This window comes from Mobula birostris, chromosome 2, assembly GCF_030028105.1.
Source record: "Mobula birostris isolate sMobBir1 chromosome 2, sMobBir1.hap1, whole genome shotgun sequence".
NCBI classification, from domain to species: Eukaryota; Metazoa; Chordata; class Chondrichthyes; order Myliobatiformes; family Myliobatidae; genus Mobula; species Mobula birostris.
The window spans coordinates 225,250,523-225,394,701 of NC_092371.1; the positions used below are offsets into that span (position 1 = coordinate 225,250,523).

General features: G+C 41.1%; 2 protein-coding genes across 3 annotated transcripts; both read left to right on the plus strand.

The window, feature by feature from the left end:
* The first annotated feature begins 20,229 nt into the window (after nucleotides 1-20,229).
* On the plus strand, nucleotides 20,230-74,458 carry LOC140194105 (microtubule cross-linking factor 3). Its single transcript, XM_072251554.1, has 7 exons — nucleotides 20,230-20,859; nucleotides 21,188-21,412; nucleotides 21,592-21,750; nucleotides 45,955-46,023; nucleotides 47,566-48,780; nucleotides 51,453-51,638; nucleotides 74,422-74,458. Exons 1-6 carry the CDS (start codon nucleotides 20,230-20,232, stop codon nucleotides 51,627-51,629), a joined length of 2,475 nt encoding a protein of 824 aa, XP_072107655.1. The 3' UTR covers nucleotides 51,630-51,638; nucleotides 74,422-74,458.
* A 7,329-nt stretch (nucleotides 74,459-81,787) lies between these two features.
* Nucleotides 81,788-103,295, plus strand: LOC140194106 (uncharacterized protein KIAA0408-like). 2 transcript variants are annotated; one of them, XM_072251555.1, is made up of 8 exons: nucleotides 81,788-81,979; nucleotides 85,323-85,490; nucleotides 90,705-90,909; nucleotides 91,984-92,073; nucleotides 96,113-96,259; nucleotides 96,353-96,432; nucleotides 98,959-100,333; nucleotides 102,480-103,295. In XM_072251555.1, exons 3-8 carry the CDS (start codon nucleotides 90,727-90,729, stop codon nucleotides 102,651-102,653), a joined length of 2,049 nt encoding a protein of 682 aa, XP_072107656.1. In that variant the 5' UTR covers nucleotides 81,788-81,979; nucleotides 85,323-85,490; nucleotides 90,705-90,726; the 3' UTR covers nucleotides 102,654-103,295. The 2 variants fall into 2 exon arrangements, with proteins under 2 accessions (XP_072107656.1, XP_072107657.1); XM_072251556.1 differs by having other exon boundaries at nucleotides 90,709-90,909.
* The last annotated feature ends 40,884 nt before the right edge of the window (nucleotides 103,296-144,179 follow it).

Sequence of the window (144,179 nt, forward strand, 5' to 3'; positions counted from 1 at the left end):
ATATGAATGGGATTGTAGGTGATATGACTGGTTGGTTTGTGGATGATGCCAAATTGGTGGTGCCGTGAACAGTGAAGAGGATCTCTCAGGTTACAACAGGATCTAGGTTATTGGGAATGTAGGCAAAGAAATGGCAGATGGAATTTAATTCAGACAAATGTGCAGTGATACATTTTGCAAAGTTAAGCCAGGGCAGACTATACACATGGTGAATATAGTTTGGTCTTGCAGAATGTTGTAGAACAGGCAGATAGAAGTGCATAGTTCTCTAAAAGTGATGACACAGATAGGCAGGGCAGTGAAGAAAGCATATGGCATGCTTACCTTGTCAATTGAGGCTTTGAGTACAAGATATTGGGGAGAATGCACTTCAAGGATTGAAAGATTCAAAGTACATTTATTATCAAATATGTATGTAGTTTACAACCCTGAGATTCATCTTCCCACAGACAGCCACAAAACAAAGAAACACCTTAGAGTCTGTACAAAAGAAAACATCAAACACCCAAAGTGCAAAAAAAGAGAACAAATTGCACAAGCGACAAAAAACGAGCGAAAACCACACAGAATATAAAATATCAGAGCACAGAGTCCTTGAAACAGTCTAGGAAAGTTCAGTGCAGTTCAGTTCAGTTCAATTTAGTGCTGTATTGGTCGTTGACTGCAGGCTGCTGAGACAGTCTGCCCTAATCAATATCGCACTAAATATGAATTTTAAAAAAAGTAACCAGAAACCAGAAACACGTATAACATGAACTGCAGAGTCCAATCCAGAAATCGCATTCATTAAACCTTGCCCAAGTCCCAAGACTCTGGTACCATCCTCCAGAATCAGGGAGAGAGGGCATTATGTGCATTTCTGGTCACTATCCTTAAACTAGAGGGCATACTTCTAAGGTGAGATGGGAACCTGAGAGTCAAGTCTTTTACACTGATGAAATGGAATAAGCTACTTGAGGAAATGGTAGAGGCAGGTACAATTACAATGTTTTAAAATGGCACTAGCTAATGTTTCCATGATTTAAACCAAATTGCTCGCATGTAAGCAATAAGAACACACTTCCTAGACTGGGGACTGGCATTTCTATAAAGGATTAGAGATGGTGAAACATAAACACAAGATATTCTACAGACGTTGGAAATCCAGAGTGACATACACAAAATGTGGAGGAACTTTTTAGATCATAAGAACATAAGAAATAGGAGCAGGAGTAGGCCTCTGGCCCGTCGAGCCTGCTCCACCATTCAATAAGATCATGACTGATCTGGCCATGGATTCATCTCCATCTACCTGCTTTTTCCCTATAACCCTTAATTCCTCTACTATGCAAAAATCTATCCAATCTTGTCTTAAGTATATTTACTGAGGTAGCTTCTGCTGCTTCATTGGGCAGAGAATTCCACAGATTCACCACTCTCTGGGAAAAGTGGTTCCTCCTCATCTCCATCCTAAATCTTCTCCCCTGAATCTTGAAGCTATGTCCCCTAGTTCTAGTCTCACCTACAAGTGGAAACAACTTTACTGCCTCTATCTTACCTATCCTTTTCATAAATTTATATGTTTCTATAAGACCACCTCTCATTCTTCTGAATTCCAGCGAGTACGTCCCAGGCGACTCAATCTCTCCACATAGTCTAATCCCCTGATTCTGAAATCAACCTGGTGAACCTCTTCTGCACCACCTCCAAAGCCAGTATATCCTTCCTAAAGTATGGAGACCAGAACAGCACATTAACTCCAGGTGTGGCCTCACTAGTACCCTGTATAGTTGCAGCATGACCTCCCTGCTCTTAAATTCAATTCCTCTAGCAATGAAGGCCAAAATTCCATTTGCCTTCTTGATAGTCTGCTTCCCCTCAAACTAACCTTTTGTTTCTTGCACAAGCACTCCCAAGTCCGTCTGCACAGCAGAATGCTGCAATGTTTACCATTTAAGTAATAACCTGCTAGTTTATTTTTCCTTTCGAAGTGGATGACCTCACATTTACCAACATTGTACTCCATTTGCGAGACCCTTGTCCACTCACTTAACCTATCTATTGTCATGATCCGGTCCATGAGGTCCACATTCCGGTTCACGGTCTGGTCCATCGACCCTTGCTCCAGGTTTTCCTGTCTACCCTGTTCCTGTTCCTGTTGAGCACTAATTGAGGCAGCTGATTCTCATTGGGGCTGGCTGCATGAATACCTCCAGAGACCAGGGCGTGGCCGCTGGATTGTTCTCGTCCTTACTCCTTGTATTCCCTTCCCCTGCCTTCTGTTTCCTCGCCTGAAGTTATTGTCTCGTCTTGCATTGCCTGAAGTCTTGCTTTGTCTTGCCGGTAACTCTCGCCTCGCCTGAAATTTTGTCTTGACGCCACCCTGTACCTAGCTCCCTTCCTGTCCCTTGCCTCTGCTGGGTAAGTCAGGCCGTCTTGACGTAACCCTACGGTTGGTTCTATCCCTTCCTGTCCCTTGCCTCCGTCGGGCGGAGTACCGCGCCCTGCCCAGGAGTACCACACCCTGCCCAGGAGGAACTTCGAGACCCCAAGCCTCGAGCCTCGCCCCAAGCCAAGCTTCAAGACCACAAGCCTCGAGCCGCACCCCAAGCCAAGCTTCAAGACCCCAAGTCTCAAGCCTCGTCTCTGGTCTCAAGCCTCGCCTCAAGTCTCTTGTCTCCAGCCTCACCTCAAGTCTTTGGTCTCCAGTCTCACCTCAAGTCTCTAGTCTCCAGCCTTGTCCTTCCTCCCAGCCAAGTCACGTCCTTGCCCCGCTCCTAGCTCTCTTGTCCAGTCCTGTTCTGGGTTCCCAGTTTTCGTGTCCATGTCCTCGCCCTTGCCCTGTATCCTAGTCCTGTCCCTAGTACTTCAGTGTCTGTGCTTTGCATTTGGGTCCGTTTGGAGCCACCTCCTTATGACATCTATATCTCTCTGCAGACTCTCCACATCTTGTGCACAATTTGCTTTTCCACTCAATTTAGTATCATCAGCAAGCTTAGATACACTACACTCGGCCCCCTTTTCCAGATCGTTAATGTATATCATGAACAGTTGCAGGCCCAGCACCAACCCCTGCGGCACATCATTCACACTGATTGCCAACCAAAGTAACACCCATGTATCTCAACTCTCTGATTTCTATTAGTTAACCAATCCTCTACCCATGCTACACACATCAAAGTTGTTGGTGAACGCAGCAGGCCAGGCAGTATCTCTAGGAAGAGGTACAGTATAGATCACTCCCAACCCCATTCATCCTTATCTTATGGATAAGTTTTTTATGTGGCACCTTACTAAACGCCTCCTGGAAATTCAAGTAAATAACATCCATCTGTTCCCCTCTATCCACTGTGCGTGTTATATCCTCAAAGAACTCCACTAAGTTTGTCAAACAAGACCTATCTTTGCTGAATCCATGCTGCATTTGCCTGATGGATCTATTTCTTTCCAGATGCCTCACTATTTCGTCTTTTATCATAGTTTCAAGCATTTTCCCAACTACAGATGTTAAACTAACTGACCTATAGTTACCTGTCTTTTGCCTACATCCTTTTTTGAACAGTGGCGTGACATTTACTATCTTCTAATCTGCTGGGACCTGCCCAGAGTCCAAACAATTTTGGTAGATCATCAGCAAAGCTTCTACTATAACTTCTTCCATTTCTTTCAGTACTCTGGTATGCATTGCACCAGGACCAGGGGACTTACCTATCTTCAGGCCCACAGGTTTGCTCAACACTACCTCTTAATGATAGCTATTGTATTGAAGCCCTCACCTCCCATCGCATCCATGTCATCTCTCTTTGACATGTTAGATGCGTCCTCCACTGTGAAGACTGACACAAAATAGTCATTCAAACCCTTGGCCATTTCCTTATTACCCAATATCCATACCCCTTTTCATCCTCCAAGGGACCTACATTCACTTTAGCCACCCTTTCCGCTTTATATAATTAAAAAAACTTTTACCATCCGTTTTTGTATTTTGTGCTTGTTTATTTTCATAATCTAGCTTCCCTTTCTTTATTGCTCACTTAGTGGTACTTTGTTGCTTTTCAAAGTTTTTCCAATCTTCCGGTTTCCCACTACTCTTGGCGACTTTGTATGCACAAGCTTTTAGTTTGATGCCTTCCTTTATTTCCTTAGTTATCCATGGCTGGCTCTCCCCGCCCTTACTGTCCTTACTTTTAACTGAAATATACTTCCGTTGAGCACAGTGAAAAATCTCTTTGAAAGTCTTCCACTGTTCCTCAACTGCCCCACCATATAGCCTGTGTTCCCAGTCTACACCAGCTGACTCCTCCCTCATCCCATTGTATTCTCTAATGTTTAGGCATAATACGCTGGTTTTAGTTTGAACTATTGCACCCTCCATTTGTATGAGAAATTCAATCATACCGTGATCACTCTTTCCAAGAGGATCCCTAACTGCAAGATCGCTAATTTTACCTGTCTCATTGCACAGGACCAGATCTAAGATAGCACATTCCCGTGTAGGTTCAGTAATCAGGCAGCATCTATAGAGAAGAATAAAGAGCCGACGTTTCAGGCCAAGACCATTCATCAGGATCCTGCAATCCCCCCAAGGATCATGACTCTCACTTTAAAAAATATTAACCAGGCAGAACAAGAGCAGTAGATATATGAGAGCACCATCATCTCTGCAAGTTCCTCTTTCAAGATGAACATCATCCTAAATTGGAAATGTATCATTCATCCTTCATTCTTTCACATTCTAAATCCTGGAACTCCCAACCCAACACTATGTGGGAGTACTTTCACCAGGACTGGAGAGGTTAAAGGAGAAGCTTTCCTACCTTCTCAAGATCAGTTACAAATGGACAATAATCTTGATGTTGTCAGCAACAACATGAATTTTTAAAAATCTGCCTGTTCAATTAACTGTTAAAACATTACTACCAATACTACTTTGTTGGGTTGTGGGTTCTCTTTCATTAGTTTTTGAGTAATAATGTAACTGGTTTGTTTTTGGATGGTTGCTGGTATTATATACTTCATATAATGTTCTGATTATTTTGGTCTCTGTCATTTCTCATTTCACTTTGAGATTCTTGTACATTCACTCTATCATTAAAATCAGCACAGTATAATACAGGAGACAAATTTGTGATCAAAACTCTGAAGACCTTGTTTGGTGGCAACCATCACTTTAAATTATTCACGTGAAGTTTAAAAGTAGAAATACACTCCAAAATAATTTATGTTGCAAAAAATAGTTTAGAGAAATTCAATAGAATTTATTGACTTGATGTGCTCTTGTAACATTTCATGAAATTATTTTAACTTGAAGAATTTCTGAGTTTCAGGAAAGCTCTCTGGGGATTAAAATATCTATTGCTGTTTCATAGAAAATGTGATCTGCGAGCACTTTTAATGTCAGATCACATAATGAACTCATAAATTCTTTGGTAGCATTTATATATTTTCTTATGATTTAACAGGACTCTGGCTGTTCTCCATGTTGCAGTAAATAGTAGTTGCTTAATATTTTTATTCTAGCATTTAATTTCCAAATGTAATTACCAACAGAATTATGACATTTTATTTTCAGAATGTGTAGTGAAGTGAGTTGGTAGGTACATTTTTTTAAAGTAAATTGTTTCTCATGAATTATGATTGTGAATAGTTATTTTCATAAACCTTGGACAGATTTCTGGTTAGTGTTCCACTTAATAAGTGCATTATTTCAGCAGAAAATATTTAAAAGTAAATAGCTGATTGACACAGATGATTAAAAATAGTACATTTAGCCCAATAAAATTTAATGGTGTGATATTATAGGAATATTTTGATCTGGTTTGTCTTTTACTCTAGTCTCTATTGGGATTTGCTTGTCCACATCCAGTACTTGAGCTTTTGCTGATTAAATTTAGTTAATTCTTCATCAGTAGAGACTGGGATACATAATATTGCCTTCAATTTGTTTTTGCTCGGTGCACTATTTTTTAATTCCACCTCTGCCTTTCATAATTACATTGCCGTGTAATGTGTGATAAATCAGGTGAAGATAGAAATTATTCAGCCCATTTATGTCAAGGGGTGACCTTCAAAATGAGCAAAGTCTTAATTTCATGTGCCACTTTTATTTACTAGATCTTCTTGCTTTCTTTTCCTCCAAGCACTTATGTAGCCTGTTCCTAAATGTTTATGTAACCCCCATAGTTTGGAGTCTAAGATTTTTCTTTTCTTCCCCTATTCTCTGCTCTTAATCTATTTTTGACAACTTAAATTGCTGAAGACAAATTGGTTCTATCAACATTTTAGCTGAAGATGTTTACAAATATTATCAACTGTCTGCATTACTGTATTAAATCACTTTTATATTCCAATGCTCCAATATGTCATGCTTTTCTGTCACTGGGCATTTTCTAATACTTGCATAATATTCTATGGCACGGTGCTCAAAATTGCACACCATACTCAAAGTTCAAAGTTCAAAGTTCAAAGTACATTTATTATCAAAGTATACATACATTATACAACCTTGAGATTTGCCTCCTAACAGGCAGCCACAAAACAAAGAAACCCAAAAGAATCTATATAAAAAAAGACCATTGAACAGCCAATATCCAATTAATAAAAACACATCATGCCTATAAAAATCATTTAAAAAGAACACCACAAACACCCAATGTGCAAAGAAAAAAAATCGCATCATGCAAACTATAACTGCAAGCAAGCAAATAGCGTTCCGAGCCCAAGTCCCAAAGTGAATCCCATAGTCCAATGCACAGCCGAGTCATGGAGATGTGATCTGAACCAGCCCGTCCCTCACCTTGGGCCCCAACACCCTGACCCTTTCAATCTGGCCCGGTGCCTAAATCTTCATCCAAACATTGAGTTCAGTTTAATCTGGGGCCTGGACTCAAACTATAATCTTACTGAGGTTTATATAAAGTTAGCATCACTTCTTGCCTTTTATCCTCTCTAAAATAAAGACTCCTTGTCAGTCATTTCTGTCCAACCCTATGGAAAATAATGTAATTGAATTCTATGAACAAAGTCCAGGTGCTACTTTATTGTGCATCTTGAACATGACCAAGGATAGCCTCCATACTACCAACCACATGACAAATCTCAGTATTCCATTAACATCTTTTTTTTAATATGCCGTTAATTTTTTATGGTGTAGCTGCACCTTCAGGTTTATTTGCAACTGTAGAGCTTTATTTCATAGGGCTATAAATCAATTTTAGGAGATCTTGCGATGAAAAATGAATGTTTTCAACATCTACTGGTAAGTCAAAATGGGGTCTGCAGCTTCACTGATGATAACTGGAGGATAAATCTGCAGAAACTTTTGTTTAAGGCTTGCAATTACATCTTGACACTAAATAAAACTAAAAAGAGAAGAATATTCAAGGAGGGACAAACAGGGGGGGGCAAGTGTCTCCCCTCCTATAATCATCAAAGCAAAATACAGGTTATGGATGTATGTTTACTGTAAACATTAAAGATGTTTGTGTGTACTCTTTCGTTGAGTTCCAGTAAGATACATGACTTGGTCATTTGGATTCAGTACTTGCTCGCTCATAGAAGGCAGAGGGTACTGTTAATGGGATTTATTCTGGCTGAAGGTCTATAACCAGCTATATTCCACAAGAATCCACACTGGGACATCTGCTGTATGTGATATAAATGCCCTGGATGAAAATGTAGGTGGGTGGGTTAGTCTGTAGATGATAGAGATTGGTGCTGGTGTAGAAGATTGCCAAAGTATAGATGGGATAGAGATCATTTGCAGATATGGGCAGGAAAATGGCAAATGGAGTTTAATGTAACTAAACAAGAGGTTTGGAGATCAAATGTAAAGCAACAGTACACTGTTAATTCTGGACCCTGAACAGTGTTAGTGTAAAGGAGGGCCTGGGACACCAAGTTCACAGCTCCCAAAAAATGGCTGCATAGGTTGATAGAGTGGTAGGGAAGGTGTATGGCCTGCTTGCCTTTATTAGTTGAGACACTGAGTTTGAGAATTAGGAAGTTATTTTGCAGATTTAGTAAAAGGTTCAAAGGTTCATTATATTATCAAAGAATCCAACTCTGAGATTCGTCTTCTCCGGATAGCCACAAAATACCGAAAAACCATGGAAGTTGTTGAGGCCCCCTCCCGCATGGAAAAGAAAAAGAAGAAAAGACTCACAAACCCCAAGCCCCCCCAACCTCTCCTCACACGGAAACTAACAGATTGCCCACCCAGACACCGCAGCTCAAACATCAAACCCAAAACCCCCAAGCTCCTCCCACACAAAAAACAGCGACAAAAACATCAAACACCCAACCTCTCCCTCACCCAAAAAAGCAACATATCACCCACCCGCCAATCAACAACAGGAAAGAAAACACAAAAGAACTGAAGGAGACCTATATAAACTATAGTCCCCACTGATAATTACATATGTCTCAGAATTTCAAAACATCCTCCGTCAGCATTGAGGGGACCAACAGCTCAGACCTAGTCTTCCGTGAGGCCTTCATCCACTGAGAAGCAGCCTCCCAACCTCCGGCCTGACGCGGCCTCCCATGGGGAGTGACCTCTGGCTTCTCACGGTCTCTTGACCCCTTAACTGACCCATTAAGAACGACTGCTGATCCGGCCTCCTCCCCATTTGCTTGGCTGTTTCAATCTTCCATGATGCTTCAATTGGTGAGAAATGCGGTCAATCATGACCCCGTGCCCCAACGCTCATCTGCTGTTCAGGACAGCTTTTACTTGTGGTCCTCTCCTAGAATTTTCTTGGAAGAGCAGAGTGCTAGATCACTCAATTGAATGCCAATCTGTAAGTCACAGGCTCCAACAGTTGCCGAAACACAATAAAGATAAACGGAAACACGAGGAATTCTGCAGATGCTGGAAATTCAAGCAACACACATCAAGGTTGCTGGTGAACGCAGCAGGCCAGGCAGCATCTCTAGAAAGCCGTGGATAGACATATCAGAATGGGTGGTCCCATTCCCATTCTGATATGTCTATCCACTGCCTCCTCTACTGTAAAGATGAAGCCACACTCAGGTTGGAGGAACAACACCTTATATTCCGTCTGGGTAGCCTCCAACCTGATGGCATGAACATTGACTTCTCTAACTTCCGCTAATGCTGCACCTCCCCCTCGTACCCCATCCGTTATTTATTTATATACACACACTCTTTCTCTCTGTCTCCTTTTCCTCCCTCTGTCCCTCTGACTATACCCCTTGCCCATCCTCTGGGTTCCCCCTCCTCCCCCTTTTCCTTCTCCCTGGGCCTCCTGTCCCATGATCCTCTCATATCCCTTTTGCCAATCACCTGTCCAGCTCTTAGTTCCATCCCTCCCCCTCCTGTCTTCTCCTATCATTTTGGATCTCCCCCTCCCCCTCCCCCTCCCACTTTCAAATCTCTTACTAGCTCTTCCTTCAGTTAGTCCTGACGAAGGGTCTCGGCCCGAAACGTCGACTGTACCTCTTCCTAGAGATGCTGCCTGGCCTGCTGCATTCACCAGCAACTTTGAGGTGTGTTGCTTAAGATAAACAGAATAAGTAAAGGGCATAGAAAAGGTGAAATAATTGACAATTTGGAAGATGTTGCCTGAGGAATTGTTGTTCACTGGTGCTATCTTGACCCCACTGGAGTCAACATCTGGAGTACTGCATTGAATTCTGGTTGCCCCAATGTTGGAAGGATGTGGAAGACTTGGAGAGGGTACAGATGAGGTTCACCAGGATGTTTCCTGGATCAGAATGCATGTGCTTTAAGGAGAGGTTGAATAAATTAGGAAAGACCTTTAGTTTAGATAGAGGGCTTTAAGCTTATGACAGGCATAGCTGGTATCTTTCTCCCAGGGTGAAAATGTATAATACTACAGAGGGGTTCACAACCTGGGGTCCATGAATCCCTCGGTTAATGGTTGGGGTCCATGGCATAAAAAAAGTTGGGAACCTCTGTACCAGAGGATATATATTTAAGGTGATGTAACAGACAAGTCTTTCACTCAGAGAGTTGTGGGTTCCTGGATTATGCTGCCAGGGTAATGATGGAGCAACGATGACAGAAGTGTTTAAAAGGCTCTTAAATAGGCAAATAAATTTGGACAGAATGGGGGAAAATGTAAATTTTGTAGACAGACGGATCTAGCTTAGTTAGGCATTTCAATTACCAGTTTAATTCATTTGGCACAACATTGCGAGCCTGGAGTTATGGAATTGTGTGAACATTGTAGACGTTAAATGAATTTAGAATTAGTCTTCAGTTTTTAATGTGAATTGTAAGCAATAATCAACTTGAAGTTAAAAGGACAGCTTTGTAAACAAACGACACTGTCAACAGAGCACCAGCTACTGCCCAGGTGATATTGACTGTTCAAGAGATATAGTTTGCGAAGTGAAGTGACCATCAGATATTCTGATGTGCATCAGCCAAATGGAAGACAATGGGGCTATGTTTATCAACCTATATCAAACCAATCAACTATGGTTAAGTTATTTTACACCATTGTGATGATGTTCAAGGAAGCTTGCAGACCAGACTGATATTGTTACATAGTACATCTAACATGGTCACAGGTATACTTCATCTATTGATAGTTGGGATATTTGTGTACTCAGAGGTTCAACCCTCATAACATTAATTTTGAGCTTTTAGGATCTCTGTCCTCAGAATTTTTTAGACCATCCGTCTGAGTACTTAGTCTCAGCAAAGGTGTTTGAACATTAGTTGAAACATTAGTAATTAGTTGCCATTGTAGCCTATCTGGTCATCTTGAACCAGGGGAAGACTTTTGACAGGATATCTCATATGTACTCTACATGACGGACATGCTCTCCAAAAATTGACTTTGGGAAAAGAATCAGAAATTGAAGCCAACTGCTCTCCATAATGCAGTCCAAGTCAATGGGTGGGTGACAGATACCCTCCCCATCAAGTCTGAAGTCAGACAGGGCTGACATTCTCCCTTGTCTTGCTTGTGATTTGCGTAGAACCATTTGTCAAATCCATCAGGAAGGACTAGAGCATAAGAGGGGTGATGTTGCCAGGCAGTGGAGGCACACGAGTGAAAATTCCCCCTGTACATGGACTATGTCACTATCTTCCACTCTGATCCATGGTCAGTTCGCAGAATGATTAGCACCAGGACCTCACTTGGCTGGTGGTAAGAGAGAGCCTTACTGTCAGATCTTTTCCTATATATCATCCATAATGCATGCTGCCTCTGATACAGCTGAGGTGGAGAAGAGATGGACATCCACCTCTTTGCACACAGTAGGATTTGCTTGGAGGGTATGGAGAAGTATGCAAAGGCTCATGTCTTGGTTCCAAGTAGCTGCATAACAGAGGACTCTGACTGACAGCCTGTTCTCAGGATCACACACCAAGACAAACATCAAGTGCTGCTGGAAGGTCGTCAGCTTGGTGAAAGACACTCTTTGATCCTTCTGAAACTTGGTCTTCCAGCACTGCAGGATGTCTGTAAGAGAATGATGCAGATTAGCACATTCCAGGCTTCAAGAGTACTTGCTGAGGGATGTGCTGAAGCTCAAAGCACCTAATGCTATGGCACTTTAGGCAAGGACCACAGTCTGGGCTCCTTCCTCTGTCACACATGAAGTGGCCAAGTTGGGGGCATGTGTAGGGGAAGCATTTAAAGGGTATACAGTATCATCCCAGAAGGTCACATAAATGGTATTATGTTTTATTCTTTTAACAAGTTTACCCTATTGAAAGTAACAACCATGAATGTAAATGTTTTGCACCATTTCTTCTTTAGTCTATATTCTTATTATGAATAAAGTCTATTTTTGAAATTACAAAGGCTTGTTGTGATGAATAAAGTCTTATATCTCCAGCTTCAGTGTCTCTTTGGTGACTCAGATGAGTCACAACAGGCAAAGGGCCTGTTTCTGTGTTGTACTGATCTATTTTCTATGTTTCACTCCTATAAAACCAGCAGGTTTGAATAAGGTATAACCAATGTGATGAAAATTGCTTTGTTGGACTTATGGGAGGCTTATATATCTTTGTATGTCAAGGAAAGCATCTAGCTCCAAAACACAGTTCTTTAAATATACAAACTTTGTTGCAACCAGATTAATCTACTTATATTGCATGAACAGAGTTGCATTGACACTATTATCATTGGTGGTAAAGTGATCATGTGGACTCTAAGTGCAAATGTCAGATTCAGATTTTATTAAGATATTTACAAATACTTCAGCTTTATTTTAGTGTTCATTTTAGTTAGTGATGAGACTGCTGATGGACTCCACTCTTCATACTTGACAACCATTGCAATTCTAGAGTGAATGTGTTGGAGATACGGTTTTTCTCTTTTCTATAGGTGTGGAACTATTCATCAAGGAGTGAGGCAAAAAAGTGAGGGGATGACCATTGGTGAAATTATAATAAAGGGTATAAAACAGTTAATACAGTTAATATTTGCAGAAAAAAATAGTACAAATAATGGGAATAAAAGTCAACAATTTCGCTTGACCAGTTGGCATACACCCGAGGATTTTAACTTAGGCAGATCCGGAGGTGGATTTGATTTTGCAGAATACCATCTGACTCAAGGCAAGTGGAACAGTTCCTATGAGTCAGAAGGTAGCAAGTGCAACATTACTGCTTGAGCAAAGAGAGAGATCATTTATAAATATACAGCAGAAGCCAATTTTAGTAGCATGGCTACAAAACACTTGGAAAACCACTATGTTAAATCAGTGTGAATACAGTTTTATGAAAGGAAAATCATGGTTGATATACATTCAGTCGCCACTTTATTAGATGTATCTGTTTGTGTGCTTGTTAATGCAAATATCTAATCAGCCAATCTGTGGCAGCAATTCAATGCATAAAAAAACATACAGACATACTCAAGTGGTTCAATTGTTGTTCAGACCAAACATCAGAATGGGGTAAGAAAGTGACTTTGACCATGGAATGATTGTTGGTATCAGACAGGATGGTTTGATTATCTCAGAAACTGCTGATCTCCTGGGGTTTTCACACAGTCTCGAGTTTGGTATGAGAAACAATAAAAATCCAGTGAGTGGCAGTTCTGTGGGCAAAAAAGCCTTGTTAATAAGAGAAGTCAGAGAATGATCAGATGGTTTCAAATTGACTGGAATGTGACAGCAACTCACATAACCATGTGTTGCAACAGTGGTGTGCAGAAGAGCATCTCTGAATGCACACTGTATCAAATCTTAAAGTGAATTGACTACAGCAGCAGAAGACCATGAACATACACTTAAAGCCACTTTATTAGGAACCTTCTACTGGTTCCAGAGGATTCATTGTGTCCCAGTGAAGGGTAAACCTATGGATATTGTATATTTTGATTTTCAGAAGATCTCTTTGACACATACAAAATTCTTAGGTAATTTGGGACAGATGCTGATGGTTTTCCTTGACTAGTGATAGTTGTCTATGATTAAAGGCTTGGGCTTTACAAGACTGGCATTCAGAGAAATTCCTTTACAAATATGATTGCAATTCAGTTGTGTATATTCAGGACTAAATCTGATATATTGACAAGAGGTAAACATGTAAAGCTATTAGGATAGAGGAGTTCAGATAAAATCTTTTGTGTTGTAGAGCAAGCTCGGAGCTGTTCTTGCTCATTTTTCTCATGGCTTTGGTTATTATGGTGATATACAGATCTGCTACTGACAGCCCACAACACTATTGCACCTTAGAGAATTGCAGAACTATCAAACCCAAAGACATATTTGTGTATGGAATTTGTAATGTTATCAGTTTTGTCACGATGTGAATTGCCAGTGAAACACAGTGTAACGTAATGTTACACTTCAAATAACTAATTACTAGCTACTTCTAGTAACTGCTGGTAACTAATGCCACACAGTTTTGCAGTATAGTGTCAATTTATTTCAGTCATTAAGATAAAGCTTTTGTTATGTTTCTCCCTTTCTCTCTCTGCCTCCCCTTAGAGGACATTGATAACCCATATCAACTGCATTTTGTCCCCATACCAATCCGGGTCTCAGAACACGGAACAGTAACCGCACGGAATCAGGTCATTTGGCCCTCAATGTCAGAGCCCATCATCTTGCCAAATTAAAGTTAATCGCCTCTGCCTGTGCACTATCCCTCTTTGTTCTTGTATCTTCCCATAGTCTCCTTTCCCCATCTGCCTCTCGCCTCATTCTATGCAACTTAAAAACAACTGGTTTTCTCTTTCTCATTTCCGATGAAGGTCTTTGACCCGATGCTTAATTCTATCTGCAGGTGCTGCCCAGCTTGCTGAGCGTTTCCAAACGTTTTCTAGTATTGTTTCATGATGGAAAACGTGTCTTTTTTTATGTCCCTCTCTATCACTAACTGCCCTTTTCAACCTCTGATATAGGATTATGCATTGTTTCAGAAGGAACCAAGTGCAGAGGGCGGGAGACAAAAGACGCGTTGCCGCACGATATAATGCTAGTCAGATCCTGCAAGGTCGCAGCAAATGTCAGCAGCGGTTCGGCGGTAGCGTAGTGGCGTAGACGGTCCACCCCTTGAAGTCAGTGGGAAGCTCCTCCCTGCTCGTGGGTCTGCTCATCAGACAGAGCAATGCTCTAGCCTGGGGGAGATGCAAATAAAGCGGCAAGCTGCGCTCAGCTATGGAAGCTTGTTCCTGCAGCACAAACCGAAAACGGTGAGTCCCTTCTTCCTCAGGCCTCCCGCTTGCCAAGCCAGGAGGCTCATTTGATAGACTTGGGGGTGCATCTTCGCAAAGAGAGATCTTCACTCTGTGCCAATAAAACTTATACCTCCCTTTGACTGTTCTTTTAAATTTATTGCTTTTGCTCTACGATTTTTTCCATTATCCAATTAGTGGAATTCCTCAATAATGTGACTGGTTCACTGGCGTTTTTCTTTTTCAATAGTGTTAATAATCTCGTCTACAACGGTCTTGCTCTTGTGCGGAAATCTGGTTTATCCCATCGCTGTGCACAATAGCGGCTGCAGGAGCGCGGCACGAACTCCCTTGTGATGGGGGGTGGGTGGGGGGGCAATCGTTGCAGCTGCCTTAAGCGATGCAGCAGTCAGGATATATTTTCACCGAGATTTTTACTCGTTAAAATGGCATCGACAATAGGAAATAAAATATTCACGTATTTGACTTTTCGTGTCTAAATATGTGGCATTGTATCTCCGCCCACCGCGCCGCATCGTTCTTAGGGGCGTGAGAGAAGATGGTTACCTCATGTGGTATTTGTTGTCTGAGAGCAGCACTTCCACACTTTTATGTGAAAATACACAAACTTTTTTAGAATGCCACGTTATTTCATGCCACTAAACTGTAAAATATCCTCTTATTTCAAATATTAGTGTTTTGTGAAAGGTTTGCAGCATTTAAAAAAACAATAAAATTCTCTACCGAACAATAATAAGTAAATGGATCACAATTACACGTGTTTAGTAATGTCAGAATGACTAATTCTCGCAGCCATATATATTCTCAGTCTGACCAGCTGGGCTGCGGTGCCCGATCCCAGTTTGCTTGTGTCATAACGGTTCAATGTGGAATAGAATGGATCTCATATAGGATACTGGGAATATGGATGGCTGAGGGTTGTGCATTTAGGGGTGTTCCATGAACATAAATAAATAGCCATTTAATGATTACTTTCCTTATGCTAATTATGGAGTAACTGTATTCCGACCAAAGAGCGGCATAGAATATCTCTGGGGATGCAGACATTAACTCTTTTGTAGTTTTTTTCCCCTAGAATGTGAGGAAAGCTATCATCCACATACTTAATAGAAAGTTTGTGTGTAGAATTTCATGTGATCAAATACTAGCATTTAAACTAGGAGAAGCATAGGTAAAATTACTGTTGCCCAGATTGTATCCAGGTTCATTAGAATCTGGGTTGCATTGTTCTGGAATAACCAACCCTCCAAATTACCATAACAGAACTTAATAGTATTTTAGGGTATTGTAGACTAAGTGGAGGTCAAGTAAGAAAAATATAAATCAAAAGATACATCTGCCCATATTTGTACTGTGGAGATGTAATCAGATTCTGTTGATGCTACAAGTTACAGAACCGCCATTTACTGAAGCATAATAAGTGTCCAAATGAATAGAGTTAATGCATTAATATTTTATGACATATTTTGCCCAGAAGAAGTTCCCTGTATCTACTGTCTGCTTAGTGAGAATTTAAATCCACGCTTATTACTGTGCAATACCAGCTAGTGCCTTTGAGGTAAGAGCCAATTTCTTTTTTTGGAAGGTTGAAAGCATTGAGGCATCTTCAAAGACATGGCAACCATGTGTAACATACCTGACATTGTTTTTGATATCAGACTGTCAGTTTGCACTTCAAAAATCACTATACATCAGATTTAGGTAATTTTGAGTTGATGGAAGTTGATATATATAGTCATATATATGTGACTAGGACAGGCAACATTATTTAATATTAAATCAGCATTTGAATAGATTTTTGTTTTATGAAGTCAAATACAAAAATAATTCAAAAGCTTCCTTCTTTAAAATCTTCTCAGGATCTTGCATCTTTATATAATTGAAATAATAAGTATTCTGATGCAGATACTCATGAATGAATGTTACTTGGTAACAAACTAATATGTGTTGTAGGGGAATGACTTGTTGCATTGTACTTATTCAGGTCACGAACATAAAAAAAAATTCTCGTGTTTTCAGGCGCTCACATAGCATAACTCAGTAAAATCTGAACAATCAATATGTAGACCAGGGGTTCACAACCTGGGGTCCATGGACTCCTTGCTTAATGGTTTTGGTCCATGGCATAAAAAAGGTTGGGAACCCCTGATGTAGGAGGACAGGAATAAGATTGACTATAGCAGTTATGTTTAGTTCTGTGCTTTGGCATATTACTACACCAGTATAAGATTACCTAAAATGTGGAGATATTAATAAATTCACCTGAAAGCAAAAAGGCCAATAAATAAACATGTACGTATAGAGATATCATTGTATCAGTTGGGGGGGGGGGGAGTAAAATTTGATGTATTCAGTAATTTCCCTGGAGATCTTTTGATTACATAATCGTTCTTATTTGAGGTTGTGAGATATTTTAATCCCAGAGGTTATGGAAGAATGGTTTTGTCATTAATGATGAATCTAGTTGTCGAGGATGAAGAAATTGGAGAGATGCCAAATGTTTTTCAATTATTGCAAATGGTGGTAAATGTGAAAATACAGTCTGGGCGCATTATGGAAGAATAGATGCAGGTGCACAGAGCTGATTCTAAAATTGCATAAGTCACAATAAGAATGACTTTATTGCCAGTATATGAAACATGCCAGAATTGATTGTGGTTCGGTGCCAAGCATAAAACACAGGACAATACCATAACAGACAACACAATAGCAACCAATAATTTACAAGACAATTGTGCAAACAGCCATGAGCAATCGACGATTAGCAGAACGGTCACATGTGCAAAAGTCAATAATCAAACTTAAATAAACATGACCATATGAAGACTCAATAATTATCAGCAGAACAAAGAAAGCAGGATAGACCATTGTGTCATGATTGACATGTGGCACAGGAAGAATGGCATGTATGACTCATTGTGTAAATCTCTGAGCTCTGATGATGGCAATCGTTATTGAAGAATATTTGAGATTTGTTCACAATTTCCCCCTCACCTCGCTCAACCATGGAGTGGGAGAACATTATATTGCATCTCCCAGCAACGAAATGGTAATAAATTAATAATCATTAAATTATTATCACTTGTAGCCAAACTGAAAGAAGCCACATTATTCCAATTTGTCTGAGAACATTCAAGGTTAGAGTGTATGCACTTGATAGATGTATTGGTTATATGAATAATATGAATGCAGATATGCATACAGACCTTCAGTGTATTGAATGGCATCTTATAATATGTAACGAACAATGATAGATGAGAAAATAAGCACCAAGCAAAGGAAATAGATTGACAAGTAGGAATTAAACAGCACCTCCACTTTTGTTCTTAACAGACATGGATTTGGCAAAAGTAGCATGTTATTAATATTTGATGACTACATAAAAACACGTGTTTTAACACACTATGCAGCAGAGGACAAGTCTCAGCAAAAAATTGTTTGCAGAGATTAGCAGGATGGAAAATTGAAAGTTAAGTTTATTGTCATATGCTCAATGAACATGTACACACAAGTACATTGAAAAGAGCAGTATCACAGGCACATAACATCATATAAGGAAAGTGATAGACAGGGCATTCATGAGTATTATATTTTCATGGGATAAATAAATAATGAGTGTATACATATAAAATAAGAGACATTAATGGATGTGTACAGTCAGAAAAAAATTACACGTCCCTTACCAATGACTTTTAGAAAACAAGGGCATATTTACATTTAAGATTACTCCATCAGCAAGAGTACTTAATATAAATCAAAAGGGACATGTGATTTGGAAAAAAATTAGGAATGGGGCTTGTGAATGCTCAAGTTAAAAGGTTTTATACAGCAAGCACTTGATCCTAATGCCAGACAAATTAATTGTAGATTCATCTCTCTAACTGGAATTTTTCAGCATTTAGTAAGATAATATGTCTTCCTTAAGGAGAGGTGGGCAATGTAAATAGTAGAACCAAGTGGTATCCATCACCAGCACTAAATCAGAGTACTAAATACATGCAAGTATAACCTGCCAGCTTTCAATTATTCTACTGCAAACTATGGAAAATTGCTTGGCTACTATAAAACTTCACCATTGAATTAAATTAAAAGTTTAAAACCATATTGCACATTCAATAAGTGATAATATTTACTATTTTATTGTATTTAGGTACCAGATTAGGAATCTAAATAATGCCAGTATATTTTGAGAACTAATTTTATTATTAAATTTATTATTGTATTAAATTTTTGTTATATGTACTTTTATAATATTTAATCTGAAGGTGATATATGTTACCATATACTTGAGATTAATCTTGCATTTACAGGAAAAATTTTGTGGAATTTTATGAAAAGCTATACATAAATAGACAAGACTGACAAACAGCCATTGTGCTAAAGATGATAAACTGTGCAAACAAAAAATAATATTGAGAACATGTGTTGATAGTGAATCTGTAGCTCGTAGGATCAGCTCAGAGTAGTGGTGAATGAAGTTAATCTTGCTAATTCAGGCCTGTGATGGCTTAGGGTAATAACTGTTATCCTACAATCATCAGGCTCTTAAACTAGCATTCTGAACCTGGTGGCATGGGACCTACCTCCTACCCAATGGTAGTAGCAAGAAGAGGGTATGGACTGGAGGGTGGTGGTCTTTGATGGTGGGTGCTGCTTTCTTGTAGCAGTGTTTTATATTGATGTGCCACAAATGGTGGAGAGGGCTTTGCCTGTGATGGACTATATCCACCACTCTCTGTTCCTGGGCATTGGTATTCCATACCAGACTGTGATGCATCAGCTAGGGTACTTTCCACTGTGCATTTATAGACATTTGTTAACCACTCAAGAGTGTTTAGTGGCAGAAAAGTTATTCTACAAGGAAATTAGAAGCATGGTACTGGCTGGAAGCAATTGGATTTCCAAATTTTACTCCATGGTCCAGGAAACTAACCTTGAAAATCCAGCTTTAATTCATGAACTCTTAGAAAGGAAATTTAACATGGCGGATGTCAGATTATCATGGTAACATGCCAGTTCACAGGGTCAACCATTCTGACAAGAGCAACCAGCTATTAATTTTAGTCCAGCAAAATATGATCCAATTCAGAGACCAAAATCTGTGGAGTCTTCAAAAACTTCTATTAATAAAGATTTTTGTTTATAATTTTCTCGTGATTTGATCCAATAAAGACCATGGCCTTTTCACGGTTCCCTGATGTATTGACAAATTTAAATACTAAGTACAATTTCATCAATGGATGAAAGTCATTCGTAATACAATATGACTATGCAGAAACTGGGTTTCCACCTTGTTCCGAGTCTGTAAAGCACGAAGTTGGATTCAAATTGCCTAATGATAGTTTTCGAACGATTCTCAGTGCATATTAAAACAGCTCGCTAAAAAGATCAATGGTAGCAATCACCATGATCACCACCCGATTAAAAGTCTGCGTTGATACAGCTTGCAAATAATACTTTTAAACGTGGAGTAGTAAACTCTGTTATTATTTCTATAATTGCATAGATCTTTTTTGTTCTAACTTGAAATTTCCCGCAGCACAGAAGTGGTATGCATGGAGCTGCCTGAGAATTGCAAATAGATGTCAGTAACACCATGAACCCAACCAGTGGCGCTGCTGAAAACCGACAGCACTCTCACAACAGAAAACAGCAACGAGCCTCTTCGCCGGCCAGATTCCGGGATATTAACTCGAGACCTTCCATCAAGACATCGCTGGCTGGCAAAGCCAATGCACTGAAGCAGGGTTACCACCCCGGCCGGATTCCCAGCCAAGCTGCTGCAACCGCTAAAGACAAGCCAAACAGACCAGCGGCAACTGTCCGCCCCTTCGGTGCTGAAAGGGAGGTCGCGGCTACGCCCCATGACGGCGCCGGAGAGGAGGGAGAGCAGAACGCGGCGCCGAACCTCGCAAAAAGTGGCCGCGCACCGGGTGCTGCCGAGATCCCAGCAGTAGCGGCGCCGCCGCCACCGCCGCCGCAGCCGGTGGGTGGGGGCGGGGAGCCGCGCGGAGACGGCAGCGAGCGGCCGGGACGCGCCGGTGCGGGAGCGGCGCCGCCCAGCGTGGGCAAGGCGCTGTCCAGCGTTGCCGCGATGCACACCAAAGGTGCAGCCGAGCCGGATGAGAGGGCGGCGGGAGACGCCAACATGGAGGCGATGACGGAGCAAGAAGAAAGCCTGCAGAATGAGATCGAGAAACTGCGCTCGGAAAACCTGGGCCTCAAGGTAGGTTTCCGCTTTTGTTTCGGTGCGTTGCGGAGATGGGCTGGGGGGGGTGAGGGGGGGAGGTACATTAATTTGTGTTAATGCAACAAGATGACAAGACGACCCGAATATTTGGGGCACTGGGAAGTCAGTTCTTTTGGGCCCCATTTCGCTGAGAAAGGTGATGTTGACAAATTCCAAACGCAGCCATTGTGTTCGGGAAACGCCTGTCGCAGATTGCAAAGGGGCTTTTCTTTTGCCTATTATACCCTTTTTATCTCTTCATTTGCGTTTATTTTTCTATTATTATTGAAGTCGATTTTTTTAAGTGGAAGCTTTGCTTTGGCAGAACGAAATCGAGGAGATGCGAACTGAGATGGATGAGATGAGGGACAGTTTCTATGAGGAGGACGCCTGCCAGCTGCAGGACCTCCGGCGAGAGCTGGAGCGGGCCAACAAGAACTGCCGGATTCTGCAGTACCGCCTGCGTAAAACCGAGAGGAAGAGGATGAGGTTCGCTCAGACCGGCGAGATGGACAACGAGCTCCTGAGAAGTCTGGAACAAGACCTTAAGGTCAACTCACTTCCAATCTGTCACATGCCACTAGGTCGCTGAAGTTATTAAATACAAATAGAGTTTGGCATCTTAGACGTAAAGCACTTCTAACCAATTTGCACCCATTTTAAGGTAGTTACTCGTCTTTATTTTCTCCAACAGTGAAACATCGCACTTACTGCTGTCATCCATTACAGGTTGCCAAAGATGTATCTGTCCGACTGCACCACGAATTGGAAAACGTTGAGGAAAAACGCACCAAAACTGAGGAAGAAAATGAAGCCTTGCGTCAGCAGTTAATAGAGGCTGAAATTACCAAGCAAGCTTTACAGAATGAGCTAGACAAAATAAAAGAGGCAAGTAGTTGTGATCACTGTTTATGTGTAAAAAGTTCATAAAAGTAAGAAGTCAGATGCCTTTCATATCCTTAGATGTCAACTATGGTGACCTTGGTGATGGAGGAGGAACATTACACATATATCTTTAAACTGATTTTTTAGTAGAACTTGCCATCTTCTTTTTAGAAAGTACCCTGTGTGTATATAAAAGTAGTTTACAAAGATGTGAGGGTTGCTTGACCTAGGGCTACACATTTTTCAGATTACAGACGTGTTAAACGTTCACACAAGAAAATTGTCTATAAACCTAGGGCTTATTTTTCACATCAGGTCCTTCTTGTACAAATACTAAATGATTTTGCAAGTGTGTGCCATGAGGTCCAGGGGATGTAAATAAGGTTGAATTCTTATTTTTAGTTTTGCTATTGATTGTTGTTTGCCTTGTGCCCAAAAGGAGGTGACAAGTCATGGACTAATCTCTGCCAGTTTGGTGCAGGTGCCAATTTAGCAGTGGGTCCAATCTGCATATAAGTGGATGCCAGACTGATCATGACAGTGGTTGCAGTTTTGACAATCTAAACAAGGCAGGAACTCCTGCAAGTACAAATATAAAATGTTACTGGTTTATGTTCAGTTGATTTGCCTTTAGAAGAACTATTGTGTGCTACCTCAGGAACCAGGACCTGAATTAAGCAGGTTATCAGATAAAAATTGCAAAAGCTGAAAAAGAAAGTGACATATTAATGTTAGTGATTTTTAGCTTGAAAGAAAAGTTCATGATCATCTGTTTAAAAACTGAAGAGAACTTATATTGTCACAATGTACTTAAGTGCCTAAATACTTCATTTGATTTGAGTCCTTTGGTGCTTTTTTTTTACTCCATTAGAGTCATAGAGAAGTACACCACAGAAACAGGACCTTTGGCCCATCTAGTCCATGCCAAAACCATTGAAACTTCCAACTCCCATCAACCTGCACCAGGACCATAGCCCTCCATACCCCTACTATCTGTTTACCTCTCCAAACTTCCCTTAAACGTTGAAATCAAGCTTACATACACCGCTTGCAGTGGCAGCTCATTCCACACTCTCACGACCCTCTGAGTGAAGAAGTTTCCCCTCATGTTCTCCTTAAGTTTTTCACTTTTTGCCCTTAACCCATGACATCTGGTTGTAGTCCCACCTAACCTCAGCGAAAAAAAACCTGTTTGGACTTGCCCTATCTATTCCCCTCGTAATTTTGTATACCTCTATCAAATCTCCTCTCAGTCTTCTACGTTCTAAAAAATAGAGTCCTAACCTATTCAGTCTTTCCTTATAACTCATGTCCTCCAGACCCTGTAGTATCCTTGTAAATTTTGTCTGTATTGTTTCAACTTTATTTACATCTTTCCTGTAGGTAGGTGACCAAAACTGCACACAATACTACAAATTACACCTTACCAATGTCTTATACAACTTCAACATAACATCCCATGTTTTGTACTCAATACTTTTATCAATGAAGGCCAATGTGCCTTAAGCTTCCTGTAAGACCCTATCTACCTGTGACGCCACTTTCAGTGTATTCCCAGATCCTTTGTTCTATCACACTCCTCAGTGGCCGACCATTCACTGTATAAGACCTACCTGGTTGGTCCTACTTAAGTGTAAATATTTAGAGCTGATTTGTCTTTAAAACAAAACCATTATAAGTTTTAAAAAACACTCCAGAATGAGGAAATAGAGATTTATGTGGGAAAAAAAGTGAATAATAACATTAATATTCATATTAATTGATTTAAATTATTTAAATTAAATACTGGCTGAAATGAACTAATTACTCCGCTGTGGAGGAAAATCATCTCAACATGATCAGTCCTGCAGAAGGGTCTCGGCCTGAAATGTTGACTGTTTATTTGCATGGACACTGCTGACCTGCTGAGTTCCTCCAGCATTTTGGGTTTTGCTTTGGATTTTCATCATCTGCAGAATTTCTTGTGTTTCTGAAAATGTTGATGTTTTTGATGCAAACAATTTATAAATGATTATTTATATATGGAGGATAGGAATGTTTTTTTTTTTAAAAAAAGGGCTAAGTCCATCTCAATTTAATGACCAATTAATGGAATAGTCACTATTCCAAGGTTGGTTCTGAAAATCAAAACAAAAACTGCAAATATTTGAAATCTAAAAAAACTTTGACTTGAAAGATTAGCCCTGTTTCTCTTCCAATAGATGCAACCATGACCTACTGAGTACTTTTAGCATTTCTGTTTTTTTGCTGCCACATGTCAGTCTTGCCCTTTAGACTGATTAATTTCAGAAACATGAAGTGGATTTAACTTTAATTGCTGGGTCAAAATGGGGAAAATAAAATTGCTACTTTTGTTAGATATGAGTGTTTAACTTTCTTAATCAGAAAGAAAACTGACTATTTTCTATAAATTCCCTCCTATTTATCCAGTGGTTAAAATGAAAATGACCCCGATTTAATTTCTCTTTTGTCAGTAAAATGTTAGAAAATTTGTTCACCTAACAAATCTCTAAATTTACAAACTGACACAAAGGAAGTACAACTGAAACAAATGTTATTGGGAGAGGAAAAAAATTTAAAAAAATAAGCTCTGTGAGCCCACTCCAATGGCCAATGAAATGCCTTAATGTTACTGATGCATATTGTACCCTGATTCTCCGAGGAGTCTACATAGAAGCCAAATTATTATTTAATGTTAATTTTCCTTGAAAGTATTAAGTTATTTTATATTTAACTGTTGACTATCAGCAGTAATCACAGAAATTATTGTCTTGTGTTGCTAATTGGAGAAAGAATAGATAAAGGAGATGCAGTGTGCACAAGCTGCCTGTAGATTCTATTTAGATGAGATCTTTGGTTTCTCTTTTCACCTTCCTGCTGTTCTCCTGTTTTATTTGGATAAAATGTGCAGCTATTTGTCCACTCTAAAGCCATCACATCGCTGCTAAAGCTTATAGCCTGGAACTGAGCACCATACTGCAGTCATGGGCAAACCAGTGTGTTATGTCTGTGTGCCTCTAGTTATAAGGTCTGGTATTCGGTTTGCTTTTGTTAACCATTATCTCATTCTGTGCTAGGGTTTTCGATTACAGTGCTTGTAGGCTCACAGATTTTTGTTGTTTTCCTTTCAAAATTGTACTTTTTATTTTATATTACATTTCCTCATTTTTTTCAACTAAAGACTCAGTTTCTCAAAATAAGTTTCATCTGTCATCTGTCCATTAGCTTGGATACCTCTGTGAAATCTATTACTGTTCTCTTCACTGTGCATTATACCCAAGTTTTTGTATCATCCACAGATTTGAAATTGGGCTTAGTTCGCCTTTAATATGCATTAATGTCAGGGTTGTGTAAAAAGAGCTACCTTTTAATCAGGACCACGATGGAGGTTTGAAAAGCAGAGTTTTACAGCAGTTCCTCTGAGTTGAGGAGCGACCTATTAGTAAGAGGCAGTGCATAAAAAAAAAGCTACCTTTCAGTCATGCCTGCAATTCAAAGGTTTAAAAAGCAGAGCTTTGCGACAGTTTTCTCTGAGTTGGACGATCGATGTAGGTGGTGCGTAAAAAGAGCTACCTTTTAATCGGGGGGGGGTGATGAGAGTTTGAAGGCAGAGTTTCTCGGTAGTTTCTCTGAGTTGTGAAGCGACCAATTAACAAGAGAGATTCATTTGAAAGCGCCAGTAAAAATAATTCAGGTGCTAGTGGTGTGGCCATTCTTTTTAGTGTACCAGTCTTCAGAGTGGCTTCGGCTCATCAGACTTGAGGTGAGGTGAAGTGTCTTGAAGTTACTCTCTCTCTGCTGTTACTTGTTCATTCCTCATCTGTTAGGGCATAGTAGTTCAGTGAGAATGGCTCCAGGGGCAGTGTTTTGTACTGGATGTGGGAAGTCTGGGAGACTGGAGGTCTCATTTGTACCAGGTTACCAGGTTGTAGCTCCTGAGAGGAAATATTAAGGAACTGGAGCTGCAGTTCGATGACCTTCAACTCATACGGAAGAATGAGGAAGTGATAAACAGGAGCTACAGGGAGGTAGTCATCCCCTGATTACAAGAGACAGATAACTGGGTTACTGTCAGGAGATGAAGGGGAAATGCACAGCCAGTGCAGAGTACACTTGCGGCTGTCCCCTCAATATTAATTATACAACTTTAGATATTGTTGAGGGGGATGACCTCCCAGGGGAAGCCACAGTAACTGAGTCTCTGGCACTGAGTCTGGTGCTGTGGCCCAGAAGTGCAAAGAGGTGAAGAGGACTGCAGTGTTGGTAAGAGATTCCTTAGTCAGAGGAACAGAGACAAGGTTCTGTGGGAGCGATAGATTCACCGGATGGCATGTTGCTTCCCTGGTGCCAGGATCAGGGATGTCTCGGATCATGTCCATGGCATTCCCAAGGGCAAGGGTGAGCAGCCAGAAGTCTTGGTACATATTGGCACCAACGACATGGGTAGACAAGGTGAGAAGGTCCTGAAGAGAGATTTTAAGGAGCTAGGCAGAAAGCTGAGAAACAGGAGCTCCAGGGTAGTAATCTCTGGATTGCTGCTTGTGCCATGTGCCACTGAAGGTAAGAATAGGATGATTTGGCAGTTGAGTGCGTGGCTGAGGAACTGGTGCGGGGGCAGGGGTTCAGATCTTTGGACCATTGGGATCCCTTCTGGGGAAGCTATGAGCTGTACAAAAGGACGTGTTAGACCTGAAGCCCAGGGGATCCGATATTCTTGCGGGCAAGTTGGCTAGAGTTGTTTGGGTGGGTTTAAACTCATTTATAGAAACGTAGAAAACCTACAGCATAATACAGGCCCTTCAGCCCACAAAGCTGTGCCAAAGCTGTGTTCTTACTTACCTAGGGTTACCCATAGCCCTCTTCTTTTCTAAGCTCCATGTATCTATCCAGGTGTCTCTTAAAAGACCCTATCGTATCTGCCTCCACCACCGTCGCTGGCAGCCCATTCCACACGCTCACCACTCTCTGTGTAAAAAAACAAACAAACAAACAAACAAACACCCCTGACATCTCCTCTGTGCCCCCTCGTGCTAGCCATTTCAGCCCTGGGGGAAAAAGCCTCTGACTATCCACATGATCAATGCCTCTCATCATCTTGTACACCTCTATGAGGTCACCTCTCATCCTCCATTGCTCCAAGGAGAAAAGGCTAAGTTCACGCAACCTATTCACGCATGCCCCCCAATCCAGGCCTTCTGAATCTCCACAGCACCCTTTCTATGGTTTCCACATCCTTCCTGTAGTGAGGCGACCAGAACTGAGCACAGTACTCCAAGTGGGGTCTGACCAGGGTCCTATATAGCTGCAACATTACCTCTCGGCTCCTAAGCTCAATCCCATGATTGATGAAGGCCAATGCACCGTATGCTTTCTTAACCACAGAGTCAACCTGCATAGCTGCTTTGAATATCCTGTGGACGTGGACTTGGACCCCAAAATCCCTCTGATCCTCCACACTGCCAAGAGTCTTACCATTAATACTATATTCTGCCCACATATTTGACCTACCAAAATGAACCACCTCACACTTATCTGGGTTGAACTCCATCTGCCACTTCTTAGCCCAGTTTTGCATCCTATCAATGTCCTATCAGTGTCCCATTGTAACTTCTGACAGCCCTCCACACTATCCGCAACATCCCCAACCTTTGTGTCATCAGCATATTTACTACCCCATCCCTCCACTTTCTCATCCAGGTCATTTATAAAAATCACGAAGAGTAGGGGTCCCAGAACAGAACCCTGAGGCACACCAGTGGTCACCGGCCTCCATGCAGAATATGACCCATCTACAACCACTCTTTGCCTTCTGTGGGCAAGCCAATTTTGGATCCACAAAGCAATGTCCCCTTGGATCCCATGCCTCCTTACTTTCTCAATAAGCCTTGTATGGGGTACCTTATCAAATGCCTTGCTGAAATCCATATACACTACATCTACTGCTCTACCTCCATCAATGTGCTTAGTCACATCCTCAAAAAATTCAATCAAGCTCGTAAGGCACGACCTGCCTTTGACAAGGCCATGCTGACTATTCCTAATCATATTTTGCCTCTCCAAATGTTCATAAATCCTGCCTCTCAGGATCTTTTCCGTCAGCTTACTAACCACTGAAGTAAGACTCACTGGTCTATAATTTCCTGGGCTATTTCAGCTTCCTTTCTTGAATAGGGGAACAACATCCACAACCCTCCAATCCTCCGAAACCTCTCTTGTCTACATTGATGATGCAAAGATCATCACCAGAGGCTCAGCAATTTCCTCCCTCGCATCCCACAGTAGCCTGGGGTACATCCCGTCTGGTTCCGGTGACTTATCCAACTAGATGCTTTCCAAAAGCTCCAGCACATCCTCTTTCTTAATATCTATATGCTCAAGCTTTTCAGTCTGCTGTAAGTCATCCCTACAATCGCCAAAGTGATTATGAAGGGGGGATGGGAATCAAAATGATAGTGTGGAAGATGAGGTAGTTGGTTTACAGACAAAGGCAGTTTGTAGTGAGCCTTCCTGCAAGGGGAGGCTGCTGATAGGGCAAAATTGCAGTCAACAGGATGAGTTGTAATGTAAAAGGTGGACAAAATCAAAAAGGGTGTATACAGGATTTAAGGTGTTATATTGTGCACAGTATACACAATAAGGTAGATGAATGGGGCACAGTTACAGATGTATGATGTTGTAAGCATCACTGAATCATGACTGAAAGATGATCATAGCTGGGAGTTTAATGTCCAAGGATACCATTGTACCGAAAGGACAGGCAGGAAGGCAGAGAGGGTGGCTTTGCTCTGTTGGTAAAAAATGAAATCAAGTCCTTAGAAAGCAGTGACATTGGGTTGGAAGATGTTGAATAATTGTGAATAGAGCTAAGGAACTATAAAGGTAAGAAGTACAGACCCCAAAACAGTAGTAAGGATGTGGTCTACAAATTACAACACGAGATAGAAAATGCTTTCCAAAAGTGCAATGTTACAATAATCATGGGGGATTTCAATAGCAGGTAGATTGGCAAATTGAGGTTGGTACTGGATTCTAAGCGGGGGTATTTCTAGAATGCCTATGAGATGGCTTTTTAGAGCAGCTGGTGGTTGAGCCCACTAGGGAATCAGCTAATCTGGATTGGGTGTTGTACAATGAACCAGAATTGATTAGAGAGCTTAAGATAAAAGAATCCCAAGGGACAAGTGATCATAATATGATCCAATTCACCCTGAAATTTGAGAAGGAGAAGTTGGAGTTAGATGTATCAGTATTACAGTGGAGTAAAGGGAATTACAGAGGCTTGAGAGAGGAGTTAGCCAATTTGTTTGGAAAAGAACACTGGCATGGATGATGGCAGAGCAGCAATGGTTGGAATCTTTGGAAGCAATACGGAAGGCACAGGATATATACATCCCAAACAGGAAGTAGTATTCTAAAGGCGCAAGATGACACAGCCATGGCTAACAAGAAAAGTCAAAGCCAGAATAAAAGCTAAAGGGAGGGGATATAATAATGCAAAAATTAATGGGAAGTTAGAGGATTGGGAAGCTTTTAAAAACCAGCAGAACGCAGTGATGAAGGTGAAGATGGAATACAAAAGTAAGCTAGCCAATAATACTGAAAAAGATGCCAAAAGTTTCTTCAGATACGTTAAGTGTAAAAGCGAGGCGAGAGTCGATATCAATCTGCTGGAAAATGATGCTGGAGAGGTAGTAATGGGGAACAACAAAATGACGTATGAACTGAGTAAGTATTTTGCGTCAGTCTTCATTGTGGAAGGCACCAGCAGTATGGTGGAAGTTCCAGGTGTCAGGGGTCATGAAGTGTGTGAAGTTATAATTACTAGGGAGAAGGTTCTTAGGAAACTGGAAGGTCTGAAGGTAGTTGAGTTACCTCGACCAAATGGTGTACACCTCAGGGTTCTGAAAGAGGTGACTGAAGAGGTTGTGGAGGCATTAGTAGTGATCTTTAAAAAAAAATCACTACATTCTGGAATGGTTCCAGAAGAATGGAAAACTGCAAATGTCACTCCACTCTTCAAGAAGGAAGTCAGGCAGAATAAAGAAAGTTTTTTGGTCAGTTAGTCTTGACCTCAATGCTTGAGAAAGTGTTGGAGTCAACTGTTACGAATCTGGTTTCAGTGTACTTGGAGGCATATGATAAAATAGGCCTTAGTCAGCATGATTTCCTCAAGGGAAAAACTTGCCTGACAAATTTGTTAGAATTTGAAGAAATAACAAGGAAAGGAGCAACACTTGTACTTGGATTTTCAGAAGGCCTTTGACAAGGTTGCCACACACACTGCTGCTCAACAAGCTACCAGCCCATGGTATTACAGGGAATATTCTAGCATAGATAAAGCAGTGGCTGATTGGCAGGAGGCAAAGAGTGGGAATAAAGGCAGCCTTTTCTGTTTGGCTGCCAGTGACTAATGGTGTTCCACAGGGGTCTGTGTTGGGACTGATTCTTTAACATTATGTGTCACTGATTTGGATGATGGAATTGATGGCTTTGTTGTAAATTTTGCAGACGATATGAAGCTAGGTGGAGGGGCAGGTAGAGAGGCTACAGGAGAATGAACAAAGAAATGGCAGGTGGAATACAGTGTCGGGAAGTATGTGGACATGCAGTTTGGTAGAAGAAATGAAATGGTTGACTATTTTCTAAATAGAGAGAAAATACAAAAATATGAGGTGCAAAGGGACTCCTTGTGCTGGAGCGGAGGACACAGCCTCAGAATAGAGGGGTGTCATTTTAAAATGGAGATGAGAAGGGATTTCTTTAGCCAGTGAGTGATGAATCTCTGGAATTCATTGCCACAGGCAGCTGTGGAGGCTAATTCTTTATGTATCTTTAAGGCAGATGGTGATAGATTCTTGCTTTGTCAGGACATGAAGGGATACAGGGAAAAGGCAAGAAATTGGGACTGAGAGGGAAATGGATCAGCTATAGTGAAATGGTGGATCAGACTCGATGGGCAAATGGCTCAATTCTGCTCCTATATCTTATGGTTGAGTGGTCTTATTAAAAGAAGCATAGTTCTCTCCAGTCCGAAAAAGTGTTTTTTTTTCGCTGTTATTCTCTAGTTCCTGTTATCTAGCCAAATTTCTGTCTGTGGTGTTGCAGAGTCTGTTAATTTGTGGAATCAATTGTGTTAAATACATAGATAAACAGTGGAGTCAGCAGGTCGGGCAGCATCTATGGAAACGAGTCAACGTTTCGGTCTGGAACCCTTCATCAGGACTGAAGAGGGAAGGGGCAGAGTCCCTATAAAGAAGGTGGGGGGAGGGTGGGAAGGAGAAGGCTGGTAGTTTCCAGGTGAAAAACCAGTAAGGGGAAAGATAAAGGGGTGGGGGAGGGGAAGCAGGGAGGTGATAGGCAGGAAAGGTGAAGAAGGAATAGGGGGAAACACAATGGGTAGTAGAAGAAGGCGAACCATGAGGGAGGTGATAGGCAGCTGGGGGAGGGGGCAGAGTGAAATAGGGATAGAGGAAGGGAGGGGGAGGGAATTAGCGGAAGTTGGAGAATTCTATGTTCATACCAAGTGGCTGGAGACTACCTAGGCGGTATATGAGGTGTTGCTTCTCCAACCTGAGTTTAGCCTCATCATGGCAGTATGGACATATCCGAATGGGAAGGTGAAGCAGAGTTGAGGTGGGTGGCAACTGGGAGATCCTGTCTGTTGCGGCTGACGGAACGGAGGTGCTCGATGAAGCGGTCCCTCCCAATCTATGTCAGGTTTCACCGATGTAGAGGAGGCCGCACCGGGAGCACTGGATGCAATAGATGACCCCAACATGGCCTCCTCTACTGCCATGATGAGGCTAAACTCAGGTTGGAGGAGCAACACCTCATATACCGTCTAGGTAGTCTCCAGCCACTTGGTATGAACGTAGAATTCTCCAGCTTCCGGTAATTCCCTCCCCCTACCTTCCTCTATCTCTATTTCACTCTGCCCCCTCCCCCAGCTGCCTACCTCCACCCTCTTGGTTCCGCCCCCTTCTACTACCCATTGTGTTTTCCCCTATTCCTTCTTCACCTTTCCTGCCTATCACCTCCCTGCCTCCCTTCCCCCACCCCTTTATCTTTCCCTTTACTGGTTTTTTCACCTGGAACCTACCAGCCTTCTCCTTCCCATCTTCCCCCCACCTTCTTTATAGGGCCTCTGCCCCTTCCCTCTTCAGTCCTGACGAAGGGTTCCGGCCTGAAACGTTGACTGATCATTTCCATGGATGCTGCCCGAACTGCTGAGTTCCTCCAGCGTATCGTGAGTGTTGCTTTGACTCCAGCATCTGCAGAGTATTTTGTGTTAACAGTAGAGTCAGTGCATGCCAGGGTAGTTGGAATTGATGAGGAAGTGAGAGCAGTTAGCCTATAGGGTACTGTGGTGCAATGGAGCTGATGGGCATGCTCTTAGAGGTGGCATTCACATGACACGCCAAAAGCCCTCCTGTGTCGAAGAAATTTTGAGAAATATCAAGGTTGTTATCTAGCATTTTGACCAACATCTTTTGGAAATGTACCACTTTATTTGGTTTTCCTCCTTAATCTTTTCTCTTTGACCTTTAGAAAGCTCCAGTAAGTTAATTGAACTCATGTACTTTTAGCAAATTTGTGGTCACTTTTCCTACTCAATGCATGTGTGTCCATGTCCTTGATAATTGTGTCCCTAGTTATTGTTTCTAAAACAGACTCCACCACAAGTGTCCATTTGGTTTCTGGTCTGTAACTATTGGGAATATCCACACCCCCACCATTTTGAACAAGTGTCACCTTTGCCATTTTGCAACTAGGGAGGGTTGTACTGTCACTTGAGCAAAATGGACAAAGGATGCAGCATCCTGAATGTACGCAAGTTTGGAAAATTATGCAAGAGCCTCCTCCCATGGCCTGGTTTTCATTTTTATTTTATTTTTACTGTATCTAGTTTCTAACTGTTTGATCATTAAGCAGCTCTAATTTCTTTAATTTTCCTATCTTTCACTGTCATGGAGTTCTAGATTTCAGCTGAAACACTTCCTGTTTTAAAGGCATCCCAATTCTTCCATTGCCTCATGGACAGATGCATTTACAATAGAAAGATTTGTGAGGACTGTATCAAATAGATTTTTTTTGTCATAATTCTTCTCTTCTAATCTACCACAGGCTCAGTCTGGCAGTTGTATCTTTCAGGTCTTAGTCAGTTCAGTCAGGGAACTGACACTCCCGACATATTTTACATTGATGGATACATTCTGTGCCCATGCTTCCCTTAAGAGTTTCCTTTGAAAATTTAGTAGGTGTGCTGAGGAAGGATGGATGATTTCCTCATCCTTGCTTTACCTGATGCTAGGAAACTCCGTGGCATTATCATCATGTACATTGGTGGGGTTGTACTGTCACTTGTCCAAAATGGTTGAGATTTTGGCTGAACGGAATGACCCTGTGAGTGTGACAGTGTCTGAGATAAATATCCCAATGATTAATGAAAGGAAACAGTTCTGATCATATCATGTCTGTTGTCAAACCCAGCCCCACATTTTAGCTCCACTTTAAGTTCTCTTTATGTTCTTTTTGCTATGAATTCCCAGAAATGTTTAATCCTAGAGCTGTGGTTTACCCAAATGGAACATGTCAACAGACAACAGCAAGTTATGTTTATATTTTATCTTCAGTGTACAAGATTAAGTTTAAGGTGGCTTCAGTGCACAGAAATGGAAGCCAAAGGGGAAGGATAATCAAAAATTGGGTCAAAGAGCTGAGTTTTCTAGAGTGTTAAGGAAGTGAACAGGAAATTTGCATGTTAAGATTTAATATCCAGTGACATGAGCGTCAATGAGGCATTGAATACAGTAATCTGAAACTGATGGGATCTGAGTACAGAGATGGAAGGACTGCGAGCCAGCACAGAACAAGGACAGATATAAATAATGAATAGGCTCATGTGGGAAAGCCAATTGGATGATAAAAGGGTTTTGAAGAGCGAAGGATGAAAAGTAACAAAAGGTTTTCAGCTAAGTTGAAGCACCCATTCTTCTCAAGGTAGGAGAGGAGAATATGATCCGTATGACAAAGAAGTTATGAGTTTGAAGTTCAGTTCAATTACCAAATACATCTTAAGATGTGTTTTAACCTGAGATGATGATCATTTGTAAGAAAACAATTTGTTGGAAATTTATGGGGTAAAAATGGGAAAGAAGATGGTAGTTTCAGCTTTCTAATGACAAACTTTTTTCCTATATTGGATGAAGAGCAAAGAATTAAGGGAATTAAAAGATATGTTGGGGAGAGGGAGAGAGTTGGGTATAATTGATGCATATGTGAGTACTTTCTCAGTGTCTTTATTGGATATTGCTAAGAGATCAGGTGAAGACTGAAAGAGGGATGATAATAGAAACCATGACAAAACATGCCTTGGTTTATAGTTGGATAGATAAGAAGAGTGTGGCAGGGATTCCTGTTACTTTGCTGAGTCTTCAGTTGATTTGTTTGGTGAGTCTGTAGTGTTTTTATTTTTATTGCATTTTTCTTGCAGTTTAACTTATGCTTATTTATATTTTTATACAATCACCTTTATGTGTTTAATTGTTCAGGGAATCTTCAGTAATTGTAGTGTAGCCGATTCTGTATTCTTCTAAAAATTTCTCTGCAGCCTGTATCACGCCAATGACCTGACTATTTCATCAGTGATTATCACTGGAATGTGGTTTGTCTTTCTAGTCTGAGCTAGTTTTTAGTATAAAACAACCACAACAACTTTGTTCTTTTTCTTTGTTCTTCTTCCCTTTCTCTCTTTCTCTGCAGTAGAGGAAGTTGAATTTCCATTATTTTCATTGTTATGAGAACCTAATACAACAGCTGTAATCTCAAGATTTATTTTTGACTTCCGAAGAACCTTTTGGATCAAAGCATCTCGGCATCCAAAACATTGATAATTTAAATACAGTGGATTCTGGTTAATTGGGACACATTGTGACCAACACATTTTGGCCCAAACTTCTCGATCTCAACCCGAAACATCGGCCGTTTATTCATTTCCATAGATGCTGCCTGACCTGCTGAGTTCCTCCAGCATTTTGTGTATGTTGCTTTGGATTTCCAGCATCTACAGAATCTCTCATGTTTATGATTTGCTTCTCAGCCTTTGATGCCTGTCTAGTTGAAGATATTGGTAGTGGTAAGTCGACAAAATGTCTTTTTCAGTCTCCTTCGGTATTGTGCTTCATTGTCTCCATTTCTGCTTTTAACACACCTGCCTCTTACTATCATTCAAAGTTTAGTTTTAGACTTCCTACTTTCACTCTTCATTTATTTTTCATCTCAACACAGCTTATATTTATTCATGTTGGCTTTTCTCAATACAGTTTATATTTACTCTTATAGCCTTGTATCTCCCCACTTTGACTTCATCAATTTCCTTTATTTTGTTTCTGTTGCTTCCACTGCACTTTTCATCTCTCTCTGCTGCTTTATTGGACATGCCAGCTGGTGAGTGCAGGAGAACAACGTGCAGATAATTAACAGCCTTTCAAATGCTTGATGGGGAGTATAGTGGAGTTGAGAATGAACTGCTGAGATAAAAACCTGACGTGGGTTAATGCTAAAAATTAAAATCTGGGTGCTGATCTTTGCATTTATCTACCAATGCTAGCATTGAAAATGAATATCAAACTGCAGGTGCCATAGAATTTAAGCGCTGATGTATGAAAGTGATCTTTTTTTGCATTTTTATCCTCAAACTCCAATTCATTGTTTAAATAATTTGCATGTTATTCACTGAAACAAAATTCAGTATGTTAGTACATTTATAAATGAGATTTGATAAATTTGTTATGTAGGAAATTATCAGGGCATAGATGGTAGAGATAACTAAACATTGTTTTATTTTAGAAGTAAATTGGCACTGCAGAAGGAAACAAATGTTACCAGTGCTGTTTGGATGCAGATCCGGTTGCCTGCACTAGCTTACTGCCATAATTCCACTGTTTTTCAGCTTTGCACTTCCTGCTAGCTAAAACAACAAATAGACCGTTAAATGATCATTGTCATCAAGCTGAAGGGAGAAATTTAGTATAAAATCATTTGGGAACGCCATTGCCACTATCGTGGAGTTAGTGATGTGTGATATGTGTAGTTTAGTCAGTATTGGTCACATCTTGGTGGAACAAATGAATGTAAATCATCTTTACGTCAGTGAAGTTAAGGCCTATTAATGTTCTGCACCGGAATAATTTATAATTTAGTTTTAAACAGTTTTGTAGATCCATACAAACCATGGGGCACCCTATTTACTGAGGTAATTAAATATTATTGAGTGTTAATTTTTAACTTATCACTCTAGCTCTCTCATTTTCTCCCTTTTCTATCCAATCCAACCAATCTAATATAAATCCTAATGATTTATATATATAAAAAAGCTCTTTACAGTTCTAAGTTCCTTAAATCCATTTAGCTGTCACTGTTATCATTATTAATCTCGGCTATTTCTACTCCCATCCTGCACTTCCATCTTGAAGATTAATATTAGCCATCTAGATGGGTGTTTAAAGCACATTAATTGCTTTTTAGAAATCACCCTGGTCGCAGTTTTCATCAGTTTAAACTGTTGGAAATTTAAACGTAATACCTCACCTTATACTGAGTTCATGCTGTGGCACTGGCTTCGTATTTTAGATATTTGGCAAGGCAACTTAATGTGCTTGATCACTGTCTTGGCTTATTGAGCTACACTTAAAGACCAATTGATCGTACTGTCCACATTTTCCTCCTTCTGCCTTGTACTAAAGCTACAACTATTTGCTGATTTAAAAGTGCACTTATTAAAATTAACTGCTGTATAACTGATTAACCTTGATTTCTTTGAGTTTTATTGAAATTTTCCTGTTTGTATCATCAGCATAATTTGAAATAGTTCAGATTTTGTTTGGGTGTTGTACTACCCAAATGATCTAGGATCAATATTTGAACTATATCAACCAACACAGCATTGAAAAGTGTGGGAAAAATCGTATTGCTGCATTTCAAGTCAAAAGAGGTGATTTCACTAAATACTATTTTCCATATTAAATATAATAAAGATAGAATTAATAAATTTAACTTTTTTGATACCACTGATCATGGATTTATGTTGATTTATGAATAACAGGACTGCACAGCTTTTTAATTTTGCTGGAAATTGAGGACTTTGAGGCTCAGTCTGCGGCCTGCTCGGGCTGCTCAATATTTTGTGTCTGTGGACTCGCTTTTGTTCTAAATGCTATTTGCTTATTTTTATTGTTCGCACAATCTTTTTTTTTCTCTGCACATTGGGTGTTCGTTGGTCTTTTTTATGGGTTCTTTTGGTTTCTTTGTTTAGTGGCTGCCCGTAAGGAGACGAATCTCAAGGTTGTATAATGTATACATCCCTTGATAATACCGTAAATGTACTTTGAACTTCATTTGGCTTCCTTTTATCAAGATAAGACAATGGGGTGACCCTTTGATGTGACAAGAATGAACATTAAATTTTCCTGAATGCTATTGCTATCTCTTTGATTTGGAAATTAAAGAAGAAAAACTCAGCTTATTAAAGAAGAGAGACGCATAGCAAGACAAATATGTGACTGGAATGAACATTAAATATCTATGAAGTAAATTTGAAGGAATTGGGCTTGCTGGGTTGGGTCTGGAATTAAATATCCGATGTAATGATGGATTTGGCCTTGAATAATCACAGAAGGATTCCATCAATTCCTAGTTGGAATGACTTCTTTGGCACCAAAGGATGTCATTTGGAAGAGGCAATTGTATTGTCTGATGTTCTTCCTGAACTCGTTTGCAATAGGATCATCATTGCTGTACAAATTGAGGAGTTCATTAAGTAGAGGCTGCAAATTGCCTACCCTGACCTTTCTCTTCATACAGCAGAAATGTGTGATTTCTCCAGTGAACAGGAAGGCACGACAGTGAGGGCATACTCTGATCATCGAACCAACATCAGCAGAAATGTGACGGTATGCCAGTCGTGCACTTTGCCTTGCTCTTCCTATGTCGAGGTATTGCCGTCAAAAGCGGCCATTGTCGTCTTCAGCAACTCTCGCAATAATTACTCGTGCCGCATATTCTCAAGTTGATCTTTCCTTTTCTCCTCTGTCTCTTCCTCTCTCCTCCTTCTCTGTCTGTTTTTGTCATTCTGGAGACATGCATCCCTTTCATCCTTCATCTCTTCATCTCTTCTACTATTTGTTCTTCCTCTCTGATCCTGGAGTCGTGCGGCCCTGGCCTGATTGGATTCTTGTTCTCTCCTCCGTCTGTGCCTATAGTTGTCATTTTGGAGACGTGTATGCCTGTCCTCCTCCGTCTCATCTTTTTTGTCCTGACTCTTTGACCCTGTAATCGTGTGGCCCTGGCCTCATCCGATTCTTGTTCTCTCCCACTCCTTGCCGCTTCCCAACGACTTTTGGCGTCATCTCTTGACCATAATGTCCCCCTTCTCTTTCCACGTGACATAATTAGGCTATCCATATATTTTTACCCTAATGCTTGATAGAAGATAGGAAGCAGTAACACCAAAGCCTCCAAGCTGCTGAGGCTGGCCGTGCGCATGCGTCAGGCTGTGGCGTCCCGATTTCCATGATGCTCGATTGGGTCTCGGGTGAAAGGCAGCCTGTTGATTTTTGGCGAATAAATAACTTTATACGAATATATAACCCTGCACTTTGCTTGCATTCTGTAAGTTAGCGCATTTTAATTCAATTTAGCCAAAAAAAGTGCTGCTGTAATGCACTGTTTGCGCTAATTGGAGGTCACAAACAGACAGAGAGAGCATGAGAGTTTTAGTAGTATATAGATGATATCTTCCTTTGAGTATCCTCCTTGCTGCATTTATCAAATAAAGCCTTCTTTCTGTCTCAGAAACCTTAGAAATACACCTTGTGCTAATGTGCCAATTTTTCATTTTCTTCACCAGCTATCATTTGAATAACAATGCCAGTTAGCATCAAATTTTGTATAACTGCACTGGTGACTTGTGTGTGCAAGGAAGTGCCTGAGCTCATCCCGAATTGAACTTTTGCAATGAGCAGAGAGTGAGGGCTCATTCTAACAGCCTATGATGGTGATTTGAATCTATGTTGGAATTGTAAAGTTCAGGTCTAATCTGTTGCTTCACACAGCTCCCCGTTACTGCCAAAGTAGAACAGAACTGCTCTGTATTACTTCCAGCTCTAAACTGGCATGTATTAACTTGTTGGATGTGAGAAATGTAGGCAGGGTTACCAGACCTTCTTTGAAGATGATGATGAGCTGCCCTGAGGTGTGGCATGGCAGCTTAGCAGTTAGTGCGACATTTGACAGCGCCAGCGATCACTGATCGGTGTTCAACTCCCACTGCTGCCTGTAAAGCGTTTGTATATTCTCCCTGTGACTGAGCGGGTTTTCCTCTGGGTGCTCTGTTTTCCTTCCATATTCCCAAGGCGTATGGGTTAGGGGTTAGTAAGCTGTGGGCATGCTATGTTGGCGCCAGAAGCATGGCAACACTTGCGGACTGCCCGCTTGACATAGATGCGACCGATGTATTTCACTGTATAATTTTGTTTTTTTGATGTACATGTGACAAATAAAGCTAATCTCCCTAACAGCTGCTGATGAAGGTAACCAATCTGCATAACTGAGTAGCTTCCTTGTCCACATCAGAGAACGATAAAGAGTTTGTTCCCCATCAGACCTTAGTGCAACAGATTGGGATTTTGTAATAAGATGCTAATGAGAGTAACGCTATGGACTCCCAGATTTATTAATTAGCAATTTACTATTGCCAACTGCTGTGTCTCCTTATCATTGGCATAATTGGTCTTCTAATCTTTCATTGTCTTAATTGCATTGTGTGTTAGAATTGTATGCGCCCAATAATAGTTGGGCCTTCGACTCTCCCTGTGATCTGTCACTTTTTGGTTGAAGCACCTATTATTTTTGAGGGTGATTTGGGTTTAAATACTTGAGCTTTGTAGCACTAACATGTTAAGACCAATTACTAAAGCGTTAAAGGTAAATACACCACCACAAAATACTGTGGGTATTCCAAATACGAAATATAAACGAGTGTGTTGAAAATATTCTTCTGGTAACATAAAACTCCAAGTGAATTATGTTTTGCCTGACGTGATGAAACTGACCTGCTGAAAATTCCCCCTGCTTCGTGTTATTATTATTAATGAACTCTAACTGGAACGTATCTATTTATAATAGAAGAACTACTTTATACTGAAACTCTCAGATTCAGTAACATTTTGGCACATTTGCTGTTGTTGCTGATATTTTTTCTCCTTATTTTGTTTTTCTTCTGGGCTGTTGAGAGCAATTGAAGTTTGCAGAGGTCCTGCACTTTCTCTGCAGAAGTACAGAAGTGCTGAGAGGGGTAATCAGTCAGCCATGATGAAAAGGCAGAGCATACTCAGCGGGTTGAATGGCCTTATTGTGCTGCTGTGTCTTACTGGCTTACAGAATGGTAGAGCAGTGGTTAGCACAACGGTTTACAGTCCCAGCGACCCGGGTTCAATTCCCGCTGCTGCCTGTATGGAGTTTGTACACTCTCCCCGTGGCCGCATGGATTTCTTCAGGTGCTCAGGTTTCTTCACACAATCCAAAAGTAGGTTAATTGAGCATTGTAAATTGTCCTGTGATTAGGCCAGGGGATTGCTGGATAGTGCAGCTCGAAGGTCTGGCAGGGCCTGTTCCGTGTTGTAGCTCAGTAAAACAAACGGGCAAACAAATCAGAGAAAGTGCGTAGTGATAGCTTGCTGTTTTCACTCCTGTCCACCATTGCTGTTCAGGAGGGCTTGGAATTCCTGGCAAGACATCTCAAGCTGTTCTGTAGGCAAGAGATCACTGAGTGGCACTGTTGCTTAAAGAACTTGTCAGTGTCACTGTAGAGATTCTGGTTCCCAAAATTTCTGATGGTGAATTCTGTACTTGTTTCCACAAACAATGTCTGCTTTTAGCCTTTTAAGTTTTCATTGCAGGTTTCCAGTATGGACAATTTTTGATATTGTTAGAATTCACCAGTGATGTACTCTCAACTCTTTAATCACCTAAATTCATAACCACTTAATTTACATTACCTTTACATAAATTCCCGTTTTTAATCTATATTCAGACCTTTAAATCCAATTTTTTTTATTGTACTGTACTTCTCCGTGATGTGGCTAAACCAGTTGTCCTGTCTTCGGTTTACTCAGGCATGAGTTTGTTCATTCACTCTCGCTGAAGGTAGCACTGTTACAGTGGAGTCATTTAATTGTCACTGTAGTGGCTTGAGCTGATAATGCAGCAACACAGGAGCATATGGACACAGCCTTCAGTTTGTGGCCTCTGCTTGAGGCGCCTCGCCTTGTCCTAAAGCAGGGGTGGCCAACCTTTGACATTTCATGTGTCAGTTTTTTCACGCACGAGTTCAGTTGCGATTTTTTTTTACGCACGAATTCTATATTAACATATTTTTACAAGAATTGAATGGGGGTACAAAAGTTGCGTGGCGCATCGGAACTTGTGGGTGAAAAAAATTAACGCATGGGATGTAAAAGGTTGGCCACCCCGTCCTAAAGTATGGTGCAGTGTCAATGCAAAATGCTGAAAAATGGTCAGTTCTATAAAGAGCAACTGATAACTTATTTTTAAACTAGGCGTTAATCCAAATTCCTGCTGGTACTCCTTACGTAGTTCCAAAAGAACCCATATCACTCTGTTGAAGGAAAGGAACGCCCCCCCCCCCCCCGGTACTCTGACCAACCCTAGTAATCAACCAGAAGAACAGAAGCTGGAACAGACTAATCAGCTCCTTGAGCCTGCTCCGCCATTTAAAAAGATTCCGACTGATCCTTTACCTCAACACACCTTTCGAGAACTGTTCCAATATCCCTTGATCCCTCTAATATTTAAAACCTGTCATTCAGACGTTATCACAAAAACAAATCATCTGCCCACTGTAACTGCACAAATTATTTAATAGTGAAGTACTTTGGGATGAATTGAAATTTAGAAAAAAAATCAAATTAAATGCCATTGTTTTGTATTTATACTGTAAGCAGGCTACTACTTAGTTTTTGTCTTTTGCAAAAAGAGATCTGTAAAACATAAATAGTTACATTTTATAGTAATGTAGCCCTTGTAGCAAACTGCCTCTAGCTGTGTCTCAAGTATTTTCTGTAGAAACTTGGAGGCATCGGGTAAAAATTTGCCTTGATCCTTACTGCTCCATCTCCATTATTGTTGTGACTAATTCTGTTGAGGTCATTGGTACAGAATTTTACGATCCAGCAGCTGGTACTATTATCTTTCAATAATTTAGTTATTACTAAAGCCAGCAGTGGAAATCTTACTGCCTTTAATTTATTTGTACATCCTGTAGTTCTCTATTGTTTCTAAGTTCAAATTTTGAAAATAAACCCTTTTATTTGTTTCCTTGTCAGTGATAATGAAAATCAAATGTATGTGGTCAAATCCATCCTCTTCAGATGCCAGTGCGAACGTCTCTCGGAGTAGAAGATCACAAATAGAAATAGCGTCACTAAATAGCTGATTGGAAGACCTTAACGTTTACTGCATAGTTACTTGTTATAATATAATAGAAACTAAAGTATTCTGTCTATATATCCTACATTTCTTTCCACAGCATACATTCCATTTGATATATATAGTTTTCCCTTATTGTTAATTGAGGACTATCTACTCCCTAATGCAGGGGTTCCCAAAATGGCATCCATAGAACCCTCGGTTAGTGGTAGGGGCTCATGGCATAAAAGGGGTTGGGAACCCCTGCTTTAATGGAGTTTAGTAAATACATTCTCTGGTTCTTCTTGCTTTTGTTATTTTATGGTAGATTATTCCGCATAGTCTGGTAACAAAAGAATTTGTTTGGTACGAATTTGAATATTTATTTGAAAATGGCAAAATTATCTAAAGCATTTAAAAGTAATACTGCGAATAATTTTTCTGTATGTATGTGCATGGGATTGATAAAGTGAATAAAATACATAAGGAGAAAGAAATGGTAAAATATTAGGAGGTATTCGATATTTAGATATTTTATACTATCGTATACTATCCTTTTATATCCGTTTATACTATCCTTTTGTATGTATTGTCTATCAGTGTTTTAATATCAATTTGGTCCATGTTTACTGATAAGCTGTTATCTAAAACAGATGGTAAAACTATTGTCTGTCCATAGTTTGGCACCTGGCTCAGCAGATGATGCTTGCTATCCATTTGCTTTGTCCCTGGTTCCTGTATATGCTTTAAAATAACTTGGTATTGCGTAACATCTTTTTTTAAAAAACAAAAGTAAATTAAAGGTATATTAAAGTGCAGGCAGTGGTTCCAATCCTGATAACTCTCTATAAACTGTTTCCATTATGTGAGTAATGAACAATTCCATTGACAGTCAATCAACATGAAAAATTATTTATTGTCTTCCCCTCTATGGTTGCAGTGGTACACAATCAGAATGCCCCAGGTCCAAAGGATTGATAGATATTACTCACTTGATCAATTATTTGATAGGTGTTAATAGAGAGATTAATTTGGCCTGTTTCCAATGCAAACCTCTAAGATAGCCTCCCACTATGAACTGGTAGCAGAGTTCTTAAAAACAATAGTGTCTGTTTTTCTTCTGGATTAAGTATAGTTTATGCCCTATCCCACGAATCCTGAAGGTATCTGTATTTCTGTAAGTTTCATATCTTGAAAAATGATTTAAAAATTTAGAGGAGATCTTGTCAAGTTTCTGTAAATCAGGTCTTTTGTAACCCGGGGTGCCCTGTATTCATGAACCGTTATCCAGTAAGCCGCAAAATCTGCTGATCTGGCACTACCAGCATCCCAAACCTGCTGGACTAAAAGAGATTTCAGTGATTTGGATTAACATTCCTGTAGTTTCTTGCTCTGGTCACCAGGTGGTAGGTTGGGATAGAGTTAGTAACTCTTCAATTGGATTCTTTTCACTTCTATTAAATGAAGTATGTAATTTTATATTTAAAAGTTCACACATTTTGCCTACAGTTTAAGGAAGAAAATTATTACCTTCACTGTTTTCACCAACCCCCCCCCCCCACACATTTTTTACACTTTCTTTGAAGTTTTTCTTAAGAAGCTGCAACCCTGTCTCTTGGGACCTAGTTGGATATTTTTATCTCAGATATATATGTAGAAGAACTTTCAGTGTAGTTTGTAAGTCTGTATCACTAGGTGATGATGTTTAGAATTCTGTTGTTTGTGACATTTTGAAAGATTTGTTGATTTTGTTTCACAAAGTCTTTCAAAGAAATGCAATCAAATCATCAGAACTTTTATTCGAAGTGACAGATTTATGTCTATAAACACACAACAATTGTGCTTTCATTTTCTGTCGGGGATGGAGAGAATATTTTTTTTAAAGGTAAAAGATTGCGTGCTAAGTTGTCAGCAGAACTGCACTTGATCTCCTTTCATTTTAAAAAGTGATTCAACTGCTTGCTGTCATTTGGCTGGAGGTCGTAAGAGTCTTGTGATTACTGGAGAAAGCCTGATCATGAAGTTCCCTTCCTGTTCCCTCTCAAATCATTCATGACTTGATCCCATGATCCTTTAATTCTTGATCCACTAATCCCATCTACAACTTTACACTATCTGATGGTCCATTCCATTTCCTACCGACTATCTACTCTCTCCTCGAAAAATGCATTCAGCCCATGTTTCTCTTGTGACTTAACTCTCTCTTGTTCCTTTATCAACTCCCTGCTGACTGTCACTCACCCTCCCAGGTAGTAGTGCTCTCTGTTCAATTGATTTCCTTACTTCCTTAACCCATACTGCTGAGCCTTCAAAGCTGCTTATTTCACATAGATCTAGGTGGTCTTAAAATATTGTATATAGGCATCCGTTAGTCTCATGAGACCATGGATTTGCGCCTTGGAAGGTTTCCAGGGTGCAGGCCTGGGCAAGGTTGTATGGAAGACCAGCAGTTGCCCGTGCTGCAAGTCTCCCCTCTCCATGCCACCGATGTTGTCCAAGGGAAGGGCATTAGGACCCATACAGCTAGGCACCGGTGTCGTCGCAGAGCAATGTGTGGTTAAGTGCCTTGCTTAAGGAAACACACACTGCCTCAGCCAAGGATTGAACTAGTGACCTTCAAATCACTAGGCAAGCGCCTTAACCACTTGGCCACGTGCCAACACTATCAAAATATTATTTCGATGGAAAAAAGTCAAATGTTTACCTATTTTCGTATTTCCATTTGTGTATATCGATCTACGTTCATCAGTGCAAAAAGTATCCTTCGTCAAGAACATGGTTAGATAATCATTTGTCTTCAGCTATTTTTCTGAAGTAGAATTAATAAAACATTTTTTTCTTTTTGCCTTCTTTGTTTTTTCCTTTGCCTATACACCTCTTCTTTCCATCTCACACCGACCTCGGTGAACCTAAAAAAGCAGATTTGCAGTCAGTAATCGGTCCTTTCTTTGACAAGAGCGTTATCTTACATTCTAATAGTAGTGTGAAACAGCAGTGCTAACTCAGCTGTTGGTTTGGGTTCACTTCAGATTTTCTTTCCTGGTTAACATTCTCCCCTTTGATCGTTTATTTATTCTACCATTTATTCTGCAACCCCTCTGAACCAGTGTCATTTAAGTAAGACTCAGTTATCAAACGTGCTGAGCCTAAAACTGGCTAAGCTCAGCTCTCGGTCGAAGTTTGTCACTAAGTTCCGAAGAAAATACAGAAATCCTTCTAATTGGAAACTTATCAGCCAAAATTATGGTATGTATGTGTGATAAACTGATAGATGTGAGAGCTGTTGTGCACCATATAACAGCGTTAGCCTTGAGAACTTGCATTACAGCTCTAATTGCACACATAACAGGTATTGAAAGCTTTCAATAAAATGCTTTTTGCACTCATTGAAAGTGATATATAACAAATTAATGTATAAATAAAATTATGAAGTGTAAATAAAACATATACTTGATCAAATCACAAACTTAGAGATGTAAAGTTCATTGTGTAGCTTGACAACAGGACTTGAAAACTAAATTATTTTAGCATTGAACCTTGCAAGTTGCATTGAAACCAAGTTAGTGGATTTGAATGAACTTTTCTAACGCCGATGGTGGAGGAGCTACAATGGATTTATATAGATGTCCAATTAGTTACAGCAAGCAATAACATATTTTTGCATGCATAAATTGTTAAATTAATAAATTACAATCAGGGTATGTGATTTCATTTCCCTTGCAGTCTTCATTAAAACGACGTGGAAGTAAAGATCTTCAAAAATCTGAAAAGAAGTCCCAACAATCTCAAGAGGTAATGTGATTGTTTTAAATATTAAGTAATAATGCAATCATTTACATGAATAATTTTACAACATTTTAGTAATATTTTCTATATTTAAACCAGGTAATTTTACATGATTAATATGAATGAAGATAAAGTGTAGCTTTCCAACATCAATAATAGGTTTTTATATATCTGGTTAATGTTTAAGTAACTTTGAAGTCCTGAGACAAATAAACTGTCACCATGCTCTACTGCCAGAGCTCCTGCAGGATGCGGTTTAAGGGTCAAGTATTGTTTTGGAGGTGGGATACTAGGCTGGGTGCAACCTATGCTAAGTTCCAGCTGTCTGATATCTATCACGACCGGAGAGTCATTCCATTAAATGTGTATCTAGTGGTAAGAAAACAGGGCCCAAGCAGGAAATGCATCTTATCTAACAGGCTCACAAGAATGCTTCATCTCCTCCCTGAAGATACCTTCATTTTACTTTGTTTGTTAATTTTTTCCAATGTCTAGTAAAGCTGGAATAAATAATTAAAGAAACGGTTATGTTTGAAGCGGCAAGTCTCATTAAAATATTTAATGACCAGCTATGAACAGATTCCCTTTTTGCCGTCTTCCTTACCTCAGCTGGATATGGGCAAATTGTGCTGTGTTTTTTGTAAATTCCTAAATATGTGTACCCCCATTCTTTAGGAGTGCTTATTGATAGAGACTTCTATTTGGTTGTAATACTCTTCGTATTATTTTTCAATAGGGCCTTTTAGTTTGGATGGAAAGGATTAACGTATGCTCCCTCCACCTGTTGTTGCCATTTGAGAGCCATTGTCTTTTAGATCTTCCGTTTTGATCTTGTTTCTTTCTCTGTAGGTGTAAATTTCAGCTCTTCAAATCTTCCATCTTTCAAGACAGGAGCCTAGAAATTCTGTGTCATTTTGTAATGCTAAAACGAAATGGCGGCTCTCTGTCACATGGCACTCCTGAGATTCATTTCTATTTCAGTTTGAAGGTGGAGTATCAAAATCAGAATCAGGTTTATTATCACCGGCATGTGGCATGAAATTTTTTCACATGGAGGAGCTCCTGTATCACACATCTAGCCTGCTGAGAGAGGACCAATTCCCCCAGAATGAACTTCCAACACAATTGTTATACCAATTGGGGGGTCATCAATTAAGTCAGCATAGTGGGCCATTGAAATCTCATCCTAGTCCACCCTCAACTAAATAGGTGAACTTTTCTCCTGCAGCACTCCCCAAGAAGACAAGGTCTATGACAAAATAATATTCTTAAAGAAAATTTGGTATTACATCACAAAATTGATGCTAAATTCATGAGTCTGTCTTTGCAATCTTATTAGTAGCACTTACCCTGTTTTTTAATGGCTGAAAATATTCATTCAAATGAGCTTATAAAACTTAAGAATTATAAATTAAAAATGAAACAGTGTTGTTATTTAGCTGATCATCAGCTATATAAAGTTATCTTTTCCTGTTAGTAATGATTCAAAGGTATCTGTTCCTTCAAATGATCATGGTGGGAATTATCTTTTTGTTAATTATCCTCAAGGAGGACAGTGATGATATAAAATGCCAACTACAGTTCATCAAAGAAGAAGCAATCTTAATGCGTAAGAAAATGGCAAAAATTGATAAAGAGAAAGACAGACTGGAGCGTGAATTGCAAAAGTACAGGTCTTTTTACGGGGACCTGGATAGCCCTTTGCCGAAAGGTGAAGCAGGAGGACCTCCTACAACCAGAGAAGCTGAACTCAAACTACGCCTCCGGCTGGTAGAAGAAGAAGCTAATATCCTGGGGAGAAAAATAGTTGAACTTGAGGTTGAAAATAGAGGGCTGAAGGCTGAGTTGGATGATGTGAGGGCCCACTATGAAAAAGGAGGGATAGGTGGTGAAGATTACATGGGTGTTGGTGCTTCCGCTTTCCGGGATCAAAGCGAAGCTGTGTCTGAACTGAGGCAGAACTTGCAGCTGGTTGAGGATGAAGCCGAGTTACTGAGACGCAATCTGGCTGACTTAGAAGACCAAAATAAGCGCCTTTCTGCTGAAGTCAATAAATACAAGTACAAAACAGGAAGTGCTCAAGATGCTTCCAGGAATAGCGAGAACTCCAAAGTCACGGAAGTGCTACAAGAAGAACTAAAGGCAGCAAGGATGCAAATCAATGAACTCAGTGGCAAAGTCATGCAGCTGCAATATGAAAATCGGGTACTGATGTCCAATATGCAACGCTATGACCTGGCGTCCCATTTGGGTATCCGCGGAAGTCCCAGAGACAGTGATGCAGAGAGCGATGCAGGGAAAAAAGAGAGTGATGATGATTCCCGGCCTCCCCACCGTAAAAGGGAAGGGCCCATTGGTGGAGAAAGTGACTCGGAAGAAGTCCGCAACATCAGGTGTTTACAGACGCCACCGAGGTCTTTATTTTCCACGGATGGCAGATTGCTTCAAAAAAATCTCAAAGACCGACAACAGATGTCAGACATACGGCTGGAAGCAGAGCGACTGAGCAGAACTATAGATCGATTGATCACTGACACGAGCACAATAATAACCGAGGCAAGAATTTATGTGGCAAATGGTGATCTGTTCGGCAGAATCGAGGATGAAGATGAAAGCAGCAGGATTAGAGAGCACGAACTTCTCTACAGAATCAATGCTCAGATGAAAGCATTTAGGAAGGAGCTGCAGACTTTCATAGACAGACTAGAGGTACCAAAAACAACAGACGAGAAAAATACAGAGGAACCTTTGTCTGTTAGTCAGGTAAGAAAGGTTAATGTGAATCATGTGACAAAGGTATCAACGCTTTAAATTTAGTTAAGTGTTGATATCTTCATTGAATGATTTAGGTTCTTAAAAGATTGCTTGAAACTTGTTATTCATGACACCTTAATAGCATATTTAATCAAACAAGAAAGTTTCATTATTCCTTTGTGAAATCTGCTGTGAGAGCATATCAACAGTTGGTAACACTAAATGCATTATATAATAGAGGCTTGGCTATGAAAATGTTTCCATTGATTTCAGTGGACCCTGCAAAATAGAAACAGAATTATGAAAGTGCAGTGCAATACGCCGCTGCTACAATCTTCACCCTTCTTGGACATCCCTTGGTTAATAGTTGGGGTCCATGGCATAAAATAGGTTGGAAACCTCCTTTAGGTTAAGGATAACTTGCTTCCTCTCCAGATGTTGATGAGGCCAAAATGAGACCTCTAACACCATGCTGTTGGTGGTGCAGGATGTGCTTTATGCAGCAGATGGTTGGGTAGTTTGCTTAGGTACTGAGCTCTTTCACTGTTTATGTTGGGCTCTCGGTGACTGAACTCGTCGGCACCATCTTGAATGGTCTTTCTTCATTTTGCATAATCGTGGGCCAAGGTTTCCCTTGAGCCAATTGGAAGATTGCACTTTTTCAAGGGAGTTCTGAGGACATTTTCTCTGTTCATCTGCCAATTTGTTGTCAAGACAGAGTCTGGAGTAGTTTGTCCATTTTGGGACTCTTACACCAAGTATATGAATGTGCTGGACAGTCAGTGTGCTGCCTGACTTGCTAAGTGTTTCCAGCATTTTCTGTTTTTGATTTAGATTTATAGCATTTCCGTTTTTTTTATTGTAATTAGGGGATGAGAAGTTGAAAATTTTGGCCTAGAAATGACACTGTTGTTGACTTGCTTGTCCTCGCAGTGGATTGGGAGAATTTTGCAGAGAAAGCATTGGTTATATATTTCAGCACTTTGAGTTGGAATTGGAATTGGTTTATTATTGTCACATGTGCCGAGGTACACTGAAAAGCTTCGCTCGTATACCGTTCTTACAGACCAAATCATTACGCAGTGCATTGAGGTAAAACAATAACAGAATGCAGAACAAAGTAACAGCTACAGAGTGAGTGCAGGTAAACAATTACAGTAGATGCAAGGTCATGACGAGATACATTGTGAGGTGAAGAGTCCATACTAGGGAATCAACCATTTCAATAGTGGTATTACAGTTGCCTTTGAGTATGGTGGTATGTGCTTTTAGGTTTAAGTGTCTTCTGTCCGATGGGAGTGGGGAGAAGAGAGAATGTCTGGGGTGGATGGGGTCTTCGATTCTGCTGGCTTCTTTAGTGCATGCCATTGAAGTGTGGACAGTGTGAGCTACATGAGCATTATGTGGTTGGAGTGTGAACAGTGTGCAGGAGAACAGGAATCTCTGTCCAGTAGACCACATGCATTGTGGCAGGTTTGTGGCGTTGATCTACAAACAGTTCTTTCCTTAGACAGACAAAGTCTCTGCTGAAGCAATAAAAGTAAAGATGAATTTCTTCTTTGATGTCAGCCTTCACTGAGGGAAAGGTCCTGAGATGAGGGGACAGTCCCCTGTTTTCAAGGGTATTGTTTTGAACCTTTATTGTCAAAGGGTGATATTTTACAATGGGAGTAAGACCCTTTTTGTTCAGTGAGGTCAAGTGCAAGGCCCACTCTTTGGTATACTTCAGTGAACAAGTTGACAATGTTCACCCTCAGAATGTGCACTTGTGCAAATATCATCTGCATAGAGCAACTCAGTGCCTGAAGTGAGAGTGATCAGAAACAATGCCGATTGAATAGTTTCCACTTTGCCAGGGAGTCTCATTGGAGGAGAGATGTAGCATCACCATGTATCTGCCAGAATTGTGTGCATTTAGTACTACCAACGGAGGACAAATTTATATGTGCACATCTTTACAGCAGTATCTTATTTATCATTATTATACCATCATTTCCAACTTCCACTTAAAATTTATTTTTCAATTCAAAGAAATGTCAAATAAGTTCAGTAACATTACTTACTAACTGCCCATTACGCCTGCTGGTGTTTAGGGCAGCAGTGGAGGTCCTCCATCTGTCTGTCCTTGGCCATTCAAGTGTAGAAGGACTCTTCATTACTGTTTCTTGTACAGGGTTGTTAGTCCAGAGCTGAACCCCCAAACCTGGAGGACTGATGGACCACTCTTAGTTTGGCCTCTACCCTTTGACCCAAAGTTGGTATGGGTGACCCTACATAGAACCAAAGCATAAGGCCTGACTCCAGCCAGCATAGCTCTCTGAGTCTTTGAGCCTCTAAACCCTATGACAAGGTTGTGGTCCTCTTGGAGGTTCAGTAATGTATATTACCCATTTTTATGTACAAAGTTTTGTAAATTTTTGTATGCTCTAAGTAGTTATTATATTTGCAGTACCATGTTGTTGAAAATTGTATTGTGTTATCTTATTGTTCGTTTTCAAAAGTGAAAATTGCTATGATACGATATTCTGGAATGTAATAATAATTCTTATTTTTTGTATTTGCCTGTCCAGATGTTTCAACCTATTATTTTACTTATTCTCATCCTTGTATTATTTTCATCATTGTCCTACGCTACCATATTTAAATTGGTTTTCCTTTTCACGCTTTTCTTTGTTCTGTAGAATCCCCATCTACTTCAACATACTACCTTTTTAGTTTATTCATTTATTTTAATACCTCATCAAGAAATCGGCAAATACAAAATAACACACTTAGCAGTCAAGACATTACAGAATCCAATATGCAAATCGTTGTTTAATACTGGAGACTACCAATTTTCAACATGGATTTTTACATGAAGCCATTAGGTGAGTCATTTTCTAAATTGTTCCTCCTGGTGAAGTCTGATATAATAATGCGACTGTCATGTACTGTTCAGCTGGGTCTTCTAAATATGCAGTAACAGACTACAACAAGTTCAGAGTGGATCAGATTATAAGCACATTTATTACTTGTAAGGGAAGACTACTTCTGTACATTAAGTCATCAGTGGGTAGCTCCAATCTTACAGCTCAAAACAGATCATTTTTATACATTTACAGAGTCGAGTAATTCATTAGCTGCATGTCTTTGAGGTTGTTCCATCCCTTAATTGCATTCCTGTCTCATCTTGCATCCAGCTTGAATGAGTGGCATTTGTCTTTAATGAGCCTATTTGTCTTTAAGGCTTCTTCCCCACCCCCCCCACAGCTGTGTCCTGTTTTACTCTCCTTTCAATCATGCAGTGTGAAAACACTCTGTGCTATAAATCTCATACCCTTGCAAGCTTCCCATCCAACCATTTCAGCAAACTAGCAAAGCACTCTGGGATCACACAGGTTCCAGTTTGTCACATTAAATTTTACAAAAGTTATAGATTTGTATAGACTTAAAGGTTACAGATATATTTCCACATGACCTTATACTCTTAAAATTGCTTTATTCAATTTCTAAAATATGGTGGCATCCATTAGTCTTGTGAGACCATGGAGCTGCGCCTCGAAAGGTTCTCCAGGGCACACGCCTGGGCAAGGTTGTATGGATGACCGGCAGTTGCCCATGCAGCAAGTCTCCCCTCTCCACGACACCGATGTTGTCCAAGGGAAGGGCAAGGGCCAATACAGCTTGGCACCAGTGTCGTCGCAGGAGTTGCCAGAACGAGGTTCATAATCATAGTCATACTTTATTGATCCCGGGGGAGATTGGTTTTTGTTACAGTTGCATCATAAATAATTAAATAGTAATATGTAAATTATGCCAGGAAATAGGTCCAGGACCAGCCTATTGGCTTAGGGTGTCTGACCTTCCAAGGGAGGAGTTGTAAAGTTTGATGGTCACAGGCAGAAATGACTTCCTGTGACGCTCTGTGTTGCATCTCGGTGGAATGAGTCTCTGGCTGAATGTACTCCTGTGCCCAACCAGTACATTATGTAGTGGATGGGAGACATTGTCCCAGATGGCACGCAACTTGGACAGCATCCTCTTTTCAGACACCACCGTCAGAGAGTCCAGTTCCATCCCCACAACATTACTGGCCTTACGAATGAGTTTGTTGATTCTGTTGGAGTCTGCTACCCTCAGCCTGCTGCCCCAGCACACAACAGCAAACATGATCGCACTAGCCACCACAGACTCGTAGAACATCCTCAGCGTCATCCGACAGATGTTAAAGGACCTCAGTCCCCTCAGGAAATAGAGACGGCTCTGACCCTTCTTGTAGACAGCCTCAATGTTCTTTGACCAGTCCAGTTTATTGTCAATTCGTATTGAAGGCAACATCGGACTGTCTTAGGGACTCCAGCTCCAGATTTGTCCTCAGGGTTTACTCCTGAAGCCTCTCCCATGAGTGGGTATGGCCGCAAGGCAGCGGAGGTTTGAAATCAGAGTTTTCCCTCTCTTAGATGGACTGCCTTCCCAGGCTGACAAGCTCCATCTACCCGAATTTCTAAAATATGCCATCTATAATATTACCAGCTTGATAAGGACAATTAACAGTAGCATCATGATAACAGAAATACAGTAAAATAACTTCAAGTCCATTGGTGCCATCAGTGGCAATAGAATTTTTTTTGGAGATTACTCAGAACAACAATCTGGAAAATTAAATTCCACATTGATATCAGAAAATGTATCTGGGAGAAGTGGGTCAAGTTCACTGTTTATTTAGCTTCTTATTCTTATGTAGACCAGAATATTGTGTTAATTTCATTAGCCTTAATGTATTTTCTCCAATCCTTTCCTCATTCATATTAATTTCCCGTGGGTATTAAAGGAGACAGAACACCATCAGCTTCTCATGGGGATTTGGGGACAATTAATAAATGACAGCCTTGTCAGTGAAGCCCATCTCCAGAAAATGAACAATTTTAAATAAGTACAGTCCGTATCCACGGGGGTTTGGTTCCGGGACCCCCTGCGGATAACAAATTCCATGGATACTCAAGTCCTGTATATAAAATGGCGTAGTATTTGCATAACACCTACGCATATCCTCCCGTACTTTAAATCATCTCTAGATTACTTATAATACCCAATACAATGTAAATGCTATGTAAATAGTTGTTATACTGTATTAGACAATAGACAATAGGTGCAGGAGTAGGCCATTCAGCCCTTTGAGTCAGCACCACCATTCACTGTGATCGTGGCTGATCATCCACAATCAGTACCCTGTTCCTGCCTTCTCCCCATATCCCTTGACTCCGCAATCTTTAAGAGCTCTATCTAACTCTTTCTTGAAAGAATCCAGAGAATTGGCCTCCACTGCCTTCTTAGGCAGAGCATTCCATAGATCCACAACCCTCTGTGTGAAGAAGCTTTTCCTCAACTCCGTTCTATATGGCCTACCCCTTATTCTTAAACTGTGGCCTCTGGTTCTAGACTCGCCCAACATCAGGAACATGTTTCCTGCCTCTAGCCTGTCCAATCCCTTAATAATCTTATATGTTTCATTCAGATCCCCTCTCATCCTTCTAAATTCCAGTGTATACAAGCCCAGTCGCTCCAATCTTTCAACATATGACATTCCCGCCGTCCCTGGAATTACCCAGTGAACCTACGCTGCACTCCCTCCATAGCAAGAATGTCCTTCCTCAAATTTGGAGACCAAAACTGCACACAATACTCCAGGTGGGGTCTCACCGGGGCCTTGTACAACTGCAGAAGGACCTCTTTGCTCCTATACTCAACTCCCCTTGTTATGAAGGCCAACATGCCATTAGCTTTCTTAACTGCCTGCTGTACCTGTACACTTACTTTCAGTGACTGATGAACAAGGACACCCAGGTCTCTTTATTTCCTGTCTGCCAACCAATTTTCTATCCATGTCAGTACCCTACCCCCAATACCATGTGCTCTAATTTTGCTCACTAACCTCCTATGTGGGGCCTTATCAAAGGCTTTGTGAAACACCAGGTACACTACATCCACTGGCTTTCCCATGTCCATTTTCATAGTTATATCCCCGAAAAATTCCAGAAGATTAGTCGAGCATGATTTCCCCTTCGTAAGTCCATGCTGACTCGGACCTATCCTGCTACTGCTATCCAAATATGCTGCTATTTCGTCTTTTATAATTGACTCCAGCATCTTCCCCACCACTGATGTCAGACTAACTGGTCTATAATTGCCTGTTTTCTCTCTCCCTCCTTTCTTAAAAGTTGGGATAACATTAGCTACCCTCCAATCTGCAGGAATTGATCCTGAATCTATAGAACATTGGAAAATGATTACCATTGCGTCCACAATTTCTAGAGCCACCTCCATAAGTACCCTGGGATGCAGACCATCAGGCCCTGGGGACTTATCACCCTTCAGTCCCATCAGTTTACCCAACACCATTTTCTGCCTAATGCGAATTTCCTTCAGTTCCTCCATTACCCTAGGTTCTCTGGCCACTGTTACTTCTGGGAGATTGTTAGTGTCTTCCCCAGTGAAGACAGATCCAAAGTACCTGTTCAGCTCATCTGCCATTTCCTTGTCCCCATAATAATTTCACCCGTTTCTGTCTTCAAGGGCCCAACTTTGGTCTTAACTAATTTTTTCCTCTTCACATACCTAAAGAAGCTTTTACTATCCTCCTTTATATTCTTGGCTAGCTTACCTTTGTATCTCATCTTTTCCCTCCATATTGCCTTTTTAGTTATCTTCTGTTGCTCCTTAAAAGTCTCCCAATCCTCTGGCTTCCTGCTCATCCTTGCTATGTTATAATTCCTCTCTTTTATTTTTATACTATCCTTGACTTCCCTTGTCATCCATGGTCGCCCCTTACTCCCCTTAGAATCTTTCTTCCTCTTTGGAATGAACTGATCCTGCACCTTCTGTATTATTCCCAGAAATACCTGCCATTGTTGTTCCACTGTCATCCCTGCTAGGGTATCATTCCAGTCAACTTTGGCCAGCTCCTCCCTCATGGGTCCATAGTTCCCTTTGTTCAACTGTAATACTGACACTTGCGATTTTCCCTTCTCCCTCTCAAATTGTAGATTAAAACTTATCATATTATGGTCACTACCTCCTAATGGCTCCTTTACCTCGAGTTTCCTTATCAAATCTGGCTCATTACACAACACTAAATCCAGAATTGCCTTCTCCCTGGTAGGCTCTAATACAAGCTGCTCTAAGAATCCATCTCTGAGTCTCTTCACAAACTCCCTTTCTTGGGGTCCAGTACCAACCTGATTTTCCCAGTCTACCCGCATGTTGAAATCCCCCATAACAACCGTAGTATTACCTTTGCGACATGCCAATTTTAACTCTTGATTTAACTTGCACCCTATATCCAGGCTACTGTTTGGGGGCCGGTAGATAACTCCCATTAGGGTCTTTTTGCTCCTACAGTTTCTCAGTTCTATCCATACTGACTGTACATCTCCTGATTCTGTGTCCCCTCTCGCAAGTGACTGAATTTCATTCCTCACCAACAGAGCCATCCCACCCCCTCTGCCAACTTTTTTTATTCTCACTTTCCCTTTAACTCCATCCTTATATTTCCAGTTCGTCCCTCTCCCCGACACTACTTAGTTTAAACACACCCGTGTAGCAGTGGCAAACGTGCCTGCCAGAATGCTGGTCCCCCGTCCATTAAGATGCAACCTGTCCCTTCTGTACAATTCATCCTTACCTCAAAACAGATCCCAGTGGTCCAAGAATCTAAATCCCTGCCTCCCGCAGCAGCCCCTCAGCCACACATTCAGATCCCCTATCTCCCTGTTCCTGTCCTCTCCAGCACAAGGACCTGGAAGCAAACTGGAGATAACTACCCTGGAGGTCCTGCTTTTCAGCCTTCTTCCAAGTTCTCTGAAGTCACGCTGCAGAATTTCTTTCCTCATCCTCCCGACGTCATTTTTGCCGACACTTCCGGCTGTTCACCTTCACCCTTGAGGATGCCCTGCAATCGGTCTGTGACATCCTGGATCCTGGCACCAGGGAGGCGACACACCATCCTTAAATCCTGCCTGTTGCCGCAGAAACCCCTTTCTGTACCTCTCACTATGGAGTCCCCTACTACCACGGCTGTGCCTGACATCTGTCTCCTCGGCTTTGTTTTAGCGCCAATTTTTGACTCGCAGACCTGTCCACCTCTCAGACTGGCAATGTCTTCTGTCCCAACAGCTTCCAAGAGGGTGAACCTGTTTTCAAGAGGTACATCCCCTGGGTCTCCTGTACTCCAAGCATCCATCCCTTCCTCATCGTCGCCCCCCCCCCCTTTTCTCTTCTGGTATCTTCGGTGTTACGATGTCGCTGTTGGTCCTGTCCAGAAAACTCTCGGTTTCCCGGATGAACCTGGGGTCATCCAGTTGTTTCTCCAGTGCTTCAACACGATCCTTCAAGAGCTGAACCTGGATACACTTTCCACATTTGTAGCAGCCAGAGGCACCATCAACGTCCCTGACCTCCCACATCATGCAAGCAGCACACTGAATCAGTTGACATGTCATTTCTTCACCACTTCCCACCCTCTCCAACTGTGGTGTAGTCTCCTCCCTCAGCCTCCTTGCCGAAGACTATTGAGACAAAGACTCGCACTTTTCTCACAAGGCACTCCCCTAGAGCAAACCTTGCTTATATTGGCTGATATTTTGACTAATTCGTTTCACTTGTCGCACCTCGGCCGACCTTGAACGATTATGTTGCTGGATGGTCCCGACCGGTTTTTAAATCAACTGCTCCTTCTCAGCCAATGCCCTCACTCACTCCTTCACTTGTCGCACCTTGGCCGACCTCAAACGTTTGTATTGTTCAGGGAATAATGACAAGAAAAAAAAAGTCTGTACACGTTCAGTACAGACGCAACCATCATAGCTCTTCCGCGCACCCCAAGCAGCGAGAGTGGTGGAAAGCGAAAATAGCGTTCAGCTGTCAGCAAAACAAACACTCAGCATCTCAGCATCAGGCTGCCATAGCTTTGAACTGCGTGAGATTTTCGCTACGATTGACAGTTCTGCAATGATTGCAGAAAAGCATGACTTTAATTTTGAAAGGGCATGTAGGTTTAGGGCAGGTTTGCAGGATGTTTTGAGTGTTTACAAAGAACTGTATGATAGAAAAATGTGTGAACCTTCCAGTATGCTCGCTGTCTTCCCGATTCTGGTAAGTGAAACTACACTGTATGTACATTATTTCTACTTTATATAGGCTGTATATTTATCACATCATTCCTGCTTTTACTATATGTTAGTGTTATTTTTAGGTTTTATGTGTTATTTGGTATGATTTGCTAGGTTTTTTGGGTCTGGGAACACTCAAAAATTTTTCCCATATAAATTAATGGTAATTGCTTCTTCGCTTTACGCCATTTCGGCTTACGAGATGTTTCATAGGGATGCTGTACTTTCGGATAGCGGGGGAAACCTGTACAAAGGAAATGCTATGTAAATAGTTGTTACACTGTGTTGTGTAGGGAATAAGAAGAAAGAGAGAGAACTTCCGGGTTTTTTTTCCGATCCCGATCTGCGGTTGGTTGAATCTGCGGATATGGAGGGCCGAATGTAGTAGTTTTATATTGTTACCATAAACAGGAAATAAATACCCATTAACCGCTAAGAGCTAATTCCAGGTCCATGGGAGGAGTAACACTCAAAGCTATTGCGGAGAGGGGAAAAAAATAGCATTTACTAAAATGGATAGAAAATCGAGGCATACAGGGTTGGATTTCCAGTATTTGTGAGTATATGCATAATAGTTCAGGACACATGGTGTACAAGTCTGTGATTAGACTTGTTTTCTTGTAAAGGCACCATCCTGGATCCGACAAATGTAATTTTTGTTCTCTCTGGTCTGTAAGTGCCTATTTGAAAACAAACTAAAAGTCGCTGAGGGCCGAGTGAGGGAGTATAACACTGTATGACACGCTTCCAACTAACTGTACCAAGTTGAAAAAGTACACTTAATCCTTTATTACAAGCTAACAATAAGATCATTCGACTCTTCCATATTTCATGTAAAAGTAATTGGATCAAATTCAAACAAAGTTGAGTGGTCAATGAAAAATATGTGCCCCCTATTCACCTCTGCTGTAAGCTGCAGAACAGATAACTATATTCATCTTATTTTAACCACCACCCAATGCCGTGTGCTGCCTGCTAACCTCCGCCAAAACCCACAGGACAAATTACCTTAACCCACCGTGAGGATGCACAACACAAATACGATACAGACTGACAATAAATAGGTACATGGCTCCTACACATCCTATATGTATTTGTTGCTGTCATGATCTCTATTCCGAAGTATTGGATGAAAGCAAGGTTTGCTCTAAAAATGCAAATTTTTTGTCTTGAGCAATCACATTTCTACAGGATGCTTGTGATTTTCCTGTTATTAATCAATTTAAATTTAAATCGAACAAAATTTAAATTGTGTTAGATAAGCATGCCAAAAATAAAGTTGCAGAGGTAGACAAAGTCTGTCATATACCCTTCTTCATTCTGGAAGTGGCCGTATTTAACTGGATATGTTATTTCTTCTACTGGCTCAGCGAGTTTCTGGAACAACTTTGCAGAAATTTATATGGAAGTGTTTTGGAACTACTTTAAAGATTTTCCAAATGATTTAACCAAAGTATAAAAAGAATTCTATGAGAATAAGCATAGGATTATAAAAGTTGGGGCTATAAGACACTTGCTGGTTTTAAATAACTAGGAATATTTTGTTCATTTACTCAAAGCATTGGGGTAATGGATAGTTATTCACATTAAAAATAATTGCAACATTATCCATGATGTGCACAGGCAAAAATGTCTTCAAACTATAATCAGGCTCTGAGAATATTACTGTTCAGCCCTAACCTATCTTTAATAGAATCACTGTTCAGATTGTAGATAAGCAGCATGCCATTAGTAAAGATGCGGCATGGTAGTGTAGCGGTTAGCACAATGCTTTACAGTATCTGTGACCTGGGTTCAGTTCCCGCCACTGCCTGTAAGGAGTTTGTACATTCTCCCCATGTCTGCGTGGGATTCCTCCTGGTGCTCCAGTTTCCTCCCATGTTCCAAAGATGTACCGGTTGGTAGGCTAATTGGTGATTGTAAATTGTCCCACGGCTGGGGTTAAATTGAGGGTTGTGGTCGGCTCGGCTAGAAGGGCCTATTCTGTACTGTATCTCAATAAATAAATAAATTAAAAATAAATGCAATACACAAAAGTTGCTGGTGAACGCAGCAGGCCAGGCAGCATCTCTAGGAAGAGGTACAGTCGACGTTACCTCTTCCTACAGAGGCTACCTGGCCTGCTGCGTTCACCAGCAACTTTTACGTGTGTTGCTTGAAATTCCAGCATCTGCAGATTTCCTGGTGTTTGCAGAAAAAAATAAATGTTTGAGTAGATAAAAGTTTATCATATTCTCTTCTACATTTTTTGCTGACAAAAACTTTCACATCTGTCAACAGTTGTTGCAAATAGCTGTTGAAAGCTACTTTATTTGTTATATTTAATTTCGCAAGGAACCACAGAATCCTCCAATTTATTGAGCTCTTGTGATGGTCTTCAAATTAGATCGAAATGTATATGCATTCTTGGTTTTAGACTAAACAGCCCACCTTCGAATCATCTCCTTATCGCTGTAATATCATACAACCTTCTCAAAAAATCTGCATTCCTCCAATTCGGAGTCTTTGATCTTCTTTAATGTAATCTCCCTGCCTTTAGCCATCTTGCCTTCATCTGCCTAGGTACTGTCTCTAAATCCTTCCACTTCAACACTTTTCTTCAAGATCCCCCTCAAAACGTATCCCTTTGACTATGCTTTTTGTCTTTTTTGGTAATATCTTCCATTTGCACAGCATTAATTTCTGATTTGTTAACAGTCCTTTGAAGCATTTTTGCTTTGTGATTAGAAGTTGGAAAGATCAGTAGGAAATCTGGTCTGAGAAGTGGAATCTTAGAGCTATGCTTATGCTAGTTTGCTTGTTAAGGTGGTGCTTTTACTTTGCTGAAAATTCTACATCAATGAAAGTTGGGTGGATCATTTAATTTCCTCCTTGTAGTTGCTGAAGAACAAGTTCTGAGTATTGTACCACTCAATTTCCTGTGGTTTGATCTGGAACTTCTAGTAATGCCAACTGCAGTAGCCACGCATCTTTTCTCCAACTGCATTGTGTTCTGTGTTGATCGTTTAGTTTGTAACTTGTCACATGAGTGGGGGTGTGATAAAAGCAAAGGGAATAAATTACGTACTCGTGCTTTGTTTTGGGAACTGCTTGGTGTCATATCTTTTGTTGATTGCTTTGTTACGCTTAATTATGCTTAATTGCATCTTCAAGATTGTATGTTTTGATAGTTGCTAATAAAAGATTTGAATATATTTCTTTGACTTTTTGGAGTATCATTACTGGATTTGATTGGAGGGTGCATTATTCAAGGATCGCACCCGTGCTAGGTCACCAGCAGTAGCAATTAGTTTGTTAGAATTGGCCGTTACACCACCCTCCCTCCCCCAGACCCTAAAAGCAACAACAGTGCTTAAAGAGGTTTGAGAATTAAGAAATAAACAAGTAGCAAGGAGGGGAGACTTATTATAGGAGATGAATTTAATGTCAAATCTGGCTCAGAATAAGAAACAAAGAAGAAAAGGAAAGTTGTATCAGTCCTCAGTTAACAAAGAGACAGAAAGTAAAATTAAGTAATATTAATTATCACAATTTTTTGATATTCAGTGCATGCCAGTAGTGAAAGAAACAGCTAAATGCGATATTTGCAAAATTGTTAATTTGCACAACACGTTTTGTATTTCTGTTGTTCCCTTGAAAATGCTGAACCAATTGCAGTTCTGCTGTCTTTAGTCAAGATTTATTTATCTGATACAGCTTCTCTATCACTTCCAGGACTTGACTTCCTAGTTTTTTCGTGAACAGAACAGACAAAAACAATATAAGGTTTAACTGATGTTCTGTATGCTTGTGACCTGCTGTTTTTAAATACCTTGTTCAGCATTTTGGCCTTGATTACTGCTCTGCATATACGGACATGTTGAATGCTGGCTTTATTCAAACACCTAAACATATCGTAACAACTTTCTTCATGACTATTAATAGTATAGCTGAAGTTGCATTTTTCTATGCTGGTAACTAGTTGTTACAATCAGTTGGGACTGAATGCAAAGTCATGTATCTGGGAATGGGGCTTTTGCTCTTCAGCTTCAGTTAAAGGTGCTGCAAGTCTGAAATCTAACAGGTACGATTGTTCAGCTGAACAAGCAAAGGGAAGATTTTATTCACGTTCACTTGCCCATTTTTAATTGATTAATAGACGTCAACGTCTTTGCAAACATTAATGCAAACAGTAATGTGGCTTTGCCAGCCTATTGTCACTCTTGAACTAATAGAAATTTAATGATACGGTGTGAAGTAGGCCTCAGCCATTCAAGCTATGCTGCCTCAGCAACCCCCGACAAACCCGATTAACCCTAATCTAATCACAGGACAATTTACAATGAACAGTTAACCTACTTGGTACATTTTTGGACTGTGGGAGGAAACCGGAGCACCCGGGGAAAACCCATGCATTCTGTGGGGATGACCTACAGACGGCACTGGAATTGAACTCCAAAATGCCCCAAGCTGAAATAACATTGCGCTAACCACTACACTACCTGTTGCATCTTAATACAATGAATATTCACTGTATATTGAGCAAATAGAAAATCTTCCCTTGTTGATTTTTTTCATGAGCTTTCTTGAGAGACAAATGACATCCATATTTCCAAGGTTAAAGTCCTTTCATAAATAACTTTGTAGAGTTCCTCCGCCCATAAGAAATACTATGCTTTGTGTTTACTTAAAGACTTTATCAGAATTTATAATTGATTGCATTGCTGAACATTAACAGGTCACATCTAAAATTACTGAAGGTCATCTCTGCTGCCTTTTAGTGCTGTTCAGCCTTTCGATACTTGTGCAAAGGCTTTGGATTCCAATACATAGTATAAAGAATTAGAATTTTATTTTGTCTCATAGTAAATGTATGATATAAATAGTTCTAATTGTGTAATGTTATTTACACTACTTTTTTAAATGAGTGGGATATTTAATTTCCTGCATAAAAATGTATCCAGGTAGAGTCATAGAAAAGTACAGCACAGAAACAGGCCCTTCAGCCCATCTGGTCAGTGCCAAACCATTTAAACTGTCTACTCCCATCGAACCATTTAAACTGCCTACTCCCGTTGAACCATTTGAACTGCCTACTCCTATGGTACCAGGACCACAGCCCTCTATACATATGCCATCCATGTACCTATCCAAACTTCTCTTAAATATTGAAATTGAGTTCGCATGCATCACTTGCGCTGGTAGCTTATTCCACACTCTGAAGAAGTTTCCCCTCATGTTCCCCTTGAACTTTCACCTTTCACCCTTAATCCATGACTTCTAGTTGTAATCCCAACAGTGGAAAAAGCCTGCTTGCGTTTACCCTATCTATACCCCTCATAATTTTGTATACCCCTATCAAATCTCCCCTCAATCTTCTACGTTCCAAGGAATAAAGCCTTAACCTATTCAATCTTCCCTTATAACTTAGGTCCTCCAGACCCGGCAACATCTTTGTAAATTTTCTCTGTACTCTTTCAACCTCGTTTGCATCTTTCCTGTAGGTAGGTGACCAAAACTGCACACAGTACTCAAAATTGGGCCTCACCGACATCTTATACTACCTCATCTTCAATATCTCTAAATTTGAGTCTCTGACTTTTTTTTTAGATTTAGATTATGAAGACACGCAGTCCTCTTTTATTGTCATTTAGTAATGCATGCATTAAGAAATGATACGATATTTCCTCCAGTATGATATCACAAAACACAGGACAGACCAAGACGGAGAAAACTAACAAAACCACATAATTATAACATATAGTTACAACAGTGCAACAATACCATAACTTGATGAAGAAGTCCATGAGCACAGTAAAAAGTTCAAAGTCTCTCAAATATCCCACATCTCATGCAGATGGGAAAAGAAAGAAAAACTCTCCCTGCCATGCCCGACCACAGTCCGACTCTGAGTCATCCGAAAACTCCGAGCCTCCGATCAGCTCTCCGACACCGAGTACTGAGCGCCATCTCTGTCCGAACAATTCGACCTCAATCTCGGTGGCCAACAGCAGGCAAAGCTGGGGATCTTGAGGCCTTCCCTCCGGAAGATTCCCGACCGCGCGGTAACAACAGCAGCAAACTGGTGTTTCAGAAATTTCTCCAGATGTTCCTCTGTGCTTTCACATCTGTCTCCATCAAATCAGAGTTGTCCATGGCCCCTATTTAACGGATACGATAGCATTTTTCACAGGAGGGCTGCGCACGAGCGGCGCGCTGCTCTCTCTCCTCCTGCCGGATGACTTGAGAAAATTAGTGAGTGATTTCAGTTTAAACTCTTAATACCGGGGTCCATATTGTCTTCATCCACAGCTGAAAAGCCATCTAACTTAGTGAATGGTGATTGGTGGCTTTTGAGCAGGCAGCACACTGGTCAACATTCACTGAAGACCCAGAATTAGGAGGCCAGTTGGTCAAGTAAACATAAAGCATTGCCCTAGAAATTTATTGGCAGTCGCTGAGGAACACTAATGTCCATTTTGATCGTGGATCCATTGCTTATGTTGGTTTTCTTGCTACTGATGTGTAGAGTGCCTGAGTAACACCAGTAGGTTCAAGGACCAGATCCATATGTTCAAGGACCAGATCCTTATGGGCAAGAGAAAATCTGTAGATGCTGGAAATCCAAGCAACAAACACAAAATGCTGGAGGAACTCAGGCAGTATCTATGGAAAAAGGTATTAATAAACATCATTACTGAAGGTCATCTCTGCTGCCTTTTAGTGCTGTTCACAGGGAGAGCGTTTCAGTGATGAGGGCAGGGGTTGATGATTGGAACGGGTCATGTGAAAGGAGAGGTACAGCTGATACACATAAATGGTAGTGGGAAATAAGGTCAGATGTGAGATATTGGGCTTAGAGTGGTTGGGATGTAAAATGTGGGTGTTGTGAGTATCATTGCTGAATTGTGATAACGCTCAATGAGGAAAATTGGGCACTAAATTATGATTATTACTGGGAGTTTCTGATTGAGGGAAGGGTCAGTGTGTAATGGGGGCTTGCAGTTGGGTTACGTAATCACAGGGGAGGTGGTTGATGTGTATAGTTTGAATGATGGCGTCTTGTGTTAGAGAGATTGATGGGTAATGGTTCTGAGCTTGAGGGATGTCGGTGGCTTCATTACCAAGGGAATTGGAGAGTGATGAACAACAGTTAGCTTTTATTACGAGAGGACGAGAATATAAACGCAAAAATGTTGTGCTGAGAATTTATAAGGCAGTGGTTTGGATTCCAGACCTAACCAGTTCCCTTCTACCACCACTCTGCTCCGTCTAATGGAATTAGTCCTTCCTCCAAACTAAAGGTGTAGCCATGGGCACCCGTATGGGTTCCAGCTATGCCTGCCTTTTTGTTGGCTTTGTGGAACAATCCATGTTCCAAGCCTGAACTGGTATCTGTCCCCCACTTTTCCTTCGCTATGTCGATGACTGCATTGGCGCTGCTTCCCGCACGTATGCTGAGCTCGTGGACTTCATTAACTTTGCCTCCAACTTTCACCCTGCCCTCAAGTTTACCTGGTCCATTTCCGACACCTTCCTCCCCTTTCTAGATCTTTCTGTCTCTGTCTCTGGAGACAGCTTATCTACTGATGTCTACTATAAGCCTACGGACTCTCACAGCTACCTGGACTATTCCTCTTCCCACCCTGTCCCTTTCAAAAATGCCATCCCCTTCTCGCAATTCTTCCATCTCCACCGCATCTGCTCTCAGGATGAGGCTTTTCATTCCAGGACAAAGGAGATGTCCTCCTTTTTTAAAGAAAGGGGCTTCCCTTCCTCCACCATCAACTCTGCTCTCAAACGCATCTCTCCCATTTCATGCACATCTGCTCTCACCCCATCCTCCCACCACCCCACTAGGAATAGGATTCCCCTTGTCCTCACCTACCACCCCACCAGCCTCTGGGTCCAACATATAATTCTCCGTAACTTCCGCCACCCCCAATAGGATCCCACCAATAAGCACATCTTTCCCTCCCCCCCCCCCCGCTTTCCGCAGGGATCGCTCCCTATGCGACTCCCTTGTCCATTCGTTTCCCCCCATCCCTTCCCACTGATCTCCCTGCCTGCACTTAATCCTTGTAAGCGGAACAAGTGCTACACATGCCCTTACACTTCCTCCCTCACCACCATTCAGGGCCCCAGACAGTCCTTTCAGATGAGGCGACCCTTCACCTATGAGTCGGCTGGGGTGATACACTGCGTCCGGTGCTCCTGATGTGGCCTTCTATATATTGGCAAGACCCGACACAGGCTGGGAGACCATTTTGCTGAACACCTACACTCTGTCCGCCAGAGAAAGCAGGATTTCCCAGTGGCCACACATTTTAATTCCATGTCCTATTCCCATTCTGACATGTCTATCCATGGCCTCCTCTGCTGTCAGGACGAAGCCACACTCAGGTTGGAGGAACAACACCTTATATTCTGTCTGGGTAGCCTCCAACCTGATGGCATTAACATTGACTACTCTAACTTCCGTTAATGCCCCACCTCCCCTTTGTACCCCATCGGTTATTTATTATTATTATTCCTTCCCCCCCCTCCCCCCATCCCCCTCTCTTCCCCCCCCCCCACCCCGTCCCTCTCACTATACTCTTTCCCCATCCTTTGGGAACCCCCCTCCTTTCTTTTTCCCTCGGCCTCCCGTCCCATGACCCTCTCCCTTTTCCGGTCTCATATCCCTTTTGCCAATCAACTTTCCAGCTCTTAGCTCCATCTCTCCCCCTCCTGTCTTCTTCTATCGTTTTGGATTTCCCCCTCCCCCTCCCACTTTCAAATCTCTTACTATCTCTTCTTTCAGTTAATCCTGACAAAGGGTCCCGGCCCGAAATGTCGACTGTACCTCTTCCTATAGCTGCTGCCTGGCCTGCTGCATTCCACCAGCATTTTTTGTATGTGCTCCTTACTTGAAGTATTGTGAGCAGTTTTGGGCCCCTTATCTAAGAAAGGATGTGCTGACATTAGAGAGGGTTCAGTGGAGGTTCACAAGAATGATTATGGGAATAAAATGCTTATCACACAAAGAACAATTGATGGCTGTGAGCGTTTACTCACTAGAATTTAAAAGAATGTGGGGGAATCTATTGAAACCTGTCGAATGTTGAAAGGCCAAGATAGAGTGCATGTGGAGAGGGTGTTTCTATGGTGGGAGAGTCTAGGGCCAGAGGACATTGCCTCAGATTAGAGGGATGTCCATTTTAGAACAGAGATGAGTAGGAATTTCTTTAGCCAGAGGATGGTGAATCTGGATTTCATTGCCACAGGCAGCTGTGGAGGCAAGGTAACTGGTTGTACGTAAGGTGGAGATTAATAGTTTCTTGATTAGTCAGTGCGTGAAAGGTTACGGGAGGATTTGCTATGATGGAATAGTGGAACAGACTTGATGGGCTGAATAACCTACTTTTGCTCCAGGCTGGGACTTGTTTTATGAGTGCTCCCTTTAAATTGCACAGTTGTAGATACAGCTGTCCTAACTGGATTGACAGAGTTGGAGATAGGTTCACTTTGCCGTCACATTGAACTGGTTTCCTCTTCCAATGCCTTAAAGGAGCAGTACTTGAAGAATCATATTACATGCATATTTGATGCAATAGATAGGACATTGTCATGATTTAGAACATAGAACATAGAATAGTACAGCACAGTACAGGCCCTTCGGCCCACAATGTTGTGCCGACCCTCAAACCCTGCCTCCCATATAAGCTCCCACCTTAGATTCCTCCATATACCTGTCTAGTAGTCTCTTAAACTTCACTAGTGTATCTGCCTCCACCACTGACTCAGGCAGTGCATTCCACGCACCAACCACTCTCTGGGTAAAAAACCTTCCTCTAATATCCCCCTTCAACTTCCCACCCCTTACCTTAAAGCCATGTCCTCTTGTATTGAGCAGTGGTGCCCTGGGGAAGAGGTGCTGGCTATCCACTCTATCTATTCCTCTTATTATCTTGTACACCTCTATCATGTCTCCTCTCATCCTCCTTCCCTCCAAAGAGTAAAGCCCTAGCTCCCTTAATCCCTGATCATAATCCATACTTTCTAAACCAGGCAGCATCCTGGTAAATCTCCTCTGTACCCTTTCCAATGCTTCCACATCCTTCCTATAGTGAGGTGACCAGAACTAGACAGAATACTCCAAGTGTGGCCTAACCAGAGTTTTATAGAGCTGCATCATTACATCGCGACTCTTAAACTCTATCCTTCGATTTATGAAAGCTAACACCCCATAAGCTTTCTTAACTACCCTATCCACCTGTGAGGCAACTTTCAGGGATCTGTGGACATGTACCCCGAGATCCCTCTGCTCCTCCACACTACCAAGTATCCTGCCATTTACTTTGTACTCTGCCTTGGAATTTGTCCTTCCAAAGTGTACCACCTCACACTTCTCCGGGTTGAACTCCATCTGCCACTTCTCAGCCCACTTCTGCATCCTATCAATGTCTCTCTGCAATCTTTGACAATCCTCTACACTATCTACAACACCACCAACCTTTGTGTCATCTGCAAACTTGCCAACCCACCCTTCTACCCCCACATCCAGGTCGTTAATAAAAATCACGAAAAGTAGAGGTCCCAGAACAGATCCTTGTGGGACACCACTAGTCACAATTCTCCAATCTGAATGTACTCCCTCCACCACCACCCTCTGCCTTCTGCAGACAAGCCAATTCTGAATCCACCTGGCCAAACTTCCCTAGATCCCATGCCTTCTAACTTTCTGAATAAGCCTACCGTGTGGAACCTTGTCAAATGCCTTACTAAAATCCATATAGATCACATCCACTGCACTACCCTCATCTATATGCCTGGTCACCTCCTCAAAGAACTCTATCAGGCTTGTTAGACACGATCTGCCCTTCACAAAGCCATGCTGACTGTCCCTGATCAGACCATGATTGTCTAAATGCCTATAGATCCTATCTCTAAGAATCTTTTCCAACAGCTTTCCCACCACAGACGTAAGGCTCATTGGTCTATAATTACCCGGACTATCCCTACTACCTTTTTTGAACAAGGGAACAACATTCGCCTCCCTCCAATCCTCCGGTACCATTCCTGTGGACAACGAGGACATAAAGATCCTAGCCAGAGGTTCTGCAATCTCTTCTCTCGCCTCGTGGAGCAGCCTGGGGAATATTCCATCAGGCCCCGGGGACTTATCTGTCCTAATATATTTTAACAACTCCAACACTTCCTCTCCCTTAATATCAGCATGCTCCAGAACATCAACCTCACATTTGTATGCAAAAGAATCTCCATAGTCATAGTCATAGTCATACTTTATTGATCCCGGGGGAAATTGGTTTTCGTTACAGTTGCACCATAAATAATAATAGAACCATAAATAGTTAAATAGTAATATGTAAATTATGCCAGTAAATTATGAAATAAGTCCAGGACCAGCCTATTGGCTCAGGGTGTCTGACCCTCCAAGGGAAACGTTGTAAAGTTTGATGGCCACAGGCAGGAATGACTTCCTGTGACACTCTGTGTTGCATCTCGGTGGAATGAATCTCTGGCTGAATGTACTCCTGTGCCCACCCAGTACATTATGTAGTGGATGGGAGACATTGACCAAGATGGCATGCAACTTGGACAGCATCCTCTTTTCAGATACCACCGTCAGAGAGTCCAGTTCCATCCCCACAACATCACTGGCCTTACGAATGAGTTTGTTGATTCTGTTGGTGTCTGCTACCCTCAGCCTGCTGCCCCAGCACACAACAGCAAACATGATAGCACTGGCCACCACAGACTCGTAGATTGGTGCCATTTGACATGGACACATTTCTACCTGCATTCAGCCCCTGGGGAGAAGAAAACTTGACCTTGTGTGCATTGGACAAAAATAAACTCTTGTGTAGTTTTGCATTTTTCTAAAGGCTCATTTAGAGGTAATACTTAATGTAATATTCGTAGGGACAGGTTAAATCACAATGGAGACTCGGTAGTGTAGCAGTTAGCATAACACTATTACAGCTCGGTGTCTGAGTTTGGAGTTCAGTTCCAGCGTCGCCTGTAAGGAGTTTGTACGTCCCTCCCCATAACATGTGGAGCTCCTCCGTGTGCTCCGGTTTCCTCCCACATTCCAAAGACATACTGGTTAATAGGGTAATTAGTCATTATAAATTGTCCTGTGACTATGCTAGGATTAAGTAGGTGGGTTGCTGGGTGGTGCAGTTTGTTAGCCCAGAAGGGCCTGTTCCATGCTGTATATGCAAATAAATAAACAAACAGCATCGGGAGCTAAAAAAAAAAGAAATTTTTCTGGTGTTTGAAATCAGTTAGATCCACAGATATGGTGTTGTATAAAATAGGTTCAAATCATTAATAAACTGTGAGGTAAATGATGATCTTATGGTTGTTGTAGCTAAAGTCTGTAGCCTGAAGTGTAAATGTTTCCAGGTTTAGACATAAATGATAATTAATGGGTCATGTAGTACAACAACTGTGACATATTATTAAAATTATTTGAGACACAGTTAATTGTGCTGTGAGATTATTCAAAGTACAAAGGAAATTTATCATTGAAGTACATGTATGTCACCATATACATCCCTGTGACTCATTTACTTGCCGGCATACTCAATAGGTCCATAGTAGAATCAGTGAAAGACTGTCTTGGGTGGTCAGCCAGTGTGCAAAAGACAACAAGCTGTGCAAATACAAAAAGAAAGTAATAATAATGATAATAAATAAATAAATACGCAGTAAAGATTGAGAACTTGAGATGGGGAGTCCTATTTTACACTTTCTTAAGCTTATCGTAATTTGTGAAATAATACTTTCATCATTGAGAATTTATTTAAAAGAATTGTCCTTTAAATGATGGTATTTACCAAATTTTAGTTTTTGTGTACACGGGAAAACTGGATCTGGTAAAGTGATGGGGCAGTTCAATACTCTGAGGTTAACTGTCTTGCCTGGACCTACAGTAGTATAGAACAGTACATTTCTAATCTCCCTAAATTATTATAAATTATTTAATTTGGTCATTGTAATTTGAAATTGTATTTCAAGTCAAATCTTGCAGAATAGACGTGGCATTCAGTTTAAAGTTGCCGGTGAACGCAGCAGGCCAGGCAGCATCTCTTGGAAGAGGTACAGTCGATGTTTCGGGCCGAGACCCTTCGTTAGGACTAACTGAAAGAAGAGCTAGTAAGCAATTTGAAAGTAGTAGGGGAAGGGGGAGATCCAAAATGATAGGAGAAGACAGGAGGGGGAGGGATGGAGCCAAGAGCTGGACAGGTGATTGGCAAAAGGGATATGAGAGGATCATGGAACAGGAGGTCCGGGGAGAAAGACAAGGGCGGAGGGGGGAGAGAAGCCCAGAGGATGGGCAAGGGGTATAGTCAGAGGGACAGAGGGAGAAAAAGGAGAGAGAGTGAGAGAGAAAGAATGTGTGTATATAAATAAATAACGGATGGGGTACGAGGGGGAGGTGGGGCATTAATGGAAGTTAGAGAAGTCAATGTCCATGCCATCAGGTTGGAGGCTACCCAGACAGAACATAAGGTGTTGTTCCTCCAACCTGAGTGTGGCTTCATCTTTACAGTAGAGGAGGCCGTGGATAGACATATCAGAATGGGAATGGGATGTGGAATTAAAATGTGTGGCCACTGGGAGATCCTGCTTTCTCTGGCGGACAGAGCATAGGCGTAGCCACACATTTTAATTCCACATCCCATTCCCATTCCAACACTGATCCTGGAGCAATGAAAGAGCATTTTAATAACAGTGCTGGTGCCAACCTCCATACAAACATGTCAGATGCCTGGACTGTAGCGACTACTTGAAAACAAACTAAAATTCGCTGAGAGAATAAGTGAGGGAGTATTGCATGGTATGACATGCTTCCAACTAACTGAGTTTCAAATTGAAGAAGTATGTTTAATCCTTTATTACAAACCAGCAATAAAATCATTCGACCCTTCTGTAATTCATGCAAAATGCATCAAATTCAAACAAGGACAAGTGGTCAACAAAAAATATATGCACACCCTTGGCATATCCCCTCGGCATGCAGGTGAACAGGTGACTATATTAGTCTTATTTTAACTGCCACCCAAACCTTGCCGTGCCCATTAACTGCCATCCAAACCCACGCTCAGGTACCTAAGATCTATGCACAATACTGTATATGTCAACATGGAGCGGACAGCAAACTTGTAAATCTGGCGGAAGCAAAGGATGTTGGGAATGGCAGGTGTGGTGCACCATGGGAGGGATGTGGGACAGGTGGCTGAGAAGAAATGCCAGGGGTAGGAGGTGCTGCATGTGCAGACACACCCAGCACTGAGACACCAGGCAAGTTCATTTGATTCTAAACAATTGGTTTATTGACCATTACAGGATGTCTCTCTATCTTCCCTTTTCCCCAACCATGAAATCCCCTCTTCCTGCTCCCTTCCCACTTTCAGTCCACAATAGAGACCCATATCAGAATCAGGTTTATGATCACTCACAAGTGTCATGAAATTTGTTTTCCTGCAGCAGCAGTACAGTGCAATACATAAAATTAGTACAGTACTGTGCAAAAATCTTATGCGCCCCAGCTGTATATATGTACCTAAGACTTTTGCACACCTCTTGTATATGCTACGATTGATTATCAGCTGTTATAGTTGGTAGTCTTAAGTGTAACTATACTCTCTGACATTGATGCTGCCTGGCCTGCTGAGTTCCTCCAGCATTTTGTGCATGTTGCTTGGATTTCCAGCATCTGCAGATTTTCTCTTGTTTGTTCTCAGTGTAAAGAATGTTTTTCCTGGTACTTGTCCCTCTGTTAATAGCATTGAAGGATCAACTTTATTTGCCTTATACATTTACATGTTTAGGATATCTGTAGAGGTAGACAGAATCATTTATGCTTACCTACTTTATATGGGGCCTCTGTAACCTGGTCTGCCCAGATTGCATCAGTTTTTTGCCAGACATTCTCCCACAGCCAAGCAGAAACATAGGGTAGTGTTCTTGGTGCTTTTCCAACCTTCAGTCAGTGGCAATGTTTCAACTTTGTTATTGTTGTATAGAAACCAAAGCTCTTGACCGTATAAGTACTCAGACTGGTCTTGGCATGATTTGTGTGAGCTTCAGGGAAGTCTTTATTGCAGGCTTATAAACTAATTAATTTCAAACACTGACTATTCTTTGTTTAATTATGTTCGATTACATGGTGTATCGGTATTAGTTGTTAATCTTGTTTGCTGAGGAATATTAAGCTGTTTAAGCCTTGCTGGAAGTTTCAAAATTGGAGGTGAATTCTTCTCCCTGCAGGCAGTCTTATGTAAGAGTCTGTGACCCTAAAGTCTTGAATTATACTAGGAAACAAGAAGGCAGGTATAGAGAAAACGGAGGCAAAATTACATTTGAAAATCAGCATTGAAAAGTGGTTGGGGACAAAAGCTCTGTTTCACTCTGTGACCTTAAGCTACTATCATTTAATTCACTGCTCAATTTCTCTGTTCCTTTCCTTTCTCGCGTTCTTCCCCTAGACTGTAACCTAAATTTAATTTCTAATGTTTTCTCATTCTGTTCATAGGCCATTGATCTTAAATTTTTATTGTTAGTTTCTGCACCAATGTTGCCTCACTCACTAAGTGTTTCCAGTATTTTGTTTTTGGGTAAATAAAACTATTGATCTCGGCATTGAATGTACTCATTGACTAATCTTTGGTTTGGAATTCCTCCTCATGGCGGCCCTGAAAGGTCATAGCTTTGGTTTATGACTTCCCCTGATCGTCCTCCTTAACTTTCCTGACTCCCCCACACCTCAAATCCACCCCCCATATCTTTTCCAGTTCCCCAGTTCTATACTCTCACCAACTGAGTAGCATCTCAGTCACTTCCTTAGCAAGGTCTTTAAGACTTTTTATGGAATTATGGTGATTTTTAATTCCAGAGAATAAAGACCTAATATATTAAATTCCTCATCGCGTATCAGTCCTTGCATTCCATTTTGCTGTGGAGCAGCTTGCGCGAAGCCTTGCTTCATGAATATTGAGGGAAGTCTGCCAATTCGATCTGGATGTACTGAATGGAAGTTTGGTTATTAGTGATTTGTTTAGAGGTGTCATTGTCAATCAGATTGTCAAGTAAGTAAATCCGTTGGAGTGATTAACAATTATTTAATTGATTCTCAATGCACTGGGTTCCTGAATCTGTTACTGATAATTATATTTTCTCATGGTCTCTGTGTGCATGACTGCAGAAATTCCCGTTGTTGAAATTGAGCAGACACACTACGCTGAAGATGTATGAAAGCATCTATGACAGCTCCCAGCATGTTGAGAATTCACATGCAAGAAATCTTGTTTATCATCTCAACTGAGCTAGAGAAAGGAGGCTGGTGTGATTCATATAATTACTGAGATACAATGCCACATAAGTCAGATCATAACTCAACAACATAATCTCAGTGGAGGTGTCAACACTGAAGAACTTGCCTGTCTCTGTCTTCTGCAGGAGCAGCCTGGAGAAAGCCCAACTTTTTATAAATTGAGTTCTCCTGCATTTGCAGATTTCCCTGTTTGCGGAATGCGTTACAGACCAACCTGGATGAATCTTTTGTGATTGTCTGCAACTTCAGGATCACCAGATGAAAGTAGAACTCCTGAACTTGCATCCAGTCGTTGTTCAGCAAAGAATTCTGCTTCCACCAAGACTCATTCAGCAAAAAAAAGTGAAGACGGTCCATTGCTTCATCATTTTTTATGGAAAATCTGCTTCAAATAACTACAAGGTTCTAAGGTAAGTGTTACTTTGCATTTCTTTATTTGAATATTTTAAATAGTTTAGTTTAATTATAACTTTTAACCTTTAAACATTAAAGTTATTAAAACATTATAAGATATTTCAAAACTAAGTGTTTGATAGCTCTAATAACTGGTTACGCCGACATATGTAGCTCAGCAGCTGGCAAATCTTTTCTCAGCTGATCTATGTGCCATCGTTATTCCAGGACCTTCCCTGTGATGCTGTTTACACCACTGAAGGCTCAGTTGGTCAAACTGGGTTTAATAGGAGCCAGCTTCATTCTACAAGTTCCTACCAGGCAAATCAAAAGAGAAAACGTTCATTGTTGGTCTGTCATCAGTACAGATGGATTGTATGCTGATCTGACAAGTATCCCTGAAGCCTCTTTGTAATAAGCCATTGGCACAAAAGGTTATAGCGATGATTACTCTTTGCACTCTGTGGAAGACTTTGATTCGTGGATGTAAATCTGATTGGTCAGGGTGGTCTTGGAAAATGCAGCTGATAGTCTTGCTTCATAAATAGTGGAACAGATCCTTCACCCCTTTGGTTTATTAAGTCTAGTTAGAAAAGGATGTTCTGCATTGTCATTTGATTGACATGCATATCCTTTCATAATTTAACCAAGGAAAAATATATCAATCTGAGCTTTGATCTGAGGTGCCAATGGACTTGGGAGTCCTTGTGAGGACACGTGTGTGTGGCCTCCGTCGGTTGTGGTCGACCATTGGTACTGCGCCTTTGGTAGTCACTGAAGCGAAGCTGGAGCGGCCGCTCCACGGCAGAGTTGATATGGAGATCCGTCTGTTGCCCATGCAGTGGGACCCCCTCTCCATGCTGATGACGGGTCCAAAGGAATGACGAAAGTCGGTACGGTTTGGTGCCAGCAGCATCACAGGAGTTGCCGTGCCAGTGCTGGGTACGGCAGTCAGCTGCCTTCGGGACTCCGACTCCGGGGTTTACTCCCAAAGCCTTTCCCGTGAGCGGGTATAGCTGCAAGGTAGCGGAGGTTTGAAGTTGGAGTTTTCCCTCTCCTAGATGGGCTACCATCCGTGGTTAACAAGCCCCATCTGCCCAGAACAACTGGCTTTAAGGCGCCAGTGGCCCACCTTTGCCCCTTCTCCTGTCAGTGAGAACAGCTCTGCTGGGCATAAGAACTATGCCACACGTGAAGGCCAGGAGTTGGACCTGCTTGTCAGAGGTTGTTTGAGGTGCACGCCATGAAGAGCATTTGTTTAGTAGTGGGAGCTCGTCCCCACTACCACCCTTCGGCTATGACTGCCTTTGGAGCTTGTGAGGACTTAGGACTGCCTAAATGTTAATTTGCAGGTTGATTCTGTGGTGAGGAAGGCAAATGTGATGTTAGCATTCATTTCAAGAATATAAAAGCAAGGATCTAATGCTGAGGCTTTATAAAGTGCTGGTGAGACCTCATTTGGAGTATTGTGAGCAGTTTTGAACCACTTATCTAAGAAGGGATGTCCTGACATTGGAGAAAATTCAAAGAAAGTTCACGAAAATGATTCCAGGATTGAACAGCTTGTCATATGAAGAGTGTTTGATGGCTGTGGGCCTGTAATGACTGGAATTCAGAAGAATGAGGAGTGACCTAATTGAAACCTATCAAATGGTGAAAGGCCTTGAAAGAGTAGATGTGGAGAGAATGTTTCTTATGGTACGAGACTCTAAGACAAGCAGACAGCCTCAGAGCATAGAAACATAGAAAATAGGTGCAGGAGTAGGCCATTCAGCCCTTCGGGCCTGCACCGCCACTCAGTACGATCATGGTTGATCATCCAAGAGCAAAGGGGCGTCCTTTCAGAATGGAGATGAGGAGGAATTTCTTTAGCCAGGGAATAGTGAATCTGTTGAATTCATTGCCACAGGCAGCTACGGAGGCCATGTCTTTATGTATACTTAAGGCAGAGGTTGATATTTTTCTTGATTTGTCAGGGAATGAAGGGATACGGGGAAAAGGCAAGAGATTGGGGGTGTGGAAAAATGAATTACCCATGTTGAAAAGGCAAAGTGGACTTGATGGTCCGAATGGCCTAATTCTGCTCCTATATCTTACGGACTTCTGGTTTATACTGTGAAATGCAGTCCGAGGATGTGCTGGGGGCAGTCCGCAACAGTCACCATGCTTCTGGTGCCAACGCAGCAGGCCGACAACTTACTAACCCTAACCTTATCCATACCTAATTGACAAGTACAGAGAGGGAGTGCTGGGGCCGGGGCATGGGTGCGGACATGCCCAGCCCTGAGACACCAGGCAAGGTCATTTGGTTCCATACAATTAGTTTATCGATCATGTAAAATGTCTCTTTGGTGCTTCCTCTTTCCCCCCTCCTTCCTCCTTTCCCAACCATGATTCCCCTCTCCCTGTCCCCTTCCCACTGTCAGTCCAATCAGGTTTATCATCACTCGCATATCTCATGAAGTTCGTTTTAATTTTGCAGGGACAATACAGTGCAATATTTGAAAGTACTACAATACTGTGCAGATGTCTAAGGCACCCTAGCCCCATATATGTGTGTATGATATATAAATATAAAAAATATGACTGGGTTTGTATTCCTTGAAGCGGAGAAGGCCAAAGGGGGACATAATGAGGCTAACAAAATTCTGAGGGACATAAATGGGATAGATAGTATGGATCTTCCCTCATTAGCAAAGAGGTGGGAGGTTTAGAGGGTGTCTGAGCAGGAAGTCTTTTTTTTCACCCTTTGTTATTTGGAATGCACTGCTTGTATGGGTGCTGGAGGCAGGTACTCGTACAACATTTAAGAAGCATCCAGACCAGGGCTTGAATCAGCAAGACAAAGAAGGCAATAAACTAAGTACTGGTAAAGGGGATTAGTATAGCTGATGGCTTGATGGTTGGAATGGACAAGGGGGGGCTTGAAGGGACTGTCCCAGTGCTATATGTTTTACTCTCTACTCTACTGCCTGTTAGGCTGCTGACGTTTAGGGCAGCAATGAAGGTCCTCTATCTCTGGCAGAGTGTTTAGTGCTTCATCGTGTCAGTAGCTCAGTTTTCACTACTGTTAGTCATGCAAGTCTTTGCTATTCCTGTAACAGTTTTGTTTTACCAGTCAGGGTTGTTAGCTCTGAGCTGAATCCCCAAACCTGGAGGGCCACTGGATCACTTAATCTGGCCTCTACACTGTGACCTGTTTGGCATGGGTGACCCTAGCAAGTGCCAAAGCAGAAAGCCCTGACTCCAACCAACATAATTCACCAGGTCATTGAGGCAGGCAAGCCTCCAAACCCTTCAACAAGGTTGTGGTCCTCTTGGAGGTGTATCGTTCTACGACTTTATCTAAACATTTTAAGTTTTCACTCTGTGTACTTGCTTTTAGAGATGGGGAAATGGGTGGCGGGATACCAAAGGAGGTGTAAGGCACTCCTTCCCTCTGCTAGCCTGCAGGTCGCCCTTGGGCAAGGTGCAGCACTTGCTTAGCCCCCTCACCACTCTGATCAGGATCACGTGAAGCCATGGGAACAGCTGGTGGATGGCTGAATGAGCGCTGGTGCAGATCACAAGCCCTGGTTATACAACCACTGATGGCAATTCTGAAGAGAATTGATAATGCTTGGGGTCACCTGTCTTGTAAAGACACTGCCCAGAAGAAGGCAATGGCAAACCACGGGTCTGTAGAAAAATTTGCCAAGAACAGTCATGGTCATGAGACCATGATCAGCTACGTCATACACGGCATATAATGATGATGATACCTAGTGTAACAAAATGTCATATTGCCAAAAAAAAAGGATTTCATTGTGAAAAGCTAATTCATCATTATGTTGGTTAGACTGAAAGTAGACTCTTTGATCAGCAACAATAAATCTTAAATAGTAAAATGTGATAAAATATATTTTAGTGGCCTCGTTGATTCCAAATAATGAAAAAAATGACTTTTCCTGTCAATATAGAAAGAATTAATATACTCAGTCTGCCTAAATCTCCATAACTCCACAGTGGTGGTGGGGGAAGTGGGTGGGGGGCTCAGTAGTGTAGCGGTTAGTGTAACACTATAGCAGCAGTGGGGGGGGGTGGGGGGCTCAGTAGTGTAGTGATTAGTGTAACACTATAGCAGCAGTGGGGGGGTGGGGGCTCAGTAGTGTAGTGGTTAGTGTAACACTATAGCAGCAGTGGGGGGGTGGGGGGCTCAGTAGTGTAGTGGTTAGTGTAACACTATAGCAGCAGTGGGGGGGGTGGGGGGCTCAGTAGTGTAGTGGTTAGTGTAACACTATAGCAGCAGTGGGGGGGTGGGGGCTCAGTAGTGTAGTGGTTAGTGTAACACTATAGCAGCAGTGGGGGGGTGGGGGGCTCAGTAGTGTAGTGGTTAGTGTAACACTATAGCAGCAGTGGGGGGGTGGGGGGCTCAGTAGTGTAGTGGTTAGTGTAACACTATAGCAGCAGCAGTGGCCCTGGTTCCACCACCGTCTGTAAGGAATTTGTACATTCTTTCCATTACCTTGTTCATTTCCTCCAGGTTGCATTTTCTTTCCACATTCCAAAAAACGTATGGGTTAGGTTAACCGGTCAAGCGGATGTAATAGGGCAGTTCGGGTTTGATGGACCAGAAGGGCCCGTTATCTTGCTGTACCTCTAAATTTTAAGAGACATTTAGATAGCACTTGAATGTGAGGAAAATGAAAGAATTTGGTCATTGTGTTGACAGAAGAGATTTGATTACTATTTTAATTGTGGCCTGAAGGGCCTTCTCCTGTACTGCTGCATGTTCTAAATGAAACAGATAACCATACAGGCTTGTTGCCAACTATCTAGTCCCTGAAACCCACTGAAATTGCTTCCCACCTCTTTGGGTGTAACTTCTCAATGGGGCGCCACCCTCTATTGAATGAGCATACTGAACATTGATAACTATCCCAAACTAATTAAATGAATCCCCTTCGTGATTAGGGTTCAGGATGCTGTGTACATATTAATTCTGTTCAGTTGTTATAGATGACCCCAATATATTTTGAGAAATATCTTCAGTGATTTTCAAATGCTTGCATTTATAATCTAAATTAAAACTGTTTATTGCACGACATAATTGCAGTTCACACAATGACCACTTTAGATATCTATCAATTTTTTAAATAATTTTTAAACATTTCCATGGAGCCAAAATGCTTTTAAAAATTTGTGATTTTCTGTCAGAACAAATGACCATATTTGGAGATGACCATCTTTCAGATATTCACTTTCCAGATATTTATTGGCATAAATGTTGAAGATCTTGTTGACAGACATAGTTAATATGTAAATTACAGCATAGGGTGGTGGCCCTTGTATATTTGAGAATTGTGAAGGTTGGTTACTCTTTGTTTTGCAACTGTGGAAGTATATCAGGAGTTCTGTAGTCAGTCCAAATGTTTTCATATATTTCAATACTGGCTTCTTACATAAGTTAAATTTTAATTTATTAATTTAAAAATACTTGGATGCATTGTAAATGCAATAGCTACATTCATTTGCGATCAAGGACCTCTCTTCAGCCTGATGATCTAAAATACTTGATTTATTTAAAGTTGCTTGCACCTAATAACTCAACTCCAGTGAAAGTTAGAGGGCTCCATTGCTCCATTTCAATTTGTCTTGTAAATATTAAATCAGGTTGAGGTTAATTGTATATGTAGATTTCCTTTAGAAGGCTTAATGCACATGATGCTTTGGTGATTAGAGGGTTCTGCTAGTGTGTGGATATAAATGTTTTCAATTGACAGAGATCTACTTTGGTTTATAAGACACAAATCCTCCACATGTAGATATTTAGCAATTCAGTAATTTTAAACTAAGTAGTTGTAAGTACTATATTTATTTAGCATGACCTTGGGTAATTAAACACTCCTGACTAGATTTTTCTTTCCATTTTTCCTCTGTCTGTAATTCTGCTGTAGCCAATTCTGCCTATGATCTGTTTATGTTTCAGAGTATAAACTCTTATTTTCTCTCCAAGAATGTATTCTTGCCTGTTGAGTAGTTCCAACATTTTCTGCTTTTGTTACTTTCCTAGCATATGAAGTTATTGGTTTCATTTCAATTATACCTTTTGGGTCCAACTTCTACTGTATTTCTGCATTTTGCCCAGTTACTTCTCCTTGGTGGCTTTAAGCTTCACAATTTTGTCAGTCACCAATTGACCTTTGCTCCATGACTGACTTGCTAAGTGTTGCCAATAGTTAATGGAATATTATTGTTTTACCTGTCTGTAACATAAGAGGGGAGGATCCTGGTAGTTCCATTGATTTACAGGAAAGTCTCACTTTTAATAATTAAGGAGCTTTAAAAGGATGCTCTTGCAACAGGTATACTGTTGTGTAACTTTACTTTTCTATTTTGCTCCTTGATTTTTAACCAATATTTTGATCACACCCAACGATTATGTTCATCATAAACTGGTTCACTGATGTGTAAACATGAAGCCAAGGACGTAAATAACCTAGGGTCCATCTGTAAATTGGGACTCCTGGGCGTCTTAATATAACTTCTGTTAAGCTATACTTAACTGGTTGTGGCATTTGCAGTAAACTTCACTTGTAAACATTGGCTTGTGTATTTATTACAAACCCATTCGGCAAAGGCAATAGCAAGTGAAGATTGTTGTGTATCAACCAAAAATGTGATGAGTTTCTTGATAACGTCAACTTGTGAATAAAAAGATGTTGTTTGGTAGTTGACCAGAAGTGCTTTTAATAAAGCTATTTTGTTGCCAAAGACCTTGATAACTCAATTCAGGAGCTTATGTCAGTATGAATTTATACTTTACGTGATCACTGCAGGTGGTATCTGAAGCACGAAGACACTTGGGCTGATGTATGTGGCCCAAGGATTAACAGCCTACTGAATGTGACTTTGGAGTTGCTTTTGACACTTAGTACAGGTTTCTGACTTATTTGCTGTTTTTGCTTATGTGTTAATCTGACTGTGTTCACTTGAAACCTAAAAGTGGCCTGGGATCCAAAGATGTTTACTGTGTGTGTGTATGTGGGTGGGGGGGGGGGGGGAGGGTGGTGCGCAAAGGAAGAGTGTCAAATTTCATATTATGTACATACCTTGGCTTGTGCAAATAAATCTGAAGGTGCCCTGACTTTCTGTCATGTGCCAGCTACTGGGAGTTAGTTGTTTTTGACTTGGAGATAGGTTGAACAATGACTTTCTTAACGTCCCTTTTCTCTCTTTCTCCGAAGGTCCTGTGCAGAGAAGAACTTTACTCCCCTGCATTTCTTGGCCCACTTGGCTGTTTCCCGGCAACACAACTATGTTCAGAAAAGAGCAAGGCTCAGCATAACCACAAAGAAGAAGGCAGGTGAGAAACTTGATGCTGCTGTTGTGATTCTGGAGTGTTGCCTTTCTAATACAAAATCAAACTCGATGGACACTGCCACTTGTTTTCCTTAGAACTAAAAAGTGAAGTGGATAATTTAACTGGGAATTACATATCTGTCACAGCCTGTTGTAAAACCTCAGTATATAATATCGAGAAGTTTTCTTTCCAGCCACTCCCCAGCTCCCTCCTTTGTTATTGCTCACTGGTGCATGTCTGCCTTAAGTTAGTCTCCAAAAAGTACCCAGTTTATTTACTATTGTATATGCATTGTTCCTTTAGGTTAGTCAGGAAGTTTTTCTATGTCCAACACAAGTAATGCCAGGTCTAAAATGATAAAAGCTTTGAAGAGTGGGACAGCTGGAGAGCAGACTGCACCCAGCATTCTCAGAGGTAGAAATAATCTACTGTGAACTTAACCAATTTGCATCAATACCTTCATTTAGGAACCTATGTGTTGAAGCTCCAGATTTTTTGAAGTATTATTTAGAACTGCTGAAGAAATCAGGAGAATCTCTACAAACCTAACATAAATTGGGATTGTATTTACATAATGTGCTTATGCTAAAGATCAACAGGGTCATTGACAAAATTGTTCTAAGAATAAGTGAAAAGAATCTGAACGTCCACATGATGTGATTTCCTGTACTACGTGTCGTGCCTGATTTGATCTTGTATGCAGATGCACCAGATGAAGCTGCTGTCCATAAACCAGCGCAGCCCAGGGAGACAAAACTCCAAAGAACCAAGGCAAATTTTTGATAAAGGTGCATTCCACTTTCTTCCAATAAAGGAGAAGGGGTAAAAGGAAGTATACTTGCTTTCTACCCAAGATGTGGAATATTGTTGGATGTAGTGCAGGGGCTTATGGTGGAGGCACTGAGAGCAAAGTGCAGGGCTGGCAGTGTATGTGGAAGTCCTGAGCAAAAAGCAGAGGCAGGGAGAGGAGGCAAACTCTCACAGCTATGTCATGTTCACCTGGCTTTGAGAATCTTGCATGTGCGGAGAGCTTGCCAATAAACACCTGCATATCTCAACCGGATGCTCGTGAACTCCAGGACCAGCTCTTCCAACTGAAGAGAAAGTTCAAAGAAGTCAAAAAACGCTACAGACAAGAGAAGGAAGTATGGATGAAAGAAAAGGAAATGATACTGAGGGAAGTCACTGGAATCCAAGTAAATAAAATCCATTCGGCTTCTCTTAAAGCTCACTATAGTAGAATGTAATGTTTAATGCTATTTTAGAGAACATATTTATTTCTTTATTAAGACACTTTGCATTATTTCTTAATAAAATCTGTGCTATAGCATTTTTTAAAAGAGGAGACAAATACATTTTACTTGAGTTTTCAAGTTGCAATTAAGTAAGCTTTTGTTTCTCTTTGATAAAGGTGGTTTCACGTATTCCACCTTTTTAAAGTAGAAAGTACTTCACATTCAGTTCGAAAGCATCAAAATAACCCATTGAAATAACCTAACTTTTTATGTGGTCCAAATGCTCCTGAAAGTGTTTCTTTTTTACTTTTTAAAATTACCACTTCCGTCAAGTTTTATTAAGTGCTCTTATTTGTCTCTTCCAAAAATAATAATAATATTTAAAACTGGTGCATGGGACTGTGGAGTAACGTCAGACTGTAAATTGTGAAATAAAATGTAATTAAACAATTTTAAGCTTTTGTTGGAAGTTTTGAATAGCTCGTTTGATGAGATCTCTGTTTCTGATATGATGGATAGCAGTTAATTAAATATTCCATTAACATAGAACAGTCCAGCACAGTACAGGCCCTTCGGCCCATAATGTTGTGCTGACCCTCAAACCCTGCCTCCCATATAAGCCCCCACCTTAAATTCCTCCATATACCTGTCTAGTAGTCTCTTAAACTTCACTAGTGTATCTGCCTCCACCACTGACTCAGGCAGTGCATTCCACGCACCAACCACTCTCTGAGTAAAAAACTTTCCTCTAATATCCCCCTTGAACTTCCCACCCCTTACCTTAAAGCCATGTCCTCTTGTATTGAGCAGTGGTGCCCTGGGGAAGAGGTGCTGGCTATCCACTCTATCTATTCCTCTTATTAACCCAATATCTGTCCAGGTACTCAGTGCTACTTCTCCCTCAGCCTGGGTGAACTGTCAGTCAGTGGAGGTTCTGGATAGCTGACACTTTACTGCAAATAACCAGAATTCTTACGTCAGGCATCTCCTATGAAGCCAGTAACAATAACATTGGCAAAGTCATTAAAATTAAGTGTACTAAAAGGAAAAAGAAACTTCCATTTCTATTGCTCATGCCACAACATGCTAAAATGTTTTCCAGCCACTTAAGTATTTTTAAAATGCTATTTTTATAATGTAGGAAGCACAAGAGCTAAGTTATATGCAGACATTGGCACAAATACAATGGAATATATTACTAATCCATCTATTTTAATGCTATTAGTTGAGATGTAAAGGCTTAGGCAGGATACCAGAAGAACCCCCCCTGTTTCATATAGTACTTTTAGATCTTTAAAGAGATCATATGTTAGAAACCAGGTACCCCATCTGTTATTTATTTATATACACACATTCTTTCTCTCTCTCTCCTTTTTCTCCCTCTGTCCCTCTGACTATACCCCTTGCCCATCCTCTGGGTTCCCCCCTTGCGTCTTTCTTCCCGGACCTCCTGTCCCATGATCCTCTCGTATCCCTTTTGCCAATCACCTGTCCAGTTCTTGGCTCCATCCCTCCCCCTCCTGTCTTCTCCTATCATTTTGGATCTCCCCCTCCCCCTCCCACTTTCAAATCTCTTACTAGCTCTTCCTTCAGTTGGTCCTGACCAAGGGTCTCGGCCCGAAACGTCGACTGCACCTCTTCCTAGAGATGCTGCCTGGCCTGCTGCGTGCACCAGCAACTTTGATGTGTGTTGTTAGAAACCATGTCTCATTTTTAATAAAATGTACTGGAATGTCAGTGTAGAATGTATGTTCAGGTGACGGGCAGGGGAAGTGTTTAAACTTCCCTTGTCTCCTCTGTGCTGTCATATATTAATTTTCAGGCTCTGAATTTGCTAGACCATTTCAGATGGTATCTAAGAATAGACTGCAAGGGTTGATTTGGTTGGAGGTCAGACTGATGATGGATGGCAGATTTTCTTCTCTTAAAGATGGTATATCACTGGTCACGTCCTGATTATAACCTTTACATAAGTTTTTTGCCTCTTACTTGTGATTGCACCAAAAGTTATTTCATTCGACAGATATTTGTAAATCATTGTCATCTATGCTTCATAGTTGGATCAACTTGGCCAGTGACACAATACTGAAGATTTATCATCTTTCTCATAGGCTGATAAAAACAGAAGAATTTTGCTAAATCTCAAGTCCATTTTGCAAGGTGTTCAGGTTAACATTAACAAGGAGGAAGATCAAAAGGCAAACCTACACCATCAGTATTCTAAAGATAAACATGCCTGGGAATTGGAACGAGAAAAGCTAAATTGTCGCTTTAAACAGGTCAGTTTGAACGTGTTAAATGGTTGTATAATTTTAAAATGTACCAGGGAACGATAAAATGATGTGCAGTATTTAGCAATTAATTGGAAAGAATTTTGTTGAGTGCACTACTCAATGGTTGAATAGAATATATAAGTCACATAATATGTAATTAAATGATAAGAAATATGAAATGTTGCTTGTAAAATGAGGAACATTGCAGTCAGAAAGAGTGGTATTTGCACTCCATCTCAAACCTATCCCTTTCAGCTCCACACATAGATGACCACTCTGATCTTCTAGAGGACTGATTTTGTTTCTTGCTATCCTTTCACTCGTAATATATCTGTAGAAGCCTTAGAATTCTCCTTCACCTTGTCTGCTAGGGCAACCTCATGTCTTCTTCTAGCCCTCCTGATTTCCTTCTTAAGTGTTCACTTGCATTTCTTATACTCCTCAGGTACCTCATTTGTAGCTACCTGCTATGCCCCTCCTTTTTCTTAACCAGGGCCTCAATTTCTCTTGAAAATGAAGGTTCCCTAAACTTGTTATCCTTGCCTGTTATTCTGACAGGAACAAACAAAGTCTGTACTCTCAAAATTTCACTTTCGAAGGCCTCCCACATACCAAGTACACCTTTGGCAGAAAACAACCTGTCCCAATCCATACTTGCCAGATCCTTTCTGATAGCATCAAAATTGGCCTCTCTCTAATTCAGAATCTCAATTCAAGAACCAGACCTATCCTTTCCCATAATTATCTTGAAACTATTGGCATTATGGTCACTAGATACAATGTGTTCAGAAAATGGTGTAGTACTGGCAGATGTTCTAGATTATTTGAAGTTATTTCCTGTTAATATACTTATATTTGACTCTTTTCAATATTCTACAATATGATATTAAATTTTGCAATGAACCAGGTGAGTGGTAATCGAACATGGGAACCATGGGCCAATGAGTGGAAAGGGAAAACCAAAAAGTATCTAGTAAGCAATGGGGATTTCCAAATAGTGAAATAGTGGATTGTTAGAAGAATGGGGAAGGAATCTATTGTCTTGGCTATGGTCAGTATTTAGTTCTATGAAACTTAGGTGTGTAGTGTAAAGTTTATATTTGCAGTCCTTTTTGAACATCAGATTTCAATTGTACTTGTACTGAATTTCCTGCCCAGTACTTCCCGTTTGTACAAGAGGCGAAAATAGGTAGTACCTGGAGGAATGGTAAAATTTGCCGTGGAGCAGTATTCAGAGATTCGTTTGTTTATTTTTGGAATGAGCAACCCGCATTTAAGTAAGCCCATGATTTAATTTGTGAATGGATAAATGAATACTTACACTGAAGTTTTGTACAGTCAGTAACTTCCATATATCTTAAAGAAGCAAATGAAAGAAAACTCCTCTGGGTAGCATGCATAATCGTCATCAGTTATTCATTATAAATGCATACAGATTAAAGATAAAGATTAACTTTATCTGAAGATAAATATGTTGAGATTCATTACAGAAATATAGGTGGGAAATCTTACACATTTTTAATTGTCTCCACTTAAGTACAAATTAAATAGTGTCAAACAGTGAACGTACAGTGCATGTTTTTTAATTGAAGGTGGATGCTGCAAATGTCAATAAATAGCTAGATGTATTTACAGTAAGTAATTATTTGGCTTGAAAATAATTTACAGCAGTAAGTTTCATTTATTCAAAATGAAGAACGTGCAAATCAAATTTTGGAAAATGAAGTTTATTATATCTGTAGTTTTGAGTTTAAACTTCCTAAATTCAAATCCATACTCTATCATAGTTTGCTACCTTTTAATGCCTGAGTCAGAAATTCATTGTTATACTCAACCACACAAGTATTCAGTGATCCGTAATGCTGCTATTCATGGGTGATGACTATATTTTAATGTTCTCTTTTTTCCTCAATTTTATCAAAGCTCAAGTTCTGTTCATCCATTGGGTACACAAAGCAAGTTCAGATTGTATCGTTATCTGATGAGCCAAAGCTAAACTTCTCTATCGGAATCTGACCAGTAGCTAACTCTACTCTATTGGTAAATAAAGAAGAATGTGATTCTGTGAGGTTCTTTAGGTTACATATTCATAATTTGCTATCTATATCAATAAGTGTTTTAGGTTTCCCTCAGCAATCCTAGATATTTGGTTTCATTGGCATACTGTAAATTCACCACTTTTTATAGATACAGAAGAACATGAGATTATTTATCCGCTTGAGCCTGTGCTGTCACTGAATAGAATCTAAACTTTGCTTCCTCTTTGTATGCTTTTGGTTAATAAAAATTACCTCATTAGATTTTAAATTAGCTATTTCTAGAGCATGATTTACTATTCAAAGATTCTAATTTTTTACTATCTTCTGTATGTAGAATAGTTTACTAACTTCACTCATGAAAGGCCTGATCTATTTTCAGAATCTGCTCCTACTACTAGACTCCCTGACCATAGAAAGAGTTCCTCTCTATCTGTCCTCTCAGTTCCACTTGATATTTTAACCTACAATCGTATAATGAAATTGCAGGGAATACAATCTTATGTAATTATTCCCAATAATTATTTTCCAGATTATGACTATAACTCTGAAGATCAATGCAACCTTGCCTTTAAAGTCAATCTGTCCTTTCTAATGTGCTCTATGTGCCCAAAACTACTTAGAGTACTACAGGAATGCTCTAAACAAGGCATTGTATATCTATGACATAACTTTTATTGAAGTACAGTGCAGAATAGGCCCATCTAGCCCTTTGAGCTGAGCTGCCCAGCAATCCCTCAATATAATCCTATCCTAATGTCTTGTTTAGAACATGTAACATTCTTTGGCTTCTTTCTCCCTTCCTTTCCAGTCTTGATGAAGGGTCTGAGCCTGAAATGTCCACTCTTTATTCCTCTCTATAGATGCTGCCTGACCTGCTGAGTTCCTCCAGCATTTTGTGTGTTACTCTAGATTTCCAGCGTCTGCAGAATGTCTTGTGTTTATGATTTGCCACAACTTTTTCTATTCTGTCAATCTGTCAGTATTTCCCTATAAAGTGCTGTCATTCATACTGTTTGATATGTAACTTACCTTTGTGTCAATAGAATATGGCTTATTTTCTATCACCTAAGTCATATACAAAAAAAACTAACATTTTGCCAGTATAAGATTCAGTGTTTTTCCAAATTGAATAAAAGCTTCATCATTTTTCAGGATCAGGACAACCCTGGTAAAAGTGAATATGTTTTGCTAGGCCTTGATTGCCCATGAGCAGGAGGTGACAAGGTACCTTTGTAATCTACTACAGCGTGCTTCAGGTGGAAGCGCTACCACTATGCTGTTGGGCAGGAAATTCCAGAATAACATTGTTTCCAAGTCCAGATTGTGACCATGAGACATAGGAGCTCACCTATAGATTCTGCTCCACCATTCTATCACGGCTGATTTATTACCCCTCTTAACCCCATTCATCTGCCTTCTCCTGTAACCTTTGACGTCCTGACCAATTAAAAACCTATACCTTTCTGCTTTAAATGTGCTCGATGTCTTGGTCTTGACAACTGCCAGTGGCAATGTATTCCACAGATTCACCATCCTTCTGATCTCCATTCTAAATGAACGTCCCTCTATTCTGATACTTTGCCCTCTGGTCCTAGACTCCCCAACTATAGAAAGCATCCTCTCTACATGCGCTCTATCTAGGCCTTTCAATATTTGTTAAGTTTCAATGAGATCCCTCCTCATTTTTCTAAACTCCAGCAAGGGTACAGGCCAAAAGCTGTCAAACACTCCTCAAATGTTAACCCTTTCATTCCCAGAATCATTCTCGTGAACCTCCACTGGATCCTGTCCAATGCCAGCACATCTTTTCTTAGATTAGGGGCTCACAATACTCCAAGTGCAGTGTGACAAATACCTTAAATTGCTTCAGCATTACATCCTTGCTCTTACATTCTAGTGGTAACAAAGTTAATGCTAACATTGCATTTGCCTTCCTTAGCACTGATTCAACCTGCAAATTAACCTTTAGGGAATCCTGCACAAGGACTCCCATAATTTGAAGAGGAGCATGGCAGGTACTCTTGAAGTTGTCTACCCAGGAGTTTGTGCATTCTCCACGTCACTCTGTGGGTTTCCTCCAGATGTTCTGGTTCCGTCCTACATTCCAAAAAGACATGCAGTTAGCATTAGAGAGTTGTGGGCATGTTATTGTTGGCATCAGAGAGGTGGCAACACTTGCTGGTTGCCCACACAACCCATGCTGATTTACATAGAAAACCTACAGCACAATACAGGCCCTTCGGCCCACAATGCTGTGCCGAACATGTACTTACTTTAGAAATTACCTAGGGTTATCCGTAGCCCTCTGTTTTTCTAAGCTCCATGTACCTATCCAGGAGTCTCTTAAAAGACCCTATTGTATCCGCCTCCACCACTGTCACCAGCAGCCCATTCCACGTACTCACCACTCTCTGCGTAAAAAAACTTATCCCTGACATCTCCTCTGTACCTACTTCCAAGCACCTTAAAACTGTGCCCTCTCGTGTTAACCATTTCAGCCCTGGGAAAAAGCCTCGGTCTATCCACACGAGCAATGCCTCTCATCATCTTCTACACCTCTATCAGGTCACCTCTCGTCCTCTATCACTCCACGGAGAAAAGACCAAGTTCACTCAACCTATTCTCATAAGGCATGCTCCTCAATCCAGGCAACATCCCTCCTTTTCTGCAGCCGTGACACTATCACTGATCAGCAGTGCCATGCCCTCACCTCTTTTGCCTCCCTCCCTGTCCTTTCTAAAACATCTAAAGCCCGACACTCTTAAGTAGCCATTCCCGCCCCTGAGCCATCCAGGTCTCTGTAATGGGCACAACATCACAGCTCCAAGAACTGATCCATGCTCTAAGCTCACCTGCTGTGATTTGACACGTGACTCATTTTACTGTATGTTTTGATGTACATGTGACAAATAAAGCTAATCTTTAATCTTTTCTCTTATGTGGATACAATTTTGTTCATGTAAAGAAATAGATTACTGTTCATATTAAAGCAAAATTGAATTAGATCACCTCAAATCTGGCTTGCACTAATCTCCACAAACAGACTGACTCTCCACAGAGCTGGCCATGAGATTGTGTGACTGAATAGTCTTTTGATAGAGATAACTAATATAAATTTAGAGTCCGGGTATGAAATGTGAAGTACTCACAAATACTTATTTCTTGTCTCCGTAAACGTAAGCTAGAAGAAAACTAAAGGGTATATGGAAAGAAGGGAAGCGTTTGGGAAAGAGCAGTGTCTGTTGGCCACCATGGATCTGAAGAAGCATTTGGAAGAGAGCGAGAGAAATTGGAGCATGGAGAAAATGGAATTACTGAGGTGCTTTGATAATGAAAGAAAGGAATGGGAAAGTCAGCTGAAGGATATGCAGAAGAAGATAGAGCAGGTGTTCTATTTATCATATCTAAAAAGCATGTCTTGCAGTTTATTCAGTGGTTCAATTTAATATCAGAGAATGTATACAGTATAAAACCTGAAATTCTTACTCTTTGCAGACATCTATGAAACAGAGAGGAAAAAAAACCCAAAGAATGAATGACAGAAAAATGTTAGAAAGACCCCCCCCCCCCATGCACAAACAGTATTTGGAATGGCATCAAAATGTTCTTCAAACAGCTTGAATCAGGGAGAAATCCAGAAGTTCTGGTTGTGTAACAACATACCAGAATTTCACTGGAATACCAGTCACATTACTGAGTTCATCACAGTGTTTGTCCTGTTGCTTCTGGGTCGTTGGTAATTGCAAGGATTATGTATCTGAAGTACCTGGAGATACACAGGGTGATCTAGTGGCCTACGGCACAGATTTAGAGACTGTTACTGTGAAAGCACACACTCCTATGTAGGGACCATGAATGATATGGGCAACTGCTGCAGAAGCAAACTTCCTTCAGGCTTCTGAGAATGTCTTAGCTATCCAGCCTACCCATAGAGTCTGGTACTGGTAACCAGCTGCAGATAGTTCCCTTTAACTTGGTAAGCCTCAAGGGTCTGCATTCCCTCTCCACTTGATCATAACTTTGATCACACCCTTCAGCAACTCTGACCTCTTATACATTTTAATTTGCCATTTGTGACACTCCCCCACCATTTACTGCAATGGTTTCCAATCATTTTTGGGTTACCACCCCCTTGGCTCCCCAGCATCCCCCTCTCCCATTCCAGCCAATACATAAAAATTATAAATAATTTTGATTTATGATGCATGACGAAAGAAAACATGCACTGCAAATTCAAAGCAGTGACAAATAATTGCAAAAAAAATTCAGATCTATTTAAAGCCACAAATAGAAGTATTTAGTTACAGTAAAAACTATTTTCATCAATTGTAGAGCATATATTAATAGTCCAACTATTACTACTTCTCAGGTGAACTTGAGAATGATTGAATCACAAAATTTACCCGTTTGGTGAAGTACTCTAATTTATGTCGTGCACATGTGATTTTCAATCTTCATAGATTTACTGGGATGTGAATTCAAGACAAGAATGTAAACTACATGGACAAAGAAATGGACAAGGACAAAGAAGAAGCAGAAGAGATGACTGGGTAATGTTCAATTTCTATTGTCTTATCTTGAATGTAATGAAATAGACCAGGTTTGTGTGAACAGCATCAGTGTGCATGCAGCAAGAGTTGATGATGTTATTTTGGATGAACATAAGCCACAGTAGGCCATTCACCCTTTCTGGCCTTTCAGTTAAGACCATAGCTGATCTTTTATCTATTTTCCTTCACCAACCCATGTTCCTCAGTTCCATTAATAAATGTTTATCAATTTGCCTTGAGTACACCAAATGACCTCCACACCCTGTTTGGATACTGAATTCTGGTAATTTGCTATCGTCTGGGTGAAGACAGTTTTCCTCATCCTTGTCTTGACTGATTGGCCCTTTATTTTACTACTGTGACTCTGGTTCCATACAGCCTGGCCAGGGAAAACTTACCTGTGTACTGAAAATCTCTTGCAATAAAAGCCAATATATTGTTGCCTTCCATTTGTTGTTGCTCCTATATATTAACTTCCTGTAATTCAGTATAAGGCAAGCCTTTCTGAACAGCACACCTGTTTCTGTTACCAAAGTGTACGATACCACCTTTTTCCACATTATATTTTATCTGCCATATCCTCAACCTTTCATTTAACTTCTGTATATCCCTCAGAAATATCTGCATTCTCTATGCAATTCCTACTGCCATCCAGCTGTGTCATCATATTTATGTGCCATGGCATATGATGTGGGAGATCATGGATCATGATTGTTCTTGGTAAATTTTTCTACAGAAGTTGTCTGTCATTGCCTCCTTCTGGTCTGTGTCTTTACATGATGAATGACACCATTCGTTATCAATACTCTTCAGAGATTGTCTCCTGGAGTCAGTGGTCACATAACCAGGATTGTGATATATACCAGCTTTCATCCACGACCTGCTTCCATGGCTTCATGGACTCTAATCAAGGGGGCGGTGGGGGGGGGGGGGGGGGTAGTGGTACTAAGAAGGTGCTACACTTTGCCCAAGGGCCAAGGGTGACCTTCAGACTGGTGGAGGGAAGGAGCACCCTACACCTCCTTTGGTAGAGATTTTTCTCAAACCCAGCTATGTATCACCAACAAATTTAGATTTAAACTTTGAAACATTAACCAGTCGACACATACGTTACCCCTAAGAGATCTGGTCATTGACTTCAGGAAGGAGGGTGGTAGTTAACATTTTCTTTGTCTTCATTGATGTTAAGAGCTTCAATTTCTTAAGATTGAACATCTGTAATAGCCACGTAAGTACTGTGGCCAAGAAAGCTCACCAATGGCTGTGCTTCCTAAAGAAGCTAAAGAAGTTTTGCATGTCCCCACTGATTATCAATTTTTATTGATGCACCATAGAGAGCATTCTGTGTGGATGCATAATGGCTTGACATAGCAGCCACTCTCTGCATGTGACCGCAAGAAACAGCAGAAAGTTATGGACACAGCACATCACGAAGACCAGCCTCCTCTCTACGAACTCTGTCTATACTTCTCAATGCATCAATACAGCTGCTAGCATAATCAAAGACCCCACCCACCTCAAACATTCATTTCAAGAGGTCTAGAATTCAACAGCAAGGATGTGATACTGAAGCTTTATAAGGCACTAGTGAAGCCTTACCTTGAGTATTGTGAAGAGTTTTGGGCTTCTCATTTTAGAAAAGATGTGCTGGCATTGGTGAGGTCCAGAGGAGGTTTAGAAGGATAATTCCAGGAAGGAAGGGGTTATCATATGAGGAACATTTGATAGCACTGGGTCTGTATTCACTGGAACTTAGAAGGATGAGGGGGGATCTCATTGAAACCTTTCTAATGTTGAAAGGCCTAGACAGAGTGGATGTGGTAAGGATGCTTCCCATTGTGGGACAGTCTAGGACAAGAGGGCACAGCCTCAGGATAGAGGGGCGCCCTTTCAAAACAGATGTGGAGAAATTTCATTAGCCAAAGTGTGGTGAATTCGTGGAATTTGTTGCCACATGCAGCTGTGGACGCCAGGTTGTTGGGTGTATGAGTTCTTGATTGGACATGGCATCAAAGGTTACAGGGAGAAGGCTGGGAACTGGGGTTGAGAAGGAGAAAAGGATCAGCCATGATTGAAAAGTGGAGCAGACTCGATGGACCAGATGGCCTAATTCTGCTCCTTATTCTCTCTTCCATCTTTCTTCCGGCAGGAGGTACAAACGCCTGAAAACACATACCATCAGGCTCAAGGGCAACTTTGGCTCTGCTGTTGTAAGACTATTAAAGGATTCCCTAGTATTATAAGATGGATTCTTGACCTCACAATCTACCTTCTGTGTAACGCTGCACTTTATTTTGCATTCTGTTATTGTTTTACCTTGTTCTACCTCAGTACACTGTAATGATTTCATCTGCATGAACAGTACGCAAAGCAGCTTTTTCATTTTCTCAGTACAGGTGTCAATAATCGATTCCAGTTTTAATAATACAAACCAGATAAGATCACCTTATTTCCCTGGTTATAACCTTAAAAATCTCCAGTGGATTTTTAAAAGAGTGGAAAGAGAAAATAATTTTCTCTTTCATCCCTGTCAAGGCTGCCTAGTGCTGTTACTGTTTCCACATTGCATTGTTATCAGTTCCTAAATGATGGATACCAACATTTTCTCAGATATTAATGTAATGCTGAGCAGTTATGGCTTCTCTTCTTCTTCTTCTTCATCAGTAAAAGCTTATGTTTGCTACATTCTATCTGTGAGAATTGTCTGGGAACTGTGGAATTTTGGAGGATGGAAATCTGCATATTCATTTCCTTCATAGAGGCAGAAGCAGGTCATCAGGTCCAGCCACTAACAGGACTGTGATAATATTATCTCAGTTCTATTACTTACTTCACTTCAACTTTTTTTTCCCCTTGATGCTAATTTTTTTAGCTCTTTGTTTACTCCAGATCTTTTGGAGATTTATTATTTTCAAAAGGTTTTTTGGATCCTCCATGAAAATGGACACTAAGCATTAATTCCTGTTTCCTTATTCCTCAATATTTCTTTATGTTTCTGTTGGACTTATGAACTTTAAAAAGATTTCAAAGGTTCATTTTATTATGAAAGTATGCAAGCAGAATACAACTCTGAGATTCTTCTTCTCCAGATAGCCATAAAATACAGAAAACACATAGAAGTCATTGAGGCCCCCCTCCTACATGAAAAAGAGAAAGAAATAATACTCTCAAACCCCAAGCCCCCCAACCTCTCCTCACACAGAAACTAACAGATCACCCACCTGGACACAGCAGCTAAAATGACAAACTCTAAACCCCAAGCTCCTCCCACACAAAAAAAAGTGACAAAAACATCACTCAACCCTTCCCTCACTCAAAAAAAAGTAACACATCGCTTACCTGCCGATCAGCAACAAGAAAGAAAACAGGAAAACTGAAGGAGACTAATCTAAGCTATAGTCCACACTGATATCACATATGTCTCAGAATTTCAAAAACATCTTCTGTCGGCATGGAGGGCAACAGCTCGAACTCAGTCCTTGCATGGGGCCTTCATCTGCTGGGAAGCAGCCTCCTGACCTCTGGCCCAAGGCAGCCTGCTGTGGAGAGCGACCTCTAGCCCGGCACGGCCTGCCATGGGGAGCAACATCTTTAGCTAATCTTTTCTATCTGTAGATGTCTGTTTCCGTAGTACTTGTAAACTTCTTTCCATGTACTGACTTCCCTTAATCAATGGTCAGGTACTCCTATGCAGAATTATGTAATTTAACTACATTTTCAGACTTGCCATGTTTTGGGAAGCATTATGTGACTTTTTTTTTCTTTTATCTGCCTTTTCCTTTTTCTTAATAGAGATAGTTAGGCCACATTTTTTGTCTAAAAAGGGATATGTATTACTTGAAAAGATTGTAGTCTTTAACTGTTCGCCATTGTTTGTTTGCTGTCATAAGTTTTAATGTAGTTTCAAAATCTAATGTAGCCAACTTATCTTGTGCTTTCGTTGGTTTGCTTTATTCTGATTTGGTTGCTGTTTTGAGATTAAATTACTCTCACTTTTTATAGATCATGTTGTCAATAGAATAATCACTGTTCCTTAAAGGTCCCTACAGATCAAGGCATAGAAAAGAATAGAACTAACTCATTGTTCATTGAAGAACTGTCACTTGAAAGTTTTAAAAAAGGTGGTCACTGTCAAAATATGGAAAGTACGGAGAATGATAAGAACTGCTTCAGTGCATTGAATGCAGTAAGTAACCTGCATCTTCAAATTGCATTATATCTGGAGATGAAGAATTGACATTTGGGTACCCTTACATCTTATAATTTGTCATTTTCACAGGCTTTACAAGAAATAGCAAAAGTAAGTGAAGAATTATGCAGTTACCAGGAGGAAGTCCAGAAAAAAATGAGCACCATAAGGTATCAGTATGTCTGAAACATTATATATCGCAGTTCCTATGTATATATGGTATGCAAGTGTAAATGAAGAACTTTTTGTCAACGTGCTTTGTATTGAGAAGACTGGCAGGTGACCAGTGTAAAATTAACTATGGAAAAGCATGGACATGCAAAAGGTTCATTTCTGAGGTCAATATGTCAGATTAAAATGGCAATAATTGGCTGAGGGGAGATAAATTGGGGCTGGTCCAACCCTGTATCTCTTTCACTAATCAAATTCCCAACTTGTTGCTGCACCTCTCCCCACCTCCCGGTTTCACCTATCACCTTATGGTTCTTCACCCACTCCCCCCCCCAACTTTCTTACTCTTTGACTCATCTTTTTTTCCCAGTCCTGGTGAAGGGTCTCAGCCGGAAATGTAGAATGTTTCCATAGGCGCTGCCTGGCCTGCTGAGTTCCTTCAGCATTGTGTATGTGTTGCTGTGCTGTGCAATTTTAGTTTTCTTTGATTTTATTATAGCAAGCCTATACATTTTATTGATAATCAGATCCCTTTATTTCTGAGAAAGAAAATGAAGCAATGGTAGCTGAATAAATATGCAAAAGATTTCAAGTGACAAGGGTATGTTGATAATTGGATAGTATTACCTTCTGAAAAAAGTGAGCAGAACAGCTGGTACAGTTGTCCTGCTCTTCCTATCCCCACAGAGAAATCTAATTTAAAAACAATAGCACTTACCCTTTAGGGCTTACTTAGGCCTACCCTCCTGCAGATTAGACTAAACTGGAAGCTACAACGGCTTTCTTGCACAGGGCTCTAGTAAAAATGGTACTTGTTTATCAGAAGATATAATTAGCACTCACTGACGTGTTAGCTTGCTGTTATATAATTCCTCAATTTTGAAGTTGTCATCTTTGTTTTCAGGCCCTCTTCCCCTTGCCCTCCATCCTTACAATTCTCCAAATCGACACTGTGGCTGTGATGGACTCCTGGACATTCAAAATTCAGCTCCCAAATGTTGAAGTCCCTAGAGCAATCATAGGATTAAATTTTGTTATTCTACCTCTCAATTTCTTAAAACATTGGCCAAGTTTATAATCACTAGCCCCAAAATCTTGCACAGTGTATTGTTTGCTGGCATTCTTGAGAAACACATTGGGACGATATACTGAATGCTTTGCATATGTGACTCCAAAAAAGAAAAACAGGTTGAGACCTAAACATACAGGATCTTCATAAGATATAGGAGCAGAATTAGGCCATTAAGTCTTCTCCAATACTCCATCATGGCTGACTTATTATCCCTCTCAACCCCATTCCCCTGCCCTTTCCCCGTAACCTCTGATGCTGTGAATAATCAAGAACCTACCAATCTCCACTTTAAATATACTCAATGACCTAGGCTCCACAGCCATCTGTGGCAATGAATTCCACAGATTTATTACCCTTTGGTCAAATAAATTCCTCCTAATCTCTGTTCTAAATGGACGTCCCTCTATTCTGAAGCTGTACCTGCTAATCCTAGACTCTGCCACTATAGGAAACATCCTCTCCACCCAGTCTATTTAGGCCTTTTAATATTCAGTAGGTTTCAATGGGATTTCCCCCCCCCCCCTCATTTGTCTATACTCCAGCGAGTACAGGCCCAGAACCATCAAATGCTCCTCATAGTTAAACCTTTCATTTCTGGAATCATTCTCAGAAACCTCCTCTAGATCCTGTCCAATGCCAGCACATCTTTTAGAAAAGGAGCCCAAAACCACTTAGGCTTACGGGCTTTGGAGGCGGTTCAGAGGAGTTTCACCAGGTTGACTCCAGAGATCGGGGTTAGACTATGAGGAGAGATTGAGTCGCCTGGGACTGTACTCGCTGGAATTCGGAAGAATGAGAGGAGATCTTATAGAAACATAAAATTATGAAAGGGATAGATAAGATAGAGACAGGAAAGATTTAGGACAGAGATGAGGAGAATCTGCTTTTCCCAGAGAGTGGTGAATCTGTGGAATTCTCTGCCGAAGAAGCAGTGGAGGCTACCTCAGTAAATGTATTTAAGACAAGGTTGGATAGATTTTTTTCATAGTAGGGGAATTAAGGGTTATGAGAAAAGGCAGGTAGGTGAAGATGAATCCATGGCCAGATCAGCCATGATCTTACTGAATGGTGGAACAGGCTCAACAGGCCAGGTGGCCTACTCCTGCTCCTATTTCTTATGTTCTTATGTAACTGCTCAGAGTACTCCAGTGGAGAACTACATCAGAATCAGGTTTATCATCACTCAGTAAGATCATGAAATTTGACTTTTGTAGCAACAGCAGTACAGTGCAATATATAAAATTACTACAATACTTTGAAAAGTCTTAGACACCCTCGCTATATATATGTGCCTAAGAGTTTTGCGTAGTACTCTACATCAAACCCTGGAACTCAGTATCATTACTGAGCAGCTAAACTGAATCATTAAAATGAAAACTTTTAATTCAGCATCTTATTAATCTTAAAGTTGTTAAAAAGCTACCAAATTTTTTATTTGTTTTTTTTAAACCAGAACAAAGTCCTATCCGTATTTGCAAGCATGCCAAGAGAAAAATAATGGAACTGAATTATTAATAAATGAAACCTCCTCAGATGAGAAAAATTACATGTCAAATGATACATTTAAAGCATTTCAGCCTATACCTTCTCGACATCAAAAATGTTCTGAAGATCTTCATAGTGAGATAAACAGGAATCACTTCAACAGGGATAAATTTGAAATTTCTGCTGGACCTTCAGGAGGAAATGGTGTAAATGATACTTCTCTCACAAGAGGAAAAGCTCCACCAATTCCACCAAGGACATCCTCTTTGTATCTTGCAAGTACATTCTTGGTATTTCCACAGGATCATGAGGATGCTTTGAAGGAGGATAACAGTAATAGTGAAGTGCACAGTCGTGTTGCAAGAAAAGGTTGTACTGGCCCTTATGAAGCAATGCTACAGAAACAAGGACTGAAAGTTCTTAAAGATGGAAGGGATTTTAAAACATCAGCACCATTTATTAGATATGATACAGGTGCTGAGGGCAGTGAGGATAATTGCAGCCAGGTGTCATGTGATGCAACTGACTTAGTAACTGAAAGCCGATATATTGGTTCAAAAGTACAGTTGTCTTCAGATAAAAGCCCAGTGTTACTAATGCAAGAGAAAAAACAAGGTAAAATATTGAGGCCAAGAAAATCTCTGTTTCAGAAAACTAATCGACTAGAGAGTAACTTTCCCAGGTCTCCAAAGGCAATAGAAATGTTCAATACCAGTAGCATGCGTCTGCAGTCTGCAGAGGATGTGCCATCAGGACGAGATGATAGCTTCAGCACCTTGAGCACCAAAAGTTGTGACCCTGGTGCATGTGGAAAATCTGTGGTGCAGTATGCAACAACTCCTCGCCAAGGATCTAGCATTGAAATTCATTCTGAAAGAAATGTCCATGCAACCAGACAACTTCCTTTAAATCTTGCAGTTTATGCAGTTAAACCCCATAAGCCACTGTCTATCACCAATGTAAAAATAGGTGAGCCAAAGCATTACCAAGGATTTCCTTGTCAGATAGTGGATAATGATAAAAGGCATGTGCTTGACAAGATCATTTCAGATCATTTTTCCAATCCAACACATTTAAGGGATACAAGGTTGAATTTTGATTTTGGTCACACAACATTGAGAAAGGATGAAAGATCATCAAATTCTTCCCTTCAAGTGAAGAATGAAGTTGCGTACTTTGCTGATGGTACAAAGCAACACACATCTTGTCCTAATGCATTGCATGGCAATTCAAATAGGATTTCGGACACTTCTCAAATAATTCACCTGGATCAAGAAAAGGAGTTGAAGAAACGATCACAACAATCCCAAAGGGTCTCAGGACAGCAACTTTCATTACCGATGGTAAGCAGGAATTTAATGTTCCATTTAGCTGTTTTTAGTAACCGAAGAGTAGCACAGAGGGTAGTCCCTCAACTACAGCATGCTGAGTCCAGTCTTGATCACCACCAACTATCTCTGTCTAGTTTCCACATTCTCCATCTGGCGTGTGCATTTTCCTCTAGTTGTGCTAATTTCCTGTCACCTCCCTGTTGGTAGGTAGGTTAATTAGCTACTGTAAATTAACTCAAAGACAGACGGAAGACAATGATTGCCTACGTCATATGACATGGCACATGATGAAATTAACTGTATTGGAGGTAGGTGATGAGAGAAATTAGGTTATTGGAAAATGAGAGGGGGAAATAGGACTGATGGGACTGCACTGGAGGCTAACATAGGCTGAACAGTCAAATGGCCTCCTCTGTCATAAGGAAATTTGATAAGCTTAGCAACAGTCTTGAACAAAAAAGTACTTAAAAATAGATTTTGTTCTGTAGGTTCACCTCTGAGATCAATATAAGAAAGTGTCCAGTTGAAACCTGTGGGTGTTGCTGGAGGCTCTTTAAGCTTCTATTGGTGCCTAACAAGCTTTACCCTTAAAATCAACAAAGAAAACTTAACAGTTGGCTAAATCATGATTCAGACTGTCAAACCCTAAACTTTTTTTTGTTTTAGAAATACTCAAAAATATCTGTGAAAAAAATTGTCAAATAATTTTAACTCAAATATTAAACTAATCCTAAAATACATTTAAGTGGTTATAAACACCTTTGAACTTACTAGGGTACGTTAGGAAATGCAGGATGTTCTGTGCCATGTTGCTATTAGTATCAGGTTGTTCAAGGATGCTAAGTATGCATCCTAAACATACGTTGCCGTGGTTTTCCCAAATATGCTCTGATGGAGCCCAGCAAATCAAAACAAGGTCTTGCCAGAGAATTTTACCAGCTGACTGGAATAGTCAGAAACTCCATTCACTCCAGTGGAGAGGAATGGATGCTTATTTTAATTAATTGAGTTTATTTACATTTTCATTTTAAAATCCTCACCATTTTTTAAATGAAGAGGATTGATTATTATTTTAAATCTTCTATGTTTGGTTTTGGATGTTTCTGAACATCAAGTGTATTGCCTCTCCTTGAACAGAATATAATGTTTCAGGGAAGTCATACTGTGAGTTTTAGCGATGTAGACTCACATGTTGTCAGACTCGGGCGTAAATTCTTTTGCCTGTTGTTGCCTCCTCATGCTGACACTCCCTTTCCCCACTGCTGTCACCCTTTGCACTCTTAACACCCAATTGTTTCTTTTGGATTTTTTTTTTGTACTTTGATTACAACAGAGTCTCTAGATAAATCTGGTTCCAGTATCAGCTAGGAATGAACTAAGTGATTCAACAAACTAAGTGACTAGACACAGACTGCTTTGAGCAGTTAACCCAGGTTTCTCCTTCTTCACTGAACTCTGTGATGAGCTACTGTTGGACCCCATCCTGATGGTCTGCAGTGAATCACTGACAAGAATTCCTTGATTCTTATGCTCGCACACGCCACAGGATGTTAAGCAATGGCAGTGAAAAGTTTCACTCTCAAGAACTCAATCTTCCTTTTCAAGAAAAAACTTTACAGTTTTACAAACATTTTAGATTCCAGTGGAAATATTTCCATGATTATACTATTCTATACTTTGCATCCATAACTATGTTCTCTGCAATGTAAGTGTCCTACCTTTAATAAGAATGGCTGAAATTGTGTGTCTTTAGATAACTGAGACCTAATATTTTTATCATGGTCTGCTACATGCATTAGTTGATACAACAATACTCGTAATAGTGGCACGGTAGCATAGTGGTTAGCACGGTACAGGTGACCGGGGTTCAATTCCTGCTGTTGCTTTGAATTTGTATGTTCTTCCCATGACCATGTGGGTTTCCTGCAGATGCTCCAGTTTCCTCACACAGTCCAACAACGTACTGATTGGTTGGTCAGTTAGTGATTGTAAGTTGCTAGGATTAAATAGGGGGGGGGATGCTGGGTGGCAGGGCTGGAAGGGCCAGAAGGGCTTATTCCACGCTGTATCTTAATAAATAAATAAATATCCGAATATACTGGATGTTGCAGAATTGCAGTAGCATTTCTTCCTGCTGACTCAAAACTTTTTCCTGCAGACTTTGCTGCCTGCGACAGTGAGATTGAATGGGATGAGTTTCTCCCGTCCTGCTAGACCACAAAACCGGCGATTACCTTCACGATGGGCAACACAGGCACCAGCGGCACATGAGTGGCCTTCACAGAAATGCAATCAAGCTTTCCGTTTTGATATAAAAACTTCAGCGATATAACATGCTACAAGCCCCTTACAAATTAACAGATATTATAATGGCTTTCTTAAATAATGCTATAATTCATTCCTATAAAATTTTATGCAGTATGTATCCTTCAACTAATCTCACAAAAATAGTTGAAATTATGATTGGTAGTCTCCAGTAATTACTGTATATTGACTGTCATAACCTAAACATTTTGTATAATTTTCAATTATCATAAATCATTTCCAATATTTAATAATTTTCCATCCTATTAAATAATTCAGTGTTATTATTTTAAAAATGTTTACTATAACATTGTATTTTGTTGCAAACTTGTATATCAGCTGTATTCTATGAAGAGCAGAAAGCTCAGTTATTTGCATGCAAATGTGTTTGTTTATGCATGAATAGTTGATGCTGTGTCTTTGGGCATTTAGGGGACAGTTGGCATCCATAGTATATGTTCATGGTGAGCAGCAGTCTAATTATAGAAAGCAGGTTTTTATTTCAATTAAAAATATGTGGAAGTATAAAATAAAGCAAGAAGACTGTCTCATTATTTAAGTTTAAATATGTCTTATGACTCAAGGCAGTTTGAAGAATAAAATGTTGGTCTTACTAAACCTGTTTTCATCTGTAAAAAAAAAGTAAATGTACAATATTAAAAATAAAGCTGACTAGTTCTGGTATATAGATTTTTAATTTTTCATATTTGCTGTAGTCTCTTGCTGTGGCAAAGGGGCAGGTCATGGTATGGAAAATCCACACACACAGCACCTTGTTAACTGCTCCCCTTACATTTTCTCTTATCTCCATTGACAGCCTTTTAAATAGTTCTTCTGTAGCTACAAATGGGTGAATTCCACCAGGAACAACACACTTTTTAACAATCAGTGTGTGGTATTGCAAGCTCTTTGCCCAGCTTCCACTTGGAACCATTTGATGTTATGTGCAAACCACAACATGTATTAGAACATAGAATATTCAGTACAATACAGAACCACGATGTTGAGCTGACTACAAACCTACTTTACGATCATTCTAACCCATCCCTTCTACATAGCCCTCCATTTTTTTTTTTTTTAAATCATCCATGTGCCTCTCTAAGAACCTTAATTGTCTCAAATGTATCTGCCTTTACCTACCCCCACTCCTGGCAGGAAGTTCCATGCACCTACCACTCTGTGTTAAAGAAAACACTTACCTTTGATATCTCCCCCCACCCCATACTTCCCTCTGATAAACTTAAAATTATGCCCTCTGCATATTACACATTCATATTGTGCCTACTTTTACAAATTTTGGCAGAAAATCCAAATTGGTCTTAAGATGTTTTCAGCAAATGTTTAGAACAAGAGAAACTAAACTCCAAATGTTGAATAGAAGTGTCTAGCTAACTAGTTTTCCTTTGTAAATTTGTTGCCCCTGAGAACCAGATTATTAAACCAATAAGTTTGATTTGTGTTGTCTTTAGACATGACTAAAAGACAGTGTCATAACTACTGGATGAATTCCAACCCCAGTATGAAGGATGTTCTCTGACTCAGTGTCATTAACTTTCAACAGTTTTCTTCTTCCACTTTAATTAAGTAAATAAAGGTGTCTTTAGCTGTGCTGAGAGATGTTTCAGCAATAGTGCCAAGAATTTGTAACACCGAGTGAAAATAGGCCCAAATATGTTCTGGACACAGTTTTCCATGGTAAAATCTTAATATTCTTCAATTTTTTTTTTGGAAGAAACCTCAATGTATTCTGATCTCAGGTATTATAAACTCATGCCCTTTTTGACAAGGCAGACAAAGCTTTAAACAAATTAATGTAATCTTTCATTCCTTAGTAGTATCAATTTCTAGATTGACCTTCTGCTACCTATTCTTTAGTTCGAATTGTTGACTATCATCAACTGACCTAGGCTAGGCAATTCACCACACAACTCTTAATTAATCAAAGCTTGCATTTTATTGTCTTTGCTCAAATATCATAACTATGTTGAACTTAAAACATGAATTCTACTGTTCCCTCTGTACCAATACTCACTCAGACTACTTCTCCAAGTTATAACACTGAAATGGGGTTGGCCAAACGATTGATCCTTCTTCTCGCAGCCCCTGCCATAAGGGTCTTCCTTGAAATAGTTAATCTCCAGAGTTCTCACTGCTTTTCATTCAAAGCCCCTCATCCTTATACCCTCCTTATCAGTTCAAAGTTGTGTTTTACTCTCATTGGCTCTGGCCTATCTGGCTAATGCATTGGTTTCCCATTGGCTCTGGTTCAAGCCGGCATCGTTTTATTGCCCTTCTCACAAAAGATAACTTGTATAATTTAATGTCTGTTCTGAATCGACAGACCAACCAGATGCTAGGCTCAGACACAGACTCCCCTATTTATAAACCTGCATGTTCTATCTTATCAAAGAACACCTCACAAATAATTTATTATTTGGAAATAATCATCTGGTTCAGCAGATTATCAGGAGCATCATTGTGTCCTTTTTAAAGCAATCTGATACAGCCAGTCCAGAGCAAAATCAGTTCACAAGACAGCTCACAAAATGGAGGTTACAGAGCTGTTTCACAAAATGGCAGCCTCCATTCTTTCAACCAAATGCCAAGAACAAAGACAACTGGTTTGTCTGCTTCCACTGTCCTTGATTCATTGGAGTTTGATGTTTTCTTATTTTAATTCCTTCATAGCCAACACAATATCTTCTGAGAGTGAAATTCTCCCTTGTTTCCCATTAATAATATAGCACAATTACTGGTAAGTGGATCTGAATGGTATTTTAAAAAATACTCTATGGAAGTCAGAAGAGAAACATGTTTGCATTAATGTCTGATGTGACTTTACACTGCAGAGCAGGAAAGAATAGGAAGTTTTGCACCACATTTTGACTGCGGTGTAGTGAATGTGCCCAAAACTAATAGATGATGAAAGTGTGTAAAGATATTATCCTCCTTATCACAAGTCAGCATCATTGGATATGAAGTTGGCACAGCATTTGGACACACCAAGCTTAGCATACCCAGCTAATTTTGGCTCAGAAGTTTACAGGCAATCATTTAGCATTGAAGTCAATGGAAAGTAAAATCAAGTGACATTTAACAAGGCGCCTTGTCTAGTAGTGTCAGGGTAAAATTAATTCACTCCCCCCCCACCCCCCATGTGGAATTGGATATGCAACATGCTCCTTTTATTTATTTTTACTGCTCTAACTTATCTACTATGAATAGAAAATACCAATGTATAAAGACTTAATAGCACAGTGGTGCAGCAGGTAGTACCACAAGCTCCAATAACCCAGGTTCAATCCTGACCTCTGGTGATGACTGTGTGGAGTTTGTCTGTTTAACCTGGATCTCTGTTTTTTCTCCCCCCACATTTGCACACCAGTACACACAATATTTACAGCACTGGCTAATTTCATCCAGATGGATTTTTGAGGGACTATCAGTGTTTCAACACCTCTTGCCATCAGGATAGACATGAACGAGCTCTACGTCACGTTCCTGCCATTTGAGATTAACTATCATTGCACATCACTAGCATATCAATAGCAGGATTTGACTCTTATGACAATGAAGCTGCACTGGAACCATAGTTTCACAGAGGGGAATGTCACAATTTTCCTGCTCTCTGTGCCTAAGGTAAAAACAGAAAATATGGGACGGACTCAGCAGGTCAGCGAGCAACTATGAAGGACTGCTGGCAAGAACATCAATTTCTCGTGGTAAAACTTCACTCCCCCTTCCCTTTTCTACTCCCCACTCTGGCCTCTTTGAATACTGTGCAAAAGTCTTAGGCACATTTATATACTGTAGCTAGGGTGCCCAAGACCTTTGCACAGTACTATAGTAACTTTATGTATTGCACTGTACTGCTGCCACAAAAAAAATTAATTTCATGACATATGTGAATATTGATAAATCTGATTCTGATATGGGTCTCTGTTATGGATTGAGAGTGGGAAGGTGACAGGGAGAGAGGAATCATGGTTGGGAAAAGGGAAGGACCAGAGACATTCTGTAATGATCTAAAAAAAACAATTGTTTGGAATCAAATGACCTTGTCTGATGTCTCAGGCTGAGTGTGTCTGCACCCAGGCCATCCCTCCTCCGCTCCGGCACCCCTCTGCCACCTGTCCCACAGCCCTCCACCCTCACTGTTTCCAACATCCTTTGCTCCCGCCAGATTTAAAAGTTCGCCCCTCGCTCCACATTGACAAATACATATGCCTAAGTCTTCTGCAGAGTGCTATTTCTCTTCTCATCCGCCCATCACCTCCCACTGGTGACCCTGCTCCTTCCCTTTCTCCCATGGTCCACTCTGCTCTCTCATCAGATTCTTTCATCTCCAGCTCTTTACCTTTCCAATCCATCTGGTTTCACCAGTTGTTGCGAGTCCTCTTCTCCCCCCCCCCCATCTCTTTAAGCTGGTGTCTTCCCCTTTCCTTTCCAGCCCTGAAGGAGGGCATCAGCCTGAAACGTTGACTGTTTCTTCATTTCCACAGAAGCTGCGTGCCCTGCTGAGTTCCTCCAGCATTTTGTGTGTGTAACTACGGAGAGGTAAAGAGTTAAAGTTTCATATCAATGATTTGACATCTAAGCAATCATTTTAATTTACAGACAAATGGAAGGGTGGAGTGAATTAGGGGAACATCAGGAATAGGGTGGAGATCAATACAGTCTGATGACAAATAATGGTGGAGGTGTCTGAAAGAAGGTGGAGAAGGATTATTATTTCCTGCTGGTCTGTCTGGAGAAGATGCAAATAGGAGATGAATCAGAGCAGAAAAAAAATAACACTGCAAATCACTACAGTTGCTGGAAATCTTAAAGAAACGGCTGAAATATTCTGGAAATAATCTGCGCATTTTACTAGTCTATGCTGTCAAATGGGAGTAGAGCTAATTCTCAGCCATTATCATTGGCACCTTAACTGTGAAGGTTAATGTATGGTACCTTATAATAGTGCATTTGGTGATTTTACTTAGAATTACCCACTGAGAAAGATTTTCATTTCAGCGTAATGTCAGAAATTTTAATTTTGATTTCTGTAAATAGAAGCTTTCCTGGCAATAATAAAAATAACCTGAGTTGAACCTTTACTGTCTATAGCATCTCACAGACATAACAGATTCAGTCCAAAACATGCAGGTCAGTTTCGCAATGCCAACTAAATGACAAAATATCTTCCTTCAGCCCGACCAAAGGACACGAAACTGTGTGCGGATAATGTTCAGTACTTCATTTCATTTGCATGTCAAAAGAGAGTTCAAACCATGAATCTTTACTTTTTAATTAGACAGTTGCAAATTAAAACACTCAGCTCAGGAAGATTTGGCCAAAAACATGCTGTAAAGTTGGCCCCAAAGACTGTTCTAAAAAATTACTATGAAGGGAAAACGTGATATTGCCAGAACATTTCAGATCATCTCATTTAAAACAGAATAATTTGAAGGAGTTGATAAAAAACATTAATTTAAATCTCAAGCTGTGCAGCCTTGAAATCAGATTCAGGTGTCGATGGTTAAAACCACCACTTGATGTGGTGCCATTTCTTACCCGTACTCCCAAACTTCCCAACCTCCCAACGTGATTATCAACCCCTTAACTAGCTTTCCCTAGACTTCACTGACTCCTGAGGTTGCTATGGGCCACCTGCCTCTATTATTAAAGCAGTTTTACCACCCTTATAATATTTAGGCCTTATTTCTGTTGTCCAACTCCCTGATCCCAACACCTCCAGAGTCAGGCAAACACAGCTGAAAATGCAGATTAGCTGGAAATATCTGGTCAGGCTAGAAACCTAAGCCGGAGCGAACAGGCAGATGTTCATCGCATCTGCGGAAGAGTAACATCAGACCATTTCCGTGCATTGAATTTTACTGGGGCACTTTAATCCTTCTCTTGAGACCTATGTATAATAATACTCATGAAGAAAGTAACTCCCTAACCTGGTATCCAGGCTTCCATCTGCCACTGCCTTACTGAATTACGACAACCATTGTTATCAGCCTGCTGTCCTACCCCCAGAGCACAGGAATGACTGATTGCAATCTGGCCTTTCATTCCTACGTGAGCAAAGCCAGGACTTACTCTAAGAGCAAGTGACTTGATTCTGTTATACATGCTCCTGATTCCAAGATAATGGGACCTTATTTATTTATTGATTGATTAATTATTCAGAAACAGCTGAATACACCCTTCTGTCCCTCCGAGCCAGCAACCCCCGATTTAACCCTAGCCTAATCACAGTACAATTTACAGTGTCAAATTAACCTACCAACTGGTATGTCTTAGGACTGTGGGATGAAACCAGAGCACCCGGAGGAAATCCACACAGTCACGGGGAGAACGTACAAACTCCTTACAGGCAGTGGCCTAAAGTCATTTCCAGGAGTAGGAATAGAATAGGAGCAGAAATAAGTGCTGAGTTCATAAATACAAGAAAATCTTCAATTGCTGGAAATCCAAAGCAACACACAAAAGATACTGGAGGAACTCAGCAGGCCAGGCAGCATCTATAGAAAAGATTAATTAGTCACTGTTTCAGGACTGCTTGAGGAACGAAAGGGCCTATTCAGCTGGATCTTAATAAATCAATAACTTATCCCATTACCTTGAAATCAGGAGCATAAATAGCAGTCCTGAAGAAAGGTCTCTGCCCAAAACATCAACTGTTTACTCTATTCCATAGTTGCTGTCCAGCCTACTGAGTTCTTAGAGCATTTTGTGTGTTACCAGAAATCAGTGCTGTTGGGCTGCACCTGCACATGAATTTGTGGGATTTTGGAAGGGGAAGTCAACATTGAGTTTATTGTCAGATGTACAAGTCATGCAAGTGCAGCTTCACAAGCACATACCATCAGATAAACTTCACTCACAAAAAACAGAAAAATAAATTATACACAATTATTAGAAAGGGCACACTGAGCACAAAAGTAAGTCCATTGTAGGGAAAAGTTATGAATGTACGTGTAGCTCTGTTGAGGTAACGTTAGGGTTGTACAGGTTGCTTCAGCAACCAAATGGTTTAAGGGAACTAGCTGTCCTTGAACCTGGTGATGGCCATATGTGGGGTGCAGGACCACTATGATTGTAGTGCTTAGAAGAGAATACAAAGATGGGAGAAGTAAAGACCTCAGAGAGACTGGAGAAAGGGTGAAAATATAACAAACTGACAGTGGCTAAAACAAATGTCCTTTGGTGTTGCTTTTTACATGATGCCTGTCATGTAAAAAAAATTGTCCAACTTATCAACTCGGTGAAAAAATATAATGCATATGCAAAACATAGGCAAAGTTTTGTTCATTGTTTTGTTTCACCACCTGAGGCCTCTGTTGGTCCAGGTCGACTACAGATGTTGCATCCTAGCTGTCTAGATATGCAAAGCCAGGGCAGCATGATATGGAGAGCAAGCTGTTGCCCACATAGCAAGCTGCCCCTCTCCACATATCTGATGAACCCAAAGAAATGGCAGGGACCGATTCAGTTTGGTACCAGAAGCGTTGCAGGAGTTGCCATTCGGCATTGAACTCAACGTAGGTACCGGGGACTCCAGCTCCAGACTTTTCTCTCGGGTTTACTTCTGAAGCCTTCCCATAAGTGGGTGTAGCTGCAAGGCAGCGTGGAGCAGAGTTTTCCTTCTCCTAGATGAGCTGCCAACCTCGGCTGATGAGCCCCTTGCGCCCGAAGTGACTGGTTTTAAGGCGCCAGTAACCCACCTTTGCCCCTTCTCCTGAGTGTAGAAACGGTTCTGCTGGGCTCAGTAGCTAAGCCACACATGAAGGCCAGGAGCTGGACTTGGTTGTCAGAGGCTATTTGAGAAGCACGACATCAGGAGCATTTAATAGGTAGTGGGAGCTTACCCCATTACCACCCCTGGCTCTAACAACCTAAGCAACTATGCCTATTAGATCATAAATCCACACCCAGACCAATAACAGGTAAGATGCCTAAAAATAATCCTATTCAATTCATAAATAACATGTCAACTTTGTACATATTTCATGTTAGTTAAATGTGCCATTGGCCCTATGGGGAAATAAACCTAGACTGCTATCTTGTTAGAATTTATTTTTTGCCTCGTTTTAAAGACTAGTCAAGATCTGTGTAATTTTTTTTTTTAAAAAGTATCTCAATGATAATAAAAATTGTTGCTAAAGACAGCAGTTACAAATATGGATAATACTTTTCTGTGATATTCACAATTTTTGCTAGGTTATTTTAATGCTAATTGCAGCTCACTTAAGAGGAAATCTATATTTCATTGGGAAGTAGCCAAAGGAGAGTCTTCATTTTGTACATTCTTTATACTGAGGTTTTGTCTGCTTCCTTGTTAGTCCTGATCCAGTCTAAATTTCCCTGCTTCTTCTGCAAATTTCAAGCAAATGTCATTCGATCTCCACTCAGGTCACATCAACATACAATATTGCCCACTTTTAGGAAGGTTGGACAGGACCACACTGATTGTTTTCTCATGGCATTCTGAGTTTTTCATGGACATTGCAAACCTCAAAAGTTAAATTAGAAATAAAGGAAATTGCATATGCTGGAAATCTGAAATTAAAAACAGAAATTGTGGGATATACTCAGCAGCTCAGTCAGCAATAATAGAAGGAGAAATCATTATTCAGTTTGAAATTTACTTACAAAATGATGACGAAGCTTTGATAAATGATCATGTGAAACATTAATTCTACATGAGACCATAAGATACAGGAGCAGAATTAGGTCACTTGGCCCATCGAGACTGCGCCGCCATTTCATCATGGTGTCAGGGCGCTGGAGCAGCGATCCAGTCACAGACCCAGTACTGTGCACACAGTGACATTAATTGAGTATCAAATCCCGAGGTACAAACAAAGTTGGTGTCAAAGTTCAAGCAGAGATCAAAACATCCAGAGAAATCCAAAACCCAGAATCAGGAAACAGGCAGAGCCAATATTCAGATGGACAGAGTTCAGATACAAATGCTGGAAAGGCTCAGGAAAACTCACTGGCACAATCTGGCAACAAACAGGTGAAAACACAGGACTGAAATACACAGCAATAAACAGAGAGGCAGATGATAGGTGGAGCACAATGAGACAGAAGTGGCAGCAATACAGGTAATAATGAGAAACAGGTGAGAGGCAGAGTACTCAGTAATACAGGGGCAGGAGTAGAGCAGGAGCAGGGACAGGAGCACACGGGGCATGAAAATAAACAAGAGCACATGGCAATACAAAACTGCAGACTGACAGCTAGGGGGAAAACATACAAAAAGACAGAGTTCAACTGGAGGTACTGACATGTGGCTGATCCATTTTGCGCCTCCCTCTGTAGATGCTGCCTGGCTGATTGAGTGTAACCATCAGTTTTAGTTTTAGCTTAAGAGTCTAATATGGTTCTCAGTATTATATGGAGCTTAGATAACATTATTGAAGAATGACTAGATTTTTACATTAAAAGCAATTAAAATGTGTTGAAATTCTTCACTTATATATTTTAAGATATAAAGTATGAAGAAAAAAGACAGCTTCTCAATTAAGGCACTGTAGAGTTCTTTATGTTTATTTAGATATTTATCCACTGATGAAACATCAGCCATAGACATATAAATGGCTCATTAAGAAGAAACCTAATATTCCTATCTCATCAGATTTACATGTAGGGCTTCTTCAATCATTACTTCAGAGAGGCGGCCATCTGAAGCCTTTAATTAAAACTAATGTTGGGTAATACCTCCTCTGACTGTTGTGGCAAACTTTGATGAATTAACTGGTTGTGACTTGCTCAACAAGATGTCCTAACAAGCATCGCAAATACATAAACCAGACAATGTTCCCACAGCAGCAACTTAATTCTGCTCAATGTTTAACACGGTCACAATTATAAGTATCCAAACCTTAAGACTAGCGACGAAGATTTCACACAATGTAGGACTAACAATGATAGATATATATCCAATTCTATCACGATTTTCTAGTCCATACCATATAACTAGATAAATAACTCAAAAGGATTTAATTACAAGGAATGGTGGTGTTGCATTTAGCGTTTGAGAAGATAACAAATAGCAAATTAGAAGTATTGAATTTAAGTCTATGCCTTAACATAAAATTAGCAGTCTTTTTAGTGCAGAAATGGAAAGCTAATGGTGGAGTAACAAAATAGTCTATTATTCTAGTGGGCTAAAGTTCCAGTTTTTGTCATTCAACCATGCACATGTATACGGCTAAATGAAACAGTATTCCTCTAGGACCGAGGTGCAAAACACAATACATATATCACATTAAGGCATCCGTTAGCCTTGCGACACCATGGATCTGTGCCTGGAAAGTCTTCACTCTCCAAGGCGCAGGCCTGGGCAAGGTTGTATGGAAGACCGGCAGTTGCCCATGCCGCAAGTCTCCCCTCTCCACGAGACCAATGTTGTCCAAGGGAAGGGCAAAGGCCAATACAGCTTGGCACCAGTGTCGTCGCAGAGCACTGTGTGGTTAAGTGCCTTGTCCAAGGACACAACACGTTGCCTCAGCTGGGGCTCGAACTCACGACCTTTAGATCGCTAGTCCAATGCCTTAACCACTTGGCCACGTGCCCACACAAATCACAATTGGCACATAAAATAATATTAACAGATAATTTTTAAAAATTGTGCATAAGTTGGTGTCTATTCTGACAGTAAATAAAATAAAAATTAGTATATATGTCAAAGTTACACTGCGTATTTTATGCAATATTCCAAATTCAAAGATCCTTTTTAACACATCACCCCACAGAATACTTTGCTATATATGAGGATAGCAAATTAGTACAAAACACTCTTATCAGAGGGAGGGAGAGAAATCACATACTGAGAGCTCACATTTATGTATGGAGCTCCTAAAGATGAGCAGACAGAATATCTAACAAAAATATATATTGGAAATTATATTGCTGTCGGAATGTACTTTCAAAGCCTTTTCAAAACATCCTCCCATCATCATGTGCTATTGAGCAATGAAGCTATAGCACAGTGGCTTGTCAACTTAACGTGCTGAACTCAGCCAATAAACTTAAAATAGTTATCTTTACACAAGTTGGAAAATTAATGACCTTTAGAAAGTTATTTACATGTAACCTAGGCTCCTAGCTGCTGTTTGTTAAAGTTCAACGTTCAATTTATTATCAAAGTACATATACTGTATGTCACCATACACAATCTGGAGATTTGTTTTCTTGCAGGCATTCACAGTAAATAGAATCAATGAAAGGTGCACTCAAGAGGGTGGACAATCAATGTGCAAAAGACAACAAACAGTGCAAATACAAAAATTAAACAAAGAAACAATAATAATAATCAAAGTTCAAAGTAAATTTATTAACAAAGTACGTATACAATCCTGAGATTCATTTCTTGCAGGCATGCTCACTAAATCCATAATAGAATAATAAGATAATAAATCAATGCAAGACCACATCAACTTGGGCATTCAAACAGTGAACAAAAAACAACAAACTGTGCAAGTGCGATAAGAAGGAAATAATAATAATAAATGAATAAGCAATAAATATTGAGAACATGGGAGAAGAGTTATTGAAGGTTATTGTAGGTTGTGGGAACATTTTAATGATTAGGCAAGTGAAGTTGGGTGAAGTTATCTCCTTTGGTTCAAGAACCTGATGGGTTGAGGGGCAATAACTGTTCCTGATCCTGGTGGTGTGAGTCCTGAGTCTCCTGTAGCTTCTTCCTGATAGCAGCAGTGAGAAGAGAGCGTGACCTCGGTGATGGGGGTCCCTGATGATGGACGCTGCTTTCCTGCAACAATGCTTTGTGTAGATATGCTCAACTGTGGGGAGAGCTTAACTATAATGTACTGGGTCACATCCACTACCTTCTGTAGGACTTTCCATTCAAGGGCATTGGTGGGTCCATACCAGGTTGTGATGCAGCCAGTCAATATACTCTTCACTACACATTTACAGAAGTTTGAAAATAATAATAATACTAATAAGAAAAATAAATAAATAATAAATATCGAGAACATGAGATATGTTTCCAGATTACAAACTATATGCTGCAGACCCTCACAAGGACTCAGATTTGGAAGAGAGCTTGCTAGTGTTACGTACCCCGTAACTGGGTTGCCAAACCAGCAGAAATGGACCACTCAGTTGGAGTCTGGTTAACAGAAACTAATAAAGTTTTATTAAAGAAATAAGTAACACAGTACTCTAATCGTACGGATATAAATGCAACAGGTTAGCAATGATAAAACACACATGTACACAGAACTAGGATAATAGGAATCAATCAAGCTCTATGGCAGTCTAGGGGTAAAATAATCAGTCTTAAGTGACGCAGAGTTCAGTTCAGCTTAGTACATTTCGCAGTAATCGCTGTTGTGCCGTTGGAGAGAGAGAGAGCAAATGCAAATTTCGATTCACAGACCTTTGATGTTCTCCGCAGTTAGCTTTGGACAAGCCCTTTTTAATGTCTTCTGAGGTCACCGACTGTGACCCCTCCGTTCCGGATACGATCATTCTTCCGCGGTGAACCCAGCACCCAGGCAAGGGCGGACACACACACCAGCTTCCCACCGATCGTACCTTTTCACCCTGTGCATCTATGGTCGGTCCCACCAACTTGTGGGGGCACACCGCACTTCCAGGGTCTCGTTATCTCGTGATCTTGTGGTGTCTGTCTTGCCTTAGCGAACCTGTTCCTTTTATCCCCCTGCTGGGGTATCGCCTGTCCATCAAACTTCAAACAGTTCAGGTTCAAAGCAACCGGTCTGTCAATACTCTGTGTCTCTTTTCGTTAATCTCTCTTCCCCTCTCTCATTAACATTTGGAATGTTTCTCCATTGTCTCACTTATCTCTCTCATTTGCATCAATCTTCTGATAACTTGGTTTTTCGTCACACTAGATTTACAATGCTTCACATCCTACAGTTAGTGACAAACACTTGATTCTCATATCAATATTCTTCTTCGCAAAAATGCTCGACGACTGAATAATGGGCCACATCTTGTGGACTTTCCAATTCTGTCTGACTGCAGATGCCACATTTCATAACGGATTTGTACAAAATTTATTTTGTTATTTATTAGTTGGACAGCTGCATGCAAATATCTACAATCACTGGCCCTTTATTAGGTATCTCCTGAATCTAATAAAGTGATAACTGAGTGTATGCTCATGGGCTTCTGCTGCTGTAGCCCATCCACTTCAAGGTTTGACGTTGTGCATTCAGAGATGTGCTTCTGCACACCATGGTTGTAACACACGGCTATTTGAGTTACTCTTATCTTCCTGTCAGTTTGAACCAGTCTGGCCATTCTCCTCTGACCTCTCTCATTAACAAGGTGTTTTTGCCACAGAACTACCACTCACTGAATTTTTTATTTTGTTTATCGCGTGATTCTTTCTCAACTTTAGAGACTGTTGTGCATGAAAATCCCAGATCAGCCGTGTGATACTCAAACCATCAAGTCTGGCACCAATAATCAATCTATAGTCAAAATCACCTTGATCATGTTTCTTCCCCATTTTGATGTCTGGTCTGAACAACAACTGAACCTTTTGACCATGTCTGTATGCTTTCATGCCGTTACTGCCACATGATTGGCTGATTAGATATTTTCATTAAGAGGTGTATAGGTGTACCCAATAAAGTGGCTACTGAATGTATTTCATTAAGTTATACATCATTTGTTGGAAATATTATTCAACTGGAAGGCACATGTACATCCATATAACTATCACTGACAAATTTGGGATTTTAGTATGAGGTGCAAAATCTTTAATTCTGTTTATTATAAAACATTTCAACCATGTCTCATTAATGGTAACATTACTCAACATTTTACCAAATCACTGAATATGCTAACGTTCTGAAAAATAACTTCAAATCAACTGGTGTGAGAATCTGAATGAGCGCATTAAAAATAGCCATGGTGGTCAATATGAATAACTTTCCTGCAATCACCACACTAAACTTCTTGACTGTAAATGTACGTTGCTGAAAATTTATTCATCTGTATTGTTTCACTTTGCTGAGATGGTGAAAGTGAGGGCATTTGAAATTAAAAGTTAGGGAAGGTTATTCTTTTATGTGAAAGGCATTTAGTGATACAACTTTACCGCCTTTTGTAATTCATTATCTCTGAATGGCTCTTTATGGTATCACACATGACCTCCGGTTATGCTGCACTTTGAAGCTTAATTGTTGCCATTGTAACTCTCTGCTGCCCAGGAAGATGGCTGACAACCTTGTCAATATGAAGCCCATTAACACGGACTTCAGTCCATGTTGTTAGCAGGAAGGAGCTGCTGCTCGACAGCCATCATCATTGTTCATGACCATGATTGTTTTTGGAAAAGTATTCCACAGAAATGGTTTGCCATTGCCTTCTTTTGGGCAGCGTCTTTACAAGACGGGTGACCCCGGCCATTATCAATACTATTCAGAGATTGTCTGCCTGGCGTTAGTGGTTGCAGAACCAGAGCTTGTGATGTGCATCAGCTGCTCATATGACCATCCACCACCTGCTCTCAAGGCTTCACATGAACCTGATCGGGGGGCTAAGCAGGTGCTACACCTTGCCCAAGTGTGACCTGCAGGGAAGGAGAGCCTTACACCTCCTTTGGTAGAGATGTATCTCCACCCCACCATCCTTGTTTGGTGGTAGGAGTGCAGATTCAGGCAGCAGGAGACTTCCAGCACTCGGGTAAGTTTCAGGGAATTTCAGAAAGCTGTCTCGTCAGAAATCAGAAAGAGGAGAGTTTGAGTCAAGGGAGACTTAAGACTTCTGTATGAAGACCAAAGAGTTAAAAGGAAATATAAATCTTTTCAAAATGGCCTCATAATCCATTTACATCATTTAACTTGTTGGGAAAATCAACCGCATTCCTCATTCCTGACAGTCGTTAAAATTGCAGTCAGTGCCTCATGTCCCTCAGCTGAACGAAGAAATGATTGAATGATTGATCTAATTCTCTCATTTCATTTTATCACTCTCTCATTCCTTCTTTTGTTCTAAATGAAAATGTCTGGGTAGTTTCCAGGAAAATGAAAGCAAGCTGCACGTGCAGCATGACAGAAACTGCTCACTTTCCTGGAACGAGTACATTTCACCCTTAGTTGTATAGGTGATGCATTGATATGAATGTTGAAGAGCATGGTCTTGTGCAGATGTAATCTATCTTCCCAGCACCTGCATTTCCTGAAACTGCACTGTCTTGTCATGCTGCTGACAAGGAAATTAATGCAGGGTCTTACCGCAGCAAAGGATGCGTATTGCATATTTAATCGAATAATATTACTGGTCAACCCAAGGTTGCCTGGAATCACTTGTCAGCATGAAGATTCATGATAATCTTAACAGCCATTGCTAAAGCAGCATTTATAATGAACACGAGCGACAAATCATCATGGAGAATAAGACTGATGGTTTTCCTCATTTGTTAGTTGGATGTATTTTAAACTGCAGAGACTGAGAGATAAGCCACCAAGTACACTTCCCATGCTGGCTCATTACTGACACTCTTTGTGGACTATTCCTCATCTTCTTCCCCCTCCAGGGGGAAGCAGAATAAGTGAGGAAGCAAAATGGAAGTATTACAGAAAAACACAGAAAGGTAACTATCAAAGGGGTTTCATCAGGGAAAAAACGTGCCCCAGTAGGCTGCAAACAGCAGATCATGTCTAAGTGTATACTACCAGCTTATAAATGGACTACTTCAGGGTCAGTGCTTAATAAATACTTCCCTGAATGCAGGCTATATTAAATCCATTAGAGTCATAGAAAAGTACAGCACAGAAATCCATTGATCCACCGAAGGCTAGCAATTTCCATGCGCTGATCATCACTGCTCCCTTCCCCTGTTCTGACAACTACTCTTTCACCTCATGCTCTGACCTTCACTCAATGATAATGCACTCTGTCTGTAGTCCTGATCTTTCTCCACCAGTTCCTTCACCCAATTCAAACTGCCTTTCCTTTTAACCATCGGGTCCTCTTCTTCAGGTCCAATCACACTTGATAAAGATATTAGATCATCGTCAAAGATTCAAAATACATTTATTATCAAAGTACGTATGCAGTATACAACCCTGAGATTCAAATTCGCACAGACAGTCATGAAACAAGAAACACTATGGAACCCATTCAAAGAAAACATCAAACACCCAGAGTGCAAAAAAAAGAACCAAAAAGCTCACAGAATATAAAACATCAAACCACAAAGTTCTTGAAACAGTCCAGGAATCACTTAGCTCCTTTGTCCCTACTGGCCACTCTTCGGCCTGTTCAAGTACCATTCAAGTCCCTTCAACTGAGGGCTGCTACTGACTTCATGACAACTACTCTTTGCCTCATTTTTATTGGCAGGCTGCAGAATAATATTGGGCAAGAGGCTGGCCTTTTCCTTCAGGCTAACACAGACAAAATGCTGGATAAACTCAGCAGGTCAGGCAGCATCTATGGGGAAGAATAAAGAATGAAAATTTTAGGCTGAGATTCTTCATCAGGACTCAGGCTCAGGGGGTTGATCCCCCCGGGCCTTTCCCATTTTCAGCCATGGATGAAAACCCAAATGTAGACAAAAACAAAACCTGAGAACCTCCACCCACTTTGATTTTTGCTCCCCAATATAGGGCTCCTCACGATTCCAAATTGCTGAAACTTAAAACAGCAATTGTAAATTTAGTAATTTTGTTTGGAAGTTAATTGATATTTTAAACATTCATTCACCCAGTTCTTCCAATCTTAATGGTTCCACTTACAGTGTATTTATTGATTGAAGTCAACAAAATAAATACAAAAAAAAAGAAAAAGTGTATTTTACCCATGTATATCATCCTTTTTTGGGGGGTTCTGATATCTTTTTCTGTGGATTATTGATAATGGTAAAGCATATAGGAGGATTATGACAGAGGAAGTTTAATGCTTAAGATATTTATAACCATTTCATTTAAGTGACAAAGGGAAACACAGTAAGTTCAAATGGAATTAAATCAAAATGCTGATATTTGAAATGAAACAGTGGAATTGGCAGAAACGGCCAATAAAAAGGGGCAGAATGTGTTCAGAAGCAAGATGAAGGGGGATGCCGGAGGTAGGTGCTTTACACAGATTGTAAATGCATGGAATGCCCTACCGGGATGATGGTACAGGCAGATACATTATGGATATTTAAGAGACTCTTAGATAGGCACATGGATGAAATAAAAAAGCAGGGCTATGTGAATGATTAGATTGATCATAGAGTAGATTAAAGAGCTGGCAAAATAATGTGGGCCAAAGGGCATGTTCCGTACTATTCTGTACATGTTCTACAGTCTATGAAACTCAAAAAGCAATCAACATTGGAAAGGAACAATAAGATAAATGTTATTGGCATTTCATAGAATCAAATAAATTAAAATAGTACATTTAGTCTAATGTGCCTCTGTCGGTTGAGAAAGAGCAGCCCAACCTAATCTTACTTTCGTAATGTAGCCAGTAACCCTGTAGATCATGATTCCATAAGACCGTAAGATATAGGAGCAGAAATAGGCCATTTGGCCCATTAACTCTGCTCTGCCATTCCACCATGGCTGACTTATTATCCTTCTCAACCCCATTCTCCTGTCTTCTCCTCATAACCTTTGACGTTCTGATTAATCAAGAACTTATCTACCTCCACCTCAAGTATACACAATGACTTGGCCTGCACAAATGTCCCTGGCAATGAACTCACAGATTCACAACCCTCTGATTAAAGCCATTTTTCCTCACCTCTGTCCTAAATGGGAGTCTCTGTATTCTGAGGCTGTGGCCTCTGGTCCTGGACTTCCCCACTATTGGAATCTCTCCAATTTCTCCCCAATGTTAGCACACCTTGTCTTAGATAAGAGGCCAAAATCTGCTCATATTACTCCAAGTGTGGTCTCACCAATGCCATATAGAGTATCAGCATTACATAATTAGCTTTTGTATTCTAGTCCTGTCAAAATGAATGCTAACGTTGGATTTGCTTTCTTACCACTGACTCAACTAGCAAGTTAACCTTTAGGGAATTCTGCATGAGAACTCCCAAGTCCCTTGAGTTAGACAGCTCTCGTTACATGCACGTGCAGTTCAACTCTTTTGAGTGATTATGCAGAAAGTTTGAAGTTAATAGCTCATCTCCTTCTACCTTAGGCCACGAACTTATCAATCACCCCTGCTGTGGACCACTTTCTGGAGGTCCAAGATGCTGACTTCTACAAAGAAGGGATCCGTATGCTCCACGACCGCTGGACTAAGTGTGTAAATGTAGGAGGGGACTATGTTAAAAAATAAATGTGCTAGGTTTTCTAAAATCGACTCCTTCTACCCTTGGCCATGAACTCATCAATCACGCCTCATACATGGCATATACTTCCTTACACTACATACCATTTGCCACTTCTTTTCCCATTTTCCAATCTAAGTCCTTCTACAGACGCCCTCTTTCCTGAATGCTATCTGCCCCTCCATCTTTCTTTATATCATCCGCAAAATTGGCCACAAATCCATCAATTCCCTCATCTATATTATTGACATATAACAAAATGAAGTGGTCCCAACACCAACGCCTGCGGAACACCATTAGCCACTGGCAACCAACGAGAAAAGGCCCACTTTATTTCCACTCTTTGCTTCCTGCCAGTCAGACAATCTTTTATCCATACTACTATCTTTCCTGTAATACCACAGGCTCTTATCTTGTTGAGCAGCTTCAAGTGCAAGGCCTTCTGAAAATCCAAATAAACAACATCTACTGACTCTCCTTTTCTATCCTGCTTGTTATTTTCTCAAAGAGTTCCAACAGATTTGTCTGGCAAGATTTTCCCTTAAGGAAGCCATGCTTCCTATTTTATCATTTTATCCTCATCTTAGAAGAGACGAGCTGGCATTGGAGAGGGGCCAGAGGAGGTTCACAAGGATGATTCCAGGAACGAAACGGTTATGATACAAGGAATGCTTGTTGGCTCTGGAGCTGTACTCGCTGGAATTTAGAAGGATAAGGGGGGATCTCATTGAAACCTTTCAAAGGTTGAAAAGCCTAATCAGAGTAGATGTGGAAAGGATGTTTCCCATGGTGGGAGAGTCTAGGACCAGAGGGCATAGCCTCCGGATAGAGGGGCACCCTTTCAAAACAGAGATGTGGAGTAGTTTCTTTAGTCAGAGGGTGGTGAATTTGTGTAAATTGTTGCTACATGCAGCTGTGGAGGCCAGGTCATTAGGTGTATTAAAGGCAATGATTGAAAGGTTCTTGACTGGACATGGCATCAAAGATTATGGGGAGAAGGCTGGGAACTGGGGGTGCGGAGCAGAAAACAAAAGGATCAGCCATGATTGAATGGTGGAGCAGACTCAATGGGACAGGTGGCCTTATCCTGCTCATATGTCTTATGGTCTTATGTGCCTCCAAGTACCCCGAAACCTCATAACGGACTCCAACATCTTTCCAACCACTGAAGTCAGGCTAACTGGCCTATAATTTCCTTTCTTCTGCCTGGCTCCCTTCTTAAACAGTGAGTGACATTTGCAATTTTCCAGTCCTCTGGACCCATTCCAGAATCTGGTGATTCTTGGAAGATCATTACTAATGCTGCTACAATTTCTTTAGCTACATCTTTCAAAACCCTGGTGTGTAGTCCATCTGGTCCAGGTGACTTATTTATCTTCAGCCTTTTCAGCTTTCCAGGTACCTTCTCCCTAGTACTGTAATAGTAACAACACTCATTTCTACCCCTGACACTCATGCATTTCTGGCATACCACTAGAGTCTTCCACAGTGAAGAATGACACAAAGTATTTGCTAAATTCATCCGCCATTTCTTTGTCCCCCATCACTATCTCTCCAATGTCATTTTCCAGTGGTCTGACATCCACACTTGCCTCTCTTTTTGTATATCTGAAAAAACTCTTACAGTATTGGATAACTAACCTTTCATCTTTAAAAACGCAAACAGGAATTCTGCAGATGCTGGAAATTCAAGCAACACACATCAAAGTTGCTCGTGAACGCAGCAGGCCAGGCAGCATCTGTAGGAAGAGGTACAGTCGACGTTTCAGGCCGAGACCCTTCGTCAGGACTAACTGAAGGAAGAGTTAGTAAGAAATTTGAAAGTGGGAGGGGGAGGGAGAGATCCAAAATGATAGGAGAAGACAGGAGGGGGAGGGATGGAGCCAAGAGCTGGACAGGTGATTGGCAAAAAGGATACGAGAGGATCATGGGACAGGAGGTCCGGGAAGAAAGACAAGGGGGGGGAACCCAGAGGATGGGCAAGGGGTATAGTCAGAGGGACAGAGGGAGAAAAAGGAGAGTGAGAGAAAGAATGTGTGTATAAAAATAAATAACAGATGGGGTACGAGGGGGAGGTGGGGCATTAGTGGAAGTTAGAGAAGTCGATATTCATGCCATCAGGTTGGAGGCTACCCAGACGGAATATAAGGTGTTGTTCCTCCAATCTGAGTGTGGCTTCATCTTTACAGTAGAGGAGGCCGTGGATAGACATGTCAGAATGGGAATGGGATGTGGAATTGAAATGTGTGGCCACTGGGAGATCCTGCTTTCTCTGCCGGACAGAGCATAGGATCTCCCAGTGGCCACAAAATTTTAATTCCACATCCCATTCCCATTCTGACATGTCTATCCACGGCCTCCTCTACTGTAAAGATGAAGCCACACTCAGGTTGGAGGAACAACACCTTATATTCCGTCTGGGTAGCCTCCAACCTGATGGCATGAACATCGACTTCTCTAACTTCGCTAATGCCCCGCCTCCCCCTCGTACCCCATCTGTTACTTATTTTTATACACACATTCTTTCTCTCACTCTCCCTTTTCTCCCTCTGTCCCTCTGACTATACCCCTTGCCCATCCTCTGGGTTCCCCCCCCACCCCCGTCTTTCTCCCCGGACCTCCTGTCCCATGATCCTCTCGTATCCCTTTTGCCAATCACCTGTCCAGCTCTTGGCTCCATCCCTCCCCCTCCTGTTCTATCCTATCATTTTGGATCTCTCCCTCCCCCTCCCACTTTCAAATCTCTTACTAACTCTTCCTTCAGTTAGTCCTGACAAAGGGTCTCGGCCTGAAACGTCGACTGTACCTCTTCCTAGAGATGCTGCCTGGCCTGCTGCGTTCACCAGCACCTTTGATGTGTGTAACCTTCCATCTTTTCTTTCTTTTGACTTTTTTAGTTGCCTTCTGTTGGTTTTAAAAGCTTCACAATCCTCTATATCCCATCTAGTTTTTGCAATATTATGTGCCCTCTCTTTTGCTTTAATGCTGCCTTTGACTTCCCTTATCAGCCACGGTTGCCTCCTCCTCCCTTTAGAATACTTTATTTTAGAATACTTAGAAATATCTTCAATGTGCCTTCCGAATTTCCCCCAGAAACACCAGCTATTGTTGGTCTGCCATCATCCCTGTTAGTGTCCCCTTCCAATCACCTTTGGCCAGCTCCTCTCTCATGTCTTTGTAATTCTCTTTACTCCATTGCAACACTGATACATCTGATTTTAGCTTCTCCTTCTCAAACTGCAGGCTGAATTCTATCATATTATGATCACTGCCTTCTAATGGTTACTTTAACTTGAGTTCCCAAATCAAATCTGGATCATTACTTAATATCCAATCCAGATTTGCCATTCCCCAAGTGGACTTAGTCACATGCTACTCTAAAAAGCCATCTTGTTGGCATGATACAAATTCCCCCTCTTGGGATCCAGCACCAACCTGATTCTCCAATCTACTTGCATATTGAAATCCCCCCATGATTATTGCAACATTGCCCTTTTTAAGTACACATGGAAGTATGTTCAAATGCAATGAGAATTTCTGCCTCACAGAGTGGACCTGTACTAGACGAATGGGTTGCATCTGGACTGGTGAGGGACCAATATCCTGGCAGGAAGGATTGCTAATGGTGCTCTGAAGGATTTATAATAGATAGGCAAGGGAGTGAGACCCTGAGCAGCAGAGAGCCTAAGGAGAAGTCGGGGGAAATACTGAAGCCAATGAGTGCAAGTTCCGTAGTCGGGATAGCTATCTGCACGGTAAAGAAAGAGGAAAGTGATGTTTTGGACTATTTGTGCACTACCAGGGAGGAGGTATTGGTAGCCTGAAAACACTTTAAGATGGATAAATCACCAGGACCTGATCAAGGGTACCCACGCACCTTGTGGGAAATGAGAGGAGTTTGGAGATCCTTGCTGAGGTATTTCCTTCATCTTTAGACGCAGGTGAATTTCCAGAGGAGTGGAGGGTGGCTAATGCTGTACCATTATTTAAGAAGACAGCAAAGACTCTGACATCAGTAGTGGCACATGGAGGGTGGTTCTGAAGGGCAGGATCTATCAACGTTTGGAAAAACAAGGTCTGATTGGAGATGGTCAGCACAGTTTTGTGCATGAGAAATCATATCTGACAACCTCCGAGGGTTTTTGTTATGAAGTAACCAAGAGAACAGATTGAGGGAAGTGGACATTGTCAGTATGGACCTTAGGAAGACCTTTGACAAAGTCCAGCATGGCAGTCCAGTCTGGAAGGATAGCCTGCATGAGATCCAAGGAGAGCTAGCTAACTGGATTTATAATTGGCTCAATGGTAGAACACAGAGAATGGATGGTCAAAGATTGTTTCTCAGACGGGAGGCCTATGCTTAGTGGTGTGTTCCAGTGGTCTGGGCTGGGATCTTTGTTGTTCACTATTTATATAAGCAATTTGGGTGTGAATGTACAAAGCATAGTTAGTAAGTTTGACAATGATACTGAAATAGATGGTATCATCTATTGGGTGGCTGGGTGGAGATACATCTCTACCAAATGAGGTGCAATTCACTCCTTCCTTTCACAAGCCTGCAGGTCACCCTTGGGCAAGGTGTAGTACCTGCTTAGCCCCCCCACCCACCCCCACTGCTCAGGGTCACGTGAAGCGATGGGAGCAAGTGGTGGATGGTCGTATGAGCTTCCAGTGCATATCACAAGCCCTGGTTATGCAACCACTGATGCCAGGCAAACAACCCTTGAAGAGAATTGATAGTGGCTGGGATCACCCATCACCCATCTTCTTACTGCCCAGAAGAAGGCAATGGATAAACACTTCTGCAGAAAAATTTGCCAACGACAATCATGGTCATGGAAAGACAAAAGAATAAGAACAACACAGTGGAGGGGTTCTTCCCCTCGGGCAATAAAGATCGATGGAAGGAAATAGAACATAGAACATAGAATAGTACAGCACAGTACAGGCCCTTCAGCCCACAATGTTGTGCCAATCCTTAAACCCTGCCTCCCATATAAGCCCCCACCTTAAATTCCTCCATATACCTGTCTAGTAGTCTCTTAAACTTCACTAGTGTATCTGCCTCCACCACTGACTCAGGCAGTGCATTCCACGCACCAACCACCCTCTGAGTAAAAAAGCTTCCTCTAATATCCCCCTTGAACTTCCCACTCCTTACCTTAAAGCCATGTCCTCTTGTATTGAGCAGTGGTGCCCTGGGGAAGAGGTGCTGGCTATCCACTCTATCTATACCTCTTATTATCTTGTACACCTCTATCATGTCTCCTCTCATCCTCCTTCTCTCCAAAGAGTAAAGCCCTAGCTCCCTTAATCTCTGATCATAATGCATACTCTCTAAACCAGGCAGCATCCTGGTAAATCTCCTCTGTACCCTTTCCAATGCTTCCACATCCTTCCTATAGTGAGGTGACCAGAACTGGACACAGTACTCCAAGTGTGGCCTAACCAGAGTTTTATAGAGCTGCATCATTACCTCACGACTCTTAAACTCTATCCCTCGACTGAAAGCTAACACCCCGTTAAGCTTTCTTAACTACCCTATCCACCTGTGAGACAACTTTCAGGGATCTGTGGACATGTACCCCGAGATCCCTCTGCTCCTCCACACTACCAAAGTATCCTGCCATTTACTTTGTACTCTGCCTTGGAGTTTGACCTTCCAAAGTGTACCATCTCACACTTCTCCGGGTTGAACTCCATCTGTCACTTCTCAGCCCACCTCTGCATCCTATCAATGTCTCTGCAATCTTTGACAATCCTCTGCACTATCTACAACACCACCAACCTTTGTGTCGTCTGCAAACTTGCCAACCCACCCTTCTACCCCCACATCCAGGTCATTAATAAAAATCACGAAAAGTAGAGGTCCCAGAAAGAACTTTGTGGGACACCACTAGTTACAATCCTCCAATCTGAATGTACTGCCTCCACCACGACCCTCTGCCTTCTGCAGGCAAGCCAATTCGGAATCCACCTGGCCAAACTTCCCTGGATCCCATGCCTTCTGACTTTCTGAATAAGCCTACCATGTGGAACCTTGTCAAGTGCCTTACTAAAATCCATATAGATCACATCCACTGCACTACCCTCATCTATATGCCTGGTCACCTCCTTAAAGAACTCTATCAGGCTTGTTAAACATGATCTGCCCTTCACAAAGCCATGCTGACTGTCCCTGATCAGACAATGATTCTCTAAATGTCCAGAGATCCTATCTCTAAGAATCTTTTCCAACAGTTTTCCCACCACCGACGTAAGGCTCACTGGTCTATAATTACCCGGACTATCCCTACTACCTTTTTTGAACAAGGGACAACATTTGCCTTCCTCCAATCCTCCGGTACCATTCCTGTGGACAACGAGGACATAAAGATCCTAGCCAGAGGCTCAGCAATCTCTTCCCTCGCCTTGTGGAGCAGCCTGGGGAATATTCTGTCAGGTCCCAGGGACTTATACATCCTAATGTATTTTAACAACTCCAACACCTCCTTCTCCCTTAATATCAAGATGCTCCAGAACATCAACCTCACTCATATTGTCCTCAGCATCATCAAGTTCCCTCTCATTAGTGAATACCGAAGAGAAGTATTCATTGAGGACCTCGCTCACTTCCACAGCCTCCAGGCACATCTTCCCACCTTTATCTCTAATCGGTCCTACCTTCACTCCTGTCATAATTGAAGATTGCCTTGGGGTTTTCCTTTACCCTACTCGCCAAGCCCTTCTCATGCCCCCTTCTTGCTCTTCTCAGCCCCTTCTTAAGCTCCTTTCTTGCTTCCCTATATTCCTCAATAGACCCATCTGATCCTTGCTTCTTAAACCTCATGTATGCTGCCTTCTTCCACCTGACTAGATTTTCCACCTCACTTGATTGCCCACATTATACGATACGGCATAGAATGACGATAATGAGATCATAGTTAGTGAAGAAGGTTATGAAAAATTACAGGGAAATCTTGATCAGCTGGGTAATTCAGCTGAAGATTGACAAATGGCTTTCAATTCAGATAAGTGTGAAGTGTTGTATTTTGGGAAGTCACACCCGGGTAGGACTCATGTAGTGAATGGTTGGGCCCTGGGGAGTGTTGTGGGACAGAGGGATATAGGAGTACAAGTACAAAGTTTGTGGAAAGCAGAGTCACAGAGAGACAAAGCGGTGAAGAAAGCATTTGTCATGCTGGTCTTCATCAGTTAGGGTACAGAGGACTCACTGTCCTGTGGTTTCCTGGGGTTTATTTTTGTTGCCCTTTTTAAACAATGGTACATTAGCTACTCTCCAGTCCTCCAAAAACCTCATCTGTGTCAAAAGGTGAAGCAAAAATCTCTGCAAGGGTCTCCATATTTCTTCTCTAGCTTCCCATAAGGTCCAGGAATGCACTAGATCATGCCCTAAGGATTTATCTAAATGCAATTTAGGGAAACTGGATAAACAAGTTGTCAACTCTGTCAGGGCACTTATTAGTTTGTCTGAAGGTCCTTCTTCTATGTTGTATTACACTGTGGCTCCTTGATTGATAAGCTTATTCATAATCCCAGTATCATTATAATATAGGAATATTCTACTATATTTCCTGATCCCAAGGACATCAAAATTTTAACAAAATAATGCTGCTTTCCAAGCAAATGTATAATTAATAGTCTTTACAAAATTACCATATTAATAACACCTTTACAGGATATATGTCCCTTCTAAATTTTGGACTGATTATTAGTTATTTGTTTGAGGGAGCAGAGGTAGCCTCATCTTTATTTATTTACAATTGAATTTTTGTATGTTGGGTATTAATAGTGCCGCAGGATCAATTTAAAAATTCAAAATGTACTAAAAACCATTATGAGTCATGATGAAGTGAAAATCTTTGGTGCACTAAATCCTAATCAAATCTATTTTGTAATATGTTTCAAAGTCTGGTACTCTAGGTTGGCAAAATGCTTGCTCCTCGCTGCTGTATTCATATTGCTATTTAAAGGCATTTCCATTAGACACAAGTTACAAGAATGGAACATTGATTAACCTAAACAAAATGATACAGCGCAGACTTACTAGTGACATCTACAGACCATCACACATTCACACTCTTTAAAGGACAAAGTCATCCATACTCTTTTATGGTACTTTGCATAATTTATAATGTACATAGTTGCTTTGCTTTATCATTATGTCTTTTTATTTCACTGGCTCCAGTAACCATAAGACCATAAGATAGAGGCAGGAAAGTTGTTTCCACTGGTAGGTGAGAGTAGAACTAGGGGAATAGCCTCAAGATTCGGCGGAGTAGATTTACGACAGAGTTGAGGAGGAACTGTTTTTAACCAGTGACTGGTGAATCTATGGAATTCTCTGCCAATGAAGCAGTGGAGGCTATTTCAGTAAATATATTTAAGACAAGGTTGGGTAGATTTTTGCATAGTAGGGGAATTAAGGGTTATGCAGAAAAGGCAGGTAGATGGAGATGAGTCCATGCCCAGATCAGCCATGATCTTATTGAATGGTAGAGCAGGCTTGATGGGCCAGATGGCCTACTCCTGCTCCTACTTCTTATGTTCTCAGAGGATATGGGATCAGAATTAGGCTGCTGTGCCATTTCATCGTGGGTGATCCATTTCCCTCTTGCCCCAATCTCCTGCTTTCTCCTTGTATCCTTTCACACCCTGACTAATCAAGAATCTATCAACCTCAGCCTTAAATATACCCAATAATTTGTCCTCCACAGCTGTCTGCGGCATCAAATTCCACAGATTTACGATTCACTGGTTAAAGAAGTCCCTCCTCATCTCTATTCCAAACGGATGCCCCTCTACTCTGAGGCTTTGTCCTCTGGTCTTAGACTCCCCCAACATAGGAAATATCCTCTCCATATCCACTCTTTTGAGGTCCTTCAACATTCAATAGGTTTCAATCAGATCCCCTCCCCCATTCTTCTGAACATATTACACTATAATGTTAAATGAATGTCTATGTTATGACCCACTTTAGCTCAGATGAGTCATTTAGCTGATTCAAACTACAAACAATTTCAGCTACAGTTAAACACGCAAAATGCTGGAGGAACTCAGCGAGTCAGGCAGGTCTAGGGAGTCGAATAAACAGTCGACAAGACTTTTCATCAAGACTGATACATCCTTCATCTTGGCCTGAAGGGCCGACTGCTTATTCCTCTCCATAGATGGTGCCTGGCCTGCTGAGTTCCTCCAGCATTTTGTGTGTGTTGCTCTGGATGTCCAGCATCTGCAGAATCTCTTGTGTTCATGTTTAACTACAGTTATATGCTGGGCTTGGAGATGATTCAGAGGAAATTCAGAAGAATGAAACAGGGAATAAAAGGCTTAATGTTTGAGAAGGGGATGTTTCCTTTAGTAGGGGAATTTAAGGGAACAGCCACTTGATAAAGGTTATTCACCGTTTAGATGTGAGATGAAGAGGAATTTCTTCAGCTAGACGGTGGTGAATTTGTGACATTTGTTGCCACGGAAAGCTGTGGAGGCCCATTCATTGGCTGTATTTAAGGCAGAGATTGATTGGTTCTTGATTAGGAAGTGGTTAAGGGTTATGGGGAAAATGTGGGAGAATGGGGTTGTGGAAATAGCACAGCCGTGATTGAATAGCAGAGCAGACTTGATAGGGTGAATGAATTTTATGGTCTTATTTTCAGCGGTTATGTTCCTGTGGTAAATCATGGGATTTGTTTTCCCCTTTTGGGGGGTTCCTGGCCTAGGAATTTGGCTCTCACCATCTGTTAGCTGGGAATGAGGAGAACCGTGGACTTAATGTCCTTTTGTAACAATTACCAGGGCTTCCTGTCAGACACTGGCCCTTAAAACGAGTCCTGGCCAAGAAAGGGCAAGCAGGAAGGAGGTACAGGAGCCTGAAGAAGCACACGCAACATTTTAGGAACAGCTGCTTCCACTCAATCATCAGATTTCTGAATGGTTCATGAATCCATGAACATTGCCTCACTATTTGGTCTCTTTTTCTGTTCTTTATTTTTTATATATTCTTATTGTAGTTTATAGTAATTTTATGTATTTCACTGTACTGCTGCCACAAAACAAGAAAAATCCCCTAAATATTTCAGTGATAAAAATGATTCTGATTCATATTTTAATATTTACTCTCTCTTTCCAACATCTCAAATCACTGATCATTCCAATATTTTTGTCTTCTTATCTATTGCCACCCTCTCCCTGATTGTCCATTCCTTCCTACAGTACATCTAGTGCTGCTCATAAATTCCTTCATGCAGAAGCTCTTCCTGTAACTGATACCTCTGCAAGTGATCCTCTGAGAATTTTCAGCACGATTCATAACTCAGTCAAGGACCAGGACTCGACTTTGTCCTCATCCTCTGATGACCCATTTCCCCTCACTTTCATGGGAGCCTCCTGAGCAGCTTTTCTGGTACGTACTGCCATTAGGCTGACCATTTTAAGATCACTCTTTGGAGAGATCAGTGCCAGAATGGAACTGTTATGTTTTGCAACTCCAAAACTTCAAACTAATTCAAAGGAAAACCAGGGAGCTGAGAGATGCCAGTCTACCTTCGTTCTTTACTTTAAACGAGGCACGTACGTATCACATGGCAGTATCATGACATATGCAGTTCACATATTTTTACATATAACCCATAATGAATTATTTAAATGAACAAGAATGCTTAATCAAATATATTTACAATATTACTGAGATATTAAATGCACCAGAGGCATGGCAATGACGTGGCGGCTGGGAATCTGACAAGCGGCTCCTGACAGGAACCATATACATCCTGCTCTAGCACATAGATCTATACACAAACAGCAGCAGCACTGTCTGCAATGCATCCTTATCCACTTTCCCAAATTGTTAAGGACAGATCTAATTGAGCACCTGCACAGTGTACAAATTATGTTTAAAGCACAAAGCAGATTTCCAAGGCATCAGTCTAGTTCTGCAACTCTTTGCTGTTATAGAATGAGCTGCTGTAGATGAGATCAACCCATTCCAAAGTTCAAAGTAAATTTATTATCAAAGTGCATATATATCACCATATACAACCTGAGATTCATTTTCTTGCGGGCATACTCAATAAATCCATAGAATAATAACCTTAACTGAATCAATGAAACACCGCAACAACGTGGGTGTTCAAATAGTGTACAAAAGACAACAAACTCTGCAAATACCAAAAATATAGAAATAATAATAGTAAATAAATAAGCAATAAATATCAAGAACATGAGATGAAAAGTCCTTGAAAGTGAGTCCATAGGCTGTCGGAACATTTTAATGATGCGGTAAGAGAAGTTGAGTGAAGTGATCCCCATTGGTTCAGAGAACGATGGTTGTGGGGTAATAACTGTTCCTGTACCTGGTGGTGTGAGTCCTGAGGCACCTGCACCTTCTTCCTGATAGCAGCAGCGAGAAGAGAGCATGCCCTGGGTGGTCGGGGGCCTGATGATGGATGCTGTTCTCCTACGACAGTGTTTCGTGTAGATGTGCTCAATGGTAGGAAGGATTTTGCTTGGAACAAGAGAAAATCTGAAGATGCTGGAAATCTGAGCAAAACATAGAAACGTAGCAAAACCTACAGCACAATATAGGCCCTTTGGCCCACAAAGTTGTGCTGAACATGTCCCTGCATTAGAAATTACGAGGCTTACCCATAGCCCTCTATTTTTCTAAGTTCCATGTACCTATCCAAAAGTCTCTTAAAAGACCCTATTGTATCCACCTCCACCACCGTTGCCAGCAGCCCATTCCACGCACTCACCACTCTCTGAGTAAAAAACTTACCCTTGACATTTCCTTTGTACCTACTCCCCAGCACCTTAAACCTGTGTCCTCTTATGGTAACCATTTCAGCCCTGGGAAAAAACCTCTGACTATCCACACAATCAATTCCTCTCATCAATTTATACACCTCTATCAGGTCACCTCCCATCGTCCGTCACTCCAAGGAGAAAAGGCCAAGTTCACTCAACCTATTTTCATAAGGCATGCTCCCCAATCCAGGCAACATCCTTGTACATCTCCTCTGCACCCTTTCTATGGCTTCTACATCTTTCCTGTAGTGAGGCGACCAGAACTGAGCACAGTACTCCAAGTGGGGTCTGACCAGGGTGTTATATAGCTGCAACATTTTACCTCTCGGCTCCTAAATTCAATTCCACAATTAATGAAGGCCAATACACCGTATGCCTTCTTAACCACAGCGTCAACTTGCACAGCTGCTTTCAGCATCCTATGGACTTGGACCCCAAGACCCCTCTGATCCTTCACACTGCCAAGAGTCTGACCATTAATTCTGCCATCATATTTGACCTACCAAAATGAACCATTTCACACTTATCTGGGTTAAACTCCATCTGCCACTTCTCAGCCCAGTTTTGTATACTATCAATGTCCCGCTGTAACCTCTGACAGCCCTCCACACTATCCACAACATCTCCAACCTTTGTGTCATCAGTAAATTTACTAACCCATCCCTCCATTTCCTCATCCAGGTCATTTATGAAAATCACAAAGAGTAAGGGTCCCAGAACAGATCCCTGAGACACACCACTGGTCACCGGCCTCCACGCAGAACATGAACTGTCTACAACCACTCTTTTCCTTCTGTGGGCAAGCCAGTTCTGGATCCACAAAGCAATGTCCCCTTGGATCCCATGCCTCCTTACTTTCTCAATAAGCCTTGCATGGGGTACCTTATCAAATGCCTTACTGAAATCCATATACACTACATCTACTGCTCTTCCTTCATCAACGTGTTTAGTCACATCCTCAGAAAATTCAATCAGGCTCGTAAGGCACGACCTGCCTTTGACAAAGCCATGCTGACTATTCCTAATCATTTTATACCTCTCCAAATGTTCATAAATCCTGCCTCTCAGGGAAAACACACAAAATGCTGGAAGAACTCAGCAGGTCTGGCAGCATCTATGGAAAGAAGTACAGTCAACGTCTCAGGCCAAAACCCATCAGAGTCCTGTGATGGACTGGGCCATATCCACTACTTTTGTAGGATTGTCCGTTCAAGGGCATTGGTGTTTCCATGCTAGCTGTGGATGCATCCAGACAATATAAGTAGAAGTAACAAACTGGCTGGACAAAGTAGAGGCAGAGGATGTCTTTTACTTGGATTTTCAGAAGGTATTTGATTGGGTGCCACAGATGAGGCTGCTTAACAAGATAAAATCCTTTGTTGTTACAGGAAAGATACTGGCATGGATAGCAGAATGGCTGGCAGGCAGGAAGCAGTGAGAGGGAACGAAAGAGGTCTTTCCAGGTTGGCTGCCAGTGACTAGTGGTGTTCCTCAGGGTCAGTATCTAATTGTTTGCCAATAATTTCAATAATGTAATTGATGGCTTTGTGGCAAAGTTTGTGGATGATACGAGGATAGGTGGAGGGGTAGGCCATGCTGAGGAAGTAATGCAATTTCAGCAGGACTTAGACAAATTGGAAGAATGGGCACAAAAGTGGCAGCTGCAATAGTGTTGGGAAATGCATGCTAATGTATCTTGGTAAAAGGAAGATGGTGCCTTCTATTATCTAAATGGGGAAAAGGTTCAAACATCAGAGTTGCAGAGGGACTTAGGAGTCCTTGTGCAAGACTCCCAGAAAGTTAATTTACAGATTAAGTCTGTGGTAAAGAAGACAAATGCAATGATGACATTTATTTCAAGGGGAATTAAATATAAAAACAAGGAGATAATGCTGAGGCTTTATAAGACTCTAGCCAGGCCACACTTGGAGTATTATCAACCGTTTTGGGCCCCATATCTCAAAAAGGATATATTGTCATTGGAGAGAGTCCAGAGGAAGTTCACAAAGATGATTTTGGGAATGAAGGGGTTAAAATATGAGAAGATTTTGGCAGCTTTGGACCTGTTCTCGCTGGAATTTATAAGAATGCGGGGGGACTAGATAAAGTGGATATGGAGAGGATATTTCCTCTGGTGGGGGTATCCAGAACTAGAGGGCCCAGCCTCAAAATTCAGGGGTGACCTTTTAAAACAAGGGTAAGGAGGAAGTTTTTAGCCAAAGAGTGGTGAATCTGTGGAATGCCTGCCACAGGCTGCGGTTGAAGCCAAGTCTATGGGTATATTTAAAGCGGAAGTTGATAGATTTCAGACTGGTCGGGGCATCAATGGATATGGTGAGAGGGCAGGTGTATGGGTTTGAATGGGATCTGGGATCAGCCATGATGGAATGGCCCAGTGGACCTGATGGGCTGAATGGCCTAAGTCTGCTCCTACGTCTTAAGGTCTTATATACTCTCCACTACACATACAGTATATAGAAGTTTGTCAAAGTTTTAGATGTCATGCTGCATCTTTGCAAACTTATAAGGAAGAAGAGGCACTGCCGTGCTTTCTTTCTAACTTCACGTTACATGCTGGGCCCAGGACAGGTCCTCTGAAATAATAACATTTTGGAATCTGAAGTTGCTGACCCTCTTCACCTCTGATGAAGACCGACTTATGGAACTCTAGTTTCCTCCTTTTGAAATCAATAATCAGCTCATTGTTCTCGCTGATGGTAAGAGGTTGCTATTGTGGCATCACTCAGCCAGATTTTCAATCACCCTCCTATACGCTGATTCATCACTACCTTTGATTTGACCTATGACAGTGGTGTCATCAGCAAACTTAAATATAGCATTGGAGTTGTGCTTAGCCACACAGTTATAAGTGTAAAGTGAGTAGACCGTGGGGGCTGAACACACAGCCTTGCGGTGCACCAGTGCTGACGGAGATTGTGGAGGAGATGTTGTTGCTAATCCAAACTGACTGGGGCCTGCAAGTGAGGGAATAGAGGATCCAATTGCACAAGGAGGTATTGACGCCAATGTCTAGGAGTTCATTGATTAGTTTTGAGGGGATGATAGCATTGAACGCTGAGCTGTAGTAGATAAAGAGCATCCTGATGTATGCATCTTTGCTGTGCAGCTGTTCCAGAGTTGAATGAAGAGCCAGTAAGATGGCATCTGCAGTGGACCTGTTGCTCTGGTAGGTAAATTGGAGTGAATCCAAGTCGCTTCTCAGGCGGGAGTTGATATGTTTCATCACTAACGTCTCAACGCACTTCATCACTCTGGATGTAAGTGCTACTGGACTATTTTTGCTCTCTTTTGCACAATTTATTTAGATTAGATTAGATTATGAGGACACGCAGTCCTCTTTTATTGTCATTTAGTAATGCATGCATTAAGAAATGATACAATGTTTCTCCAGAATGATATCACAGGAACACATGACAAACCGACTGAGAAACTGACAAAAACCACATAATTATAACATATAGTTACAACAGTGCAAAGCAATACCGTAATTTGATAAAGAACAGACCATGGCACGGTAAAAGTCTCAAAGTCTCTCGAAAGTCCCATCATCTCATGCAGACGGTGAACCTCCAGCGCCGCCAACTTGCCAGTGCAGCATCCTGGAAGCATCCGACCGCAGTCTGACTCCGAGTCCGTCCGAAAACTCCGAGCCTCCCACCAGCTCTCCGACACCGAGCACCGAGCACCATCTCCGCCAAGCGCTTCGACCCCGGCCCTGGCAACAGGCGATATGTAAAGCCGAGGATTTGGAGCCTTCCCCTCCGGAGATTCTTGATCACACAGTAGCAGCGGCAGCGAAGCAGGCAACTCAGAAGTTTCTCCAGGTGTTCCTCCGTGCTTCTCACGGCTGTCTCCATCAAATCAGGATTGTGCATGGCCCCCTAGTTAACACATACGATGTCATTCGGAACGGACGCGCGCGCTGCATTGTGCCGCCATCTTCTCCTTCCTCCTTATTTAATTTAATTTGTAAAATATATTTCTCATTGTAATTCATTCCTTAAGTATTGCACTGTTCTGCCAGGAAACAACAAATTTCACAACATAAGTCAGTGATATTAATCCTGATTCTCATTTTCTGTTGCTGTCTGGGTCACCTGCAGAGATGTTGGAATCTGACGCAGAGTTTTCTTTGCATGCTTTGGATCTTAAAGATTACATTAGCAAAATGACTTTTTTTTCTGGGTGAAATTGATTGATATTTAAATAATTTGTTTTTTTTCATGTTTGCAAGTTCCATGAGCTGTGGAAAATGGTAGTTCTGTACAGTGTTACCCAGTTTAGTCAAATGTTCTGGAGGAACATTGTATCATTTTTTAATGCATGCATTTCTAAATGACAATAAGCGATGACTGAGTGTCCTCATAATCTAAATCATATTGCAGTGATTCACTTCCTCCAACATGCTGTGGCTTTGTATAGCATTAACTGAAATGTTCAGACTTCATTGGGGAGGAGTAACAAATGATGTAACAGAATACTGAAGCGAAAAAGTATGTGCAGGCTTCTGGAAAAGTAAACTAATTTTTCAATTTGTGTGTTGCGAAAAATAGATTATTAATCAACTAGACAGGTATAATTCACCCTGCCTTATATTTTCATACCAGTTCATGCTTCTGTATTTCACATCTTTAGAAAATGAAAGAACGTAGAAGATTGAGAGGAAATTTGATAGCGGTATACAAAATTATGAGGGGTATAGATAGTGTAAATGCAAGCAGGCTTTTTCAACTGAGGTTGGGGTGGGACTATAACTAGAGGTCATGGGTTAATGGTGAAAGGTGAGAGGTTTAAGGAAAACATGAGGGGAAACTTCTTCATTCAGAGGGTCATGAGAGTTGGAATGAGCTTCCACTGCAAGTGGTGCATACGAGCTCGATTTCAATGTTTAAGAGAAGTTTGGATAAGTACATGGATGGTAGGGGTATGGAGGGCTACGGTCCCAGTGCAGGTCGATTGGAGTAGGCAGTTTAAAGGGTTTTGTCATGGACTAGATAGACCAAAGGGCCTGTTTCTGTGCTGTACTTCCCTATGACTTGCTGACTCTACGTGGTGAGAAAGGTTCTTCTTGGGCATTGTACATTGAAGCCTGCCTGAAGCAGGGTGGGTACCTCAGACTGCTGAAGCAAGAGTTGAAGATCTCAGTGAACTCTCCAGCCAGTTGATCAGCACAGGTCTTTAATACTTGGCAAAGTACCGTGTCTGAGCTGAATGCACTTTGTGGGTTCGCCCTCCCGATGCTTGCTGGTACGTGGCCTCAGAAACTGAAATCATAGCACCTTCGGGGGGCTGTGGGAGTTCGTGGTGGCTTCTCCATGCTTTGATGGTCAAAGTGAACATAGAAGGCATTGAGCTCATCTGGAAATGAAGCCCTGCTGTTGGCTATGTTGCTTGATTTGATTTTATAAGTTGTGATATTAATCAAGCCCTGCCACAACTGTCGAGCATCCTTCATTGATCCAAGTTTAGTCCAGAATTGCCAGTTCACCCATGAGGTGGCTTCCAGAGGTCCTACCTGGATCTCTTGTTACTTTCTAGGTCACCAGGTTTGAATGCCTCAGATCTGGCTCTCAACAGATTGCAGATTTCATGGTTCATCCAGGTTGGGGAAGACTCAGAATGACTTTGTGGAGCTACACTTGTCTACAGCTGCTTTAACAAAGTCTGTGACAATCATGGCATATTCATTCAGTCTCAAACACAGCCCAGTCCATTTTCTTGAATCAATCCCATAGCTACTCCTCTTCCACCTGCTACCACAACTTTGTTGACCTAATCACTGGAGCTTTGCTCTTTAGCTTCTGACTGTGTGCAGGTAGAAAGACAGCCAAGTGATCTGATTTATCAAAATGCAGTCTGGGCATGGAATGATAGGCATTTCTTATCTTAGTGTAACAGTGGTCTAGTGTGTTGGGACATCTGGTGCTACAGGTTATATGCTGATGGTAATTGGGCAGGGTTTTCTTCAAACAAACCTGGTTGAAGTTCCCAACTACGATTTGAAATGTGTCCATAAGACCATAAGATATTGGAGCAGAATTAGGCCATTCAGCCCATCGAGTCCACTTCGTCATTTCACCGCGGCTGATCCCAATCCCACTCAACCCCATACACCTCCCTTTTGACCATATCCCTTGACGGCCCTACCAATCAGGAATCTTATGTTACGTACCCTGTAACTGGGTTGCCAAACCAGCAGAAATGGACCACTTAGTTGGAGTCTGGATTACTGGAACTAAGAAAGTTTTATTAAAGAAATAAGTAACACAGTATTCTAATCGTAAGGATATAAATGCAACAGGTTAGCAATGATAAAACACACATGTACACAGAACTAGGATAATAGGAATCAATCAAGCTCTATCGCAGTCTAGGGGTAAAATGATCAGTCTCAAGTGATGCAGAGTTCAGTTCAGCTTAGTACAGTTCGCAGTAATCGCTGTTGTGCTGTTGGAGAGAGAGAGAGCGAATGCAAATTTCGATTCACAGGCCTTTGATGTTCCCCACAGTTACCTTTCGGGCGAGCCCTTTTAATGTCTTCGGAGGTCACCGACTGTGACCCCTCCATTCCAGATACGATCGTTCTTCCACGGTGAACCTGGCACCCAGGCAAGGGCGGACACACACACCAGGTTCCCGCCGATCGTACCTTCTCACCCTGTGCGTCTATGGTCGGTCCCGCGACCAGACCTCCAAACTGTCACCAACTTGTGGGGGCACACCGCTTTTCCAGGATCTCATTATCTCGTGATTTCGTGGTGTCTGTCGTGCCTTAGCGAACCTGTTCCTTTTATCCCCCTGCTGGGGTATCGTCTGTCCATCAAACTTCAAACAGTTCAGGTTCAAAGCAACCGGTCTGTCAATACTCGGAACTGTGTCTCTTTTCGTTAATGTCTCTCTTCTCTCATTAACATTTTGAATGCTTCTCCCTTTGTCTCTCTTATCGCTCTCATCAGCATCAATCTTCTGATAACTTGGTTTTTCGTCACACTATCAACTTCCACTTTGAATATACCCACGGACTTCACCCCCACCGCAGTCCTCCTTGGCAGAGCATTCCACAGATTCACCACTCCTTACTTATTACTTCCTCCTTACTCTTGTTCTAAAAGATCGCCCCCTCAGTTTTGAGGCTGCGCCCTCTAGTTCTGGATACCCCCACCAGAGGGAACATCCTCTCCCTATCCATGTTACCTAGTCCTTTCAACATCCAGTAGGTTTCAATGAAATTCCCACGCATTCTTCAAAATTCCAGTGAGTACAGGCCCAAAGCTGCCAAATGCTCTCATATGTTAACCCCTAAATTCCTGGAATCATCCTCATGAACCTCCTCTGGACCTTCTCCAATGACAATACATCCTTTTTGAGGTAAGGGGTCCAAAACTGTTACAACACTCCAAATGCAGCCTGACTAGTGTCTTATAAAGCTTCAGAATTATCTCCTTGTTTTGCATTCTATTCCCTTGAAGTAAATGCCAACATTGCATTTGCCTTCTTTCAGCACAGACTCAACCTGTGAACTAACCTTCTGGGAGTCTTGCATGGGGTCTCCTGAGTCCCTCTGCGCCTCTGGTGTATGAATTTTCTCACCATTTAGATAATAGTCTGCACTATTATTCCTTTTACCAAAATGCATTATCATACATTTCCCAACTCTGTATGCCACCTACAGCCTCCGCCTTAAATACACCCAATGACCTGGTCTCCACAGCCGCCTGTGGCAACGAATTCCACAGATTCACCACCCTCTGGCTAAAGAAATTCCTCCTCATCTCTATTTTGAGGTTGTGCCCCCTGACCTCAACACTACAGGAAACATCCTTTCCACATCCACTCTATCTAGGCCTTTCAATATTCGATAGGTTTCAATAAGATGCCCACTTCATACTTCTAAGTTCCAATGAATACAGACCCAGAGCCATCAACACATCATATGATAATCCTTTCACTCTTGAAATCATTGTGCGAACCTCCTCTGAACCCTCTCCAAGGTAAGCACATCCTTTCTTAGATAAGGGGCCCAAAACTGCCCACAATACTCCAAGTGAAGCCTCATCAGTGCTTTATAAATTCTCAACAATACATCCTTATTTTTTTACAGTATATTCTATTCCTCTTGAAATGAATGCTAATATTGCATTTGCCTTCCTCACCACCAACTCAACCTGCAAGTTAACCATTCGGGAATCCAGCACTAAGACTCCCAAGTCCCTTTACACCTCATATTTTTGATTTTTTCCCGTTTCAAAAATAGTTTTTATTCCTTCTACCAAAGTGCACGACCATAAATTTTCCAACACTGTATTCCACCTGCCACCACTTTGCCCATGTCCCTGATCTGTCTAGGTCCTTTTACAGACACCCTGCTTCCTAAACGCTACCTACTCCTCCACCTATCTTCATATCATCTCAAACCTGGCCACCAAGCCATCAATTCCGTCATTTAAATCATTGATATATAATGTAAGAAGAACTGGTCTCAACACCAACCCCTGCAGAACACCACTAGTCACTAGCAGCCAATCAGAAAAGGCTCCCTTTATTCCGACTCTGCCTTGTTCCAAACAGCCAATGCTCTATCCATGTTAGTATCTTTCCCATAATACCATGTACTGTTATCTTACTGAGCAGCCTCATTTGTGTTGTGGCACCTTGTCAAATGCCTTTTGAGCATCCAGGTACAGTTGGTTTAGTTGGATTTTAATTTCCTACCCAAGCAGGTCTTCATCTTGGTCAGTGTTTTGCAGCCATTACAAGACAGAGAAATCAGCAATGCCACTAACCTCTGTTCATCAGTGTATTTTGCACGTAGAACCGTTGGCAACAAGAAGCGTCTCAGTAGCCATAATGGTTAGCACATTGCTTTCTATAAGATCGGGGCTCGATTCATGCATTCATGCTAGTTTTATTTGTATATTCTCCCCATGACCGCATGGGTTTCCTCCCGCAGTTCAAAAACCCTCTGGGTTAGGGTTAATAAGTTGTAGGCATGCTACACTGGTGCCAGAAGCATGAGAACACTTGTGGGCTGCCCAGCACAACCCTTGCCGATTTGACGACTTGATGCAAATTACATAATTCACTGTATCTTTTCATATACCTAGGACAAATAAGTATGATCTTTAATCTTTAAATCAGCCTGAAAATCATAGATCAGTTACAACAAAGAAGGAAACAACAGGAATTCTGCAGATGCTGGAAATTCAAGCAACACACATAACAGTTGCTGGTGAATGCAGCAGGCCAGGCAGCATCTCTAGGAAGAGGTGCAGTCGACGTTTCAGGCCGAGACCCTTCGTCAGGACTAGTCGACTGCACCTCTTCCTAGAGATGCTGCCTGGCCTGCTGCGTTCACCAGCAACTTTTATGTGTGTTACAACAAAGAAGGAAGCCATTTGGCCCATCATGGCCGTGCAGAGCAATGTTTCAGCACTCTGATTTATGATATATTCAGATTATATGTCAATCACATATGTATACTAAAACCTACTTTAGCTCTCTGCATGATCTTTAAATTGCTAATTAAAAATTATGCTCTGTGTTACTGATTGATGCTGATTTACTGTTTAGCCAACTTAAGAACATCTCAATCAATGGACACCAGAAAGCCTTTTAAACTGCTGCTTCATTTCACAGCAGCAGGTTTTTGTGAGGGGAACATGGTGGTGGAAAGTTCTCAGAACGGGTTGTTAGCTCTCTTTGGGAAGCTCTTGTTGAGGTTTGCAGTCAGCACTATTGCTTCATTGCTGTCAGGAAAGTCTAATCCACGGTGAAAACCCTGCCAGAATATTATTGTCAATGTACAGTATGCGAGACAGTGAGTGAGATGCAACGTGAGGAAATGGTGAAATTCATTTTGCAGGTGAAGCACCAACAATTAATAATAAGGCAGAGGGTTTTCTTAAAAGAATGTTAAAAGCAAGAGAATAGCAAGAGAAGAAACAGAATCCATTATGGATCAAGAAGCAGTCCGTGAGTGGGACCAGAAGATGTGGATGAGGTCTTAAAGTAATACTTGTCATCTGTATTCACTAAGGAGAATGATATCGTAGTTGGAGAATACTGGTAGAAGGTTAGATTTTAGAATGTGTTATTAGAAAGGTGGCATGGTAAGTTTAAAGGTGGATGAATGCTGGGACATGATGAAATGCATTTCAGATTGAAATGAGAGGCAAAAGAGAAAATTACTGGCCCCCTTAGAGAACATTGTAAATTCTTGCTGACCTCATGTGATATACCAGAGGATAGCAAATTGGCACCTTTTCCCCCGAAGAAGGACAGCTCAGACAAGTCAGGTAATTACATACCAATGAGTCAGTGACAGAGAAATTAATGGGATCAATTCTGAGCAATTTGAAGAGACTGGGATTAATCAAAAATAGTCAGCATCATCTTATTATGGGAGATCCTTCTGAGCAAATTGATTGATTTTTTTTTTTAAAAAGTGACAAAATATATTGATGAGGGCTTCGGTAAGACCTTTGTCAAGGTATCACATGGGAACCTGGTCCAAACAGTTAGAAGCCATGGAATCCAAAGCTGGCACAATAATTGAAGTCAGAGGATGATGGTGAAGGGTTGTTTTGTGATTGGAAGCTTGATTTGAGAAGATAGGTGCTGGGTCCCTTAATGTTTGTTACATCTTTATGAATATGAATGTAGGAGTGTGATGAAATCTACAGATAGAGTGGAAATCAGTGGTGTTATTGACAGTGAGGGGAACGGCCTAAAGAAGTGATTCCCAACCCTTTTTTTAATCCCTTGGACCAGTACTATTAAGCAAGGGGTCCATGGACCCCAAGTTGTGAAACCCTGGACTAAAGTATAGAAAGATATTGATCAGTAAAATCAAAAAAGAATTGCAGGTACTGGAAATGCTAAGCAGGTTAGGCTGAGTCTGTGGGAAGGAGAACAGAGTTAACGATTCAGGTCATGTTGAGTCAGTGGGAAGGGAAACAGATAATGTTTCAGGTCTGAGACCCTTTGATACAACTGGAAAGAGTGAAGAGAAGTTGCTAAATTTCAGGGAATTTGGGGGAGGGGAATGGCTCGGTGCCTATATTTGCTGGAGTTCAGAAGAATGAGGGTGGATCTCATTGAGATCTATCAAATATTGAAAGGCCTACATAAAGTAGATGTGGAGAGGATGTTTTCTATAGTGGGGGAGTCTAGGACCAGAGGGCACAGCTTCAGAAGCGAGGGGTGTCCATCTAGAACAGAGATGAGGAGGGATATCTTTAGCCAGAGTGCAGTGAATCTGTGGAATTCATTGCCACAGACGGCTGTGGAGACCAAGACATTGGGTATATTTAAAGTGGAGGTTGACTCGCTCTTGATTAGTCAGCATGTCAAAGGTTACAGGGAGAAGCAGAAGAATGGAGTTGAGAGGGATAATAAATCAGCTATGATGGAATGGCAGAACAGACTTGATGGACTGAATGGCCTATT

Coding starts and splice junctions, on each gene's coding strand:
- LOC140194105 (XM_072251554.1), top strand. CDS start 20,230: ATGAACCCAACCAGTGGCGCTGCTGAAAACCGACAGCACTCTCACAAC. Junction 21,413..21,591: donor GTCTGGAACAAGACCTTAAG/GTCAACTCACTT, acceptor CATCCATTACAG/GTTGCCAAAGATGTATCTGT. Junction 46,024..47,565: donor AGTCCCAACAATCTCAAGAG/GTAATGTGATTG, acceptor ATTATCCTCAAG/GAGGACAGTGATGATATAAA.
- LOC140194106 (XM_072251555.1), top strand. CDS start 90,727: ATGGAAAGAAGGGAAGCGTTTGGGAAAGAGCAGTGTCTGTTGGCCACC. Junction 92,074..96,112: donor GAAGCAGAAGAGATGACTGG/GTAATGTTCAAT, acceptor TGTTCCTTAAAG/GTCCCTACAGATCAAGGCAT. Junction 96,433..98,958: donor AAAAAAATGAGCACCATAAG/GTATCAGTATGT, acceptor TTTTTAAACCAG/AACAAAGTCCTATCCGTATT.